The 144,179-nt window shown below is 43.2% G+C and overlaps 2 protein-coding genes across 7 annotated transcripts; both read left to right on the top strand.

The window, feature by feature from the left end:
• Window positions 1-22,953: 22,953 nt before the first annotated feature.
• ATP13A3 (ATPase 13A3) lies at window positions 22,954-125,270 on the top strand. 6 transcript variants are annotated; one of them, XM_029068893.2, is made up of 33 exons: window positions 22,954-23,016; window positions 64,279-64,379; window positions 66,496-66,669; window positions 69,551-69,730; window positions 72,002-72,072; window positions 73,760-73,840; window positions 77,064-77,133; window positions 80,017-80,151; window positions 81,051-81,123; window positions 83,781-83,912; window positions 84,447-84,626; window positions 88,076-88,233; window positions 89,090-89,278; window positions 90,718-90,779; window positions 91,111-91,261; window positions 97,089-97,205; window positions 98,428-98,445; window positions 98,533-98,686; window positions 98,781-98,901; window positions 100,599-100,723; window positions 101,110-101,285; window positions 101,792-101,914; window positions 101,990-102,069; window positions 103,174-103,216; window positions 103,319-103,428; window positions 104,745-104,841; window positions 105,726-105,798; window positions 107,382-107,559; window positions 109,327-109,514; window positions 112,473-112,561; window positions 113,050-113,130; window positions 114,319-114,405; window positions 124,209-125,270. In XM_029068893.2, exons 2-33 carry the CDS (start codon window positions 64,329-64,331, stop codon window positions 124,404-124,406), a joined length of 3,765 nt encoding a protein of 1,254 aa, XP_028924726.1. In that variant the 5' UTR covers window positions 22,954-23,016; window positions 64,279-64,328; the 3' UTR covers window positions 124,407-125,270. The 6 variants fall into 6 exon arrangements, with proteins under 6 accessions (XP_028924726.1, XP_039768599.1, XP_028924725.1 ...); XM_039912665.1 differs by lacking the exon at window positions 22,954-23,016 and adding an exon at window positions 34,028-34,125 and having other exon boundaries at window positions 91,111-91,150; XM_029068892.2 differs by lacking the exon at window positions 22,954-23,016 and adding an exon at window positions 34,028-34,125.
• A 7,617-nt stretch (window positions 125,271-132,887) lies between these two features.
• GP5 (glycoprotein V platelet) lies at window positions 132,888-135,449 on the top strand. The gene has a single exon (XM_001511758.4). The coding sequence runs from the start codon at window positions 132,894-132,896 to the stop codon at window positions 134,781-134,783; it is 1,890 nt and encodes a 629-aa protein (XP_001511808.3). The 5' UTR covers window positions 132,888-132,893; the 3' UTR covers window positions 134,784-135,449.
• Window positions 135,450-144,179: the final 8,730 nt, after the last annotated feature.

Below are 144,179 nucleotides of genomic sequence, written 5' to 3'. Positions count from 1 at the left end.
GTCTACCAACTCTTGTACTCTCCCAAGCACTTGGGACAGTGCTTTCCACAAAGTAACTGCTCAATAAATATCGCCGATTGATTGATGGCTTAAACCTAACCACCTAGAGCATTGCTTTCTGAATTTTGTCTGTAGGTTCTCCCGTTGCCCAGTAAGAAGTGTAAGAGCAGGTGGGGAGCTAGACAGAAGAAATAAAAGCAATGAGTCAAGTGGCAAGTGCACGGCCCTGGGAGTCTGAGGACCTGGGTTCTAGTCCCAGTTCTGTGTAAACTTGGGCAAGCCATTTAACTTCTTTGTGCCTCAGTTTCTCCTCTGTAAAATCTGGAATAAAATACCTGGTCTCCCTCTCCCTTATGCTGTAAGGTCCATGTGGGACAGTAACGCTATCCGATCTGATTATTTTGTATCTATCTCGGCGCTTAGTATAGTGCTTGACGCATAGTAAGTGCTTAACAAGTACTGTTAAAAAACGACAAAGGAAGTGATAGTCCCAGCCACTTCCAGTTTAGAGCATGTTCCAACTGGCACAAGAAGATCTCCCCACAGTTCCACTGAGCGTGCTTCAAGGCTTGAACTGGGGGTTGTTCTGGATCAGAAGTGTCTCTGAAAATACCCAGATTCCACAGTCAGGGCTGTTGGTTATCAGCTTCCTCTATGACCTTAAATATGTCTGTGGGGAAGTAATTAAGGTTTCCTCCTTGTGAAGTGACCAGAATCTGGGCACTCAATCAATGAATTGCATTTACTGAGCACTTCCTATGTGCAGAGCACTGTACCAAGCACTTGGGAGAGTACAATGCATCCCAATCGGCAGACACATTCCCTGCCTTTAAGGGGTTTGCAGGCTAGGAGACCGAGTTTACAGTCTACAGATTCGGTGTGGGATGAAGAGCCCCGAGGGGATGGAGTTTGGGAGAGCCGAGGGGGGTGGGATGGGACAATTTGCAAAGGAGATAAGGAAAGAGAAGAGATAAGAAAGGGGAGAAGAGAAAACCTGGGTGATCTTGGGCAAGTCATGCAAAGTCTCCGTGCCTCGGTTTCCTTCTTTGTAAAATAGGAATTCAGTACCTGTTCTTCCTCTCCCTTAGACTTTGAGGTCTTTGTGGGACAGGGACTGAATCTAAACGGATTATTTTCTGTCTACCCCGGCGCTTAGTACAGCGCCTGGCTCATAGTAAGCTCTAGACTGAAAGCTCACTGTAGTCAGGGAACGTGTTAACTCTGTTGTAGTCTCCCAAGTGCTAAGTACAATGCTTTGCACATAGCAAGTACTCAATAAATGCCATTGATGGATTGATTAAGCCAGAGAATGACCTGTCTTTAGGAATGTAAGGCTTTATAGGCTGTGTGTAGAGGATTAACTAGGTGCTTGGGAGTATATACTCTTCCCCTCTAGACTATAAACTCAACTGTGAGCCCGTTGTTGGGCAGGGATTGTCTCTATCTGTTGCCAAATTGTCCATTCTAAGCGCTAGTACAGTGTTCTGCACACAGTAAGCGCTCAATAAATCCGATCGAATGAATGAACGAATATAGAACGTGTCTGTTCATTCTGTTGTATTCTCCCAAACTCTTAGTACAGTGGTCTGCACATAGTAAGTGTCAATAAATGCCACTGATTGATTGATAGTAAGCACTGAACAAATGCTACCAAAGAAAAGGAGGTATGGGAAAAGGAGGTTGATACAGGTTAAGTGCTCAGTACAGTGCTCTGCATACAGTAAGTGCTTAATAAATACGATTGAATGAATACAGGGAAATGGGGAGGGAAGAGCCTTCTCCTCTGCTGCTTGCTGCCAACCTCTGACACCAACATCCTCTCCCTCTTCTTCTATACCCAAATCTGTATTTGATCTTAGTTAAGCACTTAGTATGTGCCAGACACTGTACTAAGCGCTAGGGTAGAAACTAATCTAGTTAATCTAGCTAGGGCATGGGTTTGAATCCCGGCTCTGTCACTTGTCAGCTGTGTGACTGTGGGCAAGTCACTTCACTTCTCTGTGCCTCAGTTACCTCATCTGTAAAATGGGGATTAACTGTGAGTCTCACGTGGGACAGCCTGACGACCCAGTATCTACCCCAGCGCTTAGAACAGTGATTTGCACATAGTAAGCGCTTAACAAATACCAATATTATTATTATTATTAATCAGGTGGGACACAGTCCCCGTGACACATAGATCTCACAGGCTTAATCCCCATTTTACAGATGAGGTAACTGGGGCACAGAGAAGTGAAACGACTTGCCCAAGTTCACACAGCAGACAAGTGGCAGAGCCAGGATTAGAATGCAGGACCTTCTGACTCTCAGGCCCAGGCTCTATCCTCTAGGCCACGCTGCTTCTGGACTGTCAGTTCACTGTGACCAGGGAATGTGATTTTTATTGTTATACTGTACTCTCCCAAGCGCTTAGTACAGTGCTCTGCACACAGTCAGTGCTCAATAAATATGAATGAATGAATCAATCTGGCTCCACTGGAAACTGTAGCATCAGGGGTGATGGTGATGACTCTAACTGCCTCTGAAGAGCAGGGACCACTCTCCGTTGTCTACAGAGAGAGACGTTTAATAGATCCTGTGGCTCAGTGGAAAGAGCCCGGGCTTGGGAGTCAGGGGTCATGGGTTCGAATCCCAGCTCTGCCACTTGTCAGCTGTGTGACTGTGGCCAAGTCATTTAACTTCTCTGTGCCTCAGTTACCTCATCTGTAAAAGGGGGATTAACTGGGAGCCTCACGGGGGACAACCTGATGCCCCTGTATCTACCCCAGCACTTAGAAGAGCGCTCTGCACAGAGTAAGCGCTTAACAAATACTAACATTATTATCATTATTATTATTAATAACCTGCCTGAGACCTTTCAGAATACAGAACAGAGCAGCCAAAACGAGCTGATTCCACCCAAAGAGAAACTTCTGGTCATGGAAGTCCCATCCATGCCAGCTTTCCCAGATTTCCTGATTGAATGGCTACAGAGGGCCGTGATACTTTTGGGGAGCTTACTGTGTGCAGAACACCTTACTAAGCACTTGGAAGAACGCAACAGAGTTGGTAGACGTGTTCTTGTCCGCGACGAGCTTACAGTCTAGAGGGGGAGACCGACGTTAATATAAATAATAATAATAATAATATTGGTTACAGATGAGGGAACTGAGGCACAGAGAAGTGACTAGCTCAAGGTCCCGTAGCAGGCAAGTGACGGAGCCGGGATTACAACCCAGGTCTTTCTGACTCCCAGGCCCGTGCTCTATCCGTTAGGCCACAGCTTCCACTGAGCCACGCTAAATAAGTAATGTTGGTATTTGTTAAGCGCTTACTATGTGCCAAGCACTGTTCTAAGCGCTGGGGTAGACACAGGGGAATCAGGTTGTCCCACGTGGGGCTCACAGTCTTAATCCCCATTTTACAGATGAGGTAACTGAGGCACAGAGAAGTTAAGTGACTTGCCCAAAGTCACACAGCTGACAAGTGGCCGAGCCAGGATTCGAACCCATGAACCCTGACTCCAAAGCCCGTGCTCTTTCCACTGAGCCACGCCGCTTCTCTAAATTCTGGTTATGGACATCAGCGCTGTGGGGCGGAGGGAGGGATAAATAAAGTGTGCAAATCCAAGTGCAAAGGGGAATCCAAGTGCTTTGTATTTTTCTTTCCAAGTGTAGTTCCTTTCACTCCTGAAACTCTAGCCTCTTCTCTCTCTGTCTCTGTCTCGTTCTCTGCGGCTCTCTCTGTCTGTCTCTCTGTCTCTGAACGACATTCTTTGGGGGCTGATTTTGTGCAGATCATACTGTGCAAAGCGTTGTTCCCTTCCCCTTGTCTATCTGCCCTCCCATCACCCATCTCTTTTCTACCCAAGGATATTTATTTCTATTACAGATTTGGATGCAGATTTTTGACAGCTTTCTTATGAGGCATCACTGACATTTCAGACAGTCCCGTGGGAGTCGAGCCAGTGGGAAAAATTTGGGTCAGAGTTATTAAGGCCGGCCCGATATTTTACATACTTCATTCGCCATTTGATCTTGATCCCCGCGTTTTATATAGCCGCATATTCCGTCTCCCAACATCCTCACCGTCTTTCTCCCTCCCTTCCTCGCACTCCCACCCATGCATTCCACTGCCTATGAATAGTCTTGCCTGCAATTAAGTCTGGTGTACTGTAATCATTTCCCACCCTTTAGGAGACCATCACTCTCAACGTCGGCTATGATCATTCCAGATGAAAGCGACATTAATAAACACATTAAAAACCACTCAGGATGTGAGTGTGCTAGGGAATGCGGGAGAACCATTTGTTATTGGCTGAGGGCTTTTATAGAGCTGGACATCAAGAAGATTCAATAACACAATACATGCCAGTGATTCCGTCCAGCATAGAGTCCTTCGTCCTCGTTAGCTAAAAATTCAGGATTGGAATTAGAATTCCCAGAGCAGTATTTTTTCCACTTAACCAGTAGCAGGACTCAGGTAAGTGTTTTCAGCCCTGATAGAGCGGAGAGAGCCTGGCTAGGAGCTGATAGGCAGGAACCAGGATGAATAATAATAATATTTGTAAAGTGCTTACTACGTGCCAGGCACTGAATTTCTTATCTTCCCACCCAAACCCTGTCCTCCTTCTCACTTTCCCATCACCGTTGTTGGCACCACCATCCTTCCTGTCTCGCAAACCTGTAACCTCGACATTATCCCTCTCCTCTCCCGTTCCACCCCCGTATTCAAGCCATCACTAAATCCTGTCAGTTCTACCTTCACAGCATCGCCAAAATCCGCCCCTACCTCTCCGTCCAAACAGCTACCATATTAATGAAAGCACTCATCCTAACCCACCCTAATTATTGTATGATCCTCCTCGCTGACCTCCCTGCCTCCTGTCTCTCCCCAATCCAGTCCATACTCCATTAGGCTGCCTGAATCTTTTCTTTCAAAAACGCTCAGACCGTGTTTCCCTACTCAAGAAACTCAGGTGGTTGCCCATCCACCTCCGCATCAAATAAAAACTCCTCATCATTGGCTTTAAAGCACTTAACCCACCTTGCCCCCTCCTACCTCTCCTTGCTTCTCTCCTACAACAACCCAGCCCGCACACTTAGTTCCTCCGATGCTAACCCTCTCACTGTTCCTCCATCTCGTCTGTCTCGCCACCAACCTCTCGGCCACATCCTACCTCTGGCCTGGAATGCCCTCCCTCCTCATATCCGACAGATAATTGCTCTCCCCCATTTCAAAATCTTATTGAAGGCACGTCTCCTTTAAGAAGCCTTCCCTAAGTCCTCGTCTCCTCTCTCCCACTCTATTCTGCGCCGCTCTTACTTGTTCCTTCGTTTCCTCCCTCCCATCCCCACAGCACATATTTATATATCTTTAATTTATTTATTTATCTATTTATTTGTTTATTTATATTAATGTCTGTCTCCCCCTCTGGACTGTGAGCTCGTTGTGGGCAGATATGTGTCCATTTGTTGTTTCAGTGTACTCTCCCAAGCACTTAGTACTTTGCATGCAGTAAGCACTCAATAAATACAATTGAAGGAATGAACGAATGAATCTAAGTGCTGGGGTGAATACAAGAAAATCGGGCTGGACCCTATCCCTGTCCCCTGTGGGGCTCACAGTCTCAATCCCATTTTACAGACGAGGTAACTGAAGAACAGAGAAGTGAAGTGACTTGCCCAAGGTCACACAACAGACAAGTGGCAGAGCTGGAGAAAGAAGAGAAGCAGCATGGCCTAATGGAAAAAGCCTTGGCCTGGGATTCGGAGAACCTGGGTTCCAATCTTGGCTCTGCCAACTGCTTGCTGTGTGGCCTTGGGTAAGTCACTTAACTTTTCTGTGCCTCAATTTCTTGAACTGTAAAACGGAGATTAAAAAATCTATTCTCCCTCCTACTTAGACTCTGAGCCCCACGCAGGACAGTGACTGTGTCCGACCAAATTAACTTGTACCTACCCCACCGCTTAGAACAGTGTCAGCGCTTAACATAGTAAGTGCTAATCACATAGTAAGGGCTTAACAAACACCATAAAAAAAAAAGACATGAGGATCCTAAAGAAAAGGAATGGAAGACTAGGGAATGGCTGGAAAGAGAAGATTGGAAAGGAAAAGAGGAACGGAGATGAAGGGATTAGAAACCGCAAAAAAATCTCGGTGCCTATTCCACAGGAATCAGTTAGCTGCACTAACTAGAGCTCCGCTTCTTCCCAGTGACATTAATAATCTGAAGGAATCTCCGATTTGGCTATCTAGGATTTCTGTAGACAACGTGTAATTTGCACCACATTTAGCCTGCGTGCCGTAGTTTACCTTAACCCAGGCAGCTCAGTTGGACTGCAGTTCAAAATATAATTGCAGTTTAAAGTCCTTACTTTCCAGGGACAAGGCTCCTGCCTTCTCCGTGGAAGGGAAACTGGAATTGTTTTCTCCTCAGAGAGTTCAGCGCACACCCTCCCCAGTGCTAACCAACAATCTACGGAAAACTTTCCATGTTTCTGAGCGTGAAGCCTGGCTTTTGAAGAATTTTCTTCTTCCATAAATTATTTTATTCTGCTGCCTTGGAAGAGTTTCAAAAATGTTGTATTTGGCAGGATTTCTTTTAATAGTGAAAAAAGTGACAATGTGGTTGGGCTTTTTTTTTTTAATAAACTTGCAATCCTACTATGTTTCATTACAACTCATGGACTCAGACACGTTCTTTAGTGCCTGGAGGGAAATCAACAGATGTCTGTTAAATTCAAGGCATAAAAAGTGTAAAAAATAGAGTTTTAGAGGGTGAGTGGGTCTAACATTGAACTGGCAGATAGGGAGGTGCAGTCTGACTTCACTGTTGACTGACCATGAACAAGATGTTTAACTTGTAAAAGCCTGTTTGTACATCTATTAACTGGGAGTAATCCAGAATTTGAAATTTCCAGTCACTAGGTCATTACGCGCAATAGGAACAGCGTGGTTTAGTGGCCAGAGCAAAGGCCTGGCAGTCGGAGGGGCCTTGGATCTAATTCCGACTCTGCCACTTGTCGGCTGTGTGCTTCACAATTCGCTTCACTTCTCTGTATTTCAATTTTCTTATCTGTAAAACGGGGATGAAGACTGAGCCTCATGTGGGACAAGAACTGCGTCCATCCCGATTTCCTTGTGTCCAGCGCCTGTCCAGTGCCTGGCACATAGCAAGGGTTTAACAAATACCGCTATTTTTATTGATATTATTATTATTTTATTGATATTAAGTTTCCACATGGCCCCCAGGAATGTGCAGGGGAAGTAATTCTTTAATTAGTGCCTGGCTTCAGCTTTTCCATCTCCGCTGCCATTTTGGCCAGTGTACTGGGATCTGACTTTCTCCTTGAAAAGGGGGGTGAAGCCAACTCCCTTATCACTCCTGCCTCACTTCGCTTCTTTCCTTCTATAACCCAGCCCACATACTTCGCTCCTTTAACGCTAACCTTCTCACTGTGTCTCAATCTAGCCCGTCTCACTGCCGACCTCTGGCCCACGTCCTGCCTGTGGCCTGGACTCTCCCCCACTTCAAAGCCATATTGAAGGCCCATCTCCTCCAAGAGGTCTTCCCAGACTAAGCCCCATTTTTCCTCAACTCCTACTCCCTTCTGTGACACCCCGACTTGCCCCCTTTGCTCTTCCCTCCTCTCCCCCAATCCCAGCCCCACAGCATTTATGTATATATTGGTAATTTTATTTATTTGTATTAATGTCTGTCTCCCCCCTTCTAGACTATGAACTCGTTGGGGGCAGGGGTTGTCACTGTTTATTGTTGCATTGTACTTTCCCAAGCGCTTAGTATGGTGCTTTGCACACAGTTAGCGCTTAATTCGATTGAATATCAGACCACAGGGAGCAAAGTACCAGAGAAAAAGGGTGATGATGACAATTGGGGCAGAATTTGTAAAGCCAGTTTGGGAACAATCCCCCCCCCCCCCCCCCCCCCCCCCCCCCTTTGTCTCCTAGAGAAGCAGCGTGGCTCAGTGGAAAGAGCACGGGCTTTGGAGTCAGAGGTCATAGGTTCAAATCCCGGCTCGGTCACTTAACCTCTCGGTGCCTCAATTACCTCATCTGTAAAATGGGGATTAAGACTGTGAGCCCCACGTGGGACAACCTGATTCCCCTGTGTCTACCCCAGCGCTTAGAACAGTGCTGGGCACATAGTAAGCGCTTAACAAATACCAACATAATAATCAAGTCCCAGTTAGCAAATAAGGTAGCTGGATGAGTTTCTACACAGAAGCTGACCGTTAAATTCTTCAATTTTGAGACAAAATACACCAAGCCTCTCACTCGAATAGGGATTAATGTAATGATCAGTTTGAGTTGTTTGAACGTTTTATTGGAATTTTCACCCCAACCTGATAAAAGAAAGTAATCCAATCAGTTGGGATGGGTAAACTGAAAAGTCAGAGCTTATTCTTATAACAACTCAGGATCACAAGCACTAGTTTCCACTTAGCAAATAAAAGAAAGGCATCCCAGATGAGCCCAAAATAGCCTCTATCAATCAATCATTGTCACCCTTTTGTCCTCAGTACTGAGCACTGTACTAAATGCATGGGAAAGTAAAATACAAGTAGCTTCACTAATGAGGCACTTAGCCACCATGCAGTTCTTCCCTGCCCAAAACGAGTTTACAATCTAGAGGGGCAGCTTTATTCTACATATCACAACAGCAATAATCATATTAAAAATAACAATTTTGGTATTTGATAAGGACTTACTATATGTACCAAATACTGTACTAAGTGCTGGGGTCATCAGATCCCTCATGGGCCTCCCAGTCGAAATAAGAGAGAGAATAGGTTCTGGGTTCTAATCCCTGCTCTGCGCTTGTCTGCTGTGTGACCTTGGGCGGGTCACTTCGCTTCTCTATGCCTCAGTTACTTCATCTGTTAGATGGGGTTTGAGATTGTGAGCCCCATGTGGGATATGGGCTGCGTCCAACCTGATTAGGTTGTGCCTACCCCAGCACTTAGTTCAGTGCCTTGCATATACTAAGCACTTAACAAATACCATAAAAAGTAGGTACCGAATCCCCGTTTTATAGATGAGGAAACTGAGGTAAGTGGTGGAGCTGGGATTAGAATCCAGGTCTTCTGACTCCCAGGCCCATGCTCTTTCGGCTAGGCCATGTTGCTTCTCATCTAAATTTTATATTCAGAATATATGTGTGTGTATGTATATTCTGTGTATATGAAATATACATATATATGTATACATGCAAACACTTGCTTATGAGAAGCAGCGTGGCGCAGTGGAAAAGAGCACGGGCTTTGGAGTCAGGGCTCATGAGTTCGAATCCCAGCTCTGCCACTTGTCAGCTGTGTGACTGTGGGCGAGTCACTTAACTTCTCTGTGCCTCAGTTCCCTCATCTGTAAAATGGGGATGAAGATGTGAGCCCCACGTGGGACAACCTGATTCCCCTGTGTCTACCCCAGCGCTTAGAACAGTGCTCGGCACATAGTAAGCGCTTAACAAATACCAACATTATTATTATTATTATTATTTTTATCCCTGGTCCAGAACAGCTGCGATATAATAATAATAGTAATAATGATGGTATTTGTTAAGCGCTTATTATGTGCCAAGCACTGGGGTAGATACAGGGTAATCAGGTTGTCCCACATGAGGCTCACACTTTTAATCCCTATTTTACAGATGAGGTAACTGAGGCACAGAGAAGTTAAGTGACTTGCCTAAGGTCACACAACAGACAAGCGGCTGAGGCGAGGTTAGAACCTATGTCCTCTGACTCTCAAGCCCGGGCTCTTTCCACTAAGCCACCCTGTTTCTCTGTTATGTTTATTCTCTGATATGCTTAGAGAAGCAGCTTGGCTCAGTGGAAAGAGCCCGGGCTTGGGTGTCAGAGGTCATGGATTCGAATCCCGGCTCTAACCACTTGTCAGCTGTGTGACTGTGGGCAAGTCACTTATCTTCTCTGTGTCTCAGTTACCTCATCTGTAAAAATGGGGATTAAGACTGTGAGCCTCACGTGGGACAACCTGATTATCCTGTATCTCACCCAGCGCTTAGAACAGTCCTCTGCGCAGAGTAAGCACTTAACAAATGCCAACATCATTATTATTATTATATGTAAAATCTGGAGCTACATGGAGCACTTATTAATTCCTGATGTGCCTCGGGCTCTGTATCCCGCCCAGTGTTTCATCCAATTGCTGCTGAGAATTCATTTCACTCCCAACCCCACTTCTGCCGCTACCCTAATGTAAACTGAAAGCCAGTTTCTCTGCTCTACCCCCAGGGAGCAGAGACTCATACATAGCAAGATAGAAAGCTTCGATTAATCCCTGCCCTTCCACCTCGCCCCATTTTGGTGCCACTTTCAAGTGGAGCAGAGAAACTCCCGCTCCCTGGTGGGAGAGAGGGAGGTCTTCCCTAACCAAGTCCTCCCAGCGCTTAGAACAGTGCTTGGCACATAGCGCTTAACAAATACCATCATCATCATCATTTCCCCTATCGCCGCACGTCTTAAGCATTTTGATATTCACCCCTGACCCACAGCACTTATGGATATGTGTTTCTACTCTATCTCCCCTATCTGTAATTTATTTTAACGTCCGTCTCCCCCGATGTAGACTGTAAACGCTTTGTGGGCAGGCTCCTGTCTCTCAACTCCCAACAGTATTGGATTTCCAAGATCTGCACACAGTAAGTACTCAATAAAAACCACTGACCGACTGATTGATCGCCATGGCTGCCACTAATAATGATGGTATTTGTTATGCATTTACTATGTGTCAAGCACTGTTCTAAAAGCTGGGGTAAGTACAAGTTAATCAGGTTGGTCACAGTCCCTGTCCGACGTGGGTAATCCCCATTTTACAGATGAGGTAACTGAGGTACAGAAAAATTAAGGGACTTGCCCAAGGTCACTTTGCCAAGCCGCAAAGTGGGGACTAGAACCCAGGTCCTTCTGACTTCCGGGACTGTACTTTTTGCGCTGGGCCATGCTGCTTCTCGTAACCAGCTAAGATTTTTAGATTTAAAAATCTTGCATCAATTTTCAAGAAAGCTTATTGACTTTCAGAAATAATTGAGGTAGAAGACTTTGATCGAGGGGTTTGAAAGTGAGCAGATCTGTTCAAAAGGATTTAGCCTTCTACAGGGGGCTTTATGAGCAAAAGTATTCATTCATTCATTCAGTAGTATTTATTGAGCGCTTACTATGTGCAGAGCACTGTACTAAGCGCTTGGGATGAACAAGTCGGCAACAGATAGAGACGGTCCCTGCCGTTTGACGGGCTTACGGTCTAATCGGGGGAGACGGACAGACGAGAACGATGGCGATAAATAGAGTCGAGGGGAAGAACATCTCGTAAAAACAGTGGCAACTAAATAGAATCAAGGCGATGTACAATTCATTAACAAAATAAATAGGGTAACGAAAATATATACAGTCGAGCGGACGAGTACAGTGCTGTGGGGATGGGAAGGGAGAGGTGGAGGAGCAGAGGGAAAAGGGGAAAATGAGGCTTTAGCTGCGGAGAGGTAAAGGGGGGATGGCAGAGGGAGTAGAGAGGGACGAGGAGCTCAGTCTGGGAACGCCTCTTGGAGGAGGTGATTTTTAAGTAGGGTTTTGAAGAGGGAAAGAGAATCGGTTTGGCGGAGGTGAGGAGGGAGGGCGTTCCGGGACCGCGGGAGGACGTGACCCAGGGGTCGACGGCGGGATGGGCGAGACCGAGGGACGGCGAGGAGGTGGGCGGCGGAGGAGCGGAGCGTGCGGGGTGGGCGGTGGAAAGAGAGAAGGGAGGAGAGGTAGGAAGGGGCAAGGTGATGGAGAGCCTTGAAGCCTAGAGTGAGGAGTTTTTGTTTGGAGCGGAGGTCGATAGGCAACCACTATCTATCTGACTAAGTAGAAAGCTGTTGTTCAACTTAAATTAGACGCATTTTTCACAATAGTTGAAAGACCACTACCTCAGTCAGCTGAGGAAGCTGGTACTTCAGTAGCCAACTGCAAAGATTAAAAAATTTATTATGATGCCTTGTTTAATTAATTTTGTCATGTTTTGGATTACTTTAGTAGAAAATAAATCATAGTTTACTGATGTTTAGTGTTCCAGAATATTGCTTGTGCAAGAATTTCATAGGATTTTTCCAGATATTTTGGAACAGATTCCAATTTATACCATGCGATAAGTCTATGGGAAAATGGGTTCCAGGATACTACCATTCACAATACAGTACAATGAGAAGCAGCGTGGCCTCGTGGATAAAGCACAGGCCTGGGAGTCAGAAAGACCTGGGTTCTAATCGTGCCTCTTCCACTTGTCTGCTGTGTGACCTTGGGCAAATCACTTCACTTCTCTGTGCCTCATTTACCGCCTCTGTAAAATGGGGGCTAAGACTGAGAGCCCCATGTGGAACAGGGACTGTAACCAATCTGATTTACTTGTCCAGAGCTTAGTATAGAGTACATAGTAAGCACTTAACAAACACCATAATAATAATGATAATAATGGCATTTGTTAAGTGCTTACTATGTGCAAAGCACTGTACTATGCACTGGGGGATACAAGGTGATCAGGTTGTCCCACATGGGGCTCACAGTCTTAATCCCCATTTTACAGATGAGGTCACTGAGGCACAGAGAAGTGAAGTGACATGCCCAAAGTCACATAGCTGACAAGTGGCAGAGTCGGGATTGGAACCCATGACCTCTGACTCCCAAGCCCGGGCTCTTTCCACTGAGCCACGCTTGCTTATTACTATTAGTACAAACCCATGACTGTGTTGTGGGACAAACTTAAAAGTGGTCCTTCCTATTTTAGAAGATGCCACTGATTGTGAAATTCACCTGTGAATTCAGGAATACCTGAGAGTACATGTGAGTACATGTGAAATTCATGTGATTACTTGTGAGTACATGTGTGCCTGAAAAGACCAATGTGGGATCCATAGTCGCGGGCATATTGTACACTCAAAAGAGCAGGTTCTTTACTGAGTTGATGGGTTTGATGTATGTAGTGCCTTGCACTAATTTATCTTTTACCTCCTCGTTTCTCATTCTTAATCATCAATGGCATTTATTGAGCTCTTACTATGTGCAGAGCACTGTAATAATAATAATGTTGGTATTTGTTAAGCGCTTACTATGTGCAGAGCACTGTTCTAAGCGCCAGGGTAGATAGAAGGTAATCAGGTTGTCCCACGGGAGGCTCACAGTCTTAATCCCCATTTTACAGATGAGGTAACTGAGGCACAGAGAAGTCAAGTGACTTGCCTAAGGTCACTGTACTAAGCACTTGGAAGAGTATATTACAACAGAGTTGGTAGACACGATTCCTAATTCATTTATTCAGTCAATCGTATTTATTGAGCACTTACTGTGTGCAGATCACTGTACTAAGCGCTTGGGAGAGTACAATACAACAGTAAAGAGACACATGCCCTGCCCACAACAAACTTACAGCCTAGAGGGGGGTGAGAGAGACATCAATGCAAAGAAATAAAATGACAGATATGTACATAAGTGTTGTGAGGGGGGGAGCAAAAGGGATGCAGAAGGGAGTGGGAGATGAGGCAAGGTGGGATTTAGTTTGGGAAAACCTCTTGGAGGAGATGGGCCTTCAATATGGCTTTGTTCAGGGAGTCGCTTAACGAGTGGGCTAAGCACTGTGTTCAACCTGATTATCTTGTTTCTATCTCCCCAGTGCTTAGTGCGGTGGTTAGCACATAGTAAGTGCTTAATAAATACCACAGTCTGTCGATTTTAATGAAACAATCCATGGCATTTACTGAGCACTTACCATCATCATCATTATTATTTTGGTATTTGTTAAGTTAGAAGAATCACCCTATTCAGGAGTAAATCTCCTGGTTCAGTCTAGTTTTCTACTTTACAGTATTTTGTATACTAAAGTCCCACACAGGCTCTTTTTCAGAAACACTAAGAAAGTAAGGTGGGATCAACTTAGGCAATTCTCCCTTCCTACCAAAGCCTGCACGCACTAGAAATCCCAGAAAACTCAAACCATCGTTCCTTTCTTGAATGCAGTATTCCTTGCTGGTCCAACCCTGAGAATAGATTCCCAGTTTTCAGTTAGGATAATAATAATAATAATTACGGTATTTGTTAAGTACTTACTATGTGCAGGGCACTGTTCTAAGATCTGGGGTAGATACAGGGTAATCAGATTGTCCCTCGTGGGGCTCGCATTTTTTAATCCCCATTTTTCCAGATGAGGTAACTGAGGCACAGAGAAGTTAAATGACTTGCCCAAGGTCACACAGCAGACGAGTGGCAGAGCCGGGATTAGAACCCGCGACCTCTGACTCCCAAGCCCGGGCTCTTTCCACTAAGCCACGCTGCTTCTCTAATGCAATATCGATGCATTAGATAGGATGCAATAGGATGCAATATCGCCTGAAGCTTTCTTTTATCACGTACGTAGAACCTCTCTGCTCTCCTCCTTGTTTTTGGTTTCCCAGTTTCATCTTCCCAGACAGCAAGGTTCTTTTGGGTAGCCGGATACCGTTCATTTTCCTCCTGTGTGTCATCCAATCCAATTGTGTTGAGGTGAGCCAAGCTTCAATCCTAGGAGATTGGCCCTCATTCCTAAAACGATACTGTGAGTCTGACTTGGCATTTGATGTTGAGTCTGGCACAGAAAAGACTCTGGTGGAACTGCTCAAAAGGCCAGACGTGGCTCTGAGCAGACGGGTCCAGATCTCACCGCCAAGGAAAAGATAAAAATAAATATTATGGTATTTGTTAGGCACTTATCGGGTGCCAGGCACTGTACTAAGTGCTGGGAGGCTATAATGAAGTCAGGTTTGACACAGTTCCTGTTCCACATGGGGCCAACAGTCTCATTCCCCATCTTACAGATGAGGTAAGTGAGGCACAGAGAAGTGAAATGACTTGCCCAAGGTCATACAGCAGACAAGTGGAGTAGCCGGGATTAGAATCCACAACCTCCCGACTTCCAGGCCCATGCTCTATCCCGTACACCTTGCTGCTTCTGTGAAGGAATGATCTGACGTGTCCAGAGTTCATCTGGTGCCTGGATTTCCGCCAAAATTGCTCAGCAGCAGCAGGAGAGGAAGCATGATGTGGAGGTGATCCAAGGCTAGGGGTGTGTGGTAACAGATTAATAATAATAATAGCTCATTGTGGGCAGGGAATATGTTTGCTTATTGTTGTATTGTACTCTCCAAAGTGCTTAGTACAGTGCTCTGCACACATTAAGTGCTCAATAAATACAATTGATTGATTGATAATAATAATAATTGTGGTATTTGTTAAAGAGTTTACTACGTTCCATGCACTGTTCTAAGCAGTGGGGTAGATACTAGGTAATCAGTCCCTGTCCCACGTGGGCTCACAATCTTCATCCCCATTTTACAGATGAAGGAACTGAGGCAGAGAAAAGTAAGGCGTCACCCAAGGTCACACAGCAGACACGTGGCAGAGTCAGGATTAGAACTCACATCCTCGAGGGCCGAAGAACGAGGTAAATATATGTCTCACATAAGATTCACAGTCTCATTCTCCATCCTACAGATAACTGAGGCACAGAGAAGTGAAGTGGCTTGCCCAAGGTCACACAGCAGACAAGTAATGTCTTTGCTACACTAGGAGTAGCTTCTTTACTTCCCCGGGACAGATACATCACGGGCTCCATATCTTTGCCGGCATTAAGTCGGGGCAAAGCCACCTTTCCTCCTTGTGACACCTGACTTCCCCATCGTATTTGGAAGGAGAGAAATCAAACATTCTTCTTCTTACTTTTAAAACATTAAGCACTGAAGATTTGTCTCCCAATTTCTGAATGATTTGGAATTCGCTTCAAGAAATCATCTTATTTTTTTAAGGTGGAACCCTATTCCAGTTAGGGAGCTGGCAGGCAGTTGGTCATCCCATTGATCCAGTGGAAACATGTCCCACTCTCGGTCTAGTTGGAAGAGCAGAACTCTGGGAATCTGGATTCCAGGTTCTGGAATCTCGTCCCCACTGGGCAAGCAGGAGAAGGCCTGTTCAGGCTACGCCACCGGAAGCAAAGGTTTCTGACTGACCCCACAGTGACCACGGGCATTTTGCGAGGCTGTCATGCCCCGCAGGACTCATGAAAAACAGCCGGGTAGTGTGGGCAGCAGAGACTGCAGTGGCTACCAAGGTAACTGTTGTTCTGATCCTAGGACGGAACTTTGGCAATTTACTGCCACAGACACTGGACGGTCCCCCTCTAATAATAATAATAATTGTGGTATTTGTTAAGCGCTTACTATGTGCCAGGCACTGTACTAAGAGAATCAGGTTGAACACAGCCCCTGCTTCACATGGAGCTCTTATTACAGATGAGGTAACCGAGGCACTGAGAAATAAAGTCACTTGCCCGAGGTCACAGAGCCGACACGTGGCGGAGGCGGAATTAGAACCCAGGTCCTCCGACTCCCAGGCCCGTGGTCTATCCACTAGGCCTTGTTGCTCCCTTCTCATCATCTGAAACCTGATCTGAGTCCTCTCTCAACCTCTCTGGGGAACTTGACTGACAGGGACAAGAGGGAGAGAGAGGCTTTGCCTAAATCGCTCTCACTACAGTAATCCTTTCTCTGTGCCCTGAGGTTTCAGGATTGAGGTTTGTCCATTATTCCTGTTGGAAGAGTTCTTTTTGGGCAGGGATCATATCTGCCAACTCTACTGTGTTGTTCCCTCCCAAGGGCTTAGTACAGTGCTCAGCACACAGTACGTGCTCAGTAAATTCCTTTGACCGATTGAGACTCCATGGCCATGATCTGTCGGCACGCTTTGGTACCTCAGAGGTGTCACAGTTGTAAAAATACACGTCGTCTCTTCTCTAACAGTGAATCTGCAGACTTTGGCTGTAACTTGGTGATTCATTAATCATGTAGTGGACAGAGAAAATAACTTGGACCTGGGCAACTATTCGGTAAATAGGTAAGTAATTTACCTTTTTCTGAGGTGATATTAGCAAAAGTTCACGAGGGAAAAAGACCAGGCTTGTTTGATCTTGCGATATAAGTAAAGGCTACTGTGTTCAAGGGAAAAGCTAAGGATATAACCTGATGCTTTAGGAACTTCTGGGAACTCTTTATCTTTAAAATTTCCATCTTATTTCTCTCAAAAGCCAACTGCAGGAGCCTTTTTCTAGTCTTGTTCAGGTTAATGTTGTCCACTTAAGAAGATGCTGCCTTCCCCCAGACTGCTGCCTCAGACAGCCGCTCAATCATCAAGAGTATTTTCTGAGTGCTCACTTTTTGAAGAACACTGTGCTAAGCCCTTGGGAGAGTACACGATCCCTACCTTCCAGGATTTTATAAGCCTCGGGCCCCTCATCTGTAAATTAGGTATTCAAAACCGGTTCTCTCTTCTACTTAGACTGTGAGCCACATGAGGGATCAGGACTATCTGCGACCTGATTATCTTGTGTCTACTCGAGTGTTTAGTACAGAGCTCGGGACACAGGATGTATTTAACAAATACCACAATTATCATTATTATTATTACTATTATTATTATTATTTGGAAATAGGATCCAGGATTGCCCTACATTCTCCTTGAAGCTTGCCTCATGTCTTTCTTTTTCAAAGGCATTGTGTTATTTCACAGTTAGTACTCTTTCATCTGAATTTAATTTCTGAAAGGGCTTTTCTACTAGAGTTGGTTCATTTTGATTGATCCCACTTTTTAAAGAGGAGCTTTAAAACTCAGTGAAGAAAGGCATTAGAATGGCAATTCCATCTTGTTCCATCCCAGATTCAGTGGTAAGAGGCTTTAATATCTTCATTTCTTTGTTCAATTTTTTATGTACTTAAGAAAAAGCTCAATGCAATTTTGTATAAGGCACTGAGTGGTAATTTTGCTATGTTACTGGGTGATTATCTAGCTCACTTAGAGTGTAAGCCCCATGTGGGACTTAGATTGGGTCCAACCTCATTAACTCAGAACTGTGCTTGACACATAATAAGTGCTTAACAAATACCAAAATAATAATAAGAGTATATCTTGCTTTCACCCATTCTCAAACACTGCAGTTCCCTGGATGAAATGACTTCCTTGTGTTTCAAGGGAAGTAAGTTCTAGTTCGGTGACCGTGGTAACTTTGTAGAAAGAGAAAGTTTATTTAATATTGGCATTACCTCCCAAAAGACTAAGGAAAGGAGAACATCTATTCCTTGGAAGGTTTAACCCTGACCAGGACAAAATATTAGGAATACAATGTAAGGGACAATCCTATGTCATCCTTCAGGGGAAAGCTTTATTATTTTATCGATACTTTTCCATTTAGAAGCGAAAAAGTTGTCAGATACTGACCCACCATCTTTCCCCCTTCCTTTTCGGGTTTGATTTACAGGAAGCATGAGCACCTCTCCCCAGTCATCAAACTACCTCCCTCCAGAAAGCTGAGCAAATTATTGGGCTACCAAGCTCCAGAAGAACTTGGGGGTCAGCCTATTGGGCTTTGGGGATGTCCCGCTTGATTTAACAGTGAGGAGTCAGCAGGAAGTCAGCGGTGCTGATGCCACTCCTCCCATTTCTTTTAAAAAGTGCAAAAAATACATTTTATTCCAGAGCCTGCCCTGCAAATATTCAGACATTCGCAGGATAGCACCTCCTTCCTCACGCGGACCGCTGGGGGAGACTTTCATTCATTCATTCTTTCAATCATATGTATTGAGCACTTACTGTGTGCAGAGCATTGTACTAAGCTCTTGGGGGAGTAAAATAGAAGAGTGAGTACATTCCCTGCCCACGACGAGCTTACCGTTTAGAGGGGGAGACAGATGTTAATATAAAGAGTAAATTACAGATATGTACATTAGTGCTGTGGTGCTGGGAGGAAGATGAATAAAGGGGGCAAGTCGGGGTGAGGCAGAAGGGAGTGGGAGAAGAGGAAATGAGGGCTTAGTCAAAGAAGGCCTCTTGGAAGAGCTGTACCTTCAATAAGGCTTTGAAGTCGGGGAAAGTAATTTTCTGTCAGATTTGAGGAGGGAGGGCATTTCACTCCAGAGGTAGGAGCGTGGCTCAGTGGAAAGAGCCCGGGCTTGGGAGTCAGAGGTCACGGGTTCTAATCCCGGCTCCGCCGCTTGTCAGCCGTGTGACTTTGGGCAAGTCACTTCACTTCTCTGCGTCTCAGTTACCTCATCTGTAAAATGGGGATGAAGACTGTGAGCCCTACGTGGGTCATCTTGATTACCCTGTATCTACCCCAGCGCTTAGAACACAGCTTGGCACATAGTAAATGCTTAACAAATACCAACATTATTATTATGATGATGTGGTCGAGGGGTCGAGGGAGAGAAAGACGAGATGGAGGTACAGTGAGAAGATTAGCATTAGAGGATTGAAGTGTGTGGGGTGCATTGTAGTAGGAGAGTAGAGAGGTGAGGTAGGAGGGGGCAAGATGATTGAGTGCTTTAAAGACAATGGTGAGGAGTTTTTGTTTACCGCGGAGATGGATGGGCAACCACTGGAGTTTCTTGAGGAATGGGGAAACATGTCTAATTGTCCAGCTGTGCGAAAGGGCCCCGGAGACACACAGCGTCAGAGCGCTTGTGTGTCCTCTGCACCTGGACATTTAATTTGTGTGCTTTATTTTAATTCTCTGTTGATGGTCTTTTAGTCTGGAGAAAAAAGGCTCAGTAAATGTTATGAAGTTGAGGGGGAGGAGGAAACCAAAGCACTCTGTAAACATCCTCTCCCTCCTTGCAATTTATCGATGAAGGAAAGGGAGGGGTTGTTGTGGGCAGGGAACGTAACTACCAACGGTTAAATTGAACTCTCCCAAGAGTTCAGTGTGCTCTGCGCACAGTAAGCACCCAATAAATAAGATTGATTGGTTGATTGATTATCATCTCCTTTGGAACAACTGAGGCAGAGAAGGGAGGAAGGATTTCTTCAGGATTACGGAGTTCTTTTTAGGACCTGGATTCCTGCCTTCTTGTCATGAGAAGACTGTGGGCACAGAATTTATTAACAACAGTGTTGGTATTTGTTAAGCGCTTACTATGTGCAGAGCACTGTTCTAAGTGCTGGGGTAGATACAGAGTCATCAGGTTGTCCCACGTGAGGCTCACAATCTAAATGCCTATTTTACAGATGAGGTAACTGAGGCACAGAGAAGTTAAGTGACTTGCCCACAGTCACACAGCTGACAAGTGGCAGAGGCGGGATTACAGTGGTGCTCTACCACAATTTCTTGGGAATAATGTTGACCTTCTAGATTACAATGCCTAAAAGGAGCCCCGAGACTAAGAAACCTCCTCCCTCTCTCTCTCTCCCCTTCTTTCTCCCTCTTCTCTCCTCTCTCTCCTTCTCTCTCTTGCTCTCCTCTCCCTTTCTCGCTCTCCTCTCTTTCTATCTCTGCCTTGGGCCTCCACATCATGTCACAAGCAACCAATAAATCCGTGGTTTTTCTGAGTGCTTACCATAGCACTAACCACTTAGGCGAGTACAATACAACAGGAACTGGTGGACATATTCCCTGCCCACAAGGAACTTGTAGTCTAGAGGGGAGACACACATTAATGAAAATACATAAATTATGGATATGTATATGAGCGCTGTGGGTCCCAGGGTGGAGTGAGGATCAAGCGCTTAGGTTACGCAAAAGGGAGAGGGAGTAGGGGAAGAGAGGGCTTAACTGAGAAGCAGCGTGGCTCAGTGGAAACAGCACGGGCTTGGGAGTCAGAGGTCTTGGGTTCGAATCCCGGCTCCACTGTCAGCTGTGTGACTTTGGGCAAGTCACTTAACTTCTCGGTGCCTCAGTTACCTCATCTGTACAATGGGGATGAAGACTGAGCCTCACGCGGGACAACCTGATGACCTTGTATCTCCCCCAGCGCATAGTAAGCGCTTAACGAATACCAACAGTATATATATGACCTCTTGGAGGAGATGCGATTTTAATAAGACTTTGAAGGTGGGGATGAGGGGTCGGCAGCGAGCCAGATGAAATCAAGGTGCAGTGAGTAAGTCTGGTTTGGAGGAGTGAAGCTTGTGGTCTGGGTTGTAGCAGGAAATGAGCATGTCAAGATAAGAGGAGGCGAGCTGATTGGGTGCTTAAAAGCCGACGGCAAGGAGTTTCTGTATGATGCCGTGGTGGATGGGCAATCACTGGACGATCTTGAGGAGTGGGGAGATGATGACTGAACTTTTTTTTAGAAAAATGATCTGGGCGGCAGAGTGAAGCAGTCACCGAAGTGACAAGTGACAGTGTTAGGGGCAGCAGGGGCAGCACAGCCACGACCCTGATGCCTCTGGGGCTTTCACTACTGGGGAATAATAATAATAATGTGGTATTTGTTTAGCACTTAATATGTGCCAGGCACTATGCTAAGCACTGGGGTAGGCACAAGGTAACTGGGTTAGACACATTCCCTGTCCCACATGGGCTTCGCAGTCTTCATCCCCATTTTCTAGATGAGGGAACTGAGGCCCAGAGAAGTGAAATGACTTGCCCAAGCTCACACAGCAGGCACGTGGTGGAGTCAAGATTGGAACCCAGGTCCTTCTGAGACGGGAAACTCCTCAAAAGCAGGGACCATAACTTCTGGTAACACAGTAAGAGCTCAATAACTGTAAACTCTTCCTCTAGACTGTCAGCTCGTTGTAGGCAGGGAATGTGTCATTTGTTGTTATTTTGTACTCTCCCAAGGGCTTAGTACAGTGCTCTGCATACAGTAAGCACTCAATAAATACGATTGAATGAATAGGTAAATAAATACGAATGAAACACAGCTGTGTCTCCTGCCACTACGGTCAGTGGTCACTGAGGAGCCCCTTATTGTGGGGATTTGGGGAATGGTGAGGTTGGGATAATGATAATTAGAATTATGGTATTTCTTAAGCTCTTACTATGTACCAAGCACTGTACTAAAGCACTGGGGTGGATACAAGCAAATCGGGTTGGATACAGTCCCTGTCCCACGTGGGACTCACAGTCTCAATCTCCATTTTATAGATGAGGTAACTGAGGCACAGAGAAGTGAAGTGACCTGCCCACGGTCACACGCTGGACAAGGGGTGGAGCCGGGAACAGAGCCCATGACCGTCTCACTACCAGGACTGTGCTCTAGCTACCACGCCACGCTGTTTCTCAGGTATTTGTTAAGCACTTACTATGTGCCAGGCACTCTACTGAGTGCTGGGGTGGATACAAATAAATTGGGTTGGACATAGTCCCTGTCCCTCATGGGATTCACAGTCTTGATCTCCATTTTACAGATGAGATAACTGAAGGGTAGAGAAGTGAGGTGACTGGTCCAAGGTCACACAGCAGACAAGTGGTGGAGCCAGGATTAGAACCCACGACCCCCTGACTCCCGGGCCTGTGCTCCATTCATTCAATAGTATTTATTGAGCGCTTACCATGTGCAGAGCACTGTACTAAGCGCTTGGAATGATCAAGTCGGCAACAGATAGAGACAGTCCCTGTGCTCCATCCACTATGCCATGCTGTTTAGGATGTGAGATGGAGCGGCTCCAACGGAGAGCAACTTCTCTGTCCTCTCCTATACCTCCACACCGGGAAGTCTGAAGTCCCTTAAAATTCTTTGATCTCACATCAAGTTCTGTTGTGACCATCATTACACCATGTTGCCAAGAAGACAGTCTTCCCAGCAGCCCGTGTAGCTTTCAAAAGGTTGCGTGTGGGCAAGTAGGGATGAGGGGGAGGTAAAGCATTTTGTTTATTTTCCTCTTCACTAGAAATGCGTGTTTCGGCTACCGGGTATTTACTATCTTTAGCTTGACTGGTTTTTAGACTTGAGGATTTTGTTTTCCTACCGGATTAGGCAAAGAAAGGGACGTTGTTTTAAAGTTCACTGTCCCCAGTGCTGGCGTCAGAGACACGACAACCGTGTAACTGGATACTCCAAAGAGACAGTGTAGAATGTTTTTTTTCTCCCAGCACCTGAAGAACGGAGGATTTCATTTGCCAGGTCCTCTTGGCTGGGGAGGCGGGGGTAAAACGTGCCTACAGCTGCTCTCCTGCTATGGCCATTTCATTTACCTGTATTCCCGGAGCTGGAAGCCGGTGCTGGTAAGAGGAAAGGACAATAATAGAAACAGTAACTTGGCGGTGAGGGGCGGGGAACGGGGAAGGGAGGAACAGAAAATTCCCGAAGCGTTCTCAAGATGCCACTCGATATTAAATTGCAGTTCATTCCCTTGCTTGATAACGCGATAACAATAAATGTGGTATTTGGTAATCAGTCGATGGTAATGATTGAGCACTTACTATGTGCAGAGCACTTTGCTCAGCTCTTGGGAGAGCACAATACAACAAAGTTAACAGACACATTATCTGCCCACAACGAGGTTATAGTCACTTACCATGTGCCAAGCACTATACTGAGCGCTGGGGTAGATATAATAATAATAATAATGTTGGTATTTGTTAAGCACTTACTATGTGCCGAGCACTGTTCTAAGCGCTGGGGTAGACATAGGGGAATCAGGTTGTCCCACGTGGGGCTCACAGTCTTAATCCCCATTTTACAGATGAGGGAACTGAGGCACAGAGAAATTAAGTGACTTGCCCACAGTCACACAGCTGACAAGTGGCAGAGCTGGGATTCGAACTCATGAGCCCTGACTCCAAAGCCCGTGCTCTTTCCACTGAGCCACGCTGCTTCTCATATGACATCTGACATATGAGATATCAGGTCCCACCTGAGGCTCATATTCTAGGTAGGAGGGAGCCCAAGTATTGAATCCCCATTTTGCAGAAGAGGGAACTGAAGTGCAGAGAAATTAAGTGATTAACTTATAGCAGGTAGATGGCGGAGCCGGGATTAGAACTCAGGTCTCCTGACTCCCGGCCCTGTGCTTCTTTTCATTAAGTCATTACACAGAGTTCCAATATTTTTTTACATTGAGATAATACACCCAGGACTCCTGTTTCCTCTCTCTCTGTCACACTCACAGCCTTGATTTGGGTGGGTCTATTTGAAAATACGCCTCTCTTTCAGTAGCCCTCGACCCCACTTTGGCACATTCCCTTTTGGCTTTAACGGTTAGAACATGAAGAGGAAGCAGGAAGTCAGGAAAGCGTCTGAGACCCCAAACTCCAGTGCTTTCTGTGCCTTGCTGTTGGGTCAGTGGAAAAAAAACCCCAAAACAAAACACTGCTCTGGGAATGAGGAGATCTGGGTTCTAGTTTTAGTTTGGCCTTTGGGGAGAAAGGGAGAAGGGGAGAAGGTTTCTTGCTAAATAACTACCTGGGGCATTTCATGAGGACAGAAATCCTGAAAAAAAACTAGCTTACTTGGGCACAGCCTGCAATGAGAAGCAGTGTGGCTCAGTGGAAAGAGCCCGGCTTGGGAGTCAGAGATCATGGGTTCGAATCCTGCTATGCCACTTGTCAGTTGTGTGACTGTGCGCAAGTCACTCTGCGCCTCAGTTACCTCATCTGGAAAATGGGGATGAAGACTGTGAGCCTCATGTGGGACAACCTGATTACCCTGTGTCTACCCCAGCGCTTAAAACAGTGCACCGCACATAGTAAGCGCTTAACAAATACCAACATTATTATTATTATTATTATTATTACAGCACGGGAAGTAGCCTGAGATCATCCCTTTGACTGTTACCGGATCCTGTGCGTCAAGGAAGCTCAGCAGGCATTTCATAGTGTGCTGCGACTCTGCCCTCCTATACTAGTAATTTTTTTACTATGGCATTCATTAAGCGCTTACTATGTGCCAGGCACCTTACAAAGCACGGGGCTGGATACAAGTAAATTAGATTGGACACAGTCCCTGTCCCACGTGGGGCTCACAGTCTTAATCCCCATTTTGCAGATGAGGTAACTGAGGCCTGAGGAAGTGAAGCGTTTTGCTCTAGGTCACACAGCAGACAGATGGCGGTGCCGGAATTAGAACGCAATTCCTTCTGATTCCCAGGCCCATGCTCGCTCCACTAGGCCACGTTGCTTCCTAGTCCCTTGTTTCATCCCCTGTCCTAGTAGGAACGTGATGGGCAGGGACCAGAAAGCACTGGTGGAGCTGTGTAAGCCACTCACGTGATAATTGATTCTTCTGAGCGAGCTCTTGGCTACAAAATCTCTGAACAGAGGTTTACCTGTGGTTCCTGAGGGAAGACCTCACCAATATTCCAAGGAACGCAAGGAGGAGGAGCCTTGCAGGAGGGCTGTGGCCGGCAGTGTTTTTACACTCTGGCTGCCCGTTTTCCACGTTAAAGAGTCGCAACCAGTGATAAATGAACTGCTGTGGCTAGTGGCTTTCAGGGGTCTTTTCTCTCCTACCAAGTTCATTCAGTCATACCGTCGCATTTATTGAGTGGTTACTGTGTGCAGAGCGCTGTACTAAGCGCTTGGGAGCAGTGCTGTGACTTCCCCCCATCTCACTTCTGGCAGATCATTGCTTTCCCCATCTTCAAAGCCCTTCCACAAATCACACCTCTCCAGGGGGCCATGATACTCTCTCAGCCTGGTTCAGTAGAAAGAACCCGGGCTTGGGAGTCAGAGTTCATGGGTTCGACTCCCGGCTCTGCCACTTGTCAGCTGTGTGACTGTGGGCAAGTCACTTAACTTCTCCGGGCCTCGGTTACCTCATCTGTAAAATGGGGATTAAGACCGTGAGCCTCACGTGGGACAACCTGATTATCCTGTATCTACCCCAGTGCTTAGAACAGTGCTCTGCACATAGTAAGCGCTTAACAAATACCGACATTATTATTATTATTATATAGCGATGAACAGACACACTCTCTGCCCACAAAGAGCTTACAGCCTAGAGGGGAAGACAGGCATTGATATAAATAAATAAATTGCAGATATGGACATAAGTGCTGTGGGGCTGGAAGGGGGGATGAATAAAGGGAGCAAGTCAGGGTGATACAGAAGGGAGTGGGAGAAGAGGAAGGGAGGGCTTAGTCAGGGAAGGCCTCTTGGAGGAAATGTTCCTTCAGTATGGCTTTGAAATGGGGGAGAGTCATTGTCTGTCCTATATGAGGAGAGAGGGTGTTCCGGATCAGAGGTGGGACGTGGGAGAGGGGTCATCAGCGAGATAGACAAGACTGGGGTACAATGAGTAGGTTGGCATTAGAGGAGCGAAGTGTGCGGGCTGGGTTGTAGGAGAAGAGTAGCGAGGTGCGGTAGGAGGGGACAAGGTGATTGAGAGCTTTGAAGCTACAGGTGAGGATCTTGACCTTATTTTTGTGAACCTTGTTTTCCCCTTTGTGTAGTCTAATAATGTTCGGATATCAAACTCTAAACTCAATCCCCGTGTGGCTTGAATCATGTAGCCGAATTGAGTGTCATCAAACAAAAACTCCTCACTATGGGCTTCAGAGCTCTCCATCACCTTGCCCCTTTTTACCACACCTCCCTTCGCTCCTTCTGCATCCCAGCCCGCACACTTCGCTCCTCCGGTGCTAACCTTACTGTGCCTCGATTTCGCCTGATCCGCCCTCAACTCCTGGTCCTCGTCCTACCTCTGTCCTGGAACTCCCTCTCTCTTCAAATCTGCCAAACAATCACTCTCCCCCCATTCAAAGCTCACCTGAAGGCGCACCTCCTCCAAGAGGCCTTCCTCCGCACTCCACAGCATTTATGCATATTTGTATATATCTATAATTCTATTTATTAATATTGATGCCTCTTTACTTGTTTTGATGTCTGTCTTCCCCCTTCTAGACTGTAAGCCCAGCGTGGGCAGGGATCGTCTCTCTTTATTGCTGATTTGTACTTTCCAAGTGCTTAGTACAGTGCTCTGCACACAGGAAGCGCTCAATAAATACGATTGGATGAATGGATGAATGAATGAATGCCCTTTAATTAGATTTCTGGTATTTTAAGTTAAATCTTACAAATGAAGTCACTTGAGGTGTTCAGTATCTAAACACTAATATTACAAGGGATTGGCAGTACACCCTGCAACCTCCTTTGGCAAGAAATGGGTTACTACATGTTTTAGATAGTGTGGAATAGTGAGACTTTATTAATAAAAATTATGGTATTTGTTAAGCGCTTACTATGTGCAGAGCACTGTTCTAAGCACTGGGGTAGATACAGGGTGATCAGGTTGCCCCACGTGAGGCTCACATTTTTTAATCCCCATTTCTACAGATGAGGTAACTGAGGCACAGAGAAGTTAAATGACTTGCCCAAGGTCACACAGCAGATTATTGGAGAAGCAGTGTAGCCTGATGGATAGAGCCTGGGCCTGGGAGTCAGAAGGACCTGGGTTCTAATCCTGGCTCTGCCGCTTGTCTGCTGTGTGACCTTGGGCAAGTCACTTGACTTCTCTGGGCAGCAGTGACCTCATTTGCAACATGAGGATAAAGACTGTGAGCCCCAGGTGGGACAGGGACTGTGTTCAACCCAATTTGCATGTATCCACTCCAGATCTTAGTTCGTTCATTCATCTATTCAGTTGCATTTATAAAGCGCTTACTGTGTGCAGAGGACTGTACTAAGTACTTGGGAAAGTACAATGCAACAATAAACAGTGATATTTCCTGCCCACAACGAGCTCACAGTCTATAGAGCTTAGCACATGGTAAGTGCTTGACAAATACAGAGATTTATTTGTTTTCCAGGAGTACATCTCCTCCTGGAGATGTTATTTTAGGAAGGCTCTGAAGGGTGGGAGGGATGTATTTTGTGGAAAGGGAGTTCCACCAGAAGGAAGGGCATGTGCCAAATAGTTGGAGTTGGGAAAATTGAACATGAGGAACGGTCGGGAGGCGTGAAGTGTAAACTTGGGTGTAGTGGGAGGAGAGAGAGGAAACAGAGGAAAGAGACATCTGATCTAGGGCTTTAAAGGCAATTGTCAGTTATTATAGAGAGACTCAGAGAAGAAAGTGTAGGTGTGGAATTTTAGACAGAAATAGGTTTGGAGGTCCAGTACTAGTAAGCCCAGAGAATTCACCAGTGACCACCTCTGACCTCTCCAATATGTATAGATCTGAAAACTGTACTCTTTTCAAGGCTCTAAACTCTACTTACTTTTAAAGACAGGCCCCCCTGAAATGGATATTCTGGCCCAGAACACCCTCCCTCTTCATATCTTCAATTACTCTCCCCACCTTCAAATCCATATTAAAGGCACACCTCCTCCAAGAGGCCTTCCCTGACTAAGCCCTCATTTCTTCTTCTCCCACTCCCTTCTGCGTTGCCCTTGCGCTTGGATTTGCTCCCTTTATTCACCCCTCCCTCAGCCCCGCAGCACTTATAAACTCTAATTTATTTATATTAATGTCTGTCTCCCCCGGGGAGGGAACGTGACTACCAACACTGCCATATTGTTATATTGTACTCTCCCAAGAGCTTAGTACAGTGCTCTGCATACAGTAAGCACTAAATAAATATAATAATAATAATGATGGCATTTGTCAAGCGCTTACTATGTGCAAAACACTATTCTAAGTGCTGGGGAGGATACAAGGTGTTCAGGTTGTCCCACTTGGGGCTCACAGTATTAATCCCCATTTTACTGTTGAGGGAACTGAGGCACAGAGAAGTTCATTCATTCATTCAATAGTATTTTTTGAAGAGAGTGAAGACTAGAAGAAGAATAGAAGTGAAGTGACTTGCCCAAAGTCACACAGCTGACAAGTGGCAGAGCCGGGATTTGAACCCATGCCCTCTGACTCCCCAGACCGGACTCTTTCCACTGAGTCACGCTGCTTCTCTGTGGCTCAATATGATTAATTGATCAATCAATCTGATTGATTGATCGATTAATTAAAATGATAATAATAATGTTGGTATTTGTTAAGCGCTTACTATGTGCCGAGCACTGTTCTAAGCGCTGGGGTAGACACAGGGGAATCAGGATGTCCCACGTGGGGCTCACAGTCTTCATCCCCATTTTACAGATGAGGGAACTGAGGCCCAGAGAAGTGAAGTGACTTGCCCACAGTCACACAGCTGACAAGTGGCAGAGCTGGGATTCGAACTCATGAGCCCTGACTCCAAAGCCCGTGCTCTTTCCACTGAGCCACGCTGCTTCTCTAACAGGTGAGTGAAGTATGGATTAGAGAGGAGAGTGCTTAGTACTTAGTGCTTAGAGAGTGCTTTAGAGAAGCAGCGTGGCTCAGTGGAAGGAGCCCGGGCTGGGGAGTCAGAGGTGATGGGTTCAAATCCTGGCTCCACCGCTTGTCCGTTGTGTGACTTTGGGCAAGTCACTTCACTTCTCTAGGCCTCAGTTCCCTCGTCTGTAAAATGGGGATGAAGACGGTGAGCCCCACGTGGGGCAACCAGATCACTCTGTATCTACCCAGCTCTTAGAATAGTGCTTGGTACATAGTAAGCGTCTAACAAATACCAGCTTTATTGTTAGTAGGCACAAAGTAAGCTTGTCATGGGTAGGGATCGTGTCTGCTAATTCGACTGTATTCTACTCTCCTAGCCCTTAGTACAGTGCTCTGCACGTGGTGAGCGCTCGATAAAAACCACTGACTGATTGCTTGGGAAAGGCAGGAAGCAGGAAGTTCAGCGTAGAGGCTGATGCTGTAGTCAAGGCAGGATGTGATAAGTGCTTGGATCAGCTTGGTAGTGGTTTCGTTGTGGGCAGGGAATGTATCCGTTCAATCAGCATGGCCTAGTGGATAGAGCACCGGCCTGGGAGCCAGAAGGTCATGGGTTTAAATCCTGGCTCTGACACCTGTCTGCTGTGTGACCCTGGGCAAGTCATTTTACTTCCCTGTGCCTCAATTCTCTCTTCCCTGTGCCTCAATTCCCTCTTCTGTAAGATGGGGATTAAGAGTGTGAGCACTTTGTGGAAAAGGGACTGTGTCCAACCCGATTATCCTGTATCTACCCCAGAGCTTAGTAAGCGCTTAACAAATACCGTAATGATTATTATTAGTACTCTCCCAAGCGCTTAGAACACTGCCCTGCACACAGTAAGCACTCAATAAATACGACAATGAAAGAATGATGGAGAGAAAAGGGCAGATTCTAGAGATGGTATGAAGGTAGAACTGAAAAGATTGGGTAAGAGACTGAATATGCCGGTGGATTGAGAGAAGAGTCAGGGATAATACCAAGGTTTGGGGCTTGTGAGGCAGGGTCTGTGATGTCTACAGTGATGGGAGAGTCGGGGGTGGGGAGGAGAGGGATGGGATGGGAAGTTGATCTGTTCCGTTTTGGTCAGGTTAAGTTTTTTGGGGGGACACCCAGATGGAGATATCCTGAAGAGGTTGCGGGGTCGGGGGTGGAGAGATTTGGGAATCATCCACATAGAAATGAAGAGCTGGGAAAAGAGACTGTGGAGGACCGGCAGAGAGATAAGAAGACCAGGGGGACAATTGTAATAATAATAATAATGTTGGTATTTGTTAAGCGCTTACTATGTGCAGAGCACTGTTCTAAGCGCTGGGGTAGATACAGGGTAATCACGTTGTCCCACGTGAGGCTCACAGTCTTAATCCCCATTTTACAAATGAGGGAACTGAGGCACAGAGAAGTTAAGTGACTTGCCCCCAGCCACACAGCTGACAAGTGGCATTCCAAGCACTTAGTACAGTGCTCTGCACACAGCGCTCAATAAATACGATTGAATGAATTAGCCATAATTTCAGGACACTCAATTACTCTGCATTCTTGGTTTTTCTTCAAGAGGGCCCAACAAAAATGTCAATACTTTACATTTTACTGATTAGGCATAAAAGAGGTTAAAATCATTCACTTTTTAGAAGTCACCGGAAGGGCTTGGATTTTGGTTTCATAAACTTCTGACACATCACACTATCACCCTTTGCTTCCTCTCCCACAAATGGTTCCACATTCACTCTGTTGTTTCTGCTGAAACAAATTCGACTGAAATAAAACAGTTGGAAAGTTATAAAGCCAAGGAGGTTGTGTTTGTTGGGTAAACCGTATGATCAAGGCGTAGCAGGTGATTCTTCTAGAACATGGTGATAATGGTGATATTTTGGAGCTGCTGCTGAAAGTGAGGGCTTTTCAGTTTCCCTCCATGCCGTCTACGACATGTAGGCAAAAGGGGAAGAAAAGAAATGAACGGCCACAGGGTTGGGGAATAGGCAAGAGGGACAATCGACTAAAAGAAGTATTATAAGCCGGGATATCAAAGTTGCCTACCGGGCAACTATGGACTAGATCACGATTTACGGGCTAGATCATTCATTCAATCTTATTTATTGAGGGCTGAGTGAATGTGCAAAAGGCAGTATTTATGATGAAAGAAATGACAGAATTCTAAAGTGGTTGAGGATAGGATAGAATAATAATAATGATGACGCTGGTATTTGTTAAGAGCTTACTATGTGCCCAGCCCTGTTCTAAGCGCCGCGGTAGATATAAGGTAATCCGGTTGTCCCACGTGGGGCTCACGGTCTCAGTCCCCATTTGACGATGAGGTAACCGAGGCCTAGGGAAGTGAAGTGACTTGCCCAAGATCACACAGCAGAGGAGTGGAGGAGGCAGGATTAGAACCCACGTCCTCTGACTCCCAAGTCCGTGCTCTTGCCACGATGATGGCCATTAAAGATGGGGGAAATCTGATATCACAATCATGAAAGTATGAAAATGCAATTATGGCTTTCCAATAGTTTTAATCAACAGTGAATTTTGCCAGAAAGCTTGAGATGCAGTGGTTCCCCCTTCTCTTTTGCTCACCAATGCCGTCATTCATTCATTCATTCATTCATTCATTCATTCATTCATTCATTCATTCATTCATTCATCCATCCATCCATTCATTCATTCAGTGGTATTTATTGAGCGCTTACTATGTGCAGAGGGTGGCCTGAGTGCTTGGAATGGACAATCCCCTCAATTGGTGCGAGCCGATTGTTGGGCAGGGATTGTCTCTATCTGTTGCCATATTGTCCACTCACTTTGTATGCCCCCCAGCGCTTAGAACAGTGCTTCGCACATAGTAAGCGCTTAGCAAATACCATCATCATCAAGCACTTAGCCCAGTGGGGCAAGAGACCGGGCTTGGGAGTCAGAGGTGATGGGTTCTAATCCCACTCCGCCCCTTGTTGGCTGTGTGACTTTGGGCAAATCACTTCCCTTCTCTGGGCCTCAGTTCCCTCATCTGTAAAATGGGGATGAAGAAGCAGCGTGGCTCAGTGGAAAGAGCCCGGGCTTGGGAGTCAGAGGTCGTGGGTTCTAATCCCGGCTCCGCCACTTGTCAGCTGTGTGACCTTGGGCAAGTCACTTCACTTCTTTGTGCCTCAGTGACCTCATCTGTAAAATGGGGATGAAGACTGTGAGCCCCACGTGGAACAACCTGATTACCTTCTATCTACCCGGCGCTTCGAACAGTGCTCTGCACATAGTAAGCGCTTAACAAATACCAACATTATTAAAATGGGGGTGAAGCCTGTGAGCCGCACGTGGGACAATATGTTTACCTTGTATCTACCCAGTGCTTAGAACAATGCTCGGCATATAGTAAGTGCTTAACCAATACCATCATTAAAATAGGGATGAAGCCTGTAAACCCCACATGGGACAACTTGATGACCTTGTATTCCCCCCCCCCCCATCCCAGCACTTAGAACAGTGCTTCGCACATAGTAAGTGCTTAAGAAATACCAACATTATAAAGTGGGGATGAAGCCTGTGAACCCCATGTGGGCCAACCTGATGACCTTGTATTTCTCCCAGTGCTTAGAACAGTGCGTGGCACAGAGGAAGCGCTTCACAAATACCAAAATTATCAAGTGGGGATGAAGCCTGTGAGACCCACTTGGGACAACCTGATGACCTCGTATCTCCCCCAGTGCTTAGAACAGTGTTTGGCACAGAGTCAGCGCTTAACAAATACCAACATTATAAAATGGGGCTGAAGCCTGTGAGCCCCACGTGGGACCTGATGACCTTGTATGTTCCCCAGCGCTTAGAGCAGCGCTTGGCACATAGTAAGCGCTTAAGAAATACCAACATTATAAAATGGGGATGAAGCCTGTGAGCCCCACGTGGGCCCAGCTGATGACCTCGTATGTCCCCCAGCACTTAGAACGGCGCTTGGCACAGAGTAAGCGCTTCACAGATACCAAAATTATAAAGTGGGGATGAAGCCTGTGAGACCCTCATGGGACAACCTGATGACCTTGTATGTCCCCCAGTGCTTAGAACGGTGCTTGGCACAGAGTAAGCTCTTCACAAATACCATTATAAAATGGGGCTGAAGCCTGTGAGCCCCACGTGGGACCTGATGACCTTGTATGTCCCCCAGCGCTTAGAACAGCGCTTGGCAGAGAGTAAGCGCTTCACAAATACCACCATTACGATGATTATTATAGTAAGGGCTCAACAAATACGATTGATCGAAGGAATGAATGACTGGCTGACTGACTGACTGACTGACTGGCTGACTGACTGACTGATTGACTGACTGACTGAATGATTGACTGACTGACTGAATGATTGACTGACTGACTGAATGACTGACTGACTGAATGAATGACTGAATGACTGACTGAATGATTGACTGACTGACTGAATGAATGACTTAATAACTGACTGACTGAATGATTGACTGACTGAATGACTGACTGACTGACTGAATGACTGACTGACTGAATGACTGACTGAATGAATGACTGAATGACTGACTGAATGATTGACTGACTGACTGAATGAATGACTTAATAACTGACTGACTGAATGATTGACTGACTGAATGACTGACTGACTGAATGATTGACTGACTGACTGAATGATTGACTGACTGAATGAATGACTGACTGACTGACTGACTGACTGAATGACTGACTGACTGAATGATTGACTGACTGAATGAATGACTGAATGAGAGAGGCGGCCGTTCGGTTCGGCCCCACCCCCACCCCCGCCCCCTCTTTCTCCGCACGATTTCCTCCAATGGGCTTGGCCCTCGCCGGCCCGGCCCGCCAATCAGCGACGAGAGCCCCCTCCCGGCGCGCGCCCGTCCCATCGCCGTTGCGCGCGAGGCCGGGGAAGGCGGCCGTCACGTGACCTCACGTCCGGTGCGGGAGGGCGCGCGCGCCGGCTCCCCCCTCCCGCCCCCCCCCCCCCTCCTCGCCCGCGGCTCGGCCCAGCGGACAGCGAGGCGGCGGCGGCGGCGGCGGCTACAATGGGGCTGGGGCTGAGGTGAGAGCGCCGGCCTCACCCTCCCCCGGCCCCCTCCTTCCTTCCCTCCGCCTTGGCCTGAGGAGAAAGCGGCGGGTGAGGAAGGGGAGGGGAAACAAGGTGGCGGTGTGGGGGGGGGAGGGAGGGCAGCTGTCACGATGGCGGCGTGAGGCGGAGGGGCCTCGCGCCTGCAGGACCGGTCGGGCGGTCTCGCATCACTGGTCCCAGGGAGGCGCTTAGTACGGCCCTCCCCACCCCGGCAGCGCTCAGTAAATACCCCCCCGAGACGGAAAGGGGGGACCCGGGCTGCGGGAGGGTCGGGGGCGAGGGAGAAAGGGGGGCCCGGGGCCGGGGGCGTCTGACCCCTCCCTCATGCTCAATGGTAGTGAGGGTGGTGATGAGGATGGCCTTTGCTTAATAACCATGGCATTTGTTTCATGCTGAGGATGATCGCATTTGTTTCATGATGATGATGATAGCATTTGTTTCATCATGATGATGGTAGAATTTGATGAATAATGATGATGATAGCATTCGTTTCATGGTGATGATGATAGCATTTGTTTCATGATGATGATGATGCTATAATTTGTTTAATGATGATAGCATTTGTTTCATAATGATGCTGGTAGAATTTGTTTAATAATGGTGATAGCATTCGTTTCATGGTGATGATGATAGCATTTGTTTCATGATGATGATGATAGAATTTGTTTAATAATGATGATGATGATAGAATTTGTTTAATAATGATGATGATAGCATTTGTTTCATAATGATGATGGTAGAATTTGTTTAATAATGGTGAGGATAGCATTCGTTTCATGATGATGATGAGGATAGCATTTGTTTCATGATGATGATAGAATTTGTTTCATCATGATGATGATAGAATTTGTTTAATGATGATGATGATAGCATTTGTTTCATCATGATGATGATAGAATTTGTTTAATGATGATGATGATAGAATTTGTTTCATCATGATGATGATGATAGCATTTGTTTCATGATGATGATGATAGAATTTGTTTAATAATGATGATCATGATGATGATGATAGCGTTTGTTTCATAATGATGATATTTGTTTAATAATGATAGCATCTGTTTAATAATAATAATGATAGCATTTGTTTAATAATGATGGTGATGGCATTTGCTTAATAATAATGATGATGATGGCACTTAATGATCATGGCATTTGTTTAATAGTGATGATGATGGCGTTTGTTTAATAATGATGGGGATGGCATTCGTTTAGTAATGATAATGATGATGGCATTTGTTTCATAATGACGATAGTGGCATTGGTTTAATAATGATAATGATGATGACATTTGTTTCATAATGATGATGATGGCATTCGTTTAATAATAATAATGATGATGATGATGGCATTCTTTAATAATACTGATGATGATGGCATTCGTTTAATAATACTGATGATGGCATTTGTTTAATAATAATGATGATGATGGCATTCGTTTGATAATAATAATGATGACGATGGCATTTGTTTCATAACGATGATGATGGCATTCGTTTCATAATGATGATGGCACTTATTTAATAATAATGATGATGGCATTCATTTAATACTGATGATGATGGCATTCATTTAATAATGATAATGATGGTGGTATTTGTTTAATAGTGATGATGATGATGATGATGGCGGTATTTGTTAAGCGCTTACTAGGCACCAAGCTCTTTTCTAAGCGCAGGGAAGGGTACAAGGCGAGCAGGTTGTCCCACATGGGGCTCACAGTCTTCTTCCTTGGCTCATTGGAAAGAGTCCGGGCTTGGGAGTCGGAAGTCGTGGGTTCTAATGTCGGCTCTGCCACTTGTCTGCTGGGTGACCTGGGGTAAGTTACTTCAACTCTCTGGGCCTCAGTGACCTCATCTGGAAAATGGGGATGAAGACTGTGAGCCCCACGTGGGGCAGCCTGATCACCTTATATCTACCCCGGCGCTTAGAACGGTGCTTGGCACATAGTAAGCGGTTAACAAATACCAACATTATTGTTATTATTCTCCTTTATCTCCATTTTAGAGTTGGGTCACTGAGACACAGAGAAGTGAAGTGACTTGCCCAAAGTCACACAGTTGATGAGCGGCAGAGCCGGGATTTGAGTACATCCCTTCCAGGCCCTGCTGCTCTCATTCCCCCCCCCCCCCCGCCAATAATAATAATAATAATAATAATAATGTTGGTATTAAGCACTTACTATGTGCTGAGCACTGTTCTAAGCACTGGGGTAGATAGAGTAATAATAATTATGGTGTTTGTTAAGCGCTTACTATGTGCCGAGCTCTGTTCTAAGCGCTGGGGTAGATATAGGGTAATCAGGTTGTCCCAGGTGGGTAACTGAGGTAACTGAGGCCCAGAAAAGTTAAGTGACTTGCACAAGGTCACACAGCAGACAAGTGGCGGAGCTGGAATTAGAACCCATGACCTCTGACTCCCAAGCCCGGGCTCTTTCCACTAAGCCATGCTGCTTCTCACATGAGGCTCACAGTCTGAATCCCCATTTTCCAGAGGTCAGTGAGGCAGCGAGAAGCGAAGTGACTTGCCCAAAGTCACACAGCTGACAGGTGGCGGAGCTGGGATTAGAACTCATGACCTCTGACTCAGGCCAGGCTCTTTCCACTGAGCCCCGTTGCTTCTCCCTCAGACCCCCCATCATCGCCAGGCCCCGAAAGACTTGAGGGCTCGGGGCAGGTGCCGAGGGCCATTTCTTCTCTCCACAGATCAGGGTGAGACGTCGTGGACGGAGGAGGTAGGACTCACCCTCACCAATTTTTTTAATTCTCCGGGACCATCGGTCGCCGAGAGCCATGTGTAGGGGACTTGGAGGGTGGTAGCCGAAAAAGGCCACGACCCAGGTTTTTATACAGCCACAAACGTTGTGCCCCTCCTTTAAATGTCCTTAAAAAGCAGATATTTAGGACAACACTAAAATGAACCCTGCGCTTCGCCAAAGAGGCGGTGTGCCCCGGGGGCATCGTGTGCGAGAGGAGGATATTGGGGTCTGGAGGTGAAACTTCAGAAAAGGCAGGGCGTTTCAGGAGCTTTTTTCGGCCCCAAAGATCCTTGCCTTCATGAACGTGGCTTGTTTGGACGGCGAGGGTAGGGACCGTCGGCTGGTCCTCTCATTTAGAACTCTTCCTTAGCAGACCAGTTTATTTTGTTTCAGTGGAAAGTTTGCGACACGCTCTTCTCCGAGGGACTGTTGCTTTGATGAATGGGCTGCAGTTGCCAAAATAAATGTATACGTTTGGGTTTCACCCCGCCGTTTACCAGCCCCCCTTCTGATCCTCATGGATCTCAGGAAGCTGCTTGACCCGTAATCTCTTAGCTTGCTTAGGGTAAAAGTGTACTTTTCCTCTTAACATTGGTGAGGTTTTGGTCCGCGTGATTTAGGTTAGGACTGAGAGAGAGGTTAATTAAACATGACAGAACATTGGCGAGGTAGACACTGATCATTTTGCAATAAGAGATTATAGCGGTAGTCATAGGAATTGTGACAGCTAAGTGTACACTATGTGCCAAACACTCTACAAGATAGGTTGAGCCCGGTCTCCTTTTCACAGTCTGAGGAAGACAGGTATTGAACCCCCATTTTGCAGAGGAGACACAGAATTAAGTGACCTGCCCAAGGTCACCCAGCAAGCAAGTGCCAGAAGTGAGACTGAAATACAGATCTTTTGACTCCCAGACCCGTGTTTTCTCCTAGACCACCTACTTAATAATTATGGTGTTTAAGAGCGTACTGTATGCCAGGCACTGTACTAAGCGCTGGGGTAGATAGCAGAGAATCAGGCTGGACACACTCCCTGTCCCACATGAGGCTCACAGATTGAATTCCCATTTTACAGATGAGGGAACTGAGGCACAGAGAGGTGAAGTGAGTTGCCCAAGGTCACACAGCAGGCCGGTGGTGGAGCCGGGATTAGAACCCAGGTCCTCCGACTCCCAGGCCCCCGCTCTTTCCACTAGGCCACACTGTTATACAGTACTACTATATCAGTACTGTATATGTATACATGCAAACACTTGCTTATGAGAAGCAGCGTGGCTCAGTGGAAAGAGCACGGGCTTTGGAGTCAGGGCTCATGAGTTCGAATCCCAGCTCTGCCACTTGTCGGCTGTGTGACTGTGGGCAAGTCACTTAACTTCTCTGTGCCTCAGTTCCCTCATCTGTAAAATGGGGATTAAGATTGTGAGCCCCACGTGGGACAACCTGATTCCCCTATGTCTACCCCAGCGCTTAGAACAGTGCTCGGCACATAGTAAGCGCTTAACAAATACCAACATTATTATTATTATTATTGTTCCTCTGAAGTATGGTTTCAGTAATAGAGTACTGAGGATTCATGGGTGCAGAGCACACAGGTACTGAAGAGAGAATCAAACACTCTCGCTTCTCATGAGAAATTCATAACCTAATGGGAGTGGTAGGGTAAACAAACGTCAGTCAGTCGATGGCATTTATTGAGTGCTTACTCTGTGCAGAGTACTGTACTAAGCATTTGAAAGAGTGGAGCACAAGGCTGCTGGGAGACAAGATTGCTGTCCAAAAATTGCTGACAGCCTAGTTGGGGAGACAGACATGAACAGAAATTACAGAAAAAGAAATGGCAGAGTATAAGGCTGTGTACATAAGCGCTCTGGGGCTGGGGCAAATATCAAAGGCTTGGGTATACACCCGAGTGCACAGGCGAGGGAGGAAGAATAGGGGGCCCGAGGGCTTAGTACAGTAAAAATGAGTATAATGCAGTAGAGCTGGTAGACATCATCCCTGCTCACAAATATCCTGTCAACTAGAGGAGGACTTTAGAGGCGCATGACAGAAACACAATTTTGGAGTGGTTGCGGTGTTCGGAGCCAGTTTAAGTTCATCTGAAAATGCTTGAATTGGTATTTTATTTTAGTAGGGAAATTAGTTAAATACAAATATAAAATGTAGTCAGTAAGCTTTAAGTTGATGGGGTATATACATAAATCTTTTGCACCTCTATCCAGGGTATATTGTAGAGTTAATGAAGGCTTCCGTAGAAAATTAGTGGATTGGGATAATTGTCATCTCATTCAACCAATAGTGTTTATGAAGTGCTTGCTTTGTGCAAAGCTTTCTAAAGAGCGCTAGGGAAAGTACAGTAGAATTAGAATCACTCAATCAAAGGTATTTATTCATTCATTCCTATTTATTGAGCACTTACTCTTGAGTGCTTGATTTCTGCCCTCATTAAACTTAAGGAATTTAACTGGGGAAACAGAAGCTGACACAAATTAGAAGTAATAATCTTAAAGATGTGAACCTAAGTGCTTTGGGGGTTATGAGTATGTGAGTGCTTATGTAGCATGGATGGAGTTAAGTGACATTTGAGGGTATAAAAGTGGGGAGATTAGAAATCAATTAGCGGAGGTGTGATTTTTAGAGGGGCTTTGAAGATGGGAGAGCTTTGGTCTGGTGGATGGAAAGGGGAATGGAATTTCATGCAGGAGGGAGGTCTTGAGCAAGAGGTTGGTGATGAGGACAGACAAGAATGAGGCACAGTGACTAAGCTAACTTGAGGAACAAAGAAGTGCAAGCTGGGTTATAGTGGGAGAATAGAGTGACTAAGTAGGAAGGAGAGAGTTGAATGCTTTAAAGCCAGTCAGTGGTCAGGAGTTTCTGCTGGATGTGGAGCGGATTGGTAACCTTGGGAGGATTTTTAGAGGTGGAAAGATGGGCAGAGAAGTGTTCGAGAAAATTTCTGGCATCCTAATGAAGTATGAATTGGAGTAGAGAGAGACTGGAGCCTGCTGCAGTAGTTAAGATGGGTTATGAGAAATAACGGTACCAATGTAGTATCTGTTTGGATGGAGAGGAAGAGGCAGATTTTCCGAGTGTCGTGGAGCAAAGACTGATGACAGGCTGAAAGTGGATGTTGAAAAAGAGGGAAGAGTCAAGGGTAATGCTAAGGTTACGAGCTTGAGAGAAGTAAAGGATAGGTGGGGAGTGGATCTGGGAGGAAAAGTGAGTTCCGGGTTTTGGAGATTTTTTTAAATGACTCACTGATGTTCGTTAAGTTCTTAGTATGTGCTAGGCACTACAAAGCACTGGGGTAGATGCAAGCTAATCAGGTCGAACACAGTCCATGTCCCACGTGGGGCTCACATTCTTCATCCACATTTTACAGGTGAGGTACTGAGACACAGAGAAGTTGTGACTTGCCTAAGGTCACACAGCAGACAAGTAGTGGAGCTGGGTTTAAAATCCAGGTCCTCTGACTCACAGGACTGTTGCCTTTGCACTAGGCCACACTATTGACCTCAAGGTGCTGGTGGGACATCCAATAAACAGGGGGATGCATGAGATGGCAGAAAGTGATGCGGATTTAGGATCCAAAGAGCTGATGCTGAAGCTGGGGGGGAGTGGATGAGGTCCTCAAAGAAGATTGTGAATAGAGGGGGACCCAGAGTGTTTAGGGGCATCCACAGAAAGGGGACAGGAGTCAGAGGACGGGCTGGCCAGAGACATGGAGAAGAGTCAGCCAGAAAGATAAGACAACCGGAAGAGATGTGTTGGAAAAACCAAGGTTTTTACCCAAGGTTTCCAACAGAGGAGGGAGTGATCCTCAGTGTCAGAGGCACACAGGAAATTGAGGAAGAATAGGTGGAGTAAAATCTGTTAGATGTGGCGAGAAGGAGGTCATCAGTGACCTTGGAGAGAGGAGCCTCAGGGGTCTTGGTAGAGTGAAGGAGATGGAAACCAGACTGTAGTTGGAGGGAGGAGAGGAAATGGAGGCAGCGTATGTGTACAACCCATTCAAGGAGTTTAGGCCAGAGTCAACCAGTGGTCTCCAATGAGTGCTTACTGGGGGCAGTAGCCTTCACCTCAAACCTGTGAGGTAGGTAGGAAAGGCAGATATTATTCCCATTTTGCAGGTGAGGAAACTGAAGTACAGAGAAGTTGAGTGACCTGCCCACGGTCACACGGCAAGATAGGGGCGCCGTGTGGACTTGAACCCGTTCCTTCGGCTCTTAGGCCGATGTTCTGCTATTTTGCCATGCCGTTTCCTCTCGGGGAAACTCATGCTTGATTATTTGGATTTCTTTTCAAGTAGCTGGCAAGGTCATCTGACACAAGGGATGGCAGGGTGGGAGCATGGGGGTTTCAGAAGGTAAAGGTCGGGAATGGTTGACGGGGCGAATGGACGTAGGAGTTAATGAGGAAAGAGGAGTATTGTAGTGAGTAGCGGAAGATAGGGCAGAGTTATAATAGATAAGGGCAAATTTAAAGTGAGTAAAATTGGCTTGGTGCCTGGGTTTCCGCCTTCCATGGTCCGAGGGCCAGAGGAAGTGTACTGTTGAGGTGATACAGGCCTAGCATTGGTATGAGACCGGAGGAATGGGGGCAGTTGGTAGTGAGTTTGGCAGAATGGGCAGATGGAGGGCAAAAGTTTGTGCATCGAGAGGAGAAATTAGATGGGCCACCTGGAGGGGTTGAGATCAGACGACTGGGTCTGGTGAGAGGGTATTTGGCGGGGGGGGGGGGCGGGGGGGGAGGGGGGGGAGGGGGGGAGGTGGTGGAGGGAGAGAGAAAGTGGATTAAAAGGTGTGGTCTGGAGCTGGGATTGCAGGGTTCAGAGTGAAATCAGAAACGGTATAATGACAGGTGGCATGAGGCCAAGTTGGTCTGCACCCAGTAATCGCTCAATAAATATGATTGAACGAATGAATGACCATTCATATGGGTGTTGAAGTCCTTGAGGCTCAGTGTAAGGGAGGAAAAGGAGGGCGTGAGAGTCTTCCAGATATGCTCAGAAAACTGGAGGTAGGGCCAAAAAGGAGGTGGATGACTGCAGCAAGTAATCAAAGTGGGTGGTTGGAGGTAGAAGATGTCGGTTGATGTTACAGATGTAATTTTATAAAGACCGTGAAATCCAGGGTTTTAATTCTACCTGACTTTTTCCTCTAAGATTAAATTTGGCTCTTCCTGGCGAGATCTGGACCCATATTGCAGATTTGAGGCCCCAGCTGGTTGAAAAAGGGTCCCAGGAAATACTCATTAGTAGTTTGGTTTCAGACTGGGGAGGTGGGGAGGAGCAGCAGACATAGAAGTGTTTTACCTGTATGCTTTGTCCCGGATTTGTTAATATTTAATCTACTCAACGATTTTGAGAAAGGCACTTAGGGGAGATAAGTTAACTATGATAACAGCTTGGGAGTTAGGCTAGGAAGACAAGATAACTTTAAAATGATCGGGGCCACTATTCTGATCACTTGGGAGAAGTACTTTTGTAGCAGTTACAGAATTTTATTCGATGGTATGGAGAAACACTATTGCTTTCATTTTTGGAGAGCTGTAATGGTAGGCTTGTCTTTTAGGGGAAGTTTTCCTGGGAGAAAGAGAACCGGACAATGTGATCTCTTGTGGCTCCTATTTCCTAACTAAAGTGTGTTCCAGCGTGTTGAAGATAAAAAGTCGTGAAGTAGAAAAACCAAGGTGAGAACTAAAACAGGGAAAGACCTTTTAAAGGGTTATTTGAATCAATGTATTTAGAGATATGCACCCTGATGACTTGCATCTTAAGGAATTTAAGGAATTGGCTGGGCATCATAGGGATATTAATGATCTAACCTTCTCACTGTGCCTCAGACTCCCCTATCTCGCCGCTGACTCCTAGCCCATGTCCTGCCTCTGGCTTGGAATGCCCTCTCTTTTCAAATCCAATGGACGATTACCCTCCCTGCCTTCAAAGCCTTGTTGAAGGCACATCTCTTCCAAGAAGCCTTTCCAGTCTAAGCTCCCCTTTCTTCTTCTTCCACTCCCTGCTGCATCAATGGGGACGTGCTCCCTTTGTTCCCCCCCATCCCAGCCCCCCACAGCACTTTGGTGTATATCTGTAAGTTATTTGTACTGATGTCTCTTCCCCCCTACCCCCCAGACTGTAAGCACGTTGTGGGCGGGGTATGCGTCTGTTTATTGTGGTAGTGTACTCTCCCAAGAGCTTAGTAGAGTTCTCTGCTCACAGTAAGCACTCAATAAATACGATTGAATGAATCTAAGAATTTATAGAAAACTGTTAGCCTCTGTTTTCTGCTTATCCAGTTCTTCTTCTCAGAAATGGGGCTCACATTCACAGAGTGGGGCTTATAATGTGAGCCCCATGTGGGTCCTGATTAGCTTATATCCACCCCAGTGATTAGTACAGTGCTTGGCCAGTAGTAAGCGCTTAATAAAAATATACAATTATTATTAAACATTCAGGCTTTTTTGGCATTTTCCAGTCTGCCTGAATAGAATAAATGGAAGAGGACTGGGCCAACAATGCATCCCTTTATCCCCTTCTGGATTGTAAGGTCCTCTGAGAGTAGGGATCGTGTCTGCTTTTTCTGTTGTACTCTGTCTCCCAATTGCCTAGTGTAGTGTTGTGCACACAGTAAGCACTCTATAATCATTGACTGATCAGCCCCTTGGCAGCAGGAAATGAATTGGACAAGGGTAGTCACAGCTCTGACCCAGCCAGCCATACTGTCATGAAGCAGTGTCAAAATTTTATTGAACTTTTCAGAGCTGCCAAATGTACTGAGCAGTTTGCAGAGTCCAGAGAGCGTCAGATGCTTGCAGAAGATCTTTGAACCGAATCAAGGTCTTCGTATTGCTCCACTGCAGTTTTCCTCTTTCTGTTGTGCTTCCAAGATCATATTCTCTATATGAAGCAGCGGGCCTACTGAAAACAGCATGGGCCGGGGTGCCAGAGGACCTGGGCTCTAATACTGACTCTGCCACTTGTCTGCTGTGTGACTTTGGGCAAATCACTTATCTTTCTTGTGCTTCCTCTACCTCATACGCAAAAATGGGGATTAAGGCTATGAGCTCCATTTGGGACCCAGACTGTGTCCAAACTCAGTAAATATTGAGTTGAAGAAAAAACTGATTTTTCAATGATCACACAACAGGCCAGAGGCAGAGGTGGCGTTAGACCTTGTCTCCTAAGAGGCACATGCCTTTCCCACTCGGCTGCATTATTGACAGGGTCCTCTTGGGCAGGGACTTGCATTACATCATGTTCAACACCTTCACGATGCAACTCTGCTCAGGCCAAATAAGGCAGGGCCAAATTCACAGCATGTACATTTGATCTAATTGGTCCAATTAGAACTAAAGGGGAACTGAGCCCCATATTTTTTAGGGGGCAAGGGTAGAAGGAGTTTATTGGACATGTATGCACTTGTATTCCTAAAGGCTCTTAGGACAAATATCTGCAAACGCATATATGGCACTGATTTTTCCCTCTACTTCCCTCCTCACCCCTGCAAACCTCACAGACTTTAAAACAGGAGAAAAGAAGAAGGAAAAGGCAACGGGGACAGATTTTGAACTCGATCTGAGTTGGGGCATGTTTTCTTTGTTTGGTCTCACTTTGGTGAAGTGTAACCCAAGGCCTTGGGACCCAAAGGTATGCGGGTATTACTTGCTAATGAAAATTTTTAGGATTCAAGAAATGCTTATGTTAGCCTCTCATTTCAGCTTATCCAGTACCCTGGATGTCCTACAGTATTTGCCTGGCTGCAGTGGATCAGTAAACCTCTGATTATCTTTGCACAGATTGTCTAAACTGGGTGTTCTCCACATTCTTACCAGGTTGTCTAACAGCCTTAGGAGAAAGGGTTCTGTTGATATGCATCAGGCTTCTGGGGCTATTGGTTTTTCCTGGAAACATGCTCCTGGGTGCATCCACACATGCTTCTGCATAGCATCTCAATGCCCAGGGAAGCAAAGGATTAACAGTTAGAAAGAAGCTCATTACTAGAAATAGTTGCCATCTTGCTTAACTGAAAAAGCTAGCTTGTTAACTTGATAGACATCAAAACAGAAGATGATTCAATTGCATATCCTGTGAATACTGAAATGAGAAATGATAAGTATTTAGTGAGCTCTTACTCCATGCCGAGCACTGGACGAAGGGCTTGGGAGAGTAAGTTCTTGGTCCCAAGAAGCTTACAGTCCATATGGGGCTAAAATACATTTCAAATAAGGGGAAGCAACTGAGTGTCAAGATGGATATCTGTGTCGTTAAACTCTGTTGCTTCTAAATGACGTGTTTTAGTGTGTGTCTCTCCATACATAAAAAGTGCTGTGGTGCAGATGGAGCGAATGAGTAATAATAATACTAATTATGGTACTTGTTAAGCGCTTACTACTGCCAAGACCAAAGTACTTAAGTGGTGCTGGAATTACTGTAAAGTGAGGAGATAGAGAGGGTGATGAGAGATTAACCAGGGAAGTCCACCTGGAGGAAATGTGATTTTAGAAGGGCTTTGAAGATAGGGAATGCAGATAGGGAATGGATCCAATGGTCCATTGGATGAGAAGGGGGAAAGAGTTCCAGGCTGGAAGGATGGTGTGAACAAGAGACTGGAGGAAAGAAAGAAGAGGACGAGGAGTGGTGAGTCGGTTGGCTTGAGAGGAACAAAGCATGAAGACTGGGTAGAGTGGGAATGAAGTGAGGATAATAGAGGAAAGAGAGCTGATTGAGGACCTTGAAGTGCATGGCCAGGAGTTTCTGCTAAAAGTGGAGAGGAATGGGCAAATGTTGAAGGTTTCTGAGCAGTGGGGACACGTGCAAAAGCAGCGTTGTAGGAGAGTGATCTGAGCAGAAGAGCAAAGCGTGGAGTAGAGGGGAGAGACTTGGAGGCCGGAGGGTATGTCAGGAGGCTGATGCAGTAGTTGGGGTATAGCAGGTTTGGATGGAGAGGAAGAGATTCTTAAGTTCTTAATTTTTTTCCGGGGGGGAGGGTGGTTGGGAGAGGGTGACTTTTTAGGAGTTCTTTTTAGTAGTTATGCCATTTTATGAGTTTTTTTATGCAAGAGATCTGAAGTGATAGACTTTCAGTTTACCCTTGGTGAAAATCCTTGGTTGTGTAAGTTCAAAGTACATTGATAGGTGTTTGAGGTTACTTATTGCTACATTCTTCTTTTTCAAGAAATAGAATGGGAGTGGAGTGAAATGATGTGGACACCGTTCTTTAATATGATATATAGAATGTGCTTCCTGTCCTTCTTATAAAATCCTACTGGGAAACAAACATAACCAGATTTTTGTTAGTTCAGATCTATAAAGAGAGTTTTGGCATTTGGGGATATGCCCTGAAAGACTGTGTGAAGAAAGAAGCAGCAGGCCTAGTAGTTAGAGCATGGGCCTAGGAGTCAGGAAGACCTGGGTTCTAATCCTGTCTCCACTACTTGTCAGCTGGGTGATGTTGGGCAAGACATTTCACTTTTCTGGGCCTCAGTTACCACATCTGTAAAATGGGGATTAAGACTGTCCAATGCAATTTCCTTGTATCCACCCCAGGGCTTAGTACAAGTGCCTGGGAGCTAGTAAGCACTCAACAAATGCCACAATTAATAATTATTATTAAATCATGTTTTTCCAGGTCTTTCATGATTTTATCAAGGCAAAACATTTAGACCACATATGGAAGAAACTGAAATGAATGATATGAAGTCAGTCATCAATTCTGCATAGCCAGGACTAGAAATCACAGGATAAGCAATGCCTAGGAATGTGTATGTATCATTGACCATTGAATGGATTGTCTAGCTCTGGGAGCCACTTTACTTTCTTGGTGTGCTTTCATTTTTATTTTATTCTGTTTATTTTATTCTGTTTATTTTATTTTATTTCTTGCCAGGATATTACTACATCTCTCCACCTTTAATGCTTCTTACAACCCTCCCCTTCCTTCCGAAGAGTTGCTGAACCTTTCGGGTATGGGTTTTTAAAATTCTGTGTCACCCGTCATAAATTAAACTAAATTGGCCCTACATTCGACAAGGATGTAAGGGATGCTAGGGTGCATGGCACCGTTCTACGAGCTTGAGGTCTCTATCCCACCCGGTGAGTGGGGAAGCTGTAGCAGCACCTCAGATTAGCCCATTGTCCTGTGGGGGGGCCTGGCTAGCGATAGTGGTATTTATTGAGTACTTACCGTATGCAGAGCATTGTACTAAGTGCTTGAGCAAATACAAAACAATATGTAGGTAGACGGATTCCTGCCCACAACGAGTTACAGACAAGAGGGGAAGGCATGAAAATAAATTACAGATAGAGGAAATTGGAGACGTATACTTAAATGCTGTGGGATTGAGGGTGGGGTGAATGTCAAGTGCTTAATGGGTAAGGGAACTTGTCTATCAACTCGGTATATTGTACTTTCTCAAGCACATAGTACAGTCCTCTGCATAGAGTCAGCGCTCAGTAAATGCAATTGGTTGATCAGGTCTAGGTCCAAGTGCGTAGGGGTGCCGAAGGGATGGACAGTAAGGGAAATGAGGACGTGGTTGGGGAAGCTCTCTTGGAGAAGGTGTGATTTTAGGAGAGTTTTGAAAGTGGGGAGAGCGGTGGTGTGCCGGAAATGAAGGGGGAAGGGAGTTGTAGGCCAGAGGGAGGATGTGGGCAAAGAGGTCAGGGGCGAGGTAGATGAGATAGGTGGCACAGTGAGTAGTTTGACGTCAGAGCAGCCAAGTGTACGGGATCCTTTGTAGTAGGAGGTCCGTGAGTTAAGGTGGGAGAGGGAATGCTGATTGAGTGCCTTAAAGTCGATGGTAAGGACTTTCTGTTTAATGCAGAGGTGATTCAAGGATTGAACTCTTTTTTAGAAAAATGATCTGGGCAGCAGAGTGAAGAATAGCCTATAGTGGGGTGAGACAGGGACATCAGTGAGGAGGCCGATGCAGTAGTCAAGACAGGATGTAAACACCTGGATCCAGGTGATAGCAGTTTGGATGCAGAAGAAAAGGTGGATTTTAGAGATAGCCCCTGAGAGTCAGAGGACCTGAGTTCTAGTCCTGGCTCCTCCACCTTTTTGATGTGTGACCTTGGCTTTTTGTATTGTTCTGTTTTGCTTTGCTGTCTGTCTCCCCGGATTAGACTGTGAACCCGTCATTGGGCAGGGATTGTCTCTATCTGTTGCCGAAATGTACATTCCAAGCGCTTAGTACAGTGTTCTGCACATAGTAAGCGCTCAGTAAATACTTTTGAATGAATGAATGAATTTAACTTCTCTGTGCCTCCGTTACTTCATCTGTAAAATGTCAATTAAAGCTGTGAGCCTCATGTGGGACATGGACTGTGTACAATCTGATTAGCTTTATTCAATAGTATTTATTGAGCGCTTACTATGTGCAGAGCACTGTACTAAGCGCTTGGGATGAACAAGTTGGCAACAGATAGAGACAGTCCCTGCCGTTTGACGGGCTTACGGTCTGATCGGGGGAGACGGACAGACGAGAACAATGGCACTAAACAGCGTCAAGGGGAAGAACATCTCATAAAAACAATGGCAACTAAATAGAATCGAGGCGATGTACAATTCATTAACAAAATAAATAGGGTAACGAAAATATATACAGTTGAGCGGACGGGTACAGTGCTGTGGGGATGGGAAGGGAGAGGTGGAGGAGCAGAGGGAAAAGGGGAAAATGAGGCTTTAGCTGCGGAGAGGTAAAGGGGGGATGGCAGAGGGAGTAGAGGGGGAAGAGGAGCTCAGTCTGGGAAGGCCTCTTGGAGGAGGTGATTTTTAAGTAAGGTTTTGAAGAGGGAAAGAGAATCAGTTTGGCGGAGGTGAGGAGGGAGGGCGTTCCAGGACCGCGGGAGGACGTGACCCGGGGGTCGACGGCGGGATAGGCGAGACCGAGGGACGGCGAGGAGGCGGGCGGCAGAGGAGCGGAGCGTGCGGGGTGGGCGGTAGAAAGAGAGAAGGGAGGAGAGGTAGGAAGGGGCAAGGTGATGGAGAGCCTCGAAGCCTAGAGTGAGGAGTTTTTGTTTGGAGCGGAGGTCGATAGGCAACCACTGGAGTTGTTTAAGAAGGGGAGTGACATGCCCAGATCGTTTCTGCGGGAAGATGAGCCGGGCAGCGGAGTGAAGAATAGACCGGAGCGGGGCGAGAGAGGAGGAAGGGAGGTCAGAGAGAAGGCTGACACGGTAGTCTAGCCGGGATATAACGAGAGCCCGTAATAGTAAGGTAGCCGTTTGGGTGGAGAGGAAAGGGCGGATCTTGGCGATATTGTAGAGGTGAAACCGGCAGGTCTCGGTAACGGATAGGATGTGTGGGGTGAACGAGAGGGACGAGTCAAGGATGACACCGAGATTGCGGGCCTGCGGGACGGGAAGGATGGTCGTGCCATCCACGGTGATGGAGAAGTCTGGGAGCGGACCGGGCTTGGGAGGGAAGATGAGGAGCTCAGTCTCGCTCATGTTGAGTTTTAGGTGGCGGGCCGACATCCAGGTGGAGACGTCCCGGAGGCGGGAGGAGATGCGAGCCCGAAGGGAGGGGGAGAGGACAGGGGCGGAGATGTAGATCTGCGTGTCATCTGCGTAGAGATGGTAGTCAAAGCCGTGAGAGCGGATGAGTTCACCGAGGGAGTGAGTGTAAATGGAGAACAGAAGAGGGCCAAGAACTGACCCTTGAGGAACTCCAACAGTTAAAGGATGGGAGGGGGAGGAGGCTCCAGCGTAGGAGACCGAGAATGATCGGCCAGAGAGGTAAGAGGAGAACCAGGAGACAGAGTCCGTGAAGCCAAGGTGAGATGAGGTATGGAGGAGGAGGGGATGGTCGACAGTGTCAAAGGCAGCAGAGAGGTCAAGGAGGATCAGAATGGAGTAGGAGCCATTGGATTTGGCAAGAAGGAGGTCACGGGTGACCTTAGAGAGAGCAGTCTCGGTAGAGTGGAGGGGACGGAAGCCAGATTGGAGGGGGTCTAGGAGTACTTAGTACAGTGCCTGGCACATAGTAAATGCTTAACAAATACCCTTAAAAAAATGAAAAAGATATTAAAGTAGAACTGACAGAATTTGGGGACAGACTATGTGTGTTCAATGAGAGAGATGGGGAGGATAATGCCAAGGTTATGGGCTGGAGAGACAGGGAGGATGGCGGTATCTGAAGTGAGAGAAAAGTCATGGGGAGGACAGACAGAGTTTGGGTGGGGAGGTGAGTTCTGTTTTGGACATTCTAAGTTTGAGGTGTTGGCAGGACATCCACATAGAGGTGTCAAGAAGGTAGGAGGAAATGTGAGGTGGCAGAGAAGACCCTTCTGTATAGTTTATCTTAGTTGATAAATTGGATTACTCAGTGTACCTGAACGGAGGTTATCAGAAAAATCTTCTCAGTGAAATTTTAGAATTTTAGAATGCTTTTAGGAAAGCAGCATGGCTCAGTGGAAAGAGCATGGACTTGGGAGTCAGAGGTCATGGGTTCTAATCCCAGCTCTGCCACTTGTCAGCTGTGTGACTTTGGGCAAGTCACTTAACTTCTCTGTGCCTCAATTACCTCATCTGTAAAATGGGGATTAAGACTGTGAGCCCCACGAGGGACAACATGATCACGTTGAACCCCTCCCCCCACAGCGCTTAGAACAGTGCTTCACACATAGTAAGAGCTTAACAAATGCCATCATTATTATTATTATTTTACCCACAGTTTCCCAAAGATGGGTACGAAAAAATCGTGAATCATCACAGGTGATAACCTGACTAGCTTTCTGTTGGTTCTTTTCTCAAAGGTCCAGGAAAAATCATGAATCATTGACAGGTGATATCCTGACCAGCCTTCTGTTGGATCTTTTCTCGAAGGCCCACCTCAGATGGAGGCTGGAGTTGTTATACTATTTACTAGTGGTGGGCGTTGTTGTCTGAGTCATATTAGCAAATGTCTTGGAAATATGAGTAACATGGAAAAACACTAACAAAAACCTTTAAAACATGAAGTAATTCTTGAAACTGAACACCAGAGGTTATCAAGTCATAATTATTAAAATGTATACTCATGCTCTGGTTAAAAAATAGTTCCCTAGTGATTTTAGATTGTTGATTTTAGATGGTTGGATTTTGTAACCATGATCCCCAATCTAGTCAAATATGAAACAAAGATTGTAAACCGTGACGCAAAATTAATTTTTTTCACATGTAATGAACTCTGTGTCACTAGAATCCTGGAGTAATGTGTATTAAGATCAGAAAAAAATAATCACACACCCTCCCCCACCCCTTTACACCTGAGGAAACTGAGGCACAGAGAGGTTAAGTGACTTAACCCAGTCCCCAAGGAGGGGGTAGGAAGTGAGTTGGGTGAAGGAGTGTGGGGGCTGGATTGGTGCCAGTCCAGAAACAGTTGGAGCATGTTAGGTAATTGGCAGCCGCGATTTTGCCTCCTCTCTAGATTGGAAACTCCTTTCAGGCAGAGCTTGCTTATATCAACTCTGTTGTATCGTATTTGCCTGAGCAAGCGCTCAGTGAATACCGTTGATTGATTAAGTGGTAGTAGTCAGGAAAATTAACATAGACCCAGCAGTTTCTTTAAGCAGGTTTAGTATTCCCTTTTGAAAGAGTTTACACCTTGAATATATTATGTTGCTTCTTCAGTTTCTGTTGTTTCATACCTCAAAAAAGAATGATTTGAATCAGTTGTTCCCTTATCGCTGTTTTTTTAGTTACAGGGTAAATGCTCAAGAAATACTATTGATCGATTAGTTGGTGAACATAGATGAATTTATAATCGTGTGTGGAAAAATAAGCATTTTAATTAAAAATGAAAAATATTACCCATAGCCTAATTACTGTACTTCAGGCTTATTGAAGCAGATTTGACAGTGATATGCGAAGGATCGACTAGCGAAAATAATATGTACTTGTAATAGTTTTTGCAGTTGGCAGGTTCCGTAGGCTCCTAAAACGTATGAGCGAAGTATGATGATGACAGTAACAGTGGTATTTAAGCACTTACTCTATGCCAAGCTCTGGACTAAGCGCTGAAGTAGGTACCAGATTCACTGGTGGGATACAGTCCCTGTCCCACATGGAGGGCTCAATAATGCACCATTCCAGCTGGGAATTTAGACATTCTATTGTTTTTCACAGTATTCAGGGAGAAGGTGTTATGTATTCTGTAATCTTTACACAGTTAGTATAATGCCACCTACTCAGTAGTAGATTTTGGATGATAGTAGCAACAGTTTGGCAGCACATCACGAATATTGACTCATCTTTTTTTTTTTTTTTGTTTGTGTGTTCTGGTTGAGTACAATTTTGGTTGGGGCATCCAATCTGGCCTGAACTCATTTTTATCCATTAAAGCAGGGGATAAAAGGAGCGGGAGAAGGAATATGTTGAGTTTGAAATGACTTTTATTTTCATGTTCAAATTGTCCTTAATGTTGGAGAAAAAAACTTAGTTCCTAACTCGCATTGGCACATGGATCGGATCATACTAAATAAACATACTCTACGACTGTATTACTAATGTTGCCCTTATTCTTCGTTTTCCCAGATAAATGACTTTTGTTCCAAAGGTATCCTTGCAGGTACTATAACTTAGTATAAAATGCTCAAACTGCTACAAAGCAAATATGTTTAAGATTCGTTTACTTTGTGTTGAGAAATTATTTAGTAAATATTTTGCATAAATTCCCCTCTGTTATGATAGGGAAATCATATTTCCCTTTGTTATGATAGGTGTTATGCTAACGTCTTAAGCAGATTCAGTCTGGTTTGTGGTCTTGAGGTGGCAAGAGATCAAGGTTTAGGCTTGGGGCCAGGTTTCTTTGCCCTGCAGAAGTACTGTGTGACTTGTAAAAATCACACATGCTGTCAGTGGCGTCCTTATGCAAATCGAGACGTGTGTTTGACCCGTGTCCTACGATTCCCAGCAATCCCTGCTTACCAGACATCATACGTGATCTGCTCTCTTGTGCCGTGAGTATCTCCCCCCCCCAGGAATTCCCTTTCTGCTCCCTCTCAGAAACATCAGTGGGGCCCAGTTGAATCTTACCCCCCCAGAAGAATGTGGGGCTACATCAGGGACATGGCGGTGTAGGAATCGGAGATTATCTGTTTTAACCTGCACTACAGAACCCACAGTGCTTTGACCCAACCTCACTGGAATCAGCTAGGAATTCCTGCTCAGGCCGCCCAGAACCCGAAAAGGGGCTCGACCTTCCTTCTGGAGGGAGGAGGCCCTCTGAAAGCTTGGGGCACCTGAGCGTGCGGGATTTGAGTTTTCTGGGATTTCTGGTGCAGGAGTCATTGGGAGGAAGGGAGAATTGCCCAAGTTGACCCCACCTTCCCTTTTTTGGTGTTTCTGAAATAGAACCTGTGTGGGGCTTGAGTATGCAAGATTGTAGAGTAATAATAATGATAATGATGGTATTTGTTAAGCCCTTACTATGTGCCAAGCAATGTTTTAAGAGCTGGGAGTAGAAAATTAGACTGAGAGCCAGGAGATTTACTTCTGAATAGGTGTGATTCTTCCTTCTAAATACCATCATGATGATGATGGTGAGTGCTCAGTAAATACCATTGATTGATTCATTAAAATCAATCAATTGTAGTATTTATTAAGCACTTACTATGTGCCAACCTGCAGTAAGCACCGGGGTAGACACAAGATGATCAGGTTGGACACAGTGCTTATCCCACTCATTACGCAACTCCCCGAACAAAGCCGTTTTGAAGGTCCATCTCCTCCAAGAGGCCTTCTCAGACTAAGCCCCACCTTCCCTCATCTCCCACTCCCTTCTGTGTCACCCTGACTTGCTCCCTTTTGCTTTCTCCCCCTCTCAGCCCCACAGCACTTATGTACATATCTGTAATTTTATTTATTTGCATTGATGTCTCTCTCACCCCCTCTAGGCTGTGTTTGTTGTAGGCTGGGAATGTGTCTGTTTATTGTTGTAATTACTCTCCCAAGGGCTTAGTACAGTGCTCTGCACTGCATATGATTGAATGAAAGAATATGATGCTCACATCCTAGGTAGAAGGAAGTAGGATTTAATCCCTATATTCCAGAACAGGAAAGTGAGGTCCAGAAAAATAAAGTGACTTGTGGGTCACACAGCAGGCAAGTAGCAGAGTCTTGATAAGAGCCCAGATCTTCTGACTCCCAGCTGTAAATTTTTGCCACTAGGCCACTCCAGTGTTTAGAACAGTGCTCAGAGCTTAGAACAGTGCTCAACGCTTAGAACAGTGCTTGGCACATAGTGAGCGCTTAACAAATACTATCAGTATTATTATTCTCAAACATTGTGGGAAAACTCATAAAGAGGTAGTATTCAGATAAACAGATGGCCATTCAGTTTTGATTATCGGGGTAAAGGTTAATCCTTTTTTTTAACTGCTTGTTTTTTCCCTTACTGCTTAACCATTTCAGTTTCATTAAAACCTTGGTTTAGGAAAGAGAAAAGTTGTGAAATTGCATGCTAACATATTTTGTTTAGGTTTTAGGACCTGTAATTAGGTTCAATTTTTAGTCCCCACCAGGGATTAGCTGACCTATTGTTTCTCATAGCTGTTATGAGGATGAGTAGAAGTTGCTCGAAATTTAACCCCGTCTCATGTTGCCACCAACTCTTACATTAAAAATTCATTACTAGTAGTTGCCGTCTCAGTTACTGTGGGGACGAGACTGATGTGAGAAAGGGTGAAACTTGTATCACATTAATTGGTCTTACTTCTTGTGAAGAGTTGATGGAACAGATTGAAGCTAATATTTGATTTGAGATTTTTGGATTATCTACCGAGCTTATTTCATGAAAAGACATCGTAGGAATTTAATACTTGATTAGCGTGGATATTGGTATCTACAGGTAGGCAGCAGCATATCTGTTGCTGATTAATCTTATTTCTCCACTTTTCTAACACGAAGCAGATAGGTTTGGTATATCAATTATTGGTAAATTATCATGCATGGAGAAGCACCACAGTAGAGAGGTAGAACCATAACTTGAGTGGTTTTTAAATTTTGATTTTAAACACAGGTGATTCAGTTGATTTTCCTAGTTGCCACTTGGCATTTGGTTGTAATCATCACTTTTTAGCAATATACAAAAAAGGATAATTGTACAAAGAATTCACTTCACAAATGTAAATACGATTTTGGTTTGGTGTATGTTGGATACAATGGTTTTCCTTAAGCCTAAACACGGAAACAAAAGCATGTATTCTAAGAGAAAGCTCAAGATGGGAAGTGATAAAATGGGTATTGAGTAGAGCTTTGTTAAAATTTAGCTGGTGTACTTGTAAAATTTCCATGTATTCATTAAATTATATTATGTCATTCTTATTGTTAGGGGTTGGTTGACTAAGTGTTGAGCTTTGTTTGCTGTCTTAATTTTGATAATGTAGTTGCACTATTTCAGATATTCATTGCTTTACACATTTATTATAAAATGCTAGGTACTGTAGGAAATCTTAGCATTTGGTATTTGTCAATAACTAGAAATAAAAAAGATTATAGATTCCATTAGAGAATTTGGAATAAACTCTTGACTACAAAAGATCCTTGAGACCTTTTTATTGCCCATCAATCTATATTGCAAATAATGTTTGTGGATGTCGATATCCAAAGATAAATCTGTGTTGTAGTGCATTTATTTCAAACAGACCAGTAAGTTTTTGTTTCTGCTATTTAATACTCTCATATTGATTTTTCTCTATGTATAGAGGCTCTTTGAAAATTCCTGTTTATGCTGTTTTTGCAATTTGAAATGAGTTGTAAGCACAGTACTTTTTGTGACTTCAAATTATGCTTGCCAAGCTGCTGTGTTAGCTCTGGATGTAGTAGAATGTTTTCATAATAACTTGCTCCTAAAGCCTATTTCCTTAGGTTTACCTTCATATATAGATTTTTTGCTTTCAGATTTAGTATTTACAATCTCATTTCATTAATTTGCTAATTTATATTAAGGTTTGATAACCTTTTAAAATCGTAATATGGGGGATTTTTGTAGCTATTTAAATTGTAATTCTTATTTTTATATTCCTGAACTTTACTGATTAGTAAATGCAATTGCCTTTGTCTTTACAAACTTTTTTCCCAGACTCTTAGAGGGATTTTATTTAATTCCCCTTACCTTTACTATTCAAAATCCGAATAGTGTAGTAACGGGAGTTCTTAATGAGTGGAAGAAAGAGATCAAATCCTCATTACCTTTGTGGATTCTGTGAGAAAGGAAAGCCAGAAAATAGGTTCTCTGTCCAGAGTTGCGGTGTAAAGAATTCAAAGACTTTCATGCATTTTACTACTGTCTTCCTCATTCCCTCCTGGTTTTATCTCCCAAATTGGATAATCTGGTGCCAGGTAGTCACATTCTATAAGATAAGAAGCATTTCATTCAATAGTATTTGAGCACTTACTCTACAGAGTACTGTATTAGGCTTTTGTGAGAGTGACGTGGAATCACTTGTTGAGAATGAATTTGCACTGTGACCTCCACTCTCTTTTCCCACCAGTCATATTCCTAAGGAGCTTGGAGTGCAACAAGCAAGAAGGCAGGAGTGAATGTTGCACATTTTGAAGTGCACATGTAGGGTTTTATGTCCTGGACCCATTTACAGCCCCGGTTACCTCATTCTAGTGCTGATGCTGTGCCTTGACACCATGACACAGGAGGTAGTTGTCTTGATAGCGGCTGACGTCTTTTCCACCCATGACCGCTAGCTATATTTTTAGGATTTTTGCTGGGCTTATCCACCTTGCGATTTGCCCTTGGCATTCCTTTGGTCATGGGAAGACTGCATCCCAGGACTTAATCAAGATCTGATTCTTTCTACTGGATCAATAGCAGGGCTCTGGAGAGAGTAAAACAGAAGTAAAAATCGGTACTTTTTCTCTCACAGCTCATGAGCATTTTTATGCTAGAGTCTAAAACGTTATCTTAAAAAATAAAACATGTTGACTCTGAGAATAAAAGACTAAATGTTGAGGGTAAGCTAAAATGTAACTCCTTAACCAGCTGATTTATGTAGAAAAAATATGCAGCAGTTTAGAACAGCAGACATCCTTTTAATGTAATGACAGTGATGTTAATATAGTTGGCATTGTTTTATTACTGCTGTTGAGATTTTATTAGCTTTAACAGTCTACATTCTTCCCAACTCATCTGGCCCAGAAGACTAAAACTCCAAAAAAAAAAAAGTGCCTCCAAGTGCTTTATTTTGGGATATTGGCTCAGCCCTCATCTCATGTCAGGAAGGGTACTCACTCTTACCTGTATCAAATAGGTATTGTAGGTCCTCCCAGTAAATTACTGTGCACCTTGTGAGACCTGATTGGCAATAGAGCTATGTACCATATTGTTGAGAAAATAAGTGGACATTTATCTGAAGGGCAGAGAGTAACCCAGTGTTACACTTTTCATGCAGCTATCATTTTTGGTGAAATTTAGATCCCTTTCTCTCACTTGATGACCTTTTTGTGAATCTTGCATTGTTTTTAACCCATATTATAGAACGCCAAGGAGAGTTGTTCATTGTAAATGCAAGGAAGGGTTTGGTCAGAAGCATAATATCCTATATGCTTCTTGCCCGTAGATAACATCTTGACTCAAGCATGCACATGGAATTGGGACTAGTCTTGTTTGAATAGAATGAGGTCTACCACAGCCTGATGGCCTAGGGGCACATCCTCTATAAGAATCCAATTAAAATTTGCAATTGTTCAAAATAAACAAACAGTGCCAAACTTCTTTGATATTTTAATCTTTTTGATAACAGAGTTTGAAAAGCCCCTTAGAGACTTAAAAAAAAATCAGACAAAATAGTTCACTGGCAGGACTTCCCCCCTTAGATATCGCTTCCATTATTAAGAACTGGCTTGAGTAGCTCACCAGCACTAGGAATTGGGTGGACTGATGGAAGAGTGCTTCTGGTAAGAAAAACTTAATCTTACTCATTTAAACTTGGTTGTGATTCAGAATTTCGGACTATCTTAATTTAAAATTGGCTTACCAGGGCAAGTAAAGATTTAACTCTAATAATTGGAATGCAATTTGTCATAAGGAGCATTCATCCTTTTTTAGAAAAATAGGTAAACTTCATGTTAGACCTCGTGTGGTCACTTGGGGAGATTAAACATGCATTTTAAAATGTGTACAGTTATTACATTGTTACTTTCTGTTATTAGTTTCCCCAGTTAAGAGTTTTTGTAGGATGCTATGGACAGTAAAGGGATATTAGTGTATTTATATGATATTTCTCCTATTTATTACACTGAGTCTCTTTAGAAGCTTGAGTTGCCGTTTGGAGAAAGAATAACAACCACCCTACTAACTGGTCTGTGCTCGATTCTTCAGTGGAAGTTGAAACCGTCAGCCCTCCCTCCAGTATCATAGAAAGCTTTATTATTTGTGTGTTACATTTATGTTGAGGTTTTTTCACCTATTGGGGTAATCCCTTTTTTATTATTAGTTCCTTATTTAGTGCTCCATATTGGCTCAAACGTAGTTCAGTTGAAGAGAACTTGCACTTAATTTTGATCCTAGCAACAAGTACCTTTTTTGGTGTACTGTGGACTGTACATTATAGCCCCCTTCCACTTATATCTGTAAAGGCCAATTGTAAATCCTGGAGTGTCTGTGCTTAGATTGCCAATATGTTTCTTAAGCTTTGCTTCCTAGCTTTACTAGCTCTAAATCGGTGCTATTTCTTAAGATTTGGTAATAGAAATTTCCCTTTTTGAGGTCTCTGCTAGGAAGAAGATGCATTTGAATTCTGAAACTTAATATATTCATTTATTCCTCCCCACACATGAATTTTTGTGAAAACTGCTGTTTTCTTACGTGAGTTCAACTCAGACGTCTAGATCACTACTAACTTGGAATAATAATAATAATAATAATGTTGGTATTTGTTAAGCGCTTACTATGTGCAGAGCACTGTTCTAAGCGCTGGGGTAGATACAGGGACATCAGGTTGGCCCCCGTGAGGCTCAAAGTTAATCCCCGTTTTACAGATGAGGTAACTGAGGCACAGAGAAGTGAAGTGACTTGCCCACAGTCACCCAGCTGACAAGTGGCAGAGCCGGGATTCGAACCCATGACCTCCGACTCCCATGTCCGGGCTCTTTCCACTGAGCCATGCTGCTTCTCTAACTTGTGACCTAATGCATTTTTCCAGGTTTAATTCAAATTATGTGAATATTGAATATTTATTGAATATTGAATATTTCAAACATCATGAGAAGCAGTGTGGCCTGATGGATAGAGTATGGGCCCAGGAGTCAGAAGGACCTGACTTCTACTTCCGGATCTGCCACTGGTCTGCTGTGTGTCCTTGAGCACGTCACTTAACTTCCATGGGCCTCAGTTACCTCAACTGTAAAATGGAGATTAAGAGTGTGAGCCCCATGTGGGATAGGAATATGTTCAATCTGATTTGCTTGTATCCACCTCAGTGCTTAGAATAGTGCCTGACACATAGAAAGCACTTAAATATTATCATCAGCATCATCATAAATAATCACTTGATTAAAACAAAAAGTTAATGCATAGCCTCCCTTATTAATTCAAGTTTATGTCAATCAATCTGGGTATTTCATTCAGCCGTTTTTATTGAGAGCTTATTATGTGCAGAGCACTTTACTAAGCGCACTTTATAGTAAAATATCCTGAGTTTTATAGATTTATTTTTCTAGCATGCCTTACCGGCTGTTATCTTAATTTGCTAGCACAACATCCCTGAAAGTTGTGGAGTGAAGGTTTTTTTATCTCTATTTCAATATTGAAGAAACTAAAGTGACCTGCCACATCTACACAGGTCAGTGTCTGAGCAAGAACAAGAACCTAGGACTCCAGATCATACTGGCTATGTGTGTATTCAGTCTGTAATGGATGATTAAAACACTTTAAAGGAAACGCATTTGCTATATGACATACTGTTTTTCAGTCTTTTTCGTCTGAAAGCCTCAAAGCCCTTTTCATGAACATCATTATAAATCATCCCAATATTCATGAGTGTGGTAAATATTTCTGCCACTTTACATATTTAAATACAGACATTAAATGTTTTTCCTGGGAAAAGAGAAGAGAAATCAAAGTTGTTTTTTTTTTGACTCTTTGTTGAATGTGCTATCTGCGACAGATCTCATTTCAGCCCTTCATCTTTATCCACTTGAAAAAAAAATTAGGTTTTGTGGCTTGGAGAAATGCCATTTATATTCTTCCAGAATCCTTCTGACTCTTACCAAATATTTATTGTGGCATTATAACTCTAACTTTTTTTCCTCCAACTTTTTTCTTTTCGCTGGAACTGAATTCTTCTATCCAATTCTGTGTGTCAGTCCTCCCAGGATTAGCACAAGAATGATTAATTTGGAAGGTGGTGTTCATTAATAGGGGGTTTGTTGCTATGAGTGTGTTCTATTTTTTTGGAACCCTGAAGGCATCTTGGCTGTGGATGAAGATAAACTCTTACAATATATTGAATGGCAATATTTTTACGTTTTGAAAGATCTTTTATAGTACTTTCATTAGTAATCTTCAACCCCCTAAAACTTGGTTCCATGTACTTTTTAAAGATGAGAAAGTTGGGGCAGAAGTCAGATGGTCATTTATTGCCCTTCTACTTTGATCGTGAGCCCGTTGAAGGACAGGAACTATGTCCTATTTGATTATCTGCCCTAGAACTTAGAACAGTGCTTGGCACATAGTAAAGGCTTAACCATCATCATCATCATCATGACTATTATTAGCAGCAACAGACCTAGAATTTAGAAATCTCTGAATCCTGGCCTATTTCATCACCACTTAGCATTCACTCATTCAATAGTATTCAGTGAGTGCTTACTATGTGCAGAGCACTGTACTAAGCGCTTGGAATGCACAAATCGGCAACAGATACAGTCCCTGTCCATTGACGGGTTTACAGTACCTAGTCGCTGTCCCTCCCTCTCCACAGAACTAAGTGGAAATTCACTTAAGCTGCAGGGTGTGAGCAACCAAAAATAATTTCTTTTTCAGTTTGTTGGGAAGAGACCTGAACACTTCCTGATTTAGGAGGAGCAATTTTTAGCTATTGTTTATTCCATGATTCTGGAGTCTCGTCCATAGCTCCTCCACCTCTAAAACCTCCATGGTCCCCAGGGATGCCTGTAGCTGGCAGCGGGGACCTGGACGTCCTGAACTTTGCCAGACCAGAAACTACAGAAACCCAAAACAGAAGCGTCTGTGGCAGGCAGGGCTTGATATGGCACCTTCTAACTGGTGTGCTTGTTGTTGTCTTATGCTGTCGAGTCATCTCCGACCCATAGCGACACCATGGACGCATCTCTGTCAGAACGCCCCACCTCCATCAGCAGTCGTTCTGGTAGTGTATCCATAGAGTTTTCTTGGTAAAAATATAGAAGCGGTTTACCATCGCCTCCTTCCACGCAGTAAACCCTAGTCTCCGCCCTCGCCTCTTTCCCATGCCGCTGCTACCCAGCACAGGTGAGTTTGGACTTGTAGAGGATTGCCTTCCACTTGCTAGCCGCTGCCCAAACTAGGAATGGAATGGGTAGGCCTCTGCTTGACTCTCCCTCCCATAGCTGAGATTGGTAAAGAACTGGAAATTCTCCAGGTGCGATCCTGAGAGGTGAAACGGATGTGCTAGATGCGTAGTTTCTCGGGTTAGAAGAACTTCTTTGTAGGACAGGTGGTGAAACATTGCAGAGGACTATTTAGAGAGGATGTGAAATATTCGCTGAAGGGCTTGAAAGATAGGAGGTGGAGTAGCTCAGTAGTTCCCAGTCAATATATTATGTTGGCCTTTAGGATAATATTCATTCGGTCATATTTACTGAGCGCTTACCGTGTACAGAGAATCGTACTAAGCACTTGGGAGAGTACGGTGCAACAATAAACATGATTGAATAAACAGCCACATTCCCTGCCCACAGTGAGCTTACAGTCTAGTAAGCCGGGGGAGACGCATCATTATAAATAAATGTCAGATATGTACATCAGTGCTGTAGGGCTGGAAAGGGGGAAGAAAAAAGGGAACAAGTCAGGGCAACATAGGAGGGAGTGGGAGATAGGGGTTGGGGGCGAGTTTAGCCAGGGAAGGCCTCTTGGAGGAGATGTGCCTTCAATAAGGCTTTGAAGGGTGGAGAGTAATTGTGAGATTTGAGGAGGGAGGGCATTCCAGGTCTTTGGCAGGATGGGCTAGGGATGGGCAGTGACATAGGTGAGATCGAGGTGCAGTGAGAAGATTAGCATTAGAGGAGCAGAGTGTGCCGGCTGGTTGTAGTAGGAGAATAGGGAGGTGAGATAGGAGAGGGCAGGGTGATTGAGCGTTTTAAAGCCAGTGGTGAGGAGTTTTTGTTGGATGTGGAGGTGGATGAGCAACCACTGGAGTCGCTTGAGGACTTGAGCGAAGTTGAGGGGAAACTTGTCCTGAACGTTTTTGTAGAATAATGATCGGGGCAGCAAAATGAAGAGACTGGAGTGGGGAGAGACAGGAGGCTGGGAGGTCAGCAAGGAGGCTGATGCAGTTATCTGGTGGGGAAAGGTTGAGTGATTGTATTAACATGGTAACAGTTTGGATGGAGAGGAAAGGGCGGATGTTAGCAGTATTGTGAAGGTGGGACAATGATGGTGTTTAAGTGCTTACTATGTTTTAAGCACTGGAATGTGATCCTGTAATCCTGCATGACACAGTGTTTGACTTTTGAGTGTGTGCTTGACTGTACTCATGATGCCCATTGCAAGCCCCATACCACCCCCCCTTTTTTTTTTGGCCTGGGTTTTATTAATGGGGAGTGTTATGTGACTACCCCACCATTTAGAAAGCCTTGACATGGGTGAAAGTTGTGTCCTGTGATCAGAACTGAGCGGTTTCGAACAAAAAGGAAGTTGGGACTCAAATGGATGACTTCTCAAACCTTAGAATTCTGTGATATCCCATAGTAGCTTGGTGCATTGTAATATTTTGCCTTAATTCAGTTTTGAAAGTGATACTAAAATATTTGTATTGTGAAAATTAAGATCTTTCCTTTTGGCAAAAAACGTTTGGATTAATACATTTCCTTTAGGGATGGAATTTTTGATGTTAATCTACCAGAATATTAACTCATGCGCTGTATAAAAACTCTACTCTTTAGATATCTTTGTGAAGGGAATTAGTCTTAAGAGTACAAATCGATAATTTCTCTGCAAAGATAGTATTGCCACAAAATTTGTTCTGTGTTCTGAGTGAATTATTTTTAAAACAGAAAACAGCGAATGAATAGTTTCTGCAGCCTTTGTTTTTATAGTTTGGAGGTGTTAGATGTCCCTTTAGGCTTAGACTATCTCCTCAGAGCCAGGTGGACGAGTTTCACAATTTGGGGCCAGGAGGGTGCATCTTCATAGGTCGGGGTAAGTGGGCAAGGCATGCTTCATTAACGCTCATTTCTCAAACTCCTACAGTTTCCTGCTGCCCATCCTACTTTTTACTGTTAAGGCTGCTCTTGTCAAAACAGCTGCGAATAATCACCCTTGGGTTTTATGGTGTTGGTTTACAGAGGAGTTAGGAAACCAGAAAGGAGATTGGGGGTTGAAACCTAGCCAGGATTCAGGAGTCATTCTTGAAGTTGAGAGATTGAAGGCCAAGCTCAGGATTTCATAAAGTCAAAACCATGACTAGACCCAAGCCTGGCTTCTGCTTCTCTCTGATCTTTTTAACTTGCTTCTGCTTCTCTCTGTGATCTTTTTAACTTCAGTGCTTCAGAGCAGTTTCTGAAAGGCCTGCTAATTCAACCCTTTTTCTTAATACTTGTCAAAGTGTTTAATCTACACCCGCCCACCTTTTACCCTCATTCCCCTCCTTAATTCCTTATATTATCCTGAAATTGCTGAGAAAATGGAAAAAAAATGAGGAAAACTTTCTTTCCTTGTTGATTTATAGTTAGGAGCTATAGATTTCCTGTTCCAACTGCGAGAATGAAAATAATTCCTTAAGGTACCCTTAGTATTACTTATGTGACTCTTGAGATAGGTAACATTTTCTACCAGTGGAGGGATATTCAGAGATCATTCCAAGCTCTTAGTACAGTGCTCTGCACATAGTAAGCGCTCAACAAGTACTACTGAATGAATGAGATTGTACTTCTGACTTCTTGCATCATTTTATTTCTCGTAGCGTTTCCTTAATAATTTTAAAATAATCTCTTGGGATCAAGTGGTCAGTCTGTAGATCTGCTAAATAATAAAATATTTTTTGTATGGTTAAATGCAAGCGATAGAATTGTTTCAGTAAAAGTCAGATTTGAATATTGTACTGTATGCTACTTCAAAATAGTTCTTCATCTCTTTTACAGTGACAGGTACTTCAGATTTAAGTTCTGGAAATTCTTTTCAGAGTGAGGTTAATTGTACTAACAATGCAATCCCACGCCATAAAATGTAAAAAATAGACAAATCTCAGGATGAAGGCTAACTCAATATGTGTCTTTCTTTCAGTTGTCTTCCCGTATTTTGAAGTTCAAAAGATATTTCACTGCATAGAAGATATGGATAAAGAAGACAGGAAGACTATCAATCAAGGACAAGAGGATGAAATGGTAATTCATTTTTATAATTCATCAGTGCAATTTGAAAGAGATGCTTTAGGAAAAATGTATATTGGGGAGGTAGACACTATTTTTAAAACAGTTATGTGATAGTCCACTGACATTTTTTAAAGGCTTTTAGTGAAAAGCCAGTTTACGTATACTTGGTTTTCTGAAGAGTTGGTTATCTCAACTGAGAATAGTTCAGATGTTAAAAGAAAATGGATAATAGAGCAAAAATAGAGAAGCAGCGTGGCTCAGTGGAAAGAGCATGGGCTTTGGAGTCAGAGGTCATGGGTTCGAATCCCGGCTCGGCCATCTGTCAGCTGTGTGACTTTGGGCAAGTCACTTAACTTCTCGGTGCCTCAGTTACCTCATCTGTAAAATGGGGATTAAGACTGTGAGCCCCACGTGGGACAACCTGATTCCCTTGTGTCTACCCCAGCGCTTAGAACAGTGCTTGGCACATAGTGAGGGCTTAACAAATACCAACATTATTAAAACTTGGTGTCTGGCTTGTCTGTGAAAACTAAATATGATTTGACTAGTTGAACTTCAAGTTATCTGAGGTAACTTCTGCCCCAGATTGTTCAGATGAGTCTTTATCTTTAAGGAAATAATTTTAACAAAAGTTTGAGACCTTTTGTATAAGACTTGTGTATTTGTCTTTAGCCTTCTGCTCCTTACAGTGCTAGTTTCAAACCCCTACAAGACCATCCAGTTTTTTTTGAAACATATTCCAAAGGCATACCTTAGGGATGCTGACCATTCCTGTGGCCGGTAGAGTAATCTGTTTTAAAAGAAAGAAGGCCTTTCTGTGTTTCTGGTGACCCACTTAATTGTATGTGGCATTCTGTAGCGTTACCTATTTAGAATTGACAGTAGCAGGGGACCAGTCATGTCCTTTGGAGATAAGGGTACCTTTATTCTGTTTCCGGTTCCTCAGTGCTACAAAAATCCAGGAAGGAGTCCCCAGTCCATTCGTAACAAATGGTGTGAAACAAAGATTAGGGGAAAGCAAAGGTACCGGCAGAAAGTAGCAGGCTCATCCCTTGGGCTTCTTTGACTCGGGTCCCTGGAATTCTGGAACTCCATGTGGTGTTTCAGTCTGAGCCTGGAAACTCTGCTGAAGGAGTCAGGGGATGCAGCACTGCTTCTCTTGGAGTCCCTTTGACCCAAGTAGGGAGGTTGTATCATGAAAATCCTGGGAGGGTAACCCATTTGCTGCTGCTGGTCTTTGGGTTGGAGAGCTGCAGGAACCCAGTATCTCAGGCCGTTGACACAAGCTCTCTGTCCTCTTTGCATACATATCCCTTCCTCCTCTCCCTTTCTCCCTCTCCAGTTTTATTTGAGTTGATACAGAAAGAGGAAGAGTTGGAGCTAGGGAGGGATTTTAAGATTTTTTGACTTGGAGGGTAGAAAATCTAAGGGAGGAGGTGTGTTTTCTAAACGTTCCGGATCATAAGCAATGTATAGGTGGCTCATGTGAATACATTTCAAACTGGGCCCTCTAAAATACCTTTTTAGCATTCTTCTGGGTTTTGATGAACCTCTTTTACTGACCTGCCTGTGTTGAACTACACAGCGTATGCACTGAATCATGGGTCTCATCTGAAGCTCTCTAAAAGGCAAAGCCTGAGATATTTATTTTAGGAACTCTCCCAGCCCCATTCGTCAATAAGTATTCATTGTCAGCTGAGGGATGTGGATTACAAGGATTGACAAGCAATAAGTGTGTCATGGGGTAACCTGTAATATGCCCAGCTGAAATTGACCAAAAGTAGTCATTTTATAAGATTGAGGGGAGGGTACATTTCCCCCGTGTTGTGTGTTTCATGTGCTTTTTTTGTCCCGTGACACTTTAAGGAGAATATCTGCCAACAGGAGAACCACTCCGATATGAGATGTGGCCTTAGCCTCAGAAGGCTATTGAGTCAGAAATTCATTTTTGTTCTGACCTGAGTGTAGTCACTGATTGTTATTTTTCAGTTTTACCTCTCACAGAAAAATGCCGTTTGAAATTTGGGAGGTTTATCTGTCAGACTAGGACACAGGCTTATACCAGATTCTTCAGCCAGAGTAATTAAGGATATGATTGTTCATTATTTGTTTCCCTGTTTCCGTGCAGGAAATTTATGGTTATAATCTGAGTCGTTGGAAGTTGGTTTTAGTTGCTATAGGAGTGTTTTGTTCTGGTGGCTTCCTCCTCCTCATCCTCTATTGGTTCCCGGAGTGGCGTGTGAAAGCGACATGTATTAAATCTTCAATTAAAGACTGTGAAGTGGTGCTACTGAGAACTACTGTAAGTCTATACGTTAAACGAACCTTTTAAAATGTCATAGTTAACATTCACGTTTGGTTATGGGAAAGATTAATGAAATGTTTTTTCCACTGAGTCGTAGCAGTAGCGATGATGATAATGAAATCTCTTGCTGTGAATGAGGAATGAACCTCTCCCAGTCCCAAAAGCCTCAGGCCCGAGAACCCGCATAAAGGAATCGATTATAGTGCCAGTTGGTTTCTGCAGTAATAATAATAATGATGGTATTTGTTCAGTGCTTACCGCGTGCCAACCACTGTTCTAAGCACTGCAGTAGATACAAGGTTATCGGGTTGTTCCACTTGGGGCTCACGGTCTTAATCCCCATTTTACAGATGAGGTAACTGAGGCACAGAGCAGTTAAGCGACTTGCCCAAAATCACACAGCTGACAAGTGGCAGAGCCGGGATTCGGACCCTCGACCTCTGACTCCCAAGGCCGTGCTCTTTCCATTGAGCCACGCTGTTTCTCGGTGGCACACACCCTCCCGTATCCCCGCCGGTCCTCTCCCCACCACGCCATAGTGGGTATAACAAGCAAGTTGACAGATAGGTGTGCAGCACACGAGAACTTCACTTATAAAATCCATTTTCGATCAAGGTGGCTGCCACAAAGTGATGATGCTGTGCTGTAGTACCATACATCAGTGAGCACTGTTCTAACAGCTGGGGTAGATACAAATTAATCAGGTTGGACACAGTCCCCGTCCCGCATGGGGCTCACAGTCTTAATCCCCACTTTACAGATATGGTAGTTTAGGCCCAGAGAGGTGAAGTGACTTGCCCAGGGTCACACAGCAGACACGTGGCGGATCTGGGATTAGAACCCAGATCTTTCTGACACCCAGGCCCGTGCTCTATCCACTAAGCCACGCTGCTTCTCACCGAGCAGGGCTCTGCGGTCTGCTGTCCGCATTAGCTGGCTATTTTTACGATTTGGGCCGGAGCCGTCGACCAAACAAGGCGCCGCGTGAGGTGGTTCTTTGGTCAGAAAACATCACCACTGGGATGGTCTAGCCCCAGCAGACATTCCACTTCGTAAAGCCATTTCATGCCCATTCCCTGGAGCATTGTAGGTCAGACTTTGTGGTAGAATAATAGTAGTGTAGTATTAGTGATTCTCAGAGTAATTCAAGAGAAACAGCCTGGTCTAGCGGATAGAGCACGGGTCTGGGAATCGGAAGCCTGGGTTCGAATCCCAGCTCCTCCACTTGTCTCCTGTGTGATTTTGGGCAAATGACTTATCATCTGTGACACAGTTGCCTCACCTGTCAAATGGAGATTAAGACTGAGAGTCCCATATGTGACAGATACTCTGTCCAAGCCGATTGCCTTGTTCCTACCTCACCGCTTAGTACAGTACCTGGCACGTAATTATATTATAATAATATGATAGTCATTGTAAATTATATATGATATAAATAATATAAATATTATTATTATTATCATCTTAGCTCTTATGTATACGTAGAGAAGATACAAGAAGATTACATTGGCCCCATATCACAAATCATTGATGAGTTCAGCAATAGAACTTGGGTTTTCTCACTCCTCACTGTGAGCAGTGCTAACCTTATGAATTCAATTGTTAGAGAAATAAGGGAAACTTTGCTACAGATTAGGGGGAAACATTTTTTGTGATATGGACATCTAATTTAAAAGATGTTTCAAATCCAAGCGGTTGATCTGATTTTGACCTGGAGAGTGCAGGTCTATGTACATTGTCTACCTAAATAAAAATTTTCTTTCCTGTTTGGGTTCACTTTTTAATTCCCCCAGTTACAGCTCGATGTGCTCTGATTCAAGTCATTCAGAAATTAGTATTTAATGATAGTTATGGTATTATGCACTTACTCTGTGAGAAGCACTGGGGAAGATACAAATTAGTAAGGTTGGATGCAGTCCCTGTGTCATATGGGGTTCACAGTTTAAGTAGGAGGGAAAACAGATATTTAATCCCCATTTTAAAGATAGAGAAATTGAGTCACAGAGAAGTGAAGTGATCTGCCTAAGGTCACCTAACAGACAAACGATGAAGCCAAGATTAAAACCCAGGTCATCTGACTCTCATGCCCCATGCTCTTCCCACGTAGCCTCTCTGGTTTTAAAGAGAGCAAGCATGAGCCCTTACAACACAGCCTCTGGGCACATCTGTGATGGGTTTTTGCCGGCCAATTCCTTCTTGTTCTCTCGGCTGATACGTATATGGCTGTATCATAGAAGAACTATGGTGCTTAGTACATTCAGTCATTTATTGAGCCCTTAGTACAGTGCTTTGCACACAGTAAACTCTGAGTAAGTACGATCGAATGAATAAATGAATGAACTGTGGTCTTGGTAATACTACAGAGACAAGGCCAGGGGCAGAACAACCCGGGCTTCTGGGACACCCGGAGCCATTGTGGTACATTTTTGAGGTTTTAGGATAGCCTCTCCAGCCTCCTCTCACATGCTAAGAAGCTCCTCTTAGGGACTTCCATTCCGTTTAATTAGGGAGGATTTGGCCATTGTAAATACCCACCCAGTTTCCAGTCCAAGAGAAAGGTAAGAGGGACGAACAGCCAGGAAATGTTAGGGGTTTTCTTGTATCCGGAAGTGGACAACTGGGAAATGCTTAATACTTTCCTAGCCTTCGGCAGTTTTCAAGAACACTTAATCCATTGGAAGGGAACCATTTCTTGGCAGGGTCCAGGAGTGGTGGGGGGGGAGGTACAATTAATTGGTTCCTGAAATTAAATACATAATTTAGGGATATGAAAATGTATTGTTGAACTAAAAGAGTTTCAAGTATTAGCAAATCTTTGCAATTTTACATCAGAATTATAAACTTAAGTATATTATTTTTTCTCCCATTTTCTTCCCAGGATGAATTCAGAATATGGTTTTGTGCAAAAGTTCGCTTTCTTTCCCTAGAAAGCGATTCAATTCAAAAGCCTAAAACTGTTCCTCATAAGGTGTCAAATGGCCATGCTGTTCATTTACCTGAAAGTCTTGCGGAAGAAAATAAATATTCACAGGTCCAGTTACAAGAGGTATGTGACCAAGTAAGTGCTTAGTAAATATGATTGATTGGCAGTGAATACACCCAAAGATTTTTTTAGGTCAAGTGCGTGTTAACTGCGTATTTCATAACTTGTTAGTGATAGGTGACAGTTTATATGTGCGAAAACGAAAAGATGTATATTAGCTGATATAGTTTTATGTTTTGCTGTAAACAGTCCATTGCAGTTGTCTTTTACAAGTGGAGACGGTCCAGCAGCCCACCTCTAAGTGGGACCAACCGATCTTCTTTCTGGATGCTGCTCTTCCTGTCAAAGGGATAGTGACTTTCTCCATCCTCCCATTAGTCAAGTAAACACAAGAAATCAAAAGAGACTTTCCAGACGTGGTTGGAGACAGAACATGCGGGTCACACAGATCTCTGCTACAACCATGACTTTTTTTAGATGGAGAACAGGCAGCCGCAGTATGATGATAATTATGGTACTTGTTAAACACTTACTGTGTGCCAGGCACTGTTCTAAGTTCTGACGTAGACACAGGTTCTAAGCTGAGGAGCAGATACAAGTTAATCAAGTTGGACGCAATCCCGGTCCCACATGGGGGTCACACTTTTAATTCCCCCGATGAGGGAACTGAGGCCCAGAGACATTAAGTGACTTGCCTAAGGTCACACAGAGGACACGTGGTGGAGCTAGGATTAGAAACCCTTATGACTCCCAGGCCCGTGCTCTGTCCACTAAGCCACGCTACATTGGCATTGGATCTCTCTAGCACTTATGGAGTCAGGGGAAAGGGAAGGACACAGCTTTCCCCCAGCAGTGCTAAGGTTCCAGCGTAAAACCACTTCTGCTTGTTTTCAGTTTGAATGGAGAGTGGATTTCTTTAGGCTCTTTTGACCTCGTGGCCCCAGAGTCTAGGATGTGTAGCCCGGAGAGACAGAGGGTCAGATGGGACAGTGCGGGAAGGCATGAGGGAAGAGGAAAGGCACAGAAAAAGGCAAACATTTGAAAAGGATTTCTCTGTGGAAACTTCAGCATTCGACCTAGATGTAACTTTTGGCTTCAGGTAATTTGCTGCAGTATCTTTGTGGCTCATGCTGCTAGTTGGGCTTAAGTTCATCTGTCAGTATTGACAGATCATTTCAGACTTCTCCTCCTCCCCGTTGCCCTCCTGGGGAGCTTCATGGTAGATTTCCTCTACCGTGGGATTAGTTAGGGGAGTTTGAGGAGGGGAGAGACATGCCCAGAGCGTTTCTGTAGAAAGATGATCCGGGCAGCGGAATGAAGAGTAGCCTGGAGTGGGGAGAGACAGGAGGAAGGGAGATCCGAGAGGAGGCTGACACAATAATCCAGTCGGGATATTATGAGAGCTTATACCCAGCACGATACCAGTATGGATGGAGAAGAAAGGGTGGATCCTGGCGATATTATGAAGGTGAGACTGGCACTAACTCCTAGTCGATCAGGAGGCGGTCCCTGGAACACATAGGTGTTATGGCCAAATACCCTTGTCTGCATATTCCCCAAATACTAGAACAAAAGTTTGTTTATACACTGTGGTTGGACAGGAAATGAAACTGAAAATCAATCCATCAATAGAGTTTATTGAACACCTACTGTGTGCTGAGCACTATTCTAAATGCTTGGGAGAGTACATTAGAATTTGAAGTCACAATCCCTGCCCCGAAGGAGCTTAGAGTCTAGCGGAAAAGACAGACTACTAAATAACTTACTGACAAAAGAGAGGATAAAACAGATATGTAGGTAAGTGCAGGTGTATAAGTGTGTGTATTGAGTGTGCTGTAGGTAAGAAGTACATAATTGGTGCAGGAATGCTGAGGTTGATTGTAAGGGATATGACCTGGGAAGAAGAAAACATTTCAACCTGAATATATTTAGTTTTTGGGTTTACGTATGCTGACTTGACTAGTGCATGAGTGTGTGTTTGTGTGTGTGTGTGTGTATGTGTATGAGAGCTGGTCACTGAAACCACACCAGGATCCTAATCTGTGAATTTAGCAAAAGAACCATTGGTCTACCCCCTAATCTATATCAGAACAGAGCAGTTGTTAGTTTCCATTAGTAATATTCTCCCCCTCCTGCAATCGTATTTATTGAGCATTTACTGTGTGCAAAGTATCCTCTAGACTGAAAACTTGTTATGGGCATCGAAAGTGTCTGCCAACTCTGTCGTGTGGGACTCTCATCAGGGGTATTACAGTGCCCTCTGCACACAGCGCTCCGTAAGTACCGTTTGTGACGATGACGAAGAGACTCATTTCCGTGACAGTTTAATATCTTTGTTCTATACAGATTCGATTCTTCACTCACCACAGTGTAAAGTACTTTTGGAACGACACTCTGCACAATTTTGATTTTTTGAAGTAAGTGATTTTTGTCTGGGTTGAATTAAGAAGGTTGTTAATTTTATCACAAGGCAAAGCGTATAAGGGGTGAAAAATCAAACTTTACCAGATGAAATTCCATTTATTTGACAACACCATGGCATGAGGCAAAGAGGTATCAAGATGAAGTACTGTACAGGTAAGTCCACTGTTACACAGATCCTTTGCCTACTGCCGGAAGAATACTCTAGGCCCCTAGAAATGAAACACGCAAAGATGGAGCAGTGTCATTTTGAAGAGTGGAAAAACTGTTGTTTTTACTAACCTGCAATTTTTAGGAACCAGAATTGTGTAAATGTTTCCTATAAAAAAAATTAGAATGAAATAGTGATATTTAGTTAAAGATCTGTGGTTCTCCCAAAGGTGTAAGATAACTTTTTTTTTCCCTGTATGGGGCAAGGCCCATGTACTTCACACATTTATTATTTCCCAGATGGTTCTGTTTGCTTCTGAAGGTTTTCAGAGAGACGGTTGATTCAAGAGGGATTAGGATGAGAGATACGTAACGAAATAATAGGAGCAAAGTTTTGAGTGTAGAGGTAAACTGTCTCTTCGTTCTGAAGAACGGTACACTTTCGTTACTTGAAAATTCTCAAGGTGTTTCCTGTTTTTGATGATGGGGGTGGGGATCCCAGGTGACAGCCCAGACCCTCACACCAAGGTCAGAAGGGAAACCAGGGCCTGTCCTCTGGCCTGGAAACCCTGTTCTGAGCAGGTGGTCCGGCAAATCTGTTTTCCGATCCCTGTGAGAAGTCCAGAGCCCCGGTCCTCCGTTGTTTTGTACTGTTGATGGACTCTTCCAGTCTAGAGACCCTGCCCTCCCCACCCAAATTGACGTTTACTGTATTTTTAGTTGTTTAGTTACCAACCTGTAGTTTGGTTTGTGCCGTTACCGGTTTGTTTACCGGCTGTTATTCAGTTTTCACTGGTGCTGTTTGCCTAGAAAGAACGTTGGGAAAAAGTTGAACAGATAAACGTCTTCAATAGAATTGGTAAATACAGGACTCGACAGATGTCATTAAACTAGAGATTAATGGTCAAAACGGAACTGTCAGATGGTCTTTGCCGTTGCCTGTGTACGCCGTTGGTATTTGCTGACTGTTTTAGTTTAACTTGCCCGCCTCCCTTCTACTGCTAGGCAGTCAAGGCACTGATGAGCATATTGTGGTCACCCTGTGTACATAAAATGCTTTCGTGCTGCCTTTTTTTTTTTTTTTTTACAATTAATTCCCCATCCTAGACTGTTTTTTGTGAATTTTGAGTTTTTTAGTTTTGATTTCTCAATTAATTTTAACGATGTGGCCTCCTAATATTGTTAAGTTAAGAGAAGCAGCGCGGCTCAGTGGAAAGAGCACGGGCTTTGGAATCAGCGGTCTTGGTTTCGAATACCGGCTCGGCCACTTGTCAGCTGTGTGACTTTGGGCAAGTCACTTAACTTCTCGGTGCCTCAGTTACCTCATCTGTAAAATGGGGATTAAGACTGTGAGCCCCACGTGGGACAACCTGATTCCCCTGTGTCTACCCCCGCGCTTAGAACAGTGCTTGGCACAAAGTAAGCGCCTAACAAATACCAACATTATTAAGTGGGCATTTTTTTTTAAATGGGGACCACTGGAACTTGGGTACTCTTTAATAATAATAAAAAAAACCCTCTGCATTTATTTAGGGGACTGGATGAAGGTGTTCCTTGTACATCAATTTATGAGAAATACAGTACAGGACTGACCAAGGGGATGCATGCTTACAGGTAATTTCATATTACCTTATGTAAAATAAAGGCTCTTTGAAAAAGTTAAATGTAATGCTTATCTTTATTTTAGCATTTTAGCAAATCGTTCACCGGTAAGATCGTTTTGAAAATTGTGTAAAGAGAATTTTCATAATGCTTTATTCGAAAGAAAATATTTTTAATATTTGTGACCTCATTATTGATATTGATTCATTTAACATGTCATTATAGTATTAATAAAAAGAAAGGTACTTGTTAAGCGCCTACTCTGTGCCGAGCACTGTCCTAAGCACTGAGGTAGATACAAGTTAATCAGGTTGGGCACAGTCCGTCTCACAGGGGGCTCCCTCGTAATCCCCATTTTACAGATGAGGTAACTGAAGCCCAGATAAATTAAGTGATTCGCCCAAGGTTGCACGGCTGCCGTGGCCGAGCTGAGGTCCGAGCCTAGGTCCTTCTGATTCCCAGGCCCATGCTCTATCCACTAAGCCACTGACTGCTACTAAAGGTAGAAAAGTAAGTAATAACGTCATTTATTGAGCATCCAGTGGGTGCAGGCCTTGAGATAGTACTTGAGGAAGTACAACAGAAGTACAAAGCCTGTTTCCTGGCCATGAGGGGCTTATACTCTAACGGGGAAGACAGACATAAAATCATTTACAGGTAGAGTAAATCAGTCAATAAATAAATCAGTAAATCAGAGAAGCAGCGTGGCTCAGTTGGCAAGACCCCGGACTTGGGGGTCTGAGGTCATGGGTTCTAATCCCGCCTCCGCCGCTTGCCCGCTGTGTGACTTTGGGCAAGTCACTTAACTTCTCTGTGCCTCAGTTACCTCAGCTGTAAAACTGTGAGCCCCACGTGGGACGTCCTGATCAGCTTGTATCCCCCCAGCCCTTAGAACGGTGCTTTGCACATAGTAAGCGCTTAACAAATACCACCATTATTATTATTATTGTTAAATAATGAACTAACGGTCCAGCTGATCACATCTAAGTAGATAAGTGACTAAATTAATGCATAAGGGCTAGAGTTGGCTGCTAGGCTGATGTGGCTAAAGTGATAGAAATTATTTTAGGAAGGCTTGTTGGAGGAGGTGTGATTCTAGGAGGGCTTCGAACATGGGCGAGAACTATGCTCTGTTGGATTTGTGGGGTAGGGAGCCAGGCTGGGAGTAACAGCAAGGGCAAGGGAATAGAGATTGGTGAGTTGAGTGAGATTAGGTTAGAAGTTTAAATTGGGAAATACAGAGAAAGCAAGTTGGGATTGAAGTTGGTGGAGAGACCTTAGTATTAAATATTCCAGTGCAAATTAAAATGATTTGGAATGCATAAGTGGGTAATGTTATATGATTACATAGTATCTCTTAGCACCGATGTGAAATTCCATCGAAGCAGGAGTTGCCTAATAGCATTATAAAAATATTTTGTATATCAGAACCAGTTAAAGATTTGCTTCAAGGCATGTGATTTTCATTACTGCCTGTGCACTCCATCCGTTAATGGGCCAAACAAATCATATGTGTGGTCTAGGTATAAGTTGAAGTGAAATGATGTGGTCCACGAGAAGGCTGTTATCTTTTCTCCTTGTGTGAGGGTGGGTGTCATCATCCAGGGAAAGTACTGCTTTCCTGATTCTCACACAATAGCAATAATGATAATTGTGATATTTAAATGGTTTCCTAATTCCTAAGCCCCGTTCTGATAAGCAGTGTGGCTCAGTGGAAAGAGCCCGGGTTTCGGAGTCAGAGGTCATGGGTTCGAATCCCGGCTCTGCTGTTTGTCAGCTGTGTGACTGTGGGCAAGTCACAACTTCTCTGTGCCTCAGTTACCTCATCTGTAAAATGGGGATTAACTGTGAGCCTCACGTGGGATAACCTGATTACCCTGTATCTACCCAGCACTTAGAACAGTGCTCTGCGTATAATAAGCGCTTAACAAATACCAACATTATTATTATTAAACATGGGGGAGATGCAAGATAATCAGGTGGGGCTCATAATCTAGTGGGGTGAGAGAACAGATAGTTAATTTTCATTTTACAGATGAGGAAATTGAGGCACCATGATGTTTAGTGACGTGCTCAAGGTCACACAGAAGACAAATGGTTGATCTTGGATTAGAATTCAGGTCCTTTGACGCGCAGACTTGTGCTCTTTCCACTAAGCCATGTTGTTTCTCTTTTAGGCATTTCTTCAATTTCCTTAATATTTAGATGGGTCTTCCTGAGTTAATCATATCACCCTTTGACATAAACAAGAGGGATTTCCTCACGTCCCACAGCAAACACATCCCGTAACTCCTGGCAGAGGGATGCGTTCTGAAATTGGCTGATGTCTCAAGGGGTTGTCCCATTTACTATCAGTTGTTTTCAGGGTCAAAATCCATTTTTAATTGCCTTTTTATACAGTATTAGTCCTCACTCTGAGATCTGTTGCTTTCGAAGAATTCCTTAATAGATCAGAATCTGATTTAGACAGTCGTGGTGCAATTGATCGAGCTCCCTGTGTGTGCGATGCATTATACTAAGTGTTTGGGAAGGGAGGAAGAAAAGAAATGATAGTACTCGTTAAGTGCTTACTATTTGCCAACCACTGTTCTAAACATTGGGGTGGATATAGGATAATCAGGCTGGACACAGTCCGTGTCCCACATGAGGCTCACAGTCTAAGTAGGAAGGAGTGGAGTTTAATCCCCGTTTTACAGATGAGGAAACTGAGGCACAGCTAAATTAAGGGTCTTTCCCATGGTCACACAGCCGACAGGTGGGGTGAGGGATTAGTGCCTCGATCTTCTGACTCCCAGGCTCTGCTGTTTGCACTAGGCCACTCTGTTTCTTCGGCCCATAAAGAATGTGCACTCTAGTGGGAGAGACAGATGTTTAAATATTCACAAATGGAGTAATCAATAAATATTTGAACGTCCCGAAGATGCGGATAAGTAAGTTCTTAAGTGCTATAGGTGTGTGATGGATTTATATGTCTTAAGGTGCTGGAAACTATCAAGGGAGACTTGTTGGGAGGTTTTCCAGTCGGGCACCAAGCCAAGATTCTTGACTCATCGTTCGGTGTTCTAATACGGTCACATATTAACTCAGCTCTTTAGAGGAAAAGAAATGCTGTATACATTTTAATTTGGAGAGTTAGCAGTGTTCACTCACAGACATTTTCAGGCCGCTGGAATATGATAATGTATGAGATGGAACAGATCATGCTTATATACCACTCCTGCTTTTCTTTTTCTAGAAAATTGCTTTACGGAATAAATGAAATTACAGTGAAAGTGCCTTCTGTTTTTAAACTCCTGGTGAAAGAGGTGAGAGCGCAGTATCAATTTTTTATAATTGACCTTGCGGTGAAGTTATTTGGAAGACGCCTTAATTTAAGGCTGAGGAGATTTTTGGTTCTTCAAGGAAATCTAGCTAATAACATTGGTCCGAATGACACTGGGGGTCGTGGAGGATATAAAGGAATAGAAATCAGCCGTCAGTCAATGTTTAGTGAGTATCTACTGTGAAAGGAGACTGCTTAGGAGCGTGAGGAACAGATAAAAGGAACAAAAAAAAGTGAGCCATGCCACTGAGGAGCTTACAGTCTGTTGGGAGATTTGTAAACATACATTGACAATCCAGAAATTAAAAGAATGCCAGAGCAGATGCAAGTAAATATATGAATACAGAAATAAATACTTAAGTTCTGAGTCAGTGATTGGGAAGCCAGAGACCATTTGAGGGAATACCTCCTGGGGAAGGTGGCTCTTTAAGGGGACTACAAAGGAGTGATTTGTAGTTTGAAGCCGAGGGAGAATGGCGTAAAGGTGTGTGATGTGGACTGAGGCGAGAGTGTCAAGTCTTTATATGCCACGTCCAGTTCCTAGCATGCTGTGGACAGTTTGGGTTTTTTGTTTTTTGTTTTTTTGGCAGCTATGTAATTTACTTAGAATTCTTAAAATTTTATTCTATTCACCTTGCCATTCTTTTGCTCATTAATCGATGTAGTCACTCATACAACTGCATCTCTTTTCTCATCATCCTCTGTGTACACGTTCTGCCATTAACTGTTTGATATGTTTGGCTTTGCACATATGATGATGTGACACTCTTGGCTTGCCATCCTGTTATTTGACTATTGAGAAATAGTGATAATCACTGAGACAAAAGATAATGAGCATTATTTCATCATGTCTGCAAGGCCAGCTGGATGGTAAAAATGAGTTTGCTTGCCAAGAAGCAGCTCAGGGTGCTGTTCCTGAAGGAACCTTCATCCCAAATTATTAGCGTTTTGTTGAAGTGTATTGTCATATTTTTCCCTGGTCCCATCCTCCCAACTCCTTTTTCCTCCCTTAAACTGTTTCCTTAGACATAATTTAATAAACACTGGGACCAAATAATGCGGTTTTTAGTAGCAGGAGTAATAATTTTTTTTAAGCTCTCAAGACATAGTGCACTGAACTAATCAACCAACAAAGAAGTGACACATTTCCTGCCCATAAGTAGTTGGCACTATAACCAGGGAGTCAGACATAAACATATTTACAAATAGAATAGACAAAGTGAGTGACAGTGTACAGTCTAATAGTCGTGTATACAAAATTAAGATCATAACTTCTAGAGTTGACTGGGTTTATATGACAGAGTACTTGGAATTAGTCCAGAAAGGCTTGTCGGTGGAGGTGGAGTTTTAAGAGGGCTTTGAATGTGGAGAGAACTGTGGTCTGTCAGATTTGGGGAATAAGGGAGTTCCAAGCCGGGGGAACAGCGTGAGCAAGGGGACTGTGGAGGGAGAGCCGAGCGAGGTGCAGTTGCGTCAGCTTGGGAGGAATGAAGAGAGCAAGCTGGGGGGAAATGTGAATGAAGAGAGCCGAAAAGTAAAATGGGACGATTCGGTGGAATGCTGATCGTGAGAGGTTTTTGCTTGACGCATGGGGGCACAGGAAGACAGGAGACAGCTGGACCAAATGAAGTTGATCAGTGCATCAGCAAAGATGGAGGAAAGGCCGAAGGTAGGGAAACCAGAAAGGAGGCTGGTAAATTAGTCTAGTCGTGTTGTGCCCGGACCTTGTACCTGTTCGCGTAGGGAGGAAGGGATGGATTTGGGTGGGGAGAAAGAACTGGCAGACATTGGCAGGAGATTGAAGGTGAGAGTTGAAAGACAGCAAGGATTCTACATTGCCGTCTTATGGAACAGGGAGAGTGGAGGGTTTATCACCCGAGATAGGCAAGTGAGGAGGAGGAAGAATGGGTTTAGGGGGAAAGATAAATAGTTCTGTTTTAGATACTGAGTTTGAGGTGCCCGTAGAAAGTAGTAAGTAGAAATGTGGGATTGCAGCTCAGATTAAGTCAATCAGAGCCAAGAGAAGTAGATTTGGTAATCACCTATAGACATAGTAGTAGAAGCCATGTGAGCAGATGAGTTCCCAGTGAGAGTGAATGTAAAGTGGCAGAGAGTAGGAGCCCCAGAGCAGAGCCCCAATAAGAGGATGAGGGTCAGAGGAGGAACCAGCAAACACAACCGAAGAGGGGAAGCAGAAATCAAGTTAATATTATCAGCCAACCCAAAGCCAGAGAATGTTTTGAGGAGGGAACGGTCCTCAGGGTCAAACAGTTCTTGCCTTACAAAACCCAGTTGCCCCTAGCTTGTAATTAAAAAGGTGTTTTGGATCAATTTAGAACCGATTTTAAACAATCAGAGTGAATACTAGTGCACCACATGTCTCGTGTCCCGTGATAGCTTAGGGGGTCTGGAAATCACTGGTAATTGAGGCCCTTCCTAAATCTAAGTATTCAAGTCTGAGCAGTGACAATATATGTTAATACTGGCTGTTGCTGTGTCTACTTTTAAGTCTGTTTTTCGCTGTCATCAATCCTGTTGCTCATTTAAAGGTTTGTTTCTCATGTCTGCCAGCACTAAATCAAAAGCATTTAATATATTCTTTCTGCTTTGTCCTCCTAGGGTGTAATTTACTCCTGCAGTAGTTTAGGCATTTGGACGGTGGCATTTATTCTTGCAAGACACTTAGAATGACATTTCAAGCATTCAGGTAGCGGTTAATAGACTGCAGCAGTGGTGCCCTACATGGCACTCCAGTGTCCTGCAAGAATTTGCACACCTCCCAAAATACATAGCTTTTTCCAAGAAGCTGTGACACTGAAAACAAGAATGCTTCATTGGATTTGATTTTGAAATTTTTCTTTTGCAGGTCCTCAATCCTTTTTACGTTTTCCAGCTGTTTAGTGTTGCTCTGTGGTTTGCAGATGAATACTATTACTATGCCCTAGCGATTGTGATTATGTCTGTAATTTCAATCATAAGCTCATTATATACCATAAGAAAGGTAAGTTGAATTTATCACAGGGAGTCCGACAGATTTATTTTAAGGTTCTTAATCCTTGAAGCTTAGTACTGAATGTTTTGTGTGTATCACAACTTTTAGTCATTGTTTATTCTTGAACATTTTATGCACGATTCACATTAAGTCGTATGCATGTGCAAACCTTGCTGTTAAACGCAAAATCTTCATCCGCCATGCCTAGGGAATGCTGAGAGAAACCGATGGCAGAGGCTGTGTCGTATCTTGCCACCGTCAGAGATTTGGAAGATTAGGGTACTCATACCTGGCTCTCTCATGTAGACAAACTACACAGTTGCATATGGTGCTGTTCAGTCAGGGGCACCTCTTTTTCTCGGGCAGCTTCGGCTTCTTGCCTCATGGTTTAACCGCCTTTTGTGTCTCTTCTTATTTTCTGGAGTGCCTAAGCCTCTTGACCTGGCTTTTGATCTCCCAGTTTGGAACCACCTTTACGCTAGCTGGGTACCTCGTTAGTGAAAATACTTGCGTGTATTATACTCTCCCAAACTCTTAGTACACTGCTGGGCACGTAGTAGAGACTCAATGGATACTGTTGCTTAATTGATTCAGTGCAACCGGCAACTGAGAAAATTGTGGTGACAGAATAGGGTCCTTGAGACTCTCATTCGCCTCTCCCTAAAGTCTTATTTCCTTTGCTTTTCTTAAAGGAACGATTGACTGGATCTCTTACTGGTTTTGATTTCACTCTTATTAGACTTGTACTGCTTAATAAAAAAACAACAAACCCAAGGCTATCGCACTCAATGAGTTATATTAGAATTTGTTGCTTTAGTTATAGCATAGCTTTTTAATAATGGAGTTTTTCTCTCCAGTGGACTTTTGAGGGCATTTCCAGTTTCACACATCTTCTTTTCCTCTTTCAGCAATACGTTATGTTGCACGATATGGTGGCCGCTCACAGTACTGTGAGAGTTTCCGTTTGCAGAGTAAATGAAGGTGGGTAACAGTAAGTTTGAGGAAAGGATCCATTGAAGGACTAATTAAAAGTTTGAATAAGTACCACCTTGCCATATATCAAAGGACCACATTGTGTCTTTGTTGTTTTTTTTTCAGAAACTCTAGATTTGGCATATTTCTGTTAACCGCATCTTTGCTCTCCATATCAGTCCTGAAAATTCCCTCCTTAGATGGCCAGTTTCCTCTGAAGTGAGCTTACTAACAGCTCCATCTTGTCTCAGGATAAATAAGGGAAAACATCTTACCTAGAGAATACATAGTCAATCAGTATTATCTATTGAATGCTTACTCTGTGTGGAGCCCTGTACCAAGAGCTTGGTATAATATAATGTGTAATGTAGTATGGTAAGAAGGCATTCCCAAGTGTGACCACTGGTAATGTATTTTGAAGAGCAGTGTGGCCTAGTGGATAGGAGTCAGAAAGACCCGGGTTCTAATGCTGGCTCTGCCACTTGTCTGCTGTGTGACCTTGGGCAAGTTATTTTACTTCTTAGTCTCATTTCCCTCATCTGTAAAATGGGCATTTAGACCATGACCCCCATTTGGATAGGAGCTGTGTCCAACCCGATTATCCTGTATCTACCCCAACGCTTAGTACAGTGCCTGGCACGTAGTACGTGCTTAACAGATATAATAAAAAAGGCACACGTTCCATTTTGTTTCATAAAATCCCATAATGCTCTACGGTCAAGATGAAATGTTTCTTATTTATAGCACAAGGCACGGGGTCACAATTACAGTTTAATCTAGGCATGGCCCTTGGAGCCACCCTCCTTGGCTCTGCTGCCCTAGAGTTCGGCCCTTTAGTTGGGAACCCCGGGGCCCGCAGTATTTTGGGAATGAGAGAGACTGGGTACAAGAGAGAAGAGGGCAAAGATCCACAGGTCTGAGCCCCACCGATGATCCGAGAAGATCGTGTCCAGAGGCATACAGAGGTAGATGAGTGACTGGCTAATTTTTCTCCTGGTTCAGTGAATTTTGCAGACATCCACAGTTTGAATTTGTGGTTATCAGCAGTTATTGTGGTGTGGGCCATAACATAGCCTCCTCGACAGTGCAGTCGTTATGGTCACCTGACGCTAGTTCCTGTTGCTTTCCTTCAGGGTTTTCTTTTTTCTCACTCGGTAGGCTCCGGTCTCTCATCCTCTCATTCTGCCTCTTTGCTCTTCCTCTGCGGCTTTGGCTTTTCACCCTGTGAATGTTCCTCCAACTATTTGAGTTCTTATTTCTTGGATTTGTTCTTCCCGCACTTGAATTTGTACCCTTTATTCCCTCCCACCTCTGCCCCACAGCACTATTGTACCTATATGTAATGTATTTTAATGTCCTGACTCCCCCGTTAGACTGTAAACTCCTTGTCGGCAGGGAACGTGGTCCTCCCAGTCTGTTATATTGTACTCTCCCAAATACTTAGTAGAGAGGTTTGCATACCGTAAGTGGTCAATAAGTATGACTGATTGGGTTCTCACCCATTTCCTCTTCTTCAGACTTCTCTATGGTGAGTAGAGAGAGTTTATAATTCCCTTTCCTGTAAGAATGTTTTGAATTTTCACTTCTCACTTCTTCCAGTAATGTCAGAAAAATGCCCTCTAAGATGCATTATTGAAATATGCCATCACAAATACCAGTGTATCACGTTAGGATACCGTAAGGAGGAAATTGTCAGTCTTTCGTAAGTTTGAGAAATCAGAAGTGTGGATTTCTACTTTGGTTTCTTGCTAGTCTCTCTGGGGGTTACAGTCAATTTAGGCTACCAGTAGCTGTTGTTATAGACCTAGGGGACAAATGGCAGATGCACAGAGATGTGGAGAAAAAATGTGGAATTGTGAATTATTTTTCTTTAGTGAATCATTGGAATCATCTTTGATCTAGGTTAAGTCTTAGAGCAGTATGATAATTTGAAACCTTTTTTTTTAAACATCATTTTGAATGGCACGCAGTCGGTGGTATATGAGTGTTTCGTGTGTGCAGGGCCGCAGCTAGGCTATAGGGGAATTAAAAGCAGGCTTAGATAAATTCATGGATGAAAAAGCCCGAAGAGATTACTAGGGAAGAAAGTTAGGGAGGTTAGGTGGACATACATCCTTAACCCTGAGGATTGCATGTCAAGGAAGTATTTTTTAAGTGCATATTGTGTGCATAGCAATGTTCAATAAATACTACTGATTGCTATGTACTAAGCACAGAGAGAACACAAAGGTAGAAATTAAATACAGTTCCTGGCCTTCAGGGGATTTACAATCAAAGGATATAAGGCAGGGAAAGGGGCCTGGTGGTAGACCCATAAGGAGAAATGAAACAATAAAACATGAAAATGTCAAAGGCAAGGATAGCTTTAAAAAATAAAAACAGACATCTGTAGGGTAGTGTGGTTAGAAGAGCAAAATTTCAGGCTCCTCATGGCCCAGAGTCCAAGAGTCCCAGCCACAGCAACCACTCCCAACAGCTGCCACAAACTTCCACTATTGCTCCAAGCAGCCTTTTGTTGTCATAGACTACGGGGTGAGCAGAAGACCTGGGTTGTAATTCCAGCCTCTACTGTGAAAAATTAAGAACGGCTGAAAGAAAATATTTGGAATTTACCTCCTTTGTGCTGCAATAATCACCTGACTGTTCATTCTCTTTCTTTAATTCAGAAACAGAAGAGATCTTCTCCACGGACCTTGTACCCGGGGATATCATAGTGATTCCATCAAATGGGACAGTCATGCCTTGTGATGCGGTACTTATAAGTGGTACCTGCATTGTTAATGAAAGCATGCTAACAGGTAAAATGAGTTAAGAGACTACCCTTACTGAGTTTGGCGGCGGTATCACTGAATTAGTGCCAAAAGAATGTGGTATTTGCTTACATTACTGCAATAATATTCATGCAAAAACCATATTTTCCAAAGTTTTGGTAGCTTTTATGAATTGGTAAGTTCATCTGACTGATTTATATGCATTTTCTTAAGTATTTTTCAAGTAATTAAGAAAGTTTTCTAGAACTCATCTCAATTCTGAAATGTTTGATTAGCATTATGGGTTTCATTTCCTTGGGTGATTTGCACTGATTTCTAAATATCTTTCTGAAGTTGTTTGCAATTATTGGAGTTTCTGCACTCTAAGCGTAGCAAGCCAGAACAGAGCCCAGATAGATGATCTAGATTAGGCTGGACTATGCCGAATAGTTTGGAAGGAGTTGCACATGTTAAACTGTTGATTGTTTAGTATATTTGATATTTTTATATTTTTAAAATTTTCTGTGTGACAGAGGCTTCTGTGCTTTCTTCTAAGACAAAGATTTTTTTAATGTATTTAAGGTGAAAGTGTTCCTGTAACAAAAACAAATTTGCCAAACCCTTCAGTGGACTCAAAAGGAATGCAAGATGAAACCTACGATCCCGAAATACACAAACGGCACACTTTGTTCTGCGGAACTAATGTCATTCAAACTCGATTTTACACTGGAGAACTGGTCAAAGCCATAGTAGTTAGAACAGGTACACAAAATGTTATTTTACCTTTATTTCATTTGAATTGAAGTGATAAATTTGCTATCTTTTGAAAGTTAAGTAAAATAATTTACAGTTAAAAGATAGCCCAAAATGATGTGCTTTTGATATTTTGAGTTTTCCCTCAGTTCTGTGTGCTTTTGAAGTTGGGTAAGGAGTAAAACTTAATTGGTTGTGAAGAACCGATCAGACCTCAGAGAGAAACTAATTCACACAGGTTGTGCAGTCTGCTCTAATATAATTTTTGATAGAGCACCTGAAGTTTCTGTGAACTGAAACTGGTTAAATTCACAGGATCTTGTATTGACCCTATTCCCTTCCCCTCAGATGTTGTCTTCTTGCTCAATCTGGAGACCTTCTTGGGTCCAGGATGGCCTGCAGATCCTGGCCTGGAAAGTTAGTTTGGGCCACAGCAAAGCCAGACCTCTTAGCGAGGTGTAGACCAGATCCAGCCATTTTTTTTTTCTCACCCATCTCCCTCACTGTCCCCTTTTAGGAGAGTTTTGCTGTGCGCAACACTTAGATTCTACCTTGAAAGCTTGACTTCTTCTTCATCTTGGGTGGTTTTAGTGGACGGGGGAAGTAAATCCAGCAACCCACAGGGACAGCTGTACTTGCCCAGGCACACCTAACTTGTACTGCAAAAGTGAGGCCCAAGTCCACACCCAGATCCAGTTCCGCTCAGGCCCAGTCATGATGCTAACCGGTCTGCATCGGTCCTAGATGCTGCAGATCCAGGGGTCTGCTCAGGCCGAGGTGGGCTCGGTCAGGATCTGTGCGTGACTCTACAACTTGTTCTCTCGGCTGCTGGCACCAGCAGTTGCCTCACCTCCCCTGTTTTGCTCCTCCCCCTTTCCCTTTGCTTCTTGCTTCTCTAATTCCATCCTTATCTTCCCAGCTTGGGCTCTCCCTCCCATCACTGCCACAACAGCTCTTTCCCCCCATCCTCTTCGCCCCAAGCTGTACTGGTTTTTTCGGTTCACTCACTCCGCCCCTGCCCCCCCCCCCCCCGGGTAACTTTCTGTGTTTGTTTACTTTCCTACCAACTGGGCTTTCAGTGCCTGCCAGCAAGTACACGGGGCACAATGAGCCACTGAAAGCTATTAGAGTTTTGTTGAGTAAGTTAATGAAAAAGTACTTGACTGGGGTTTAGAAAATGTGGCAGGACAAGCCCTGTGCCTGCAGTGTTTACAGACGTCTCTGGGAAAGGGGGTAAACCTTTTGAATGAGCATAGGGCAGCAAAAACCGAAGTACTTTCCTGGCTTTGACTTAGTGACAACGGAATCTAGTTTAGCTACTTTGGCTAGGCCATCCTCTTAGATGCAAAGGTCTCTCTGCTGCCTATTCCTGCGAACGCGTCTATCACGGCATCTCTTAGGACGTTAATCCCCCCGGTAGCATGACGGTGGTGGATCCAACTATCATACAATTTTCCTGTGTATTCCCCTGGGTCCAAATCTCAGAGATGAGGGGGGAAAGGGAAGCAGGAGTGAGCGATGAAGCGGTAGCAAATATTTTAAGTTAGCTCCGAGTGGCACCAGTTGTAAAATAAATATTTTGATCCAACAGCAGAAAAGCAGAGGGGCTTTGAGCTATTGAGAAAAGTCTTCATTTCTCTTCCTCCACAGAGGGAGTACATTAAGAATCTGGGCAGTAAGAACAGCCTGTGGTGAAGAGGAGTGGACAAAATGAGACAGGAGTCGGGAGGGAGGGGAAAGAAGGCCAGGTCTGGCCACTGCTATTGTTGCGATAGTGGAGTGTCCTTTGAGGAGCAACGGATGAGCTGCGGTTTTGAGGTTCCTGGACTGAGAACCTTCCCAGAGGAAGAAATTATAGTGCTGCTGTCATTTTCATCCTGGCCGGTCTTGTCCCCCCCGGGGCATCATGAAGTGCAATTAGTGAATAGGCAGGAAGGGGTACAGCACATCGAGCTCACATTAACCAGCCAAAAGCTGAACTGGAACTAGAACCCGGTACTGTGTGCCTTTTTTTTTTTTTTTAAATGGCCTTTCCAACACTTGACACTACTTCTGTTCCAGGAAGGCATGTGTTCGTGGCTGACAGAATGGAGAGGTGAGAAAATAAGTGTTAAATTCCTGAGGCACAAAGAGGCAGTGTGGGAAGGTAAACATAGAGAGCAGCAATTGGTATAGAGGGGTGAAACTCTGGCCAGTAGTAGCTGGAGAACTTTGACTTTTCACTCCTCCCACATCGAAGACCTTTGTTCAGCCACTGTTACCATGATGTAATATTTGCATTACAGAATTGTGATGGTTCTTTCTTAGGGGAGGTTCTATTTTAGGGGAATGTGGCAAAAAGCATGGAGAGACTTAGGTATCCATGGCAGAGGAAGAAGCGTTTGGAAAGAGCAGGCCCGGAGTAATTGCGGGAGGTGGGGAGAGGGGCAAAAAGATCAGAGAAAAACCTGGCCAAAGGAAGTAGGAGAATTAACAAATTACCAGGCCAGCATAACCACTCCTCTGGTCCCCAGTTCTGGGTGTTTTCCTGGTGCTCACCCCTCCTTCCCCTTGTTTTTCTAGGCTAGACTTCTTTCCAGCCCTAAAACAGGATAGATGTTGGTTGATTTATGAAAACCTCCTGAATCGTCCTCAGTAGCTTCTGATATACTATTGCATTGCTATAGGAGATTATGAACTAGAGGAGGTAAACCTAATAAGTCTCATTTTATCAGGTTAGTAGTGAACTTTTAGGCAGAGTTGCATAATCTCCTAAAATGGAACCTATTGTGAAACACGGAAGTCCACCATATTTTAGAAGCAACTGGCTGCTTTTTTGATGCCAAGAGCTTAATGCAGAAATAATAGAATGTAAACTTCTCAGGGTCAGGGAATGTCTTTTATTTCTTTTGTGGTATTTTTCCAAGTGATTAGTACAATGTGCTGCACTCGGGCTTACACTGCTATGCCCAGGGGCAGGAGGTATGGGGCTTTGTTTCCCGGACCACTCTACGTTCTATTGCTTAGATGATTCTTTTCTCCCCAAAGGCACAGGAAATGTTTCATATCTCGGGCAAGTCCTCACAGCAGGAGGTGTTCGTGATGCTTGTACCCTTTTTCAAGAAAAGAAATCTGGTTCACCAAAGTCTGTGTTTCACACTAAAAAGCAGATAAACCCATTCAGGTTTCCAATGGCTAAGATAAAATAGGACTAGAATGTATTCTTTGTGGTCTAGTTGAATCGAGAACTCTATTTTATTATGACCGGTGCCGTGCACATAAGCTTAATTAGGGTCGACTCTACTCTCCACTAGACGCGCTCCCAAAATATTGACGTCAGATAATGATTTGCTTAAACTTTCCATTAATTTGGTTTGAGTTAGCCTTGCTAATCTTATCGTCATAAGATCATTCACTATTACATGCAATGTTGTCTTCTGAATTTACTGTGCTAATTTCTTAAATCGTTTTCTTTTTAGGATTTAGTACTTCCAAAGGTCAGCTTGTCCGTTCCATATTGTATCCCAAACCAACTGATTTTAAGCTCTACAGAGATGCCTACAAGTTTCTGCTGTTTCTGGTGGTGGTGGCTGGCATTGGTTTTCTTTACACGATTGTCAATAGCATTCTAAATAAGGTATGGTGTATGTTATAGCTTCTGCGTAAACATATGCTTGCCCTTATGCAAACAGATTTTATGAGAGGAGAAGCTTAAACATGGACCTGGGTTTCAGGAACTCTGCAGTCAAGTTGATTTTATATATATAAAATCATATATGGGAAGTAGCGTGGCCTAGTGGATAGAACAAGGACCTGGGAGTCGGAGGTTGTGGGTTCTAGTCCCGGCTCTGCCACTTATTTACTATGATAGCTTGGGCAAGTTATTTCACTTCCATACCTCAGTTTCCTCATCTGCAAATGAGGATTCAATACTTATTCTTCCTCCTGCTTACTCTGTGAGCCCCATGTCGGTCCCGATTATCCTGTATCTGCTCCAGCGCTAGCACACTGCTTGGCATATAGTAAGCACTTAACAAATACCTTGATAAACATACATGTGTGTGATACATACATATCACGTGTGATAATCATACATATATGTGTGCGAATATAGATATACACACTAATGGATTTTAGTAAAGCTTCTTTTAAAGTGGGATTGATATTGAAAGAAAGGTTTAGAAGACTCAAGGGTTTCATTTAGAATGACAGACTTGCTAAATATATTATTCTGGAAAAAGCCTGAAAAGCAATAAAGGACACACCGGATCATCATTTCTGGTATCTGCTCTCAGATTCCATTTTGTGATCATTGTTCATGTCCACACACCTCCTTAGAACCGAGATCGCGGTAAGCAATGCTTGGTAATCGGTTTACAGAGATTTGGTGAAGATTTGTGTGTTGAAAACACTAGTGCATATGTTTATGTATCATCTGTTAAACTCAGACAATTTGGTAGACTTCTTATATTTCTCTTTTGTGTTAAATCTAGGTAGCAGCCGGTATCATCATCATCGAATCTCTTGATATCATCACGATTACGGTACCACCTGCACTTCCTGCTGCAATGACTGCTGGAATTGTGTATGCGCAAAAGAGACTGAAAAAAATCGGTATCTTCTGCATCAGCCCCCAAAGGATAAATATCTGTGGACAGCTAAATCTTGTTTGCTTTGACAAGGTTAGGTGAATTGAATGTGCTTCGTCCTAAATACTCTCCTTTACTTTGGTGCTTTTTCTCCTTAGGTAATTGTGTTCCTTACTTGGGGTGCCTTTTCCTTATATTTTCTCCTCCTCATTTCTCCTAGGCTCCCAGCTTGCATCCCTGAGCCACAAGTGGTGGGTGGCCACTTTTGGAATGGAAATTGCTCTCTGTGGATTGGGTCAGATACTTTTGGTCCAGAGAGTTCTTAGAAAGTGGTCTGGGGATGGATATAGGACTTCCTGGTTGGCTAAACCAGGTCTCCTTCCTTCCTCATCCTTCTTCCTCTTCCTTCCTCATCCTTAGTCCCCAGAGGCAACAGAATTGCCAGAGTAGCTCTGGGATTAGCTCGTTGCTCTTTGGATTCAGCTTGGAGTGAACCCTTTGTGGCTGTGGTGGTCCCACTGGGCTCAGGTGGTTCCCTGAGCTGAGGGTGTGGGGGCAGAAATGGGGCAGAGATTTTAAGGATTGGGAATCAGATGGCAACAAGCCTCAAAACAGTCCAGAAAGCCAGCATTTTGGAGCTGTTCAGACTTGATTTAAAAACTGGAGTTCTGGTCAGAGATTTGGAATGACCCAGAGAGCTGGGATAAGAAAGATTGGGAGCCCAGGTGGAAAAACTGTGGGGGCGATTCTCCCTCTTCTTCCCCCTCCCTCCCAAATAAAACAAAAATCATATGATTGTGTGGGGGCACGAATTCTTAAACGCCCACACACAAGATAGATTAATACAAAAGGATTACAGTCAGAAAACAGTTATTTGAGACCATTACTTTCAGATAATGATAATTCATTTTACCAATAAGCAAGGAATCACGTGAAGTCTGAGTTTGAAGAGGGTAGAAGCCTTGGGATAGTGTTTATCATCTGGGAACTGGGGAGGGAAAGAATGGGGAGGAATACTAAATGCCCTGCTAAATGCTTTTTCATAATAGCTGTTAACCTCTTGAAATGACCAATTCATGATGAAATATAAATATTAATATTCCCCCCGTGGTCAGCTATTTATGTCTTGTCAATACATTGATGAATTCACTATTCATTCGATCAGTCATATTTATTGAGCGCTTACTGTGTGCAGAGCTCTGTACTAAGCGCTTGGAGAGTACAATTTGGCAACAGGTAGTGACAGTTCTTTCCCAACAACAGGCTCTAGATATCTCACCTTCTCCAAGTCTAAGATTGTTATTAAAATGATTTTTAAGAAGTAGGTAGTCTAAATTTAATATAGTCGTACATTAAGAAAACTGGTATTTGAAAATTTATGAAAATTTTTGAGTGAGCGGTTTTGAAATTAATATTTGCATGGTCCTCAGGTGCATCCCTCTCCCCTCACCCCCCAAAAAACCCCCTCATCACACATGTATTTTCTGAGACTTCCTTATTCCATAGCTGATTTTTCCATTTCTTTTTTGTAGACTGGGACCCTTACTGAAGACGGTTTAGATCTTTGGGGAATTCAGAGAGTGGAAACCACCCGGTAGGCATTGAGGTCTAAGTTTTTTTTGGAGAAATTTGTCATAATTCAATATCTTTTCTTGTTAAATGCCACATTTTTAGCACATTTATGATATGTTTGGATTCTTAAAGCATTTGTGAAAATTGAGAATTAAATTAGCTTTTTTAAATTTGTGGGGGTTGAGGTGATATAGATAATAAGGCTTCTATTCAGAAAGGATACATCAAGAACATTTATTAGCCTTAACTTTCTGATTTATTTTTTTCAAAAGAGGTCTTCAAAAAACTCTTGGTATTAAAAATTGTAACATCTCTGCTTTACATCTGTCATAATTCTCTGTATTTTTGTTAAGTTTTATTTTGCCAGAAGAGAAACCTTGCAGTGAGAACTTGGTAAAATCCCAGTTTATTGCTTGTATGGCCACTTGTCATTCCCTTACAAAAATCGAAGGTGTGCTTTCTGGAGATCCACTTGATTTAAAAATGTTTGAAGCCATTGGATGGGTAAGTTCAACATTTAATGTAAAATCTAACAAGAAATAGTGTGCTATAGTATTTGGACTAGCAGAATGTTTTGGCTTGTTCATTATTTGGCTCTTAAAATAGCGCTCTTCTGCTCTAAATCTCCATTAAGGTTAATTTTTGAGGGTCCAGAATACTGGAAGCAGAATATTCTCCGTAACCATCATTAACAATCTTTTGTGATTAAGAATGCTCTTCCACGTGGATTTTTTCAGACTATGAATCTAAAAACCATGATCCAAGATGTCTAAATTTACTGCTGGTTTCACATAGTTTTTCACTGACAGAGGGTAGACCTCAAATTTCTATTTTCACCACCCTCTTCATTCCATCTCCTTTGTCACCACCAGAAACACTCGATTCCTTGTACTCCATTCCTCTTTCATGTGAGTGATCCTTGAGTAGATCTCCCAAGGAAAACCAGAGAATTAATCGGGCCCTTTTCAAGTTCAGACGTGGACATCACTAAAGCATTTTCATTGACCTCTTCTTAGGCTTTGCCTTTGCCATATTTGGCAATACTGCTCTTGATTTGGTAGCCTGGAAAAGCATTGATTGTGATTCTGTGGACTTTGACGACCACAGCCTCAATCCCTGTACTGCTTATTTATGATAGGATTCTCACAGTAGTCCATTTACTGCCCTATTTGACGGACAGTTTTCCATAGGCAGCTTGGATGGTATTTTGCCTACTACTTTTAGATGTATTCTGAGTGTTGTCTGCCTCAGTCCTGTAAAGCAAGATGGGAATTACGGCTCTTTGGGAAATATGAAAGGCCAAAGGTAGACCTTGAAAACTCATTTTTTCAGGTATTCGAAGGCTAAGCATTGGATATTTGCAGTAATATTGATATTTTTCATCAATATCAGCTTTCTGTGATTGAAGTCTTTGTACTCGCAGGGGGATATTTCATGCTTGTTAGTTTCTGAATCCCAGGGTTGAAGTATGCTCTTTGGAAGCTTTTTGTTTCACAACTTTAGTTTTTTTGGAATAGGAGTAGCATTCCTGTTTTCTTTCATATATAGAGACATATGTATGGGTAGAGACATCAACAGTTTTGGGAGATCCTGAAGTTCAAGGACAGACATATTTTAGTATGAGACCAAGATGAGACTGAAGAATTTTTCATTAATCTTAATTTTAATTCATAAGGAAGTTTATCGGTGCGCAGATACAGCGTTTTAGATGGAAATGTGGGGACATTGGTGCAGTCATTTTTAGCCTCAAAGTGATCTCTTACTGGAGATGACTGGTTTTATTCTTAGCAGAGGCTGATAGCTGGTAGGGAAGCAGTGTGACCTAGCGTTAAGAGGACGAGCTAGGGAGTCAGATGACCCGACGTCTAATCCCAGCTCCGCCACTTACCTGCTGCGCGACCTGGGCAAGTCACTAAACTTCTCCATGCCTAAATTTCTAAATCTCTACAATGGGGATTAAATCTGTTGCCCACCCTATGTAGATGGTGAGCCCCATATCTGACCCGGTTATCTTGTATCTAACCCGGCGTTCATTTCAGTTTTGGGCATTTAGGAAGCGCGTAATGAATACCACAGTTATTAGCACATTTGTCCGGGCAGTCAGATGTCTGAAGAATCCTCCTGCTCTTGAGGATGACCACAAAAAGGCATTTCGTCCTTGGCATTTTTAAGGTATTTTCGATTTGCTGCAAATAATTAATATATTGCAACTTTTCATGATCTTAGCATAAGGGAAGCCTGCAAAAGACTGATGAGACATGCAGATCAGGATGCAGAAAATAACGGACCACTGGTGCGATGCCCGTTGATGAAGTCCAACGCTATGCTGACTGTCGCCAAAGCAAGGCCTTTGACTCCTCATTAAACGCTATAGCTTTAGAGAGAAGCAAACTCCATACTACCACCTCACCATTGAAACAAATGCCGTTGGCGCTACCTTTAGCTACAGATATGGAGGGAATCCTTCTGAGATGACAACTTTTCAGTGACCTTCTAAACATATCGTTCGCTGAGGCAGTAGGAAGCATAGAGGACTGGCCAAAATGGGAAGGCATGGCCTTAGCTGCAAATTTTGAAGAAATCTCTACCTCAGTCAAAGCTGTGAAAAATGGTAAAATATCCTGATCTGATGGCATTCCTGCAGAAATCTGTAAGAGAGGAGAAGTCTCATTGCTTAGGTGTCTGGGCTGTTGTTTTCGCAACTTGGAATGCTGATATAATGCCAGTTCTCATTTTCCAGCTCTATGAGAGTCTCCGGTCTTTCTTTAAAAATCGAGGGAAAGTGGTTCCATTTAGTTGCATCATTGAATCCTTCAGAATCCACTCTCACTGGGAAATTAGATGATATTTAAAATGTAACACAGCAAATGAGTCGTGCTAAACCCAAGAGTTTTCAGAACTTTGCATCCTGAGGTTATTTGGGCTAGTTTTGTGTTTTGAGGCATGAATGATGCGTCAATCAAGTGGTGCTACTTGGATCCTGATTTTTGCCTTGTTGCCTTATATACTCACTTTTTCCACACCGCGTGTTTTTTCTCTGTGTTTTGGATTGTATTTTCTCCGGAAATTAAGGAACTTTGTTCCAGTAGCTCATTTTGGATAGATTGGGATGCGATATCCAAAGGAATGTTTGTGAGCATGGCATCAGTCCAGACGACGATAACTGTAACACGAATCTCCTTTACTGTAAGAGTGAACCTCCGTGTTACTGGAGAGCTGAGAGTAGTTATTTTTCTGAGTGAATTGAGAATTTCAGATAGATTCATCTTCTCCCGAGATTCTTGGAAGAGAATTCCATTGAAATTAATCTTGCGTCTGCTTTGTTTGCTTGTAATTTCATTTCAAAAGTTCAAGTGAATTCCAACTGTTGTTTTAAAGCTGAGCAGGATAGACCTTTTTTGGAAATCTGGGTTAATTTGATCAAGATTACTATAAAATTGCCTTCCAGTGTCAGCAGCAGCAACACATGTAAGTGCTATCTGACTGGCAATTTTGAAACAAAAGGAATTAGGTACTTCAGTTGGTTCATCAAGTTGTTTTATGAATTTGGTCTTAGAAAATCCAGCTCAAGAAAGATACATTCCTCTTCCTTATATGCCCTTTCAGAAGAAGGTGTCTCTCTATTTCTGTACTTTTAGCTGTTCACCCCTTGCTTGCTGTTTCATTCGTGGACTGCCCTATGGTAAATAATAGTAGAAATTGTGGTATTTGGTAAGCGCTTTTCGTGTGTCGAGCACTGTACTAACTGCTGGGGTTGAAGTAGTCATATCAGGCACAGGCCCTACCCCACAAGGGGTTCACAGAGGGAGGAGGGAGAGCTGGTATTTAATCCCCATTTTGCAGATGACAAAATCGAGAAGGAGAGAAGTTAAGTGACTTAGCCAAGGCCACTCGGTAATGTGGTGGCTGGCTTAGAGCCCACGTCTCCTCTGAGACCCGGTCCTATATATTCGCTCTCTCTTAGGCCATACCGCTTCTTGTGAATATGTCACTTAAATCACTGGGTAAATATTCTGGTTAAAGTTCTGTACATTTGCCTATATAACTAACTACCCATAAGTGTCTTGGTACTTTGGGTCTGGAAATTGGTGGTATATATTCATTGTTACGGGGGGGAAAAACGCTCATGAGTTATTTCTTTTACCATGGCCAACCTCTTTCAAATCAGCTACTCTAGGATACTTTTAGGGGAGCAAAACTTAAATCTGGAAAGGAAGCCAGAATGGATTTAGTTGAGTGGCACTCAATCAGCTCACCCCCTCCTACCTTACCTGGCTGGTCTCCTACTACAACCCAGGCTGTGTACTTTGCTCCTCTGATGCCAACCTACTTACTGTATCTCAGTCTCATCTGTCTCACCCCAGACCTCATGCCCACATCCTGTCTGGCCTGGAACTCCCTCCTCTTTCATATCCGATGGACTACTGCTCTGCCCACTTGAAAGCCCACCTAAAATCACATTGCTAAAAGAGGCCTTCCGTGACTGTGCCCCCATTTTTCCTGTTTGTTGTCCGTCTGCATCACCTAGAGAAGCAGCGTGGCTCAGTGGAAAGAGCCCGGGGTTGGGAGTCAGAGGTCAGGGGTTTTAATCCCGGCTTCGCCTCCTGTCAGCTGTGTGACTTTGGGCAAGTCACTTAACTTGTTGGTGCCTCAGTTACCTCATCTGTAAAATGGGGATTAAGACTGAGCCTCATGTGGGACAGCCTGATTACCCTGTATCTCCCCAGCGCTTAGAACAGTGCTCGGCACATAGTAAGCACTTAACAAATACCAACATTATTATTATATTACCTCTGCACTGGAATCTGTACCCCTTAAGCAGTTGACATTCACCCCACCCTCAATAGTTGAGTAAATATTCTTATACTCTCCCATTCCCCCTAGCTGTAATTTATTTTAATGTCTTCCTCTAGACTGTAAGCGCCTTGTGGCCAGGGATGGCATCTACCAATATATTGTATTGTACTCTCCCGTGCGCTTAGGACAGTGCTGTGCACACAGTATGAACTCAATGCCACTGATTGGTTGACTGCAACTGTGGTGGATTTTACAATCATTGAGCATCTCTGCTCCAGCGGGAACTGGGTAATTTTTAAAGTTTGAACATAAATCCTAACTGTCACTTTGGGTTTATTTTGTGACAGACTCTAGACACCTTAGTCCTGACAGCATGATAGATTGCATTACGCAAGCCTCTTCTGACAATTTAATAATATCACAGTATGTCAAAGAGTTCCTGTTTTTTTAACAGACAGTGGTCATAGTTGGCGAATCAGTTGAGCCTCCCATTTTCATGTGCTTTTCTCCCTTCCCACACCCCTGGCCCCAAATCTCCTGGCCACCCCACATTTACTCCCCAGTGTCCCTTGTTCCTATCGTCACTCTCAAGTCCTAAAGTATCTTGGAAATAGATCTGTAAATCCGCATCTATTCCAAGGGAACATCTCTTGGTACTTGGGAGGAACTGCGCGGTGCTAAAAGTGTGGTCTCCTTGGAGCCAGGCTGGAAATCCTCTGCAGAGGGGATTATGGGGCTAATAGAAAATAATAAAAAAAAATGCTACTGAGGTGATAGAGGGGCTGGAGGAAATGGGGCGATGCAGTGGTATCAAATCAAGAATAGTCTGGTAACGTTAGCACTCGTTAATCGGGAAGCGTAAAGACTGAGGGGGATGTGAATGAAATAGTTCAGATTTGGAAGTGAGGTCAAGATGATCACAGAATTCCCAAATGTCTGAATTAAGCATCCATTGAAGCTTGAACGTTCCCTTCAGGACAAACCCTATTGGCACAGTGTAGAGTAGGCACATGGAATTTTTCTAGAAGAAATTGTGTTAGCAGAAAATACTAAAGGGCTTCAAGGAAAGTTTGCACCAATTCAAGGACTACAGGTTCATAATGGACAGAAATGTTAGAGATGTTTAAAAGGTACATCTCAAACCGTGAAGATGGATGTAATATGGGATAATTAGACTTTTCCTTCAAGTGCTATTTGGTACTAATTTTTGGATGTGAGAGGATGCACCGTGGCATATTTAATATTCTTATTTTCAGAGCTGGCCTCCAGATTCCACAGTTCTTGTGAATTTAACAGATGATCTTGAGGTTTGCAGGAGATCTTTCCTCCATTCTATTCTAGACTTCTTTGGAGATGCTCCTAGTTAAATTGACTTCTAATGTGTGATAGAACGTTTCTGTAGTTAAGCAAACACTATTTGTCTTTATTTTTCCTGGAATGAGCTTAGATTTTGCTCAAGTTCAGTAAACCCTAAGCAGCTCATAGTTGGAGCTGACGGTGTTGCAGATTTGCAAACCAGATGTTTTTCTTTCAGATTCTCGAGGAAGCCACTGAAGAGGAAACGGCCCTTCACAATCGAATAATGCCTACTGTTGTTCGTCCTGCCAAACAACTTCTTCCCGAATCCAAGCCTGCAGCAAATCAAGAGATGGTACATAGTCTAAAATAGATCCATCAATTAATGCTATCTGTTGAGTGCTTACTGTGTGCAGAGCTCTGTACTCAGCACTTGAGAATCGGTAGACACATTCCCTGCCCACAACGAGCTTACAGTCTAGAAGGGGAGTCAGACATTCATATGAGTAATTATACTATACGTATGTAAGTGCCACGTGGGGGGCAAATATCAAATGTCCATAGGTTACAGATCCAAGGGCATAAGTGACACAGAGAGAGGGAATAGGGGAAAGGGGGGCTTAATCAGGGAAGACCTTTTGGAGGAGATACGACTCTAATAAGACTTGGAGGGGGAGAGAGTTCCAGGCCGGAGAAAGAACGAGGGAAAGGGATTGGCGGCGAGATAGATGAGACTGGGGCACAAAGAGCAAGCTGGCACTAGAGGAGCAGTGTGCGGGTTGGCCTATAGTAGGAGATCAGTGAGGCAACTCAGAGGGGGCAAGGTGATTGAGTGCTTTGAAACCAGTGGCAAGGAGTTTCACTTTGATGCCGAGGTGGATGGGCAGCCGCCGGAGGTTCTTGAAGAGTGCGGGAGATGTGGACTGAACTCTCTGTAGAAAAATGATACAGCAAAGTGAAGTGTGACTGGACTGGGGAGAGACGGGAGGTCGGGAGATCAGCAAGAAGGGTGATGCAGTAGTCAAGGCAGGATAGGATGAGTACCTGGAACAGCGTAGTAGTAATTTGGATGAGAAGGAAAGAGTGGATTTTAGTGACTTTGTGAAAGTGGAACAAAGAGGATTTAGTGACAGATTGAATATGTTAGTTGAATGAGAGAGATGAGTCGAGGAACCACAAGGTTACAGGCTTGTGAGATAAGGGAGGATGGAAGTGACTCTTTGATTGTTAACACCAATATATTTGACAGATTTTGGGGACAGGAAAATGACACGTCCCACAAATTAAACTTCCATAGTTTTATATCATTCAGATAAAATATATGAACTCTTCATGGATGTTTTTAAATACTCCCACTTAATGAGGGTTACTGAGGAAGGCATTTACCTGATCTCAGATCCAGAATCGGGGTGATGGGGAAAGGAAATACCCGGTAAAGTGGTTCCTCAAGAGGGGAAGGAGATCTGGAATCTTTTTTTTTTTTTTTAATGAAACACCTGTAATTCTACAATTATTTCACATTTTGCTAAAGTTCTGGAAATAATGAGTAATTCTTTTGTGTATTTCTTTGTTTTTAGGAGCTGTTTGAACTTACAGTAAGTGGGTATTTTTATGTTCTGAAGAAATTGATTTCTCAGTTGATGGACAGTGCATAACTCGTGCATCGTTTGGCAATTCTGCAGACCACTTATGAGATCGGAATTGTTCGCCAGTTCCCCTTCTCTTCAGCTCTGCAGCGTATGAGCGTAGTTGCAAGGGTGCTAGGGGAAAAGAAAATGGATGCCTACATGAAAGGTGCACCCGAGGTTGTTGCCAGCCTTTGTAAGCCAGAAACAGGTAAAAAAAAAAAAGTTTCATTTTAAAATTATGATTGACTATTAAAAGCATTTTAACAGGTCTGAGATTTCCCCTTTTCCCCCCTTAAAAACAGTTCCCAGTGATTTTGAAAAGGTTTTGGAAGACTACACCAAGCAGGGCTTCCGGGTTATTGCTCTTGCACACCGAAAATTGGAATCAAAACTGAATTGGCACAGGGTGCAGAATATCAGCAGGTAAGGATGAGGTTCTTGTTTTCATAAACGTATTGACATAGACTATCAAATGTTTTGTGTTTGTTATTGTATACCCTTATCAAGGTTAAAGGAATAAGTATGACCATTCTTGATTCCCTAACTCCCTACCTTGGCTATTGGGGAAAGATGATTAACTTTTCAGGGACTCCTCTATTATTCCAAACAAAGCAAGTGTGCGTTTGTAATGCAATCTTTGCATCTGGAGGTCCTCGATCAAATTGCTTAGTGAAGTTAGCTGATGCATGTTTAGGTGGCAGAATTATCTTAAGCAGATCAAACATGAAAAATTTGATTCCTGTGTTGATAAACATAGAAGGGAGGGACATAGTTGGGATTTTCATGAAAAGCAGAATTCTAAGGAGATGTCTAGATCTAATAATGATAATTATGGTGCTTGTTAAGTGCTTGCTATGTGCCAAGCATTGTTTTAAACTCTGGGGTAGCTACAAGGTAATCATGTTGGGCACAGTCCCTGTCCCATTCTACAGATGAGGTTACTGAGGCCCAGAGAAGTTAATTGACTTGCCCAAGATCACACAGCAGGACATAGAAGAACAAAGATTAGGACCCAGGTCCTTCTGACTCCCAGGCCCGTGCTCTACCCACTAAGTCGTGCTACTTCTCTGTGTAAATGTAATGTAACAATCTCTCTGGTGGACCAGGTTCCACAGCCCTAGTCCCAGCTGAAATAGCCTCTGGAGCTACTGTAGGAGGGCTCGGGGCCTGATTTTGCTTGTGGGGTCCAAACACCCTCTTGCTTTTTTCCCTTCCAGGGATGGGTAAGAATTGGGAACCACAAATAAACCTCAATTCTCTATCCTTGGCTCCCAGAACCCCCAATGATCAGGGAATCATTTGGGGTCCAGTCTGCTGTCCTCCCAAGGCTGGCTGCAAAAATCTGGGAGATGTATCTCCCTTCCTCACCCCCCAGCTCTCCCACCACCCACCTCAGCTTCTTGAACGGACACGTCTCTCTGGCAATCTGGAGACGCCTAAATCCCTACTAAATGTAGACAGGGAGTTTATAGCACAAACTAGATTTTGTTAGAAGTAATCTTTATAAATAAGACCACACTGAATAAAGAACCCCAAACCACACTGCCTCTCCCTTCTCCCTAGCACACCTGCCTCAAGAGTTAACTTTCCACTCTCCCCAAGACTCTTTCTAAGTTCCTACAAGTGGCGTAAGTTCCTGCAAGTGGCGTTTCTGTTGCCTTCCGCCGGGAACCCCAGCTGAAAGGCCTCTCTCAGGATTCTTGAATGTCAGGATGAAACTTCGCAAACCTGCATGAGCATTCATCCCCACACAAGCGCATTCTCCAGGAATCCAAATCTTGGGACCCCAAATTATGATTTTTTTCCTCTGTGCTGTCCCAAAGATTAATCTGCCCTAAATAACTTAAAATAGCCAAGGGGCTTCTCCCCAGAGAAACTAACCCCACCTCTTTACTCAGTCCTGCCCTGAGATTGGCTGTGATCTAAGAGGAGCGAACAGCTAAGTATTGCTGTTTATACTAGCTTTGCTCAGAAAATTTGAATGGTTCTTTCGTTGTTCTCTCTGAGGTAATCAGTATAGCCTGTGCAGTCAAGTGTTCAATACATTTTACTGATCGATGTTAGATATAGGGGGCTACTTAGCATAATCTTTATGGAAATTTTTTTTTTTTCCCCTACAGAGATGCTATTGAAAGCAACATGGATTTTATGGGATTGATTATAATGCAAAATAAACTCAAAGAAGAAACCCCTTCAGTGCTGGAAGATTTGCATAAAGCCAACATTCGTACAGTTATGGTTACAGGTTAGAATTAATAGTAGAAGTTTGGGAGGAGAAAAATGTCGTTTCCTGTTTGACCTGCTTTTATCATCTCTACTGTGTGTCCATCATACTACTGCTCTCTTCCCTGCTTTCTGGTTTTCTCACCCTCTCTCCTCCCGCCTCCCCTTTTATACTCCCTCTCACACAAAATCTCTCTCACCACTCTTCAAGGCTTTTTTTTTCTTTCATAGGAATCCTTGTCCTGGAATTGTATGGGGGCTTCCCTTTCCACTTGCCCTGCAATTTTGGAAGCTGTCTATCTAGCATTCTAAACCTGGAGGTTTTTCTGCAACACACATGAACTTTCTGACAGCTCCTTTCATTTCATTTGTAACTGATTTTATTTTTATATTTTGATCGACAATTAGGTGATAATATGTTAACGGCTATCTCCGTGGCCAGAGACTGTGGAATGATTCTACCTCAGGATAAAGTTATTATTGCCGAAGCACTACCTCCAAAGGATGGACAGGCTGCCAAAATAAATTGGCATTATGCAGACACCCTATCAAAATGCACTAATTCACCAGCAATTGACTCAGAGGTAATTTCAAGATTCAGGTTTCTCAAGAGAAGAATTTTCTGTAAGATTTGTTTCTCAATGGAAAAATTATTCCAGAAAGATATAAAAGTTGAAACGGATTTGTTATGCTCCTGAAAATTCACTGAAATGGAATTATAGAAGTGGAACATTTCTACATATAATAATCGCAATGAAATTTTAAGTTATGTGAAAGCAAAAGAGATTAATATCTTTGAAGCTTTCATTTAATTTTCACCAACCTATGTAACTGTCAAATATGTCACTATTTATTGTTGTAGTCTACTTTCCCAAGCGCTTAGTACAGTGCTCTGCACAGTAAACACTTAATAAATACGATGGAATAAATGAATGAGTGAGATACACTGCTCTGTTCATCTGGAAAATGGGATACTTTTGATATTAACATAAAGCATCTAAAACATAGGCAAGAAACAGAATTCTGAAAAAAGATTGACTTGAGTTTATTGTCATGATGACTGAACACTATTTTGAATATTCACATGCAGGTTATTCCAATAAAATTGGCCCCTGAGAGCCTAGAAGACTTTCAGATGACTCAGTATCATTTTGCAATGAATGGAAAATCATTTGCTGTAATATTAGAGCATTTTCAAGATCTTGTTCCCAAGGTAATTTTGGTTTGGTCTAGATCGTATAGTTTTGTTTTACGAATTACACTGCTAAAACATTTACTGTTTTTCTAGTTGGTGTTACACGGCACTGTGTTTGCTCGCATGGCACCCGATCAGAAGACACAGTTGGTGGAAGCATTACAGAATGTGGAGTGAGTAGTAGATATTTTCATAATGAAAATGTGACGAGAGAGTTTTATTTCCAGATCCTGAAGACTTTCTCTGCCTAAACTTTACAGAACTCTTTTTTTAGGCCTTGGAAAAAAACAAAGTGATGCTGAATAATCATAAGCCGCCAGGGCGCTAGATTTGTAAAATTATGCAGGGTTAGTGCACTTTGTTAGGATCCCTGTTTGAAAATTTCAACTATGACTTTAGTAAAAAAAAAAATACGCTAGATTTGTCTGTTGAGAGGTTCTAACATGTGCCATGTTGTATTAAGGTAAATTATAGGGGTATTGGCATCCATCACTTAGTTTCCCTCTATCAAATTCTGTTTATGAATTGAATAAATTTTGCTCAAGAGTGCATTTAAAAGCTCATGTCACCATTATCATATTCACCAGAGATTTTATGTAAGAGAATATGGTTACTCCGGTTGATATGAGAGGCCAAGAGCACACTTTTTATCAATACTGCAGCAGCAGGACAAGCTGTTGGGACTGGTCACAGATAAGAGAAGGAGGTTTTAAACAAATAATACACACCACCGATTGAGAGCTCGAAATTTCTGAGGACTCTTAATCTCTCCCTACCCTCTAATTTCATGGCAGACAGGTACCTAGAATTTGACCAGTTCAGGAGTCTCCTTTTTCTTTTGGAGGGAAAAAATTGAAATAAACCATTTTTGTACATCTGTAAAAAGAAATATATGTGACCAATTATGTATCAGAAAAAGCTGTGATTTTTTTCAAGCAATTTCATTTATTCTAACCCACAGACTACATCCAGGATATGTTGAAATGCTTTACGTATTTCATTTTGAATGACAAAGAGTGATTATCTCACCTGTTTCAAGTGTTTTGAACTTTGGGGGTACTCTTTAAGTACTTTTTGACTGTCACTTTTTAAAAGCATAAGTAATGTGAAAATGCACATTTTTAAAAATTTGTGAGAAAATCATTCATTTTCTCAACTAGGGAAGTCTTGGGCTAGCCAATTATTTGAAATTACTTTATTGAAAACTAGTGATAAATGAGAGCATCTGAGTACAATTTATGGAAGAAAAGGAAATTCTGAAATATTTTTATTTCCAGTTACTATGTTGGAATGTGTGGAGATGGTGCAAATGACTGTGGGGTAAGTATTTTTATTAACTTAATTCAGTTTTTCCCTTTAGACTCTCTAGACAGTCAGATAATTGTAAACCAAACTCATTCATTTTATTCTTGAAATGTACAGGCGCTGAAGAGAGCACACAGTGGCATATCGCTGTCCGAACTTGAGGCTTCTGTGGCATCTCCTTTCACCTCCAGAACTCCTAGTATTTCCTGTGTGCCAAACCTTATCAGGTAACTTTGGGAATTTTCTGAACTCTCAAAATACATTCTAGATGAAATAATTTTGAGAGAAAAGTTTTATATCATGAAAAAATCCCCATTTAAGCACCAATAAAAGACAAGGTGGAGATGATGTAGGCAAGTGAGTAATCAGCAGCATATGCTGAATTCACCTCTGCATCAAACAGGAACTCCTTACTACGGAGTTTAAAGCGCTCGATCACCTTACCCCCTCCTTCTTTACCTTGCTGCTCTCGTATTACAACCCAGGCCTCACACTTTAATGCCAACATACTCACCGTTCCTCGATCTCGTCTGCCTTGCCGCTGTCTTGCCCGCGTCTTGCCTCTGGCCTGGAATGCCCTGACTCTTCATATCTGACAGCCAAATACCCTCCCACCTTCAAAGCCATAGTGAAAGTTCATCAACATGGAATAGTGGATAGAGCTTGGGCCCGGGAGTCGGAAGGTCATGGATTCTAATTCTGGCTCTGCCACTTGTTTGCTCAGTGACCTTGGGCAAGTCTCTTCACTTCTCTGGGCCTCAGTTACCTCATCTGTAAAATGGGGATTAAGATTGCAAGCCCTAGGTGGGGCAGGAATTGTGTCCAACTCGATTTACTTGTATCCACCCCGTAGCCTGGCCCATTCTGAGTGTGTAACAAATACCATGATTATGTATTAATTATTTAATCTCCTCCAAGAAGCCTTCTCTGACTCAGTCCTCATTTCCTCTTCTCCCACGCCCTTCTGCAATCCTTGCACATGGATTTTCTCCCTTTGTTCACCCGTCCCTCAGTCCCATAGCACTTATGTGCAAATCCATAATATATTTATTTATATTATTGTCCATACTATACTGTAAGCTCATTTTGGACAAGGAATGTGTCTACCAACTCTATTATATTGTACTTTCCCAAGTTATATTGTATATTCCCAAGAGGTCAGTACAATGCTCAGCACACAGTAAGTACTCAGTAAATACGATTGATTGATAGAATGCTTTCTGATGTAGAAGGTTGGCCTAGTTGTTTGGGAACAAGGTAGAAATCCCAGTCCCCTCCTTCAAGGAATTTGTGACCTGTGTGCTACCCCTATGTTGAGTTGCCTTTTGCTCCTCTTCCCCCTCTTCCATCTACCCTCTCTTCTACCCTTTCCGCACCCTCTCACCCATTTTCCCCTCCCTCACTCTTAAAAAATTTTTGCTAACTTCTTTTAAAATAAAATGTGTCATTGTTTATCTTGGACAACTGTTTTTGGACCCTATTTCAACTGGAGAGGGTGTATATTAAAATATTTTCATTCAATTTGCCAATATTTTTTCCATAGGGAAGGCCGTGCTGCTTTGATAACTTCCTTCTGTGTATTCAAATTCATGGCTTTATACAGCATTATACAGTATTTCAGTGTTACTCTACTATACTCTGTAAGTATTATCAGTTCTCACATCTTATAGATGAGGGCGCGATGTTATTCAAGATGACTGTGAAATCCTTATGAGCAGGGAACTTGTCTACCAACTCTATGGTGTGGTACTCCTCCAAGCGCTTAGCTTCTGCCCAGGGCTTAAAGGACCCGAAATCGGCATCTTTGTGACATCAGTCAATCAGATTTATTGTGCGCTTACCATGTGCAGAACGCTGTACTAAGCACTTAGAAGAAGAGTACACTATTAACAGAGTCGGTAGCCGTTTTAATCTTTTATAATGTGCAGGGGTCATGTTTCTGATGAATTACACATTAAGGAAAGCACGTTTTAGGATCCATTCTGTGTCCTAGCATCATGTTGTTTTCTACCCAGACGCATGTTGGAAGCGATTTTCTAATACTACTGTTAGGTTCTTTTCAAACAGTTATTAAATATGTGTTCTGTCAGAACTGTGTTGGAATTTTTGGAGTAAAAATCTTAAGATTCCAAGTGGAATAGGCAGCCTCCCTAGTATCCATGAAGTAGCAGATTCTAGAAGATGTTTTTTGGGCAAATTTGTGTTTTTCATTACTGATACGATTTTGAGAGGTTCAGTAGTTTTAAAAAACTTCACACAAAAATAACCCCCTGCTGTATTCATAAATTGTTTTATCTTGTGAATTGGCTCGGTTTGTAAAATATATCACTGCATCTTGGATTAGTTTTTTTCTTTTTGAAATTTGATCAAAGTGAATGACTTGCATATTGCTACTTATATAATTACATGCTTATAACTATGTAGAATAATTGTCAGTGCTTCACAAAAAACCACTTCATTATGAAAATAATTTTAAAATGATTAAAACTTTCTGAGTAATAAGGAATATTGTTTCTTTTCATAGATCCTGAGTAATTTAGGAGACTCCCAGTTTCTCTTCATTGATCTGGCAATCATTTTGGTAGTTGTTTTTACAAGTAAGTATTAATGTATTTAAATATATTGAACTGTAGACGATTGATTTATTTTACTGAAAAATGTATGCATCCTTTTAAAATAAGTAATTTTTCAACTTAACTATACTAAAGCAACCGTTTGTTGCTTTCACACCCTTACTACCTTTTAAAAACTGCACCCTAACAATCTGACCTTTCAATAAGCAGGAGGAGAGGCACGTCTTGGACCATTTTGTTAATACCTCCATCCCCACGTTACTCTTGGCTGTGGCATTTAGAAATTCCATGTTTTTGTTTTTTTTTTATTGCTATGAGGCCCTAGAAAATGGTGGTCCTTCAAACTTCCCTCTTCCGAAAACCCCATTCAGGGTCACAGGAACTCCCACAGCCCCCATGTTTTGATGAGGAAAGGAAAGCTATGGGTCTGAGTTGAGGACGAGTAACTTTAGGGGATACTCCCATTTCATTAAGAGATTGAATGTAAATTTGTAAGAATTAAGTTTACCAGGCATTTATTGAGTGCCTTCAGAGGCTCTTGACTAGTCTCTGGGAAGAATATCCTGGTAACAAGAGACATGTTTCTTGGCCTCAAGCTTAAAATTTTATGGGGAAGACAAACAAAAATTACTTACAGACGGGGAAAGCCGGAGGAAGAGCATATGTAAATTGGAAGCTACATGTCAGGATTATAAAGCAGTTGAAAAGTAATTGAATGTACAGATAAATAATATATGAATAAAGTGTACATATACATACCATTTGCTGAGGATCGAAGGCTTCTTTTATTTATTGGTCTTTGTGAAGCACTTGCTTACTATGTGCCAGGAGCTGGCGTAGATAAAACATCATCAGGTCTGACGCAGTCCGCGTCCCACATGGGGCTCACAGCTTTAATCCACTTATAAATGAGGTAACTGAGACATAGAAGAGTGTAATGACTTGGCCACGGTCACACAGCAGACATGTGATAGGACCAGGATTAGAACCTTGGTCCTTGGACTCCTAGGGCCGTGCTCTTTCCACGAAGCCATGCTACTTCTCAGAGTAAATGGGCTTTAAAGATGGAAAGAGCTGTGGCTTGATAGATTTGGGTAAAGAAGTAAGTTTCAGGATGGGAAATGCACTTGAAGATAGAGTTAGGAAAGTCGAGAGAGAGGTACGGCTAAGCCGGGAGCTTGGAAAGAGCAAAGGGTGGGAATTTGGGATAGAATTTGAAGGAAGATCTGTTTAAAAGTGGGGGGAGAGAGGGGCTGTCATTTTCTAGTTCCATTTCTATTAAGCTATTTTTAGCATTTTTTTACTCTTATGTTTGGGTACCTTCAGGACTTGACCACACTTATGTTTCTTATTGTTATAAGAATTAAGAATGTCTGCTCATCTTCAAATATGAAATGGCTTTTAATATAAGTTTATGGCTTTTCAGAATATTTAATACTGACCCAGAGTAATTCTTTTGGCCATATATCTTCTTTCCAAAAATTATTCTCAAAGATACAATCTGATGGGCACGTAGAATGTATTTTGAAAGTTGTTATTGACCTGTAAATCTAATGACCTTTCAAAATTGTGGAATATGATCTATGTTTCTACTTTTCTTATTGTAGTGAGTTTAAATCCCGCCTGGAAGGAGCTTGTTGCACAAAGGCCACCGTCGGGGCTCATATCTGGAGCACTTCTCTTCTCTGTTCTGTCTCAGATTATCATCTGCATTGGCTTCCAAACTTTAGGGTTTTTGTGGGTCAAACAGCAGCCTTGGTATGAAGTTTGGACACCACAATCAGAGTAAGTTCACTGAGGGGCCAAAGTTTTTAAATGACTACGTTTCAAAGTATATTGCAGCTGTGTATTAAAGAGAATCACACGTATTTTAAATGCTCTTTATTATACGGATGCAATCCTGACATCTCGGCCTTTTCGTGATTGCAGTTGTGCTCATCCAGGGTGATCAGGATGTAGGAGTGACGCCGTAGCTTCTGAGTTCTCGGCAGTTGAGGAGTTAAAACAATTCAGTTATTGTTTCTTGGTGCTGTCCATACCTGTGGGGTAGAGCATTCATTTCTTTAGGGCTTCACTCTCCCCACCCTCAACCCATCATTCTTGAAATGATGACCTGTCTTGAAAAGAGGAACGTGAATGTTTCGTCTACACGGATGTCCAGATTTGCTTCAAGCCTGTGATTGTGTCAAACTGACATCAAGCTAAAGGCTGCCCCGTTCCTCTTTCGTATGTGCGTCTACTGTCTATTTCTATATTCCACCCCTTGTTACCTAGAGGCAAACTTGGAGGACCATAGCTATGAAACTCCCCATTCTGGATTTGGTAGACCTCTGGCTTGGTAATCTTTAGATCAGGGAAAAGTGCCTCCTTTTCGATTGGCTCATTCTTTTTCTAGCACCATTTTAAAAGTTACCAAAGCAGTCTCTGCTGTTTACTGCTGCTGCCGTCTATAAGTGCCGGGGCCCGATGTGTGCTATCGTTTGGAGCTGAGGCTGTGGAAATGAAGCTGCTCTTTATTGAGCTCTTTGGTTGGTGTTTCGTTAAATGCTATCGGGATCGTTCTGTGCACATTGCTGCTGTTGCTACTGCATCTGGACTGTAAGCTCGTTGTGGGCAGGGAAAGCGTTTACCAGCTCTGTTAACGTTGTACTCGCTCAACCACTCAGTACAGTGCTCTGCACACAGTAAGCGCTCGGTAAATACCGTTGATTGAGTGCATCTGTTGAAGGCCCTTTTCTTCCTCTTCCTCTCCTCCCCTCGTGGGGCTAGCACTTATATATGTCTGTAATTTACGTATGTCACTGACTGTCCCCTCTTCTAGACTGTAAAATTGCCTACCAATTTTATTGTGTCGTAATCTCCCAAGCACTTAGTACAATGCTCTGCACAGAATGAGCCCTCAAAGAATGCCATCGATTCACTGATGGATCCCTCCACATTCTGGAACCGGTTGTTTTTAATGCTTACATTAAAAACATCGAGCAGCTGTAAAGAGCCCCTCAAGGAACCAAGAGCCCGGCCTTACCTCTACGTCCTTGAGTGTGGTTCCAGTCAGTTTCGTGGACGGCTGCTGAGATGAAAATAAACCGGGTCCAGATGGTCGTGAAAGACTGCCTGGCCTTGATTCACTCCGGCTAGCCAGGCCTAAATTTCCAGTTGCTCCTAGTGAGCCACGGATCCAGATTTTCAGCTCATTTTCAATTCTTTGCTGCCTCGTGCTCAAGAATAATGTAGATTTTAGACAATTTGCTCAAAAGCCCGGGGTACTGGCAAATCCAGAGCAGCCAGTAGTTCTGGGGAATCCTGTCAGAGGACCTCTTAATGCAAGTGAGCGTTAGACGTCCCGCACACCTTGGCTCGAGGTTGGATGCATTGCAGGGAACCTTAAAGGTACTGTTTCATTTCTCTACCCTACGTGCATTTAGGGCGAGTCCGTATTCCTAAGTATTTTTCTAATTTCCCACAACAGGTTGGGCCTAGTTTAACGTTACTGTTAAGGTGACGTATTGTTTTTCTTTTATTTTCTGACCAAATATTCTCTTCCGTTTCTAGTGCTTGCAACGTATCAAGAGGTCCATATTCCAACTCTTCACATTCTGACAATGAGACTGAACAGGATGCACACAATATTCAAAATTATGAAAATACTACAGTGTTTTTTATATCCAGTTTTCAGTACCTCATAGTGGCAATTGCCTTTTCTAAAGGGAGACCCTTTAGACAGCCTTGCTACAAGAATTGTAAGTTTAACTTTAATTATGCTGGCGCATTTGATATGTATGTATTTCAAATAAGAATGCACCAAGTCCAGTGGATTTGCCATTTCATGATGGGATGTTTATTTTTGTATGTGAATACATACTTTCTGAACAGGTGATATAATACTCGGGGGGCGATGAACTCGAGTTTCTAAATATCAGAAGATATTAAAATGCTATTTTGGCTGATAATTTTTGTCTTAGAATCGGGTGACTTTTAATCCGCCCAAATCAAATCTATTCAAGTTAAGATTGAAGAGATTATGAGTTGCCTTGGTCTTTTTTAAGTATTTGCAGCTTTTTCTAAAACGGTGTATTTGGAGGAAAGTATTCGAGAGTGCTCAACTGAAAAATGCAATCTAAATATTTTTAGGTTTTGTAACAAACATTGCTGAAGGAAATAATTGCATTTCAATTGGAAATGTTATTATAATGGATTTGATGTGGCTTTAATACCAGCCAGATAGTTCTTGGGACAAAAAACAATATAACCAAAAAACCACGCTCTCCAAGGTCACCAGTGAGGACCCCCTCACAAAATCTAACCGACCGTGTTCCAGGCCAACACCTCTCAAGCTCTCAACTGCCTTTGACAGCACAGGCAACTCTCTTTTCCTAGCTAACCTGTTGCTCTCTAACCGCAGTTTTACTGACACAATATTGTCCTGCTTCTCCAGACCTCTCTGGCCTGTCCTTTCCGGTCTCCCTCTCCAGCTCTTTCTCTGCCTCTTGGGACAGACACCTTAAGACTTTGTTGTAGGTCCCTTTCTCCTCGGTTTCCCCTCACTCCCTTGGGGAGCTCATCTGCTCCTGCAGCTCCAACTGTCACATCTTCGTGGATGGCTTCCAAATCCACCTCACTGCTCTCTTTCTGCAAATCTCATGTTTCCCCCGGCTCAGGGCGTCTCTCGGTGGATAGTCTGCTGACGCGAGCTCGGAAAGCTCAAAAACTCAACTCCTCACCTTCCCTCCCAAATCCTGTAAGCAACCCACCTTTCCTATCAGATTTGCTGACACCGGTGTCTCTCCCCTCACTGAAGCCCATAGTCAAGGGACTATCCTTGACTCCTCCTTAAATCCTAATCCTATCAATTCTTGCACCACAACATTATTTTATGATAAGTATTAAGCACTTACTATGTGCCAGGCACTGTTCTAAGCGCTGGGGTAGACATAAGCTAATCAGGCTGGACACAGTCCCACCTGGGGCTCACGGTCTTAATCCCCATTTTACAGTTGAGGTAACTGAAACTCAGAGAAGTGAAGTGCCTTGACCGTGGTCACACAGCAGACAAGTGGTGGAGCTGGGATTAGAACCCTGGTCCTTCAGACTCCCAGGGTCTTGGTCCACCGGGCCACGCTCCTTCTCAGGATCCCGCCCTTCCTCACCAAATGGCAACTCTGTTGGTCGAGGCACATAATTATTTCCCAGCTTGACTTCAGCAGTTCGTACTTCACCCTGTGGCCCACACTGTTCCACATACACCACTCCCCTTCTCTAACCCCTGCATTGCTTTTCTTTCCCCCTCTGCAACAAGAAGAAATTTCCTGCTGTTTACAGTAAGACCCTCAATCAGTTTTCCAGTAATTCTGTTGAATTTTCCCACGTACTTAGTTCTGAACCCTTTGAGAAGCTGCATAGGGTTTATTCTGTTAATCTGAAGGCTGTTTTTGGTTTAGATGTTGTTCTTTTCTTCCAGTTTCACTAAGAGTGTTCAGGAGCTAGGAGCTTCTGCTCCTCCTTTTCTTTTTTTTTTCCCCTTCTTTAGTTTCAGGCATTCCTTCTTAGTGCAGTGCCTGGCTAAACAAATGTCACTATTATTATTTTTATTACTACCCTCTTCTGAAACTGAATTATTCCCCTTCCTTAATTAACACGGGCATCTCCGAAGTCATTTATAGGATACTGTCGCATCTCGTGATCATATTCTCCGGGGTGTATTTTCTTTCTGCTTGCCTTATGTCTCTATTTTTTGAATAGCTTTATCATGATTTCCGAGGCATTTTCATAAGTGGAGGGGAGCAAACTGTTTACTGTTCTAGATTTAAATGTTCTGTGGCCACTGCAGTAATACTGTCATTCAGGATCATCACCAGCAAGTCTAACTTTTGCTGCCGTATTACAAAAACACATTTGACAGCTTAATTTTGTTTTAAAGTTATCTTTCCATTTTTGAACTGGTTCCTTTACCAACAAAGAGAAGCGTATATTCACCAAACACAGCAATTTGGCTCTTTCGTACTAACTGGTAGCAAGCCAAAATGGAAATTTGAGCCTTTCACCGGGCAGAGATTGTTTCTATCCGTTGCCGAATTGCGCATTCCAAGCGCTTAGTACAGTGCTCTGCACGTAGTAAGCGCTCAATAAATACTACTGAATGAATGAAATGCATTTTTTGTCCAATTTTCCATTATGAATGTCATTGTTGAGAAACTGTTTATGCTCATGCTGATTTTGACCACAAGGGAGCACTGACCACCAAGTACCGAGCATGAGAACAGTCCGCTGAACTGCTTGCGTTTCATCTTTAATTCTCTCGCTTCGACTGCTGTGACTTGATTTCTCGAAAATGGCAGTTTGTGGATGACTATATTGAGCGTCCACTGTTATAAATTGAGTTTTCGACAGAGTACGTTGTTCGTGATGACGTGGATTGCCTCATTTTAAGCCAACAGTGCACATCCAAGATAGATCCGAGAGGGCCCGCAAGTCATTTAGGCACGTGGAGGCCTAAATTGGAATAGTCCAGACGTGGGCTTAGGGGTTCGCATGGCCTCCTCAAGCAGCTTCTGGCTGGTGTCATCCCTCCCCAGCTCTCATCGGTGCCAGACTGGTTTTTAAAATGACGTAGATGTCATTATGTTCAAGCACGATTTCCTCAGAGTGCAGGCTTTCCAACAGAAAGTGCTTTAAATATACTCTGTTTTTTCCCCTTTCAGATTTTTTTGTTGTCTCTGTGATTGTTCTCTACGTCTTCATATTTTTCATCATGTTGCATCCAGTTGCTTCTATTGACAGGATTCTTGAGGTAAGATGAAGTATTTGTGTCTACACTTCATAAAATTTATTCTTGATTGTTGATTTGCCTACAGCGTTCACATCTAAGCCTCTAGACTTTCTTTAGTCGGGCATTCCATTTTTAAAAATTGCTAAAGATGCTAGATTCAGCACCTTCTGTTAGTAATGTGTCTCCAGATTCCAACTAGACATGAAATTCTAATTTCTAATCCAAAATCCTGTATGCCTCAGTGTCTCCGGTGTGAAGTGTTACATTTTATTAACTCGTCATTAATTTGAAGGATCTTCAAGCCCTCTGGGATTGATTGCATTTTTAAGTCAACAAATATGCATTATTTTGTAGGTTACCTTTCAAAAATATTGCCAGAACATTGCACCCTATCAACGGCTGTAATATATTGATAATATTAATTGGTAATATATTACATTTGTGATATCGATGAAGCTTTTGTCTAAATAGAATTGGGATATTAACTTTTTTTGAACTTTGTCTTGTAGATAGTGTGTGTACCATATCAGTGGCGTATAACCATGTTCATCATTATTATTGCCAATGCCCTTGTATCTCTCTTGGTGGAGGTAAGTGATTCACGTTATCAGTCTGTTAATTTACTGCTGTTTGGCCTTTCGCTGGCATAAGCAACTCTTGATTACCCAAAGGAATGGAAAATAGGATAAATAAATCTCCAATAATCCTCAAATATTTGAACCATTTGTTTGTCGTCTCTCCCATCAAACTTTTTAGCAGAACTAAACTTAAATGGATCCACTTTACAAATAGCTGGTTGGAATCTCACTTTCAACTCAACACTTTGAAGAAGTGCAGATAGACGGTGAAATACTGGTTCTTAGGTGAAACGAGGTGTAGCTAGACCATAACTGGATCATCAGTCCCTGAGTAATTCAGAGTTGGCTGATTTTAGCTAAAGAGAGAGATGAATGCAACTACAATATTCATAACTTTTGTAAATGCATTTTAAAAATAAAAGTAGGATGTACATTTTTATGGTACTTAAAGTTTCTCTTTACAACTTGGATATGTGTCTTATATTGATTGTTGAGAAATCTCATGAACGGGCATTAATGGAAACAAAAATGGGGACAAAAACTGATTCCCTCTCTCACTTTTCAGGTGAGAGTATGTTTCTTAGCCCTTTCTCGGGTTCATTAAAAAGCACTAGATTTAAATATCTTGAACTTTCTTCCCTTCCTCCATCCCAACTTCTTCTTTCCACTCGTTTCACATCAGTTTTGAACTAAGTTTCTACAATTAAGAACAACCAGGTGTCCCTCCAGGGAGCCTGTGTTTTGCCTTTCCCTATTTTTAATTTAGATGTGCAGCCATGCTAGTAAGTCTGCTTTATAGTGAATTTTTATTTACCACGACTGCTTAGATACTGAAAAAGGGACAAAAATTGGCCAGCAGCAAAAGTGATTGTAATCTAAATTAAAATCCTTTTTCGGATGAACAAAGGCCAGAGAATGTTAGAAAAGCAATGCCTTTATGGAACAATGCTTACAGTGCTCTACAGTTTATATTCTGATCGGAAGTGTCCGAATCGTAGTTCTAATTTGTGTACATTAATGTTAAAGGAATACCAAATCGATTAATCGTATATGTGACAGTTCTGATGAAATGAAATATCTAGTTAAAATCGGAATGACCTACGCTGATTGTTACATTGTTTGAGATTTTTTTTAATTGCACATTAATAAGGAATGATTGCTAGCTTTTTAATTCTTCCCACCCCCTGGAATGTCTCTCAGAATTTCCTCCTTGATATGATCCTTTGGAAGGTTGTGTTCAGTCGAGACAAACAAGGAGAATATCGCTTCACTACACAGTCACCACAGGTTGGAAAACAGCACTTACTATCAATTCTACAAGTGTATAGGCTCATTTAGTTATGTACTGTGAATTTTTGGGTAGTATATCATTGTGTGCGTGCTGCTTGATACTCTCCCTTGATGTCTGGTACATTTCATTTAAATTGTAAATTCCCCGGAAGTTCATAACGTAATTTTTCTTATTCTGTGCACATTTTTATGTCTCTTCCCCATCCCAGTCCTAATCAAGTACACATTTAAAGTTCTTCATTTCATCCATGTAAAAAAACTGAACACCTGGTCTGTCCATGTCCATAATCTTAAACATGAGTCTTCATGTGTCAAGAAATCTCGGTTAGCCAGAGAGAGGAGAGTTTTGAAAGAAAAAGTTTTTGTTGGAAAAGTGGGCTCCAGAGTTTTCAGCCATTAGAGGCACTTCTTTCTTTACCACTTGCCTTGAGTATCCTGATTCTATGTTTGATTCTGTTTTAATCGCGATTAGATGATTTTCATTTGCTGCCCCAGCATCTGCCTCTGATTAACCAGTCGGTTTAACAGTTGAAATCTTTGTCTTTGGATGCGAAATTGTACCTTGATCCTAAAGCATTCAGTAAGTGTTGATGAGTTAGTAAATTCTTTAACCCGCCAATGTTAAAACAGTTATCTTTAGAAAGTGAATTGAAGTGAACCGAAGATTCTTTGAGAATCTAGACTTTGATGTAGTGTCCTGGCAACTGACGTCTGCTGTGAACTCCTTGGAGATTAAACGAGGAATCTTTCTGTGACTTAGAGGAATAAACTTTTTAAATAGGCTAAAAAAAACCCTAAGACTCTAAAGAAGTACTTGCCACTTAGCCTTTTACCTGCCCTGACGACTGATAAACCTAGTTGCCTGCTAGCTGCGTATTACACAGATCCGATTTTGGAGGAGAGTGTGGTTAACCGGTAGCCTTTAACGAGTGCCTATTATGTGCAGAACACTTAAGTACTTAATAATTGTGGTATTTGTTAAGCACTTATTTTGTGCCAGGTTCTGCATTAATCGCTGGGTTAGGTACAAGATAATCAGGTTGCACATGTGGCTCACATTCTAGGTAGGAGGGAGAAGTGATATTGAATCCCCATTTTGCAGATGAGGGAACAGGGGCACCGAAAACTAAAGTAATACAGGTCACGCAGCGGGGAAGTGGCCGAGCCGGGATTAGAACCCGGGCCCTCCGACTCAGAGGCCTGTGTTCTTGATTCTTTATATTGTTATTGTTCTTGTCTGTCCGTCTCCCCCGATTAGACCGTGAGCCCGTCAAAGGGCAGGGACTCTCTCTGTTACCAATTTGTACATTCCAAGGGCTTAGTACAGTGCTCTGCACCTAGTAAGCGCTCAATAAATACTATTGAATGAATGAATGAATGTTCTTCCCACTAGGCCACGCTGCCTCAAGCACCTGAGTATATTAGAAGTCGTATACGGGATGCGTGTGCCTACTCTCAAGAAACAGTACAGCAGGGGAGGCAGACACTTAAATTACCCCCAGGAGGTGGTAATAGAGATTTAATATGTGTCTAGTAATAATAATGATGGCATTTGGTAAGCACTCACTATGTGCAAAACACTGTTCTAAGCCCCGGGGAGGATACAAGTTGTCCCACGTGCGGCTCACAGCCTTAATCCCTGTTTTACAGATGGGGTAACTGAGGCACAGAGAAGTCAAATGACTTGCTCAAAGTCACACAGCCGACAAGTGGCTGAGTTGGGATTTGAACCCATGACCTCTGACTCTCAAGCCCAGGCTCTTTCCACTGAGCCACGCTGCTTCCCTGCTTCTATTAGGGCCACAAGGGTTTGTAAGCACATACAAGGGTTTGTAAGCTAGGGAGCCACGCTGCTTCCCTGCTTCTATTAGGGCCACAAGGGTTTGTAAGCTAGGCCGCGTCGAAGGGCTAGCTGAGGGTATCAGCTGGGGGAGCTGAGAAATTAAATGGGAAGGCCCCTTGGAGGAGATATGATTTCAGAAGGATTTTAAAGATGGGAGAAAATTATGGTCTTAGCTATGAAAGGAAAAAGATAGAATGAGGTATAATGAGTAGGGTAGCTTTTTTCAAAAAAATAGTATTTGTTAAGCACTTACTCTGTGTCAAGCATTGTTGTAAGCATTCAAGGTTATCAGGTAGGACACTGTCCCTGTCCCACATAGGGCTCACAGTGTAAGTAGGAGGGAGTACTATTTAATCCCCATTTCACACCGTCTTACACTTGAGGAAACTGAGGCACAGAGAAGTTAACCAACTTTCCCAAGGGCAAACGGAGCAAGCAGTCGACAGAGCCGGGATTAGAACTCAGGTCCTCTGACTCCCAGGCCTGTGCTCTTTCCACTAGACCGCGCTGCTTGGAATGAAGCGGTGTGCGCTGGGGTGGGTATAATAATAATAATAATAATGTTGGTATTTGTTAAGTGCTTACTATGTGCAAAGCACTGTTCTAAGCACTGGGGTAGATACAGGGTAATCAGGTTGTCCCACGTGAGGCTCAAAGTTAATCCCCATTTTACAAATGAGGTAACTGAGGCCCAGAGAAGTTAAGTGACTTGCCCACAGTCACACAGCTGACAAGCGGCAGAGCAGGGATTTGAACCCATGACCTCTGACTCCCGAGCCCGGGCTCTTTCCACTGAGCCGCGCTCAGAGAAGAGAGTGAACTGGCTGAAAGAGATCCGAGTCAGTGTCTTAAAACCAGTGGCTTTGTGCCTATTTCCCATGGGCAACCATTAGAGATGTGTAGGAGTGGGGAAGCTTGTGCAAAATGATTTTTTTAGTTAAATTCTGGTCCCACCTCTGCCACTTACCTGCGGTGTGACCTTGGGCCAGTCATTTAACTTCTCTGTACCTGTTTCCTCATCTTTAAAATTGGGATTCAGACTGAACCCTATGTGGGACAGGGACTGTGTCCAACAAGTCTACTTAAAACTACTCCAGCACTTGGTACAGTCCCTGGCACATAGTAAATACCATTAAAGATGACACAAACTAGGAAAGAGCTGTGCAAGTAAAATGGAGGTAATATAGGATTTCCAGGAGAAGGGAGTTGTCCACAGTGTCAAAGACAGTCAAGAAGTCAAGGAATAGGACAGAGGAGAGTCCGTTAGATTCAGCGAGGAAGAGATTATCGGTAATCCTAGAGAAAGTTGTCTCGCTGGAGTAAAATGAATAAAGCCAGACGGTAGAGTTGAAGAAGGGAGTTGGAGGAGAGAAATTGGGCACAGCACAATCAGTATAAAGCCTGTTCGATTGTTTTAGGTGCTGGGCTGGCCAAACCCAGGTCAAAACTGGGCTCATCCTGGGCTTGTGAGCTTTTAATTCACCCTTGTTCCCTTTTTTCCCATCAGATTCCCTTCCTTTTGGGTGTCATGCCATACCAAAGTCCCATAGTCCTGAGGCTTGACTGCAGTTGGACCAAATATCTTCAACCGGTGGGAGAAGCGGCGTGGCCTAGGGGATAAAACACAGTCCTGGGTTCTGATCCCCGCTCCGCCACTTTCCTGCCGTGTGACCTCGGGCCACTCTCTTCTCTGTGCCTTAGTTTCCTCAGTTGCGAAAGGGGATTGCCCTTGTTCTCCCTCCTACTTGACTGCGAACCCCATCTGGGACAGGGACTGTATTGACCTGATTAACGTCTATCTACCCCAGCACTTGGAACAATGCTCAGTCTCTAGCGAGTGCTTAATAAGTACCAAAAGAACAAAGCAAACCAAGAAAAAACAAAGCGCCTACCGCTGCCGAATAAGGCACCGGCAGCTCTGACCTAGGCCAGTGAATAGTCTCCAGGCCCGGATCAACCCCACACACAATCTAGTCCTCGATCCCAAGGAACCACAGTCTCCCGTTGATCTTACACAGCTAAAGCCTCAGCGGGTCTTCCCCCTCCTTGAGGCTTCAAGGCGAAGAGGCCAGAACTGCTTCCCGAAGAGGCCGTGGGCTCAACCCCTCATTACTGTCTTTTCAACTATCACAAGCTCTGTCTCCTGAAAAGGCAAAAGAGCTCCAGCAAAAAGTGCTAGCGCCGTCCTTTGACCCCACTGCTCCTTTTTTTCGACTTTGTGATTTTGCGTCTGTATTGTTTTACTATAACCCTTTAGCATCCTTCCTGGATAGCTTTCTAAACACATTGAGCAGACTCCTGCTTTCGGGAATATCCTAAGTTTTTCATTTGTGTAGTGTATTGATCCATGTAGTGATGACATGGGGTGTCTTCCAAAAAATCGAGATGTAAGGTTTTGTCATTTTTTCCTGCAGATTCTGATTTCCGTGAGTCGTAGCATGCTTCCGTCCAAGGATGGGGCCCACTTTAACTTTGAGTTAATATTTCAATTAAGCAGTGAATAATTTAGGGAGTTGACTTTCGGGGCTGTGATTCAGTAATAGTAAAATTTTATTATGTTAACATAATTGAATATTAAGTAGTCTCTGTTCTATTCAGCTTGACCCAAAAGTTTTGTTGTTAGCGTGCTATTCAAATGGGTGGTTTCAAACGCTGCAGAAGACATGCAAGATGAGTTGTACGCAGAAAAGATATGCTATGTATTTAGCATAATATACTGTTGGCAGCATCACTGTGCATTTTCTAATTTGGTAGAATTTCTGGAGTCTTTGTTGCCTAGGATTTTTGTTTCAAATCCAGAAATGATTAATTTAGATAGTTAAGCCTTTCTGTTTAGGCTGGTTTTAGACTTTTACCGAATTAGGTAGAGAGTCACCTCACCCTTTAACTTCGTAGTTTTCATAAATTCACAATCTTTATGAAAGAATGTGATCCATTACCAATCAGTGGAATTTAGTGAGTGCTTACTGTGGGCAGAGGACTGTACCTGACCACTTGGGAAAGCACAATATAGTAGAGTTAGTACTCATTCAGTTCTTCAATCGTATTTAATGAGTGCTTACTGTGTGCAGAGCACTATACTAAGCGTTTGGCAAGGACAATTCAGTATCAAATGGAGGCAATCCCTGCCCACAATGGGCTCACAGTCTAGAAGACACTCACAGTCTAGGTGGGAAGGCAGACACGAAGGTAAATTATAGATAAGGGAAATATATCAAACACAGTACTGATTTATATTTGTAAGAAGATAATTATTTGAGTTCAGTTTTCCAGTACCTTTTAAAAAATGCAGTGTATTATCCACTTTATCTTGAATCATCTTTCTTGCCGTTGAATTGACACTTTGTTTCAGAGGAATTTAGGCATGTGGGGCTAATTAGGGAGACCCCCTTTCAACTAAAACATTTCTACTGCCAAATGATTCCCAAAATATTTTTTCTGTTTCATTTCTTCCTGCCTTGTCAGATTCAGAGAGATGAAAATTGAATCCCGTTAATTTATCTCCAGAGACTTCTGCAACAATATTTCCTTCACTGGGTTCCATGGAAAAGGGATGCAGAGAATCGATCAGTGGTATTTACTGAGCACTTACCGTGTGCAGAACACTGAATTAAGCGCTTGGGAGAGTACAATACAGAGTTAGTAGGCACATTCGGTGCCCACAGTGAACTTACAATGTAAAGAATACCAGGGAGTTAATTTGTATACATCTACTAAAATCTAGTTTATTCCTTGGTGATTGGTTTTGAAAATCAATCGATAGTATTTTTTGAATGCCTTTGTGTGCAGACCACTGTACTAAGTGCTTGGGAGAGTACAGTATGACAGAGTTGGTAGAAATGTCCCCTGCCTGAAACATGCTTCCAGTCTAGAGGACTGTGGAGAAAGAACTAATCTGAGGTAGAGAATATATGGTAGAGAAAGAAGTGAAATGTTTCTCATTCTAACTGCTAAGAATTACAGATACTTGCTCAGGAGATCGAATAGTAAACCCAGATTATTGTTAAAAATTATTCAACTGTAGATTAGGATTGGGAACAATGCCTACTACGTACGTGGCCCTAATACATATGTAATTTCACTATAACCATTTTGACATCCTTTCAATATTCATTCATTTGTTTTCACCCAAGAGAGGGGAAAATAAAATATTTGAACAGGTTCGTTGCTCCAGAAATACAACCTGGATAATTCTGTGCGGAATTATTGGACATGCAGTCATCTACTGAGAGAATTAGGCAAAGTAATATATAGTGACTATTAAAGTGCAGACAGTTCTTCCAAAAGCAATGGCCATGAAAATGCATGGTTTTAATAACTTATTACATTTACTCTACTTTCCCTTTTTATTTCAGGGATTTCTTTATAGAGTGAATTTGGTTTTGTCACAATTGATAAGGATTCTTGTTGCTCGTTGAGTTTTTGCCTGTCGACGACAGGGATTTATGTGTGTCACTCAGGAATTTGTCCTTGTCAGTGCTGCTCTGTCATTGCCACCTTTGGAAAATAGTGGCTGATTTAGGAGAAATTGTTTTAATAACAGGATGCCGATTGGGATAGCATGACTCACATGCTGTTAGAATTTATAAACAGTATTTTCCACCTCATAGCGCCAGCATTTTTCAGGCAGTTTAAACTAAAGCCAGGGATGTCGCCGTGTCTTGTTCCTACAATTATTTACTAATACTAATAATGTATACTTGCCCTCGTTGAAAGGTGTCTTGCCTCCTAGTTTTACGAGCATTAAGCCTTAAAACACCAATTATTAAAATGAATGAACTGAGGTAAACCCAGTTATTTTGCAAAGCTCTCACAGACAAAGTAGGGTTGGGATTGGAATTCCTAATTCTGATTTCAGCCCCTGTTGGAATCTGTAGACTCACACCCACGCTTGTTAAACTGCAGTTAGGCTATAGTATTTATATTCTTTTGCTCACAATTTATACTCAGTTTATAATATGAAGTTCTACATTTCTGATCTCTGATGGGGGTTAAAATCTGTATATTCTGGTGCATATTTTATTGTGGTACAAAGGAAGACTGTTAATGCCGCTTCTCGAAACCTTTTTCCAGTATATTACTATGGCCATCTAACACCTACCTGTCCCTCATGCGGATTCTCCCAGTCTAAAACTCAAGAGCAGTTGTAGTCTCCCAGCACGGGGACCCCCAGACCTTTTGGATAATTTGGGGACCTTCTTTATTGGTCCCAGGAGCAGGGGAAGTATTATTGCCTTTGGTCTCCCGTGGAGCTACAGTGACCTATTCTGTATTTGAGAATTATTAGTGACTTTGGCCTTCTTTGAGGCGGGGGAAGATGGGAGGATTATTTCAGGTGGAGATGAGCCGAAGTCTTTATTTTTCTCTAACCTCTCCCAAACCCCTGCCAGTAGGCGATGAATATCGGCGCTTCTCTCTCTGTCCCCCGACTAGGAAGTGATGAAAATCGGGGCTTCTGTAGCCTCCAGCTTCCTGGGCTTTGGGGTATTAAGTGCTTGCTTATCTTAGTCCTGTGGGATTTTTATCATCGCTCTCTGTTGCACAGTAACCCCTTTGTACCCTCTCCATTATCTCCTCTGTTCCATCTCTAACTCATCTTCCTATCCTCATTCCAACCTATCTGCTCCTTCCCTGTATACTGTTTTATGTTTTGTGTGTGTGTGTGTGTGTGTGTGTATATGTGATGCGTAGTATCTACTAACAAAGCTATATTAGCATGTTTGTTTCATTCCAGTTTTCTGGTGTATATGATTTGGGGTGGGAGGTGGAGGACTGGGAGATGGTTTTTAACAGTTGTCCATTGTTTTGTAGGGAGGAAATTTTTTGAAAAAGGTGCATAAAAATGAAAAGGTGATTGTCCATAAATAAGTGAATTTTAGTCATTGGTCGCACCCTACTCCACCGATTACTATATATTCAAAGTAGGGTAGAATGTTAGTTGCCCAAAAGTGAGAGTAAAGGTTATAAAAGGTCTAGCTACTAAACAAATTTGGGCTTAGCTCTCTTGAAAAAGAGTTTGCCACATTTTCTTCAAATATCTGGGTTGGTTTTTTTTCCAGTTTTTCCTATCCTTAGTTCATGTGCCTTTTCAGTTTGGGTAATTTGGTTATCCAGCTTTCTACTTTAACAGCATTTTGAATGTGGGAAAGGATGGTAGGGCACCTCACATGTTATAACACCAATAGTTTTTCACTTTCCAAAGTTTTGTTAGCTAATCCCAACAAACCTTTGAAATCGTTTATGCGTGGCTGAAGACAGAAGCAGCCCAAAAAAAGGTTTCTCTGACATGTAGTGGCAAATAACTTTGGTAATGACTGTATTATAGGCATGTTCAATACAAAATAATTTACTGGTTTTCAGTTGGGAGTTGGGGTTAATGATCTTTATTTCTCAACTGATGTTTCAATGAAGGAAGGGCCTAAGAGGCATTCATGGGTGTTATTCTAAGGTGTCACTTGCCTACCCATGGGATTCGGAGTAAAATTAGGGTACTTCATAGACTTTTTACACCTGTCCTTTTTCACTCTTTGGAGTATCTCAGGAGACAATCCCTGGGAAGGACCATGTCAGATCAGGACTAGAATTCTGGACATTCTTTGCCCCCTTCTGAGCAATTTCAGCTGAGTTGATTTGTCTCACAGGTGATTCAAATCAAATGGGTCAGCATTCGCTTTAAAGAGGCCAGGTGTGTGGCAGAGAGAACCATATTACTTTATGGCAAATCCACTGTGGCGTGAAATAAGAGGTAGTTAACCTCCTGCATATAGCTTTGCAACTGCTCTAGCCTCGCTACAGATAGCCACTTTTCCCCTTTAGAGTGAATTCAGGCTTAAAAAGCCACTTCATCCCCAACTCCCAAATGCTCCTGCTTAGAGAATCTGACCCTCCAAGCCTACTGGGGATGAAGAGGATGGGTTAAATGACCCAGATAAACTTTTACAATGAAGAGATGCTGTGGAATGCTCCAAGGTGTTTTGCCCACTTCCTAGTTTTCTGATTACTGTGATCTACAGCTATCCCCATTAAAAATTAGAAAGCAATTTTTAAGAACAATTATGTTTTCATACCAAAATGGATTTGGGGCTTTAGGGCACCTTATCAAGAGTTCAAATCTACAAAACCCAACTGTAAAAAGCTAAAGCTACCTCATTTCTGATGTACTATTTTTTTTAAAAAAAGTTTTCACTCAGCAGTAAAATTCAACTTTTCTGGGAAAGTTGGCACAATTAACGTAAAGCACGTAGCATCAGTGTAATCCAGTGGAGAGGAAATGCAATTGAAGGCCACTGTTTGTATTCATTCATTCAATCGTATTTATTGAGCGCTTACTGTGTGCAGAGCACTGTACTAAGCGCTTGGAAAGTACAATTTGGCAACAGAGACAATCCCTTTAATTAGTCAACTTCATTAGTAATTCAGGCATTCAAAATGTGATATATTTGCAACCAGTGATAGAGAAAAGTGTTTTTATGTAAACTAAGTTAAAATTTTAGTAGAAGGTAAAGAAGCCATTTCTCTTGTATATAAAAAGGGAAAAAAACCTCAATACAACCAACTCTCACTTATCAGTGGTAATGAGGGATTATGGATAGCAAGCAATCTTAAAATCCTCTCCATCAAATTCTTGTATAATCTTCTTTCCCTTTTCCTATCCACATTCCGGTGGTGATGCTAATAATGTAATTCCCAAAAGCAGAGAACGGAAAGGAGGAGGAAGACCAAAAGGCATGGGTAGTCTATAAATTGGATCATCAGTTTCCGAATAATTGAGAGTTGATTGTATTTGTAATATTTTTATGTGTTGGGTAAAAATATTTTGGGGGGGGGGGGGAGGCGCTCCTTTTTCTATATTGGACGTCTGTTTAAAATATATATCTTTAGTACAATATACAGTTTTTATCGACTCAGTTTATGTTCTTCAGACTACTCTAACCCATTTTTTCTCTCACTTCTTCAGGAGTCCGTAGATCAGTGGAAAAGATGCTGCTTATCTAGGGTGTTCGGCTGTAGAAAGAAAACTCCGAAAGCAAAGTACATGCATCTAGCTCAAGAACTGTTAGTTGACCCCGAATGGCCCCCGAAACCCAGAACCACAACCGAAGCCAAGCCTCCGGTCCGGGAGAATGGATCATATCAAGTCGTCACGATAACGTAACAGTAAATCTCAGTGGCATCTTTCAGAGCAGTGTTCAGAAGAATGTAATTTGAGGCCCACTTTTGATGTTTGTGTATATATTGGACTAATACAGAGTGCACATGTCCACATTTCAAACTATGCCCATTAAGATATCCAGGTCTTAAGGATTGATTTCCGTGTGTACAAGAGAGAGGAAGAAAAGACAAGAGGGATACTGTCTCTGTTATTTCAAGCAATGACTTTAATCTTTTTCCCACCCGGTAGGTTTATAAGAAAACAGTGTATTTTCAGAGAGTGTCCATTCTTATTGGTTTGGAAGATAACTGCTGTTTTATCTTGGGTGCACTTGTAGGCTTATATGCTTCATGACTTACATACTCTTATGTACAAACCCAAGCTTTGGCGAAAGCTTGTCAGCTGGGTCTTATTACTGCTGCGTGACTTTCGTGGGTCATTCGTTTCCTGCTCTTTGACGTGCTTTTGCCTATCGCAACTGTAATTAGAAGTGCATCACTTTTCACTGCTGGTAGTGGCAGAAGTCTCGGTTCTTCAAAGAAACGATCTCTCTTCCAAAGAGCATTCTGTACCCGGTGTGTTTGCTTATGTTTTGTGTAGCCCCTGAGGTTGAGTTGGGTTTGGGTAGTTTTCAGAGGTGATCGTGTATGATTTCCACTAAAACCTGTCACTAAATTCCCTGCTTATTTTTATCCTCAGGGTTCTTCTTTGTCATCTTTGGTGTTCCTCAAATATTGTAAATTAGTCCTATTTCACTGGGTTTCTGTAGGACGTTTGTGTCGGTAAATATCTTGAGAACTTTCACCGCAATGTAGAGATTCGCTCCGTACGGATTAAATGTTACTGGCTGGGTCTGTTAAAACCAAATGGAAGTGGAGAATTGACCATTTGTTCTGTGAGGTAATTCTCAGCAAAGATTTCTTAGCCTGAATTACCGACATAGGCCGTTTCTGGGAACAAATTAACCAGCTATTACTTTTATTCTCCACATAAGCTTTATAAGTTCACACATTTTTTTTTTAGTGTTTAAACTGGCATTTATTCAACTAATTGGAAACATCGAACGATGGGAGCACCAAAAAATAACGTACCGTCACTCCTGCTATAACATGGAAGTTTTCTTCGTGAAGAATCCGTCGTGTCATAGGAAAATCATATTTGAGTAACTATTGATTGATTGTAAATTAATGGGTTAGAGGATAGGTGGTTAGAAAGTACCACTGCAATGGGTATTTTTAAATACACTTCCTATATCATTATGTTAAGCACTGCGTCAAATGCTTTCACCGTTGCGCATTATTTTACAAAAACACAGAGGCAAAATAAGGTACAGCACAATTGTCTGAGGCTTCAGCAACCATCCTTGACCTATGCTACGCACATGTGCGCAATCATTTCTTCCTAAAGCAGATCTTGGGCCCCCTGGGCATTCTGTCACGCCCGGAACAGACTCGTGTTGCCGGAAGAACAATCCCTAATTCTTCCATTTTTTCATATCAACCAATCAGTGGTATTTTTTGAGTGCTTACGGTGTGCAGAGCGCTATACTAAGCACTGGGGAAAGTACAGTACAACAGAATTAGCGGACAAGTTCCCTGCCCTTATCTCATTTTGGGCAGGGAATGTGTCTACCAACTCTGTTATATCGCACTCCCCCAAGCCCGCAGTACAGTGCTTTGCACACGGTAAGCACTTTATAAAAACCGTTGAGGAGGAGGATGAGGATATCCAGTTGAGTAATGAGACCATGTTATAGCAGAAATGATTGTATCTTTTTTTCCCCTCTTAACCCTTGATATTTTTTAGAGAAGTTTTGGAAAGAGAAAAGATGGTAGATTTTGCATAACTGTGACCTTTTAATCTGCGTTGATCTTGGAAACAATACAGGACCATTAGGTGGGGGTCAGATGAAATTGTACAAGGCTGGTTATGATGTCGGGACTCTAGCACAAATGCGAGTAAGCAGATAACTTGATCATGAAAGTTTATGGAAGAAAATTGGTATTTGGGGAATCGAGGGATATGTTGTATTAAGTTTAACAGAATGGTCAAATACTTTCAAAACCCAATTTTCAGCCATGCATTTCCAAAATGGTTTGTAGTGGTCAAAGATAATTTCAGGACGCAAATGACTTTTTAGCATTCTTTATTGTTACGGATGAATTAGAGGGGACCAAAGCCTTTGATTTAATTTGAACATAATTTGTATTAAGATGGTCGTTACACCAAAGCTTTCTCTACAGTCAGTTCCTGCTAAGACGCTTATGGTTGTGATTTCGTGTACTTTTCCTTGTGTTTTCCAAGTTTCAAATTTAGAAGCCATTTAACAAATCCCACAAAATAGTTCTCCTTTTAAACTTCCTTTTAAAATGTACAGGCCCAAATAATGTCTTTCACGCTTGGATCACTGTTTTGACATTGCCACTGAAGGTACTTAGGATTATCATTGTGAAAATGTTTCCGGAAAAAAATGGATGACCAGAATGTTAGCCCATTCTGTCCTCAAAATAGTTTTGTTCCGTGAATATATAAGTCTATAAAGCTATGCATCTTAGACCTTTCGAGCTGTGATTTAGCATTGAATGCTAGAGTTGCTTACATGCGAACTTTTTTTTACTTCAGTCAAAATATGCACAAGTATTCTTTCAAAAACAATTGTTTAGTGTTTTTTCAAAAACTCAGCTGCTTAATTCAGAGGCAGACCTACGTGATTAAATTATTGGCTGATTTGTTGCATCAAGTAGCAGCTTAAAGATCCTAGTGACCTAATTGCATTTACTGCTTTAATTGAGAGCAGTTATTGCCAAGAGCAGATCACCTATTTTTGAAGCCTGCTTTTTTACCTCTTTAGGGTTTATATCAGATTTTATATTTCATCTGTCTATATGGTTTTCAAAAGTTGTGGATTTTTAAGTATGTGGAAGAGGCTTTGTAGGGAAGTTTAAATTTGAACCTTGAATAGGTTTATTTGTAAAATGTAACTGATGGCTTCCAAAATATGTAATTATTAAAAAAAAAAAGTCTTTGTGAAGATTCTCAAAAACTTGTGAATTCAGGTGAGCAGACTTAATTAGTGGTTCCTACGAAAAACCATTGATAGGTTCCTTCCTTTCCTTTCTACTGTGTAGGTCAGCGTTAACATAGAAATGTTGAGTCTGAATTTCATATTAAATTATTTGAGTGTATAAATATCTAAATTTTAAATCTGTACATGTCTTATTTTGATGTATTAAGATTTATAAATATTGCAATTTAAATTTTATTTATGCACATGCTTAAAGGACTGGTGTGTCCAGGAAAGTAATTGTTAAATAATGAAATGTAACTTTTTTACTTTTTTAATAAATAACCAGATTTTTAAAGTGTGTATCCCTCAGGGTTGTTTTTAAGGTTTTTTCCTCAAATATAATTAGTGGTAACTGTATGTTTTGTATTTTGTAGCAGTCTGCTGTAAAAAAAAAAATGCTGCAAATAATGCTTGAATAAAAATGGCCAAGCCAACAACATGAAAAAGATTTTTAAAATACTCATCTTATCACCTAAAATTCAAAACCATTACCAATTGCACTTGCATTTGAACAAGCTGTTGCAGTTTATTTTTTCATTTTCATGAAATGCAACAGTTGGACAAAAGCATGGTAAATAACTTAACTGAAATATGTCGGTATAGTATGTTTTAAAAAAGTTATAAATGCAGTAGCCTAACCTGGATGAAATAGAAGCTTTAGAAATTGCATGCAATTTTGACCTCTCAAAAGAGAATTTTAGTACATTTCTGGGGAAAGAGTGTGCTGAACACTTAGATTCTGGATGTTGATTTTTGTACAGTTTGTGCATTTATGGCTGTTTTAAATGTACTAGAATCTGAAAATTATGTAAACATTGAATCGAATCAAAATAAGTCATTTCCTGTTACCGTTTCAGGATTCCCCGCAGCTTGGCTTTCTCGAAGTTGGTTTATATCAGAGGAGATACTGTATCTTTATATTTTAAAATATGTATTGCTGCTCTAGAATGGTACCCCTTTGTCAAAAAGACAAACGTGCATAATTGTAAATTAAAAACTGTAAATAGCCTTGTGAGATCATTTTCTGATTAAAGCTATTCAAAATAAATCTAAAAGGAATTAAATAACTTTTCATTCTTTCTTACTGTGGAATTGTTTATTGTTGCCTTTTTCCAAGTCCAGTTTTACAATATAGTTTCTCCCATCTCTCCTCTGTCCTCTGTCCATTTGAACATGGTAAGTTCATTCATTCAGTGGTATTTATTGAGCACTTACTGTGTGCAGAGCACTGTACTGAGCGCTTGGAAAGTATAATACAGCAATAAAGAGGGACCATCCCTCCTCACAGTAGGCTTAGAGTTTAGAGAGGGGAAGACAGGCATCAAAACAAGTAAGCAGGCATCAATATATATATAATATATATATATTTGTGTGTGTGTGTGCTGTGGGGCAGGGAGCGGGGAGGAGCAAAGGGAGTGAGTCGAGGCGACGTGGGCTAAGGGAAAGGGGGCTTAGTCTGGGAAGGCATCTTGGAGGAGGTGAGCCTTCAGTTGGGCTTTGAAGGGGGGAAGAGGGATTGTTGGGTGGATCCGAGGAGGGAGGGCGTTCCGGGTCAGAGGGAGGACACGGGCCGGGGGTCGGCGGCGAGACCAGCGAGAACGAGGCACAGAGAGAAGGTCAGCACCAGAGGAGCGGAGTGTGCGGGCCGGGATGTAGGAGAGAAGGGAGGTGAGGTAAGAAGGGGCAAGGTGATGGAGAGCTTTGAAGTCAATAGTGAGGAGTTCTTGTTGGATATGGAGGTTGATAGGCAACCACTGGATGTTTTTGAGAAGAGGGGTCACCTGCGCTGAACCCTCTTTTCCCCCCATTTCCCTCTGCTCCTCCCCCTCTCCCTTCCCATCCCCTCAGCACTGTACTCGTCTGCTCAACTATATAGATTTTCATCACCCTATTTATTTTGTCAATGAAATGTACGTCGCCTCGATTCTATTTAGTCGCCATTGTTTTCGAGATGTTCTTCCCCTCGACTCTATTTATCGCCATGGTTCTCATCTGTCCGTCTCCCCCGATCAGACCGTGAGCCCGTCAAACGGCAGGGACCGTCTCTATCTGTTGCCGACTTGTTCATTCCAAGCGCTTAGTACAGTGCTCTGCACATAGTAAGCGCTCAATAAATACTATTGAATGAATGAATAGCAGCGTGGCTCAGTGGAAAGAGCCCGGGCTTCGGAGTTAGAGGTCATGGGTTCGAGTCCCGGCTCTGCCACTTGGCAGCTGTGTGACTGTGGGCAAGTCACTTCACTTCTCTGTGCCTCAGTTCCCTCATCTGTAAAATGGGGATAAACTGTGAGCCTCACGTGGGACAACCTGATTACCCTGTATCTACCCCAGCGCTTAGAACAGTGCTCTGCACATAGTAAGCGCTTAACAAATACCAACATTAACATTATTATGAATGAATGCTGTGTGACCTTGGACAAGTTACTTCACTTCTCTGTGCTTCAGTTACCTCATCTGTAAAATGGGGATTGAGAACGTGAGCCCCACGTGGGACAGGGACTGTGTCCAACCCAATATGCCTGTATCCATCCCAGGGCTTAGTACAGTGCCTGGCACATAGTAAGCACTTAACAAATACTGCAATTATTATTATTATTATTATTATTATTATTATTATTAATAAAAGTACCTTAAAGCCAAGTGAATAGTAAAGCAACGTGTTAGTGCTAGAGAAGCAGCTTGGCCTCGTGGATAAGAGCATGGGCCTGGGAGTCAAAAGGACCTGCCCTCTAATCCCGGCCCCGCCACTTGCCTGTGACCTTGGGCAAGTCTCTTAACTTCTTTGTGCCTCAGTTCCCTCAGCTGTAAAATGGGGATTAAGACTGCGAGCCCCATGTGGACAGGGACTGAGTCCAACCCGATTTACCTGTATCCACCCCAGTGCTTAGAACAGTGCCTGGCACACAGTAAGTGCTTAATAAATGCCACAATTATTATTGCTGTTATTAGTGACTAACCCCATCCTAAATGCTGACACAGCACAATTACCGACTGAAGACCTGGACAGGTGGACTGAACAATTTAACAGTGTTCTCAGCTGCCCCTCAGTGATCTGGAGCAGTTTGCTCTAATAAACCATTTCGCATTTCCGTCACCCATGCGAGAGAAGCAGGATGGTTTAGTGGAAAGAGCCGGGGCCTGGGAGTCAGAGGACTTTAGTTTTAATCCCGGTTCTGCCAGCTGCTTGCTGTGCGACCTTGAAAAGTCGGTTAACTTCTCTGGGCCTCGTTTCCTGAACCTAAAATGGGGATTCAATACCTGTTCTCCCTCCTACTCAGACTGTTAGCCCCATGTGGGACGGTGACTGTCCGACCTAATTACCTTGCACCTTCCCCTGCGCTTAGGACAGGGTTTGATTCCCAATAAGGGCTTAACAGATGCCATTAAAAAGTGAACACAAAAAATACTGAAGGCTATAAATCAGACTGAAAAGGCCTCTAGTCCAAATGGCATTCTTGAGGAAGTAACGAGCAGGGAGGCTCAAAGCTCACCAGAAATCTCCAGACCAGCTGGATATTATGTGGGGATGGGGTAAGGAACCAGAGGAGTTCAGAGGTATGCACTCGGTCATCTGCAGAAAAGGAAGGGCAGTAGAGCCCTTGTGTATGGCTCTATTCTCCTAAGTGCCAAGTACAATGCTTTGCACACGGTAAGCACTAAATAAATAACGATTGAATGAGCGAATGAAGTGATAGCCCCTGTGGGATTTTTCTCCAGACCATTTTGGGAAAGATCCTAACCTGAATTACGATGTACTGTCTAACTAATCAGCTGGTGGGAAAAAAAAAAGTGTGAAACCCATGTGGCTTTTGATCTGGACGTAGAAGGGCAGACATCTTCCCAGGTACACCGCTGGAGAGAGAATCATGTGCCTGTGATGGGAAGGTTAAAAAAACTGGGGTTTCAAGACGGAGATCATTTGGGGCAGGGAATGTGTCTGCGAACTGTGTTGTACTCTCCCAAGTAGGCGCTCAGTAAATGTCACTGATGAAAAGAAATCTGAAGTCAGTAGTTGTAAAGGAGGGGCTCAAACCTGATTCTTCACGGAGTAAATGGAAATGGGCATGGCTGGATCTGCACAGATCAAAGGAAGGGGGAGGGGAAGGGAATTTTACATATGTACATTTTAGACTATAAGCTCATGGACAGGGAATATGTCTGTTATTGTTATATTGTACTCTCAAGCGCTTAGTACAGTGCTCTGCCCACAACAAGTAGTCAATAAATACAACCGATTGATTGATTTGAGTTGCTCAATGTAGACAGCCCAGATAATTCAAATCCCAAAGTTAACGTATTTAGCCCAAATTAGCTGATTACACTTTCACAGAAAATCTGGGGTTTTTTTCCTCCCTTTCATCTCCCTTTTTGAGGGAGATAATAATATGAACCAATATGGAAATTGTCTTCTAGCTCCTATTTTCAATATTTAACTATCTTAAGTTATTGTTTGAGATGAACTTTTAGTGGTAGGATTATTTTGGGGACTGTGTTTTGGCATGGTCTTATCTTCAGGATACGTTTAAGCTTCCGTTCTTCCTGTCGAAATTGCAGAATCATTTGAGCGATGAAAACCTCTCAGTTTCTTGCTAGCTTTCTTTTGACAGCGGCAGTTTTCCAGGTAAACTCATGTAATTTTTATATTAATGTGATGGCAATTTATGGGGATGAAGACGTTGGACTGTGCACCCTAGGCAAGAAATTGTATAGTGAATAGTAAGGTGTGAACTTTTTGCAGATAAATACAGTTTGCTGCTTGATCATCCGGAAAGTGAAAATGAGCCCAAAGTAGAATCTTTGATGATCCAACTTTTAATTTCTGTCTGTTTGAAATTACACTCTTCAACAGAAGAGTTCTTTCAAAAGCTTTGTTTTGGGATATATTGCTCTGTTAGTCATGTGGGCTTTAACCTTGGTTAATTTAGAATTTCACTCTCATTGTTAATATACTAATCTCATGATAGGCATTTTCACAGGGTAAAATAATGTAGGAATATTCATGTTTCCAAGAAGGTCATTGTTCATACGTGATTAGTGTTAGGCTTGAATTTAAAAGTTTGAACAGAATCAGGGTTGATTAATTGTTTTTTCATTTTGCAAAATCCATTTAACTGGAAATTTAAGGAATTGGCTATCATGCATTTGTAAGTTTAAAATTACCTTGTAAGATGTGCCGTTTTTCAAAGGCAGTACATTCAGTTCCTCCCTGTCCTAAGGTTCCATGTAGAATCATTAGTTATATTTAGACTGCAATGAAATTTAGTCTAAAAATTTGCATTTTTCTTGCCTAAGCTATTTCATTCGGTAAAACAGACCAAAACAAAAAGATATGTTTGTCAGTCCTTTTGACAGTAGATAAAGTGAAGCTCCACAGTACCGACTTCTAAATTACATCCATTATTATTCCAGGTTCCTAGGTGAGGATGCTGGTCATTCTTTTCTTTATGCTTCTGCACCTTTCCCTTCAAGCGAATGCCTTCATCTGCCCAGAAGCCTGCAGATGTATTTTCCGAGATGCTATCCAATGTTCTGATATTAGAATTCAAGATATTGCAGTGTTGGACCTGCCTAAAAATATGACCCAGATCCTCATATCAGGAATGAGTTTAAGTAATCTGAAGGCTAGTAGTTTTAAGGGAATGACCATCTTGCAGCGCCTTATTCTGACAGGAAATCACATTTCTACAATTGATTCTGGCACATTCAATGATGTGGTGAAACTGAAAACACTGAGACTCTCTCACAATAAAATAGCCAGGCTCCCAAATGGATTGTTTGACGAACTGATGCTCCTTGAACACTTATTTCTAGACAGGAATAGTCTAACGAACATTAGCCAAAACATGTTCGATAACTTAGTGAATTTGCAGGAGCTCTGTTTGAATAAAAATCAACTAAGATGGTTTCAGAGTGGGCTCTTCAGAAATCTTGTGGAGCTGGAAATTTTGGATTTATCCAGAAATAATTTGGCGAACTTGCCTAAAACCATATTTCACACCCAAACTAAACTCAAAAAGCTAGCACTCTATTCAAACAGACTCACATATTTAGAGTCTGGATTATTTGGTAATCTAAGGGCGCTGGTTGAGCTCCAGTTGCACGGAAATAATATCTACTCTATTGCACCGGGTGCGTTTGACAGCCTTCAAAAGCTGCAGAGTTTGACTCTCTCTGGAAACAACATACGGTCGCTGCCTCGTGGACTCTTCCTTTACTTGCACAATTTGACCGAATTGACACTATCTGAAAATCCACTGAGAGAGCTCCCAGATGTGTTATTTGGAGAAATGGTGAATCTAAGAGAAATGTGGTTGAATCATACCCAGCTCTGCTCTGTACCAGATTTCATTTTCAGCAACATGACCCATTTAGAGATATTAGGATTGACTGTGAACCCTAATTTGAGTGTTCTCCCAAAGAATGCATTTAATGGCCTAAATGAGCTCTTGGTACTTTCTCTGCACTCAAACAATCTCTCCACTCTACATGAAGATAGTTTAAGAAGTCTTCTGAAGCTCCGAGAAATTTCTCTCCGGCACAACAAGCTCGAAACCCTTCCAAGTTCCCTTTTCTTAAATCTCATTGGCCTGGAGGTGGTTTACCTTAACAGCAATCAGTTGAAGAACCTTCCTGGAGTTTTCTCAAGTTCTTTACTAAAACTTAAAGAGATCGTTCTCGATGACAATCCATGGAAATGTGACTGTAACATTACCGAGTTCAAAAGATGGCTCCAAAAGAACCCAGAAGTTGTAAAGAATCCCACATCTCTACGTTGCAGCAGTCCCGAGGAATTAAAAGATGCATCTCTCTTGTCTTTATCTGATGATCAGATCAACTGCCAGATTTCTCCTGGAGATTTTTCAGAAGTCCAAGTGTTTTCAAAGTTACCCTCCACCAACTCTGATACACGGATTACAAATGAACTAACCAGGCTGCAGATTTCAAGTTCACCTTTTTCATCCTCAGAAATGAAAGAGGACACTGAATGGTCTTGGTTTACTTCCATGGAAAATTCAGAAAACTACCCAAATATGGAAAACCTGTCAAGAATGATTCCTAAAAATGGACTTGGGGCCAGTAAATTAGAAGTTCCAAAGGAGGAGTGGTTATTTCTTAATTTGAAGATTCCATATAGTAAAGTGCTTTTTCTTCTTTATTTATTGTTTTTGGTCATGCAGGTTGTTCTCATTGTTATCGTTTCGTTTATTGCCTCGAAAATACAGCAGCTTTTTCCAAACCTTATTCATCCAGTTGTTCTGACAAGAATTTTGCCTCATGATACTGAAAAGAAACCTGGCTCCCGCATAATCTGAAAGTGTTGATTTCTATTTTTTTAGACATTCGGGTAAGTATAATTAGCAAAATATGGTGGAGATGGATAACCGTGAAAATGATGTGTATGTGTGTGAGATAGAACTTCATGGAACGTCATACGTTTTCCCCAAATCTACTTTTACGTTATTTATCAATCAATCAGTTCATCTGAGTTTAGCCACAGTTTAGACCTCGTATGGGGATTTTAAGTTTCATTTTTTAATGTAGCATGTGCGCTCAATTCTGCACTCTGTGTGAATCCCTCCAAATAGATCAGACACTATCAAGTTTAAGCTTTGTTAACTTTTGCTTAAGTTGTTTAGATGACAGCTCACAATGTTGCATCTCTTCAGCTTCATGAGACGGCACAATCCAGTCACCTGCTTTCACGCAAAGCTAAAAAAATCCATCATCCATTTTTCCTTCCTGTCTATTTTATCCACCTTCTAGGTTTATTTCATCAATTTACTGATATGGGGAGTTCTATCTATGTTTGTAGCCCTAGTTGTCATTCACAAGAAATTGTGCCTTCCATGATCCTCCCACAGGCAATAAACTATGTTATTTTGCTTAAGAGACTTTGTGGGTTATTGGTTTGTCAATTGTTTAATCCAACTGTCCTCTATTAAAGCTAATTCCTTTTGCTATTGCTTATTATTATGTATTTTCAGGTATTCTTTGTAATTGAATATAGTTATTCAAAACAGAATGTTTTTATCCAGTAAAACTTCTGATATAGAGTTATGATTCCGCTTCTTCTTTTGAAGGTGCGAGTGAAGAAACATGATATATGAAGGTTTTTTTCCTGTGCCTTTTAAAAAAAAACACCCTTAAATTATGTTTGATTCTCAAGTTAATAGTGAATTTCAGAATAAATCTTCCTCACTGAGCCACTTTATCAGTTTGAGGTAAAAAAAAAAAAGCCTTCGTCTGCCCAAGTTCTCACCCTCTAAAGCCTGTGTGGACTCTGGGATTTGGGAGTAAATCTGCTATTTCCCAGACTACTGGGCTGGGAACTGGAACCATATCTAATTCCCACCTGTTTTTTCCCGGTGCTTAGGGGCAGTACAGCGTGGCTCAGTGGAAAGAGCCCGGGCTTGGGAGTCAGAGGTCATGGGTTCGAATCCCAGCTCTGCCACTTGTCAGCTGTGTGACTGTGGGCAAGTCACTTTGCTTCTCTGTGCCTCAATTACCTCATCTGTAAAATGGGGATTAAGACTGTGAGCCTCATGTGGGACAACGTGATGACCCTGTATCTCCCCCAGCGCTTTGAACAGTGCTCTGCACATAGTAAGCGCTTAACAAATACCAACATTATTATTATTATTATTATTAATTGTAGATTTTAAGCGCTTACTAAGTGTGAGGCACCGTTCTAAGCGCTGGGGTGGATACGAGCAAATCGGGTTGGACACAGTCCCTGTCCCCGCATGGGGCTCATAATCTTAATGCCCATTTTACAGATGAGGTAACAGGCACAGAGAAATTCAGTGATTTACCCAAGGTCACACAGCAGACAAGTGGTGGAGTCCAGGATTAGAACCCATGTCGTTTGACTCCCACACCCGTGTTCTATCCACTAGGCCATGCTGATTCTCCACAGTAAGCATTTAATAGTACTTCTACTAGGGGGTTTGAGGGAGAGATGGGGCTCACTGTGCTGATCCCGGCTCTGCCAGTTGTCGCTGTGTGACCCTGGGCAAGCTGCTTAATTTTTCTGTGCCTCAGTTACCTCATCTGTAAAATGGGGATTAAGACTGTGAGCCCCATGCGCGATAACCTGACGACCTTATATCTACCCCACAATTTAGAACAGTGCGTGGCACCTAGTAAGCGCTTAACCAATACCATAGGTATTATCCAGCGCTGAGAACAGTGCTTAGTATATGATAAGCACTTAACAAATTGTTTTTACGAGATGTTCTTCCCCTTGACGCTGTTTAGTGCCATTGTTCTTGTCTGTCCGTCTCCCCCGATTAGACTGTAAGCCCGTCAAACGGCAGGGACTGTCTCTATCTGTTGCCGACTTGTTCATCCCAAGCGCTTAGTACAGTGCTCTGCACATAGTAAGTGCTCAATAAATACTATTGAATGAATGAATGAACAAATACTATCGTTATTATTATTTTCAAGGATCTTATCAGGCAGCCAGTTTTAACTGATGAAATGGCATTTGCTATGTTAACTACTATAGCTTTCGTTTGTCTCCCTCTCCATCCCCGGTCCCCGCAGATTATAAACCCTTCATAAGTGAAAAACTGTGTCTATTGAGTGTCCAAGTGCCTAAGCTAGCATCCTGCGCAGCCGGATGCAAGAGATGCCGCACGCGTTGGATCAGGCCTGTGAGGTAAAATAAGAAATCCGCTTGAGTCTCGAGGATTTTTCCAGTGGGGGAGTCCCGAGTCTCTTCCAGAATGGCCGTTTGTGTTTTTTTAAGTATTTATTGAGCACTTACTATGTGCAGAGCACTGTACTAAGCGCTTGGAATGTACAGTTCGGCTACAGATAGAGACAATTCCCTGCTGTTCACACCCTGGTGCTTCTTCCCAAGTCGTGCCTCGGGAAGTGCAAGTCCCAGCCAGCCCATGGGCCAGTCAGGGGGTGGGCGGGGGGTAGGGACTGTCGCCAGTCGAGAGTTGGGCCCTGGTGGCACTTGGATTCCTGAGCAGTCACACCTGCTGCTCCGGAAACAGCCCTCCTGGGCTAGGGAGAATTTCTGACTGCAGCTGAAGGAACCGTCCGTCAGTCAGTCATTCAGTCAATCACATTCCTTCATTCAGTAGTAATAATGTTAATAATGATGTTGGTATTTGTTAAGCGCTTACTATGTGCAGAGCACTGTTCTAAGCGCTGGGGGAGATACAGGGTAATCGGGTCGTCCCACGTGAGGCTCACGGTTAATCCCCATTTTCCAGATGAGGGAACTGAGGCACAGAGAAGTTAAGTGACTCGCCCACAGTCACACAGCTGACAAGTGACAGAGCCGGGAATCGAACCCATGGCCTCTGACTCTGAAGCCCAGGCTCTTTCCGCTAAGCCACGCTGCTTAGTACGTAGTATTACGTACTACGTAGCCACGCCACGTAGTATTTATTGAGCGTTTACTACGTGCAGAGCACTGTACTGAGCACTTGGAATGTACAGTTCGGCAACAGATAGAGACAAGCCCTGCCCATTGACGGACTTACAGTCTAAGCAGGGGAGACAGATAAAAAACAAGACAACGAAATCATGATAAATAGAATCAAGGGGATGTTCACCTCATTAACAAAATAAATAGGGTAATAAAAATATATATATAGAGCGCTTATTGTGTGCAGAGCACCATACTAAGCGCTTGGGAGAGTACACTACATTAATTAACACGTTCCCTGCCCACAGCGAGGTTACAGATTAGAGGGGATGACAAACATTAATATAAAGAAAGAAATTACAGATAGTCATTCAATAAGCGCTGTGGGGCTGGGAGGGAGGATGCATAAAGGGAGCATGTTAGGGTGATGCAGAAGGGAGAGGGAAAGAGGAAAAGAGAGCTTAGTCAGGAAAGGCCTCTTGGAGGAGATGTGCCTTCAATAAGGCTTTGAAGTGGGGGAGAGTCGCTATCAGACAATAATAGTAATAATAATGTTGGTATTTGTTAAGCGCTTACTATATGCAGAGCACTGTTCTAAGCACTGGGAGATACAGGGTAATCGCAGTCTTAATCCTCATTTTACAGATGAGGGAACTGAGGCACAGAGAAGTGAAGTGACTTGCCCACAGTCACACAGCTCACGAGTGGCAGATCCGGGATCCGAACCCATGACCTCTGACTCCCAAAACCGCGCTCTCTCCACCGAACGACGCTGCTTCGGAGGGAGGGTGTTCCAGGTCATAGGCAGGACCTGGGGGGAGTCAGTGGCGAGATAGAGGGGATTAAGCTACGGGGAGAAGGTTAGCATTCATTCATTCAATAGTATTTATTGAGCGCTTACTATGTGCAGAGCACTGTACTAAGCGCTTGGGATGAACAAGTTAGCATCAGAGGAGCGACGAGCATGACAGACAGCATGGCCTGGAGGTCAAAGGACCTGGGTTCTAATCCTGCCTTTGCCTTTTACCTCGTGCGTGACCTCGGGTAAATTACTTAATTTCTCTGGGCCTTAGTTCTTTCACTGGTAAAATGGGAATACCTGCTGTCCTTCCTATTTAGACTGCGAGCCTCAAGTAAGACAGGGATCCAGTCTGGACTGATAATCTTGTATCTGTCCCAGTGCTTAGCACACAGTGTTTGCTTAACAAATACCACAATTATCATAATCATTAACAGCTTCCAGTTCAGCTGTTGCAGTGATGACGGAACTGAGGAGGAAGAGGAAGAGCATAAGTCAAGGCATTCTGCTGCTCATAAAGAGAGATCCTTAATAGATGTTTTTAAATGGTATTTGTTAAGCACTTACTATGTGCCAGGCACTGTACTGAGCACCGGAGGGAAATACAAGCTAATGGGATTGAATACAATCCATGTCCCACATGGGGCTTACAGTATTGATCCTCATTTTGCAGATGAGGTAGAGGCACAGAGAAGTTAAGTGACTTGCCCGAGGTCACACAGCGGGCAAGTTCTGGAGCCGAGATCAGAGCCCCGGTCCTTCTAACATCCCGGCCCGTGCTCTATCTTTTAGGCCATACTGCTTTCCTGCCTTAAATCTATTGGAAAGGGACTGTCTGCCCCCATAAGCCAGAGAACAAAAGGGTCCTGGGGAGGACAAAAGGGCGGGGGGCAGAAGCACACCCCTGTGACACACACAAACACACAACACACAAACTACCCCTCACCCCCAACTACTCCTAGACGACTGAGGACGGTGGGGACAGACGTAAGTGTGCCATAGGCCGGGCAGCAACAGAAGCCAGGGCTCCTGCCGGCGCAGTAGCGGCTTGGCCAAAGCTGGCCCTTTCAGGTTTTTGAATGGATATTCATTCATTCATTCAATAGTATTTATTGAGCGCTTACTATGTGCAGAGCGCTGTACTAAGCACTTGGAATGGACAATTAGGCAGCAGATAGAGACAATCCCTGCCCATTGACGGGCTTACAGTCTAATCGGGGGAGACAGACAGACAAAAACAAAAGCAAGAAATAGGAGCAAGGAGATGTACTTCTCATTAACAAAATAAATAGGGTAATAAAAATATATACAAATGAGCAAATGAGCACAGTGCTGAGGGGAGGGGAAGGGAGAGGGGGAGGAGCAGTGGGAAAGGAGGGAAAGGGGCCTTAGCTGAGGGGAGGTGAAGGGGGGGGGCAGAGGGAAAAGGGGAAGCTCAGTCCGGGAAGGCCTCCTGGAGGAGGTGAGCTCTCAGTAGGGCTAGGAAGAGAGTCAGTTTGGCGGAGGTGAGGAGGGAGGGCGTTCCGGGACAGCGGGAGGACGTGGGCCATCCCGTGCCAGCTTGGGACACGTGACCTTTCTTGCACGGCAAATGCCTGTCCATGGCCCGGAAGGGTCAGTTCAGCCCCGGGGACTATGGGGCAGCAGGAGTGGCTCTAAGCGTTTAGTACAGTGCTCTGCACATAGTAAGCGCTCAATAAATACTATTAAATGCTATTGAATGGTGAATGCTGCTGGGGAAGTGGAGGGCAGGAGCGGCCTCAGTACTTCATCTGTAAATTGGGGATTAAGACTGTGAATCCTATGCAGGATAGGGACTGTGTCCAACTCGATTAGCTTGTACCCACCCTAGCACTTAATACAGTGTCTGGCACATAATAAGTGCTTAACTTTTTTTTAAAGAGGGTCAATGAGATACTCAGGTGTTGTCAGTCTTTCCCCAAACCCCTTTGCCACCCCAGGGCAGAGCTTCTCGGGAAGAAGCTACCTTCCCCTAGAGGAAAGATAGTTGTTTCTGTTAACCACCCGTCATCTTTCTGCAACAAGATATCGAATTGAACCTCTCTTGCCACCTGTTCATTCCGAGAAGTCGTTTTAATGTTCAAAAGGTAACGTGAAATTCTAAAGTCTCGTATATTTCCTGCCTGAAGTGGAAAGATAAATATTTTCATTGACGTCACAGCTCCGTTTTTATCATCTCTGTAAGACTAAAATTTGTGACTGGAAATGTATTGAAATGTATAATTAAAACCACACCTTCGAGAAAAGACATTTTGGGTCATCGGCTTTTAAAGAAATATTCATTTTCATTAGGGCGTGCCGGCAGGAATTAGTAATTCCGGTGAATGTAACTTGGGTGTATTGCTCAGTGGCAACATATACTGAACACTCCGTCATTTGCCGAATGGAATGTTGAGGTGATTCAGTCACCCTAGTAAATGTCCAGGCCATTAATTTTGTAAGAAGGCTGGGAACGTAGCAATTGAAGCTGCATCGCCCATTTCAAAGCAACAAAATATGAAGTTCACATGCCGATTCTTTGATTTATTTCCATTTTAGCACAGGGAATGATGGCAGCGGGCATTTCTGGGATATTAGAGAAGCAGCGTGGCTCAGTGGAAAGAGCCTGGGCTTGGGAGTCAGAGGTCATGGGTTCGAATCCAGACTCCGCCTCTTAGCTGCGTGACTGCAGGCAAGTCACTTAACTTCTCTGTGCCTCAGTTACCTCATCTGGAAAATGGGGATGAAGACTGTGAGCCTCACGTGGGGCAACCTGATTACCCTGTATCTACCCCGGCGCTTAGAACAGTGCTCGGCACATAGTAAGCGCTTAACAAATACCAACATTGTTATTATTGATGATCCCAAGAGAGCACCATTTCTTCACTGGCCAGTATTCCCATGTGTCTTGCCTACTGGATCCTAGGAAATGTGATTTCTGGGTTAGCTCATTGGCCAATCCAGCCCAGTGTTCTGATACTAACCCAGCAGCATCCAAGAGTTTTTGCAGTAGGAAACGTGATCGTTGCCTCAACCCACAACCTCACGTTGATTAGGTATGTGCATTAGAACCTCTTTAACTTTTCCTTTTAATGCTCCTGATTTTCTCCCCAAGAATCGACAGCGAAACGTCATCATCATCGATGGTATTCTTTAAGCAGTTACTGGCTGCAGGACACTGTGCTAAGCGCGCTTGGGAGAGTACACCACAATGAGATCGATAGTCACAACAGGCGTGAATCAGATGAAAGGATTTCTGGACCACGTGTGGGGTAGGAACACGGCTCAAAAAGAGAGAAAAGGGGGGAAAGAGAGGAGAGGGAGGGGACGGAAAAGGAGTGACGTGAGGAAGCACGGTTGAAGAAGAGGGAGCGGAAAGAGTTGGAAAAGGGCAGGAGGAGGAGGTGTGGGAAGGAGAAGGAGGAACTTAAGTAGCCGCTATCCTTTTCCTACTTGGCTGTGGTTCCAGAGCTTCCCTTCACTACTGTCCTCAAGCCTCAACATTTCTGCCGAGGATAGGAACTATCCTTGACAATTGTCAACAGCTATACTCAATTCTGCCGAGGACACGGGGCTGCTACTGACGGGGACATCCGCAGCCCTCGACGGTAGCAGCCGCCCCTCCACCTTCCGAATGACACCCGTGGGCCCAATGGCAGTTTTCGTCTCAGCCGAGACGTGCTTTTGGCCGCCATCCATCCGTCAGGTGTCGATGGGGGTAGGTGTTGCTGCCGTGGCTGCTGAGGAGGAGCCTCTTCCTCCTCTACCCTGCCGCTGCCATTTACTGCTGCGCTTGAGACATTCACTCTTGCAACCAGGCGTCAGACCCTTCGAGAGTGGAAGAGGCTCTCCAGTAGTGGAAAGTGCCCACCCAAATCTGGCCCGTCCATTCACTCCACTCAAATATGAATTTATCCAGGCTTCCTCAACACAGGCCTGCACAATTTCTTGTGATATTGAAACAAACTAGCTTCCCCACAGCTGCCTGAAGCAACGTCTCTTTAATCCTTCTACTTTCGATCCTGATGTGCTCCGATTTTGTGGCATTCGTTAAGTGCTTAGTATGTGCCAGGCCCCGTACTAAGCGCTGGGGTAGATACCAGCTGATCAGGTTCACAGTCCGTGTTATGTTGAATTCCCAGGACTATGATTTTTGAGCCACTGGTCTGCTGTTTCATTCATTTGATCATATTTATTGAGCACCTACTGTGTGCAGAGCACTGTACTAAGGGCTTAGAAAGTACAGTTCAGCAACAAACAGAGACAATCCCTGCCCACAATGGGCTCACAGTCCAGAAGACTGCTGCTCACAATTCAAAATGGTGGGAAGTGCTAGGTGGAGATCGTGTGGTTAGGGTAGTTTTCCCAGGTGTTGAAATCGCTGGACATTCTTACTGCTGACATAGCTTGGTATCCCGATTGACAGGAGAGTCCGGTTGTCTTTTGCTCCGCCCTAGATTTTGTTACTGTTTTGTTGGTCTCTAAGGAATGCCCTGTTGCCTCCTCGAGCATCAGCAGTTTGAGGGACAAGGATAGCAACTAGAAAACTGAAACTGTCTCCATCGATTAGGCTGACCTGCTGAGGCCCAGATTGGAGTCCCAATCTTGTTGATACTTAGGCTACTTGGTTGTATTCTTTTTTTAAAAAAAATCCTTTCCAAAACATGTCTATTCCATATGGACAACTCCCACTCCCACCCTAGATGATGGCCTAGTCAGTCAGTCGTATTTACTGAGTGTTCACTATGTGCAGAGCACTGTACTAAGCGCTTGGGAGAGTACACTAGAACAATAAACAGACACATCCCCTGCCCACAGTGAGCTTACAGGCTAGAGGAACAGCTTCATCAGTACCATCTTCGAACCCCACTCGTCATCAAACGGCAGGACAAAATTAGCAACGACGAGATCAACTCTACCAGCACTGAGGCAACACACGCAGCAACGCAATTAAGGGACAATTAAGGAGAATGGATGACGACTGGATACCCGACAGCTGCTGTTTGGGAAACTGAAAGGGGATACATGAGTCAAGAGGGTTAAATACAAGGTTAAAGACGTAGCGAAGCACATGGTCTCGATGTTAAGTAATGGTTGACTGTTGCGGGGTCACCCCTCTGCAATAATGGTGGTGAGAAAGCTACAGGCAAGAGTAGCCACGGAGTCAGAAGGACCTGGGTTCTAATCCCAGCTCTGCCGCTTGTCTGCTGTGTGAATTTGGGCATGTCACTTCACTTCACTGTGCCTCAGTTACCTCATATAGCAAATGGAGACGAAGACTGTGAGCCCCATGTGGGACAGGGACTGTGTCCAACCAAGTCGGGTAGCTCGTATCTACCCCAGTGCTTAGAACGGTGCTTGACAGATGGTAAGGGCTTAACAAATACTGTTATTATTATTTGTTAAGAGTAACCTCTCTTTCTTTCCTCCCCTCCCACCTCCATTTTTTCTACAGGAACAGCAGTCCCTATTACCACTGGGACCCAACGTAGTTGAAAATAAAACATCTAGCCAAGATGGCTC

The sequence above is a fragment of the Ornithorhynchus anatinus genome, chromosome 7, assembly GCF_004115215.2.
Source record: "Ornithorhynchus anatinus isolate Pmale09 chromosome 7, mOrnAna1.pri.v4, whole genome shotgun sequence".
Classification (NCBI taxonomy): Eukaryota; Metazoa; Chordata; class Mammalia; order Monotremata; family Ornithorhynchidae; genus Ornithorhynchus; species Ornithorhynchus anatinus.
This window is presented reverse-complemented; position numbering and strand designations above follow the sequence as displayed.

Bases quoted from the DNA above. Each gene is read 5' to 3' on its own strand.
- ATP13A3 (XM_029068893.2), top strand. From the start codon at position 64,329: ATGGATAAAGAAGACAGGAAGACTATCAATCAAGGACAAGAGGATGAA. The intron at 81,124-83,780 runs GTGGGTAACAGT...TCTTTAATTCAG, and splicing joins CGTTTGCAGAGTAAATGAAG to AAACAGAAGAGATCTTCTCC. The intron at 113,131-114,318 runs GTAAGTGATTCA...AATGTCTCTCAG, and splicing joins TTGTATCTCTCTTGGTGGAG to AATTTCCTCCTTGATATGAT.
- GP5 (XM_001511758.4), top strand. From the start codon at position 132,894: ATGCTGGTCATTCTTTTCTTTATGCTTCTGCACCTTTCCCTTCAAGCG.